The 113,048-nt window shown below is 39.3% G+C and overlaps 1 protein-coding gene and 1 long non-coding RNA gene across 6 annotated transcripts; one reads left to right on the forward strand and one right to left on the reverse strand.

Annotated features, from left to right (window-relative positions):
- The first annotated feature begins 10,126 nt into the window (after window positions 1-10,126).
- Window positions 10,127-99,532, forward strand: TAB2 (TGF-beta activated kinase 1 (MAP3K7) binding protein 2). Of its 4 annotated transcripts, XM_058735599.1 has the most exons (8): window positions 10,127-10,496; window positions 35,346-35,494; window positions 51,191-51,381; window positions 61,677-63,177; window positions 84,454-84,614; window positions 84,831-84,924; window positions 86,242-86,322; window positions 97,568-99,532. In XM_058735599.1, the coding sequence occupies exons 3-8, from the start codon at window positions 51,280-51,282 to the stop codon at window positions 97,708-97,710; spliced, it is 2,082 nt and encodes a 693-aa protein (XP_058591582.1). In that variant the 5' UTR covers window positions 10,127-10,496; window positions 35,346-35,494; window positions 51,191-51,279; the 3' UTR covers window positions 97,711-99,532. The 4 variants fall into 4 exon arrangements, with proteins under 4 accessions (XP_058591582.1, XP_058591583.1, XP_058591585.1 ...); XM_058735600.1 differs by lacking the exon at window positions 35,346-35,494; XM_058735601.1 differs by lacking the exons at window positions 10,127-10,496; window positions 35,346-35,494 and adding an exon at window positions 49,121-49,273.
- LOC131515024 (uncharacterized) lies at window positions 34,977-74,519 on the reverse strand. 2 transcript variants are annotated; one of them, XR_009263390.1, is made up of 3 exons: window positions 74,389-74,519; window positions 66,112-66,232; window positions 34,977-35,372 (listed from the first exon to the last, which is right to left on the reverse strand). It is a non-coding gene; the product is annotated as an uncharacterized LOC131515024 (long non-coding RNA). The 2 variants fall into 2 exon arrangements; XR_009263389.1 differs by having other exon boundaries at window positions 66,079-66,232.
- Window positions 99,533-113,048: the final 13,516 nt, after the last annotated feature.

Here is a 113,048-nt window from a genome sequence, read left to right on the forward strand (position 1 = left end):
TTTCTGGTTTCCCCACCTCCCCTCTCTTCCTTCTGCATCTGAACAGAGAATACATGAAATACATATCCAAGCATATCCCATTGTTCATAAAACTTGAATGGTATACCACTGCTTCCTAAATCTGTCTTCCAACACGATCCTACTTTTTTCCTATAGTTCAGCAAAACCAAACTACTGAAGGTTCCCAAAATATTCTCTATGATTTCCTGATATACTTTCTCTTCTGCTATCAAATGCACCTGGAATGTCCTTTTTTTTTTTTTTTTTTGCAACCCCATCACTTCCTCAAGGCTCATCTGAAATATCATCTCCAAGAAGCCTGTCCTGTGATCTCCAACTCTTCTGAAGTCCCAGTGTAACTTTGTTTCTCTTAAACTACTCACCCTATTATTATCGCCACTATAAATTGTTTAAGCAAAGAGAATGTGTCTTACATGATGGTATAATGAAAAAAATCCTGGGATATGTGGTCAGAGGATCTGTTGAAAGCTCCATTGTTCACTTACTAATTGGTTTAGATTGGGTAAGTCATTTAACCTCTTGCCCTAAGATCTTTAGTTTGTGAATTGGTGGTGGGAACAATAATGTGTATAACAAAAGAAGCTGTGAAGAACAAAGAAGATAATGTATGTGAAAAAAAACTGTAAATTTTAAAGCACTGTATAATAAATATTGGCTTAGAATTGATAAATTTAGTGTGCCTTGATTTTCTTCCCATTTGTTCACCACGCCAACGTCAATCAAGGTACTGTATTCCACATAAGACAGTTGCAATAATTTCTAATGAGATTTAGCATCATGATCTAGTCTCAAAAATGGAAATTGTTGAGGCACCTGGGTGGCTCAGTCACTTAAGTGTCCGACTTTGGCTCAGGTCATGAGCTCACGGTTCATGGGTTTGAACCCCGCGTTGGGTTCTCTGCTGTCAGCACCGAGCCCACTTGGGATCCTCTGTCCTCCCATCTCTCTCTGCCCTTCTCCTGCTCATTCTTTCTCTCAAATAAATAAATAAATCCTAAAAAAAAAAAAAATGGAAATTGTTATTAGTTGGTTGAGAAAAAGACATTTTAAACAGTGATTACAATGGTTTTGTAGCTGTTTAAACGTGAAGAGGAACCTTAAAAGTAGCGAACACCAATGGCCCCCTTAAAGATAGGTGACATTGTTACGGATTGTAAACAATTGCTAATCATGCTGACAGAAACCTTTCTGAATGAAACATATTTCTATTAAAGAATCTATGATATACGGTGACAGGGAGAGATAAAGATCAGAAGGTTAGCCATTCTAATTCCTGTTTTCAGGTCTAGTCCTGAGGCAAAGGATGTCTGAGTAAATGAAGAAGATTGTTGATTTCCCATGAACTTCACTGGGATTATTCTCCAGAAATAAGTTTTTTAAATCATTCATAATAACAACATCTGGTGCTTCTCCCCACAGTGGCATCACACAACGCATGCATACCATATTTCATACACATAGGAACATGTGCACATAAACCACCTTACCTATCCTAAAAGAAATAAAACAAAAAAAGAATGACTCTCTTCCTTCATATAACTATCTCCTTTCCACGAATTTAGAATCCCTCACCCAACACTCTTACTCTGAGAAATAGGCCTTGCTTTCGGCATATCCGAAAGGTCGGAGGCCCCCATGACCTTTCTACTGTCTCTTTCTTTCCAAGCTTAAGTTTCTCTCTATATTATCACCCATCTTTCTCCATTTTTGTCAATGTTATTATTGAAATACAAAATACAGCCAGCAAAGTGCCAAACTCACACTGAATTTCAGTATACAGCTCGATAGAGTTTTGCATATGTTTGAATCCAAACAACCACCACCTAGATCAAGGTGTGGAACATTTCTAGTACCTCAGTGGGCTTCCTTGTGGCTCCTCATAATCAAATGCCTCACCCAGAACCCCCTAGAGGTAAGTGCCATTCTGACCTGTATCACCATCAATTAGTTTTGCCTGTTCTTGAACTTCACATGTATGGAATCATACAATGTGTACACACTTATGTGTCCAGCTGTTTTCTCTTCCCAGAGTATCTATGATATTCATCTATTTTGTTAATCAGTAATTCATTCACGTTACATACGTAACAACTTTATTAAATATAATTCGTATACCATAAAATTCACCCTTTCAAAGTACAAAATTCAGTGGGTTTTGGTATATTCAGAGTTGTGAAACCATCACAATATGCAATTTTAGAACATTTTTAACATCCCCAAAGAAACTTTATACCGGTTAAGTCACTCCAAATTCCTCCCCTTCCTCCAGCCATTGGAAACCATTAATCTACTTTCCATCTATAGATTTGCCTATAAATGGAATCATACAATATGCAGTTTTTATTGAATGAGTTCTTTCAGGTAGCATAATGTATTCAAGATTCACCTATGTAGTAGCATGTATCAGTACTCCATTCCTTTTTATTGCCAAATACTATTCCATTGATGGAAATACTACATTTTGTTTATCCATTTATGGGCATTTGGGTTGTTTCTATTTTTTTGCTATTATGTACAATGCTGCTATAAATATTTATGTACATGTTTTTTTCTGTGGACATATGTTCTCAATTCTCTTGGATATATACTTAAGTTTTTAATTTTGATGAAGTTCAATTTATCTGTTTTTCATAAGTGACAAAAGAAATAACAGTGGTGACGGTGGCTGTCAAGTTCGAAATCTACGGGATGAGCTGGCAGGCAGGAGATCCAGGAAAAGCCAATGCTGCAGTTTCTGTTCAAAAGCCATTAGTCTGGAGAACCAGGAAGAACTGATGTTCCAGTTCAAGTCAGAAAGCCATCTGCTGAGGGAATTCTTCTATTTGAGGGAGAGTTGGTCTTTTATTCTACTTAAGTGCTCGATGATTAGATGAGACACGTGCACATTATGGAGGGCAATCTGCTTTACTCAGAGTCCATCAATCTGAAAGGAAATCTCATACAAAAACACCCTCACCGAAACACACAGAATGATACTTGGCCCAGCCAAGTTGAAGCATAAAATGAACTAACACACTTGGGTCATAGAGTAGGCATATGTTTAACTTTAGTAGATACTGCCAAAGCGTTTTCCAACATGGATAAACCAATTTACACTCCCATCTGTAGCACATGAGAGTTCAGGTGGCTGTCTACCTTTCTTTGTCAACACTAGGTACTGTCAGTCTTTTAAATTTTAGCCGTTCTGATAGGTAGGTAGTGATATGTCATGGTGCTTGCAATTTACATTTTCCTAGTAAGAAATTATGTGAAACACTTTTCCATGAACCTATTGGCCATTTGGAAGTCATTTTTGTAGAATATTGCTTCAGGAGTTTTTCCCCATTTAAAAAATTGCATTGTTCAGTTTTTCATAGTGATTTATAAAAGTATTTTTTTACATATTCTGAATATGAGTCTATTGTCAATATATATACTCAAGTATATTCTCTCTTAAGGGTGTCATTATCAAGACCCTCTCTTGATAGTGTCTTTTGATTAGTAGAAGCTTTTTTGTTTGTTAATTTCCCACTTAATTTAGGTCCATGATCCATCTTTTTTGTTTTAGATCTATGATCCATCTTGAATTCATTTTTATATACGGTGTGAGGTAGGAATCAAGTATCTTTTCTTTCCATACGAGTAGCCAATTGCTTCAGCACCATTTGTTGAAAATATTATCCTTTCCTCACTGAATTGCAGCAGTGCCTTTGTCATAAATCAAGTTCTATTTTTGGATTCTCTATTATGTTCCTTTGGTGTATTCATGCATCCTTGTGCCAATACCACAGTGTCTTAATTACTGAGTCTTATGATGTCTTTACATTTGGTAGTGTAAGTCTTTTAACTTTGTTCTCCTTTAAAATTTATCTTGGTTATTCTAGGTTCTTAAATTTAAATAAATATTAGAATCAACTTTCAATTTGCATACATGCACACATCCAAACACACTTTGGGGAATTTTCTTCCTTTCTTATTTCTTTTTGTCTCGGAAAATGTCTCTTCTCCTAAAAAATTAAAACTCTCCTTTTGTGTCTGCAGTGTTAATCCCATAGGCTTCTCTTACATGCTCAAGAGTCATCACCTCATACTTGCACCTTCAATTTTTTACTCTCCTTTGAGTTTTTCCCCTCAGCAGATAAACACAGCTAAATGTTTCTTATTTCCAACTAAAGCAAAACAAACAAAAACAAATGTTTTTCAACCTTTTCAACCCTCACATCACGATCCTCTGTCTTTGCCATTTAATATTTTTAAATATATGCATATACATTTTAATTATAAAATTGCTATCTCACGACACAAAATCTGAAAAACCATTGTTCAACCACCGCAAAACAATTAGGATTATTTCATAGCATCTTTATATGCACATGCATGTATACTTTTTGGTGTTGTGATCCATGTGTGTTTTTTAAAATTTTCTATCTTCTTCCTTCACTTAATATTATAAATATTTCTCCATACTGTTCCATAATCTTAATAATTACTTTAAATGACTGCATCACACACAACTGATTACCAAAATCCTAATTTTAAAACAATAGTATATTATGTTAAATAATAGTATATTCAGAAATTTCTGTTGCTTCAATATTTAGTCTTCTAAGTAAATATTGGTATAAACATCCTCATTCATGTAGCTCTCCCTTTCATGACTATCAAACCTTTTGAAAGAATAGTCTGCATTCCATACTTTGACCTGTCTGCTCATCCCTTAACTCCTGAAATCTACCTGCTCCTACATTGCTATCAAACAACTCTCTTAAAGGTCACAATCAGGGGCGCCTGGGTGGCGCAGTCGGTTAAGCGTCCGACTTCAGCCAGGTCACGATCTCGCGGTCCGTGAGTTCGAGCCCCGCGTCAGGCTCTGGGCTGATGGCTCGGAGCCTGGAGCCTGTTTCCGATTCTGTGTCTCCCTCTCTCTCTGCCCCTCCCCCGTTCATGCTCTGTCTCTCTCTGTCCCAAAAATAAATAAAAACCGTTGAAAAAAAAAATTTAAAAAACAAAAAAACAAAAAGGTCACAATCACCTTCTATTCAGCAACCCAATGTTTCCAAGCCTGCATCATCCTGATTCTCTTCATAGCACTTAATACTGCTGGCCTTCTTGAAATTCCATCCTTTCTCCTTGATTTCTGTATGATATATAGCCTAACTTTGCCTGCTTCTCTTGCTTTCCCTGCTTGTACCTCATCCTCCAGGGTTGGGTTATGTATCCTCCCCACTCTTCTCTCCATTGGCAATCTCATGGCTTAATTTATTTTCTCTCCACAAATGACATCCAGTGTATATCCCCAACTGTGATCTTCTTTCTGAACTCCAGTCCCATGTTTTCACGTGCTGATCATTTCCATCTAGATACCTCTTTAGCATCTCAAATTAGGAGGACTATCACAAAGATCATCATCTTTCCTCCCACAACTTCTCCTCTTCCTAAGTACCCTAGTCTTTTAGCCTTAAACGCTGGAGTCACCTTTGACTCTCACTTCTCTGTCTTTGACTCCTCGACAATTGTTCCCTCATATAAACCAGGAACTGTTTCACGAGTGGGCATTGTGGTTCAGTTAAGGCCTAGGAGGGAGGGATGGCAAGTCATTCTGGGTAATATTTTCTCTCTCTTAAGAAGATCTTTCTTCCTCCTCTGGACATTATGACTTCAAGATGTGATCATTGGAACTGCCATTGCCATCTGCCATTAGCCAGACAATGATGCTAACACTCATGACATTGGGGCAGGGATGGAAAGAACTTGGTTCTTGATGATATTATTAAGCTTCTGGATCTTTCAAACCTGAAATCTACTCTAGTTTATAATACCCAAATTTATGAGATCTAAATTTCCTTATTACTTAATCCATTTAAAATTGAGATTTGTTACATGCCAGTGAGAACATCCTTACTGTCAATTCTTCATTATCTCTCATTTGGGCTATTGCAAGGCTATGTGGTCTTTATGCCTTCAAACCTAATCTATTTCATACACCTGCTGCTAGATTCTCCTTCCTAATGAACTATTTGACCATGTCTTTTTTCTTATCCAAAGACCTTTAGTAACTTCCTGTTGCCTAGAGAGTAGTTCAGACTTAGCCGCTCAGCATTTGTGGTTTTATACAGTTCTACCCTGCTTTACATATCTCATGTTACAGATACACAGAATTAAGTGCTATCCCTCAAATATGCCTCTTCCTCTCCTGCTCGTTTCATGTTTTCTCTCCCTGAAATACTCTTGTTCTACCTATTCCTGTCTATATGCAACTTCCTTCTTGAAGCTGTCCCTTCCCTTCTTCCACCCCCTGCAAAGTAATCTCTCCTTCCCCTAAACTTCTGTGGTCTTTTTGAATTGGTATTATTTCTATAGCATAATCTCTTCTACTGCCAGTGCTGTTCCATAGAATTTTCTGTGATGAAAGTTAATGAGCACTTGAAATATGGTCAGTGCAATCGAGGGCCTGAATTTTTCATTTTGTTTCAGTTAGTTAATTTGACTGCAAATAGCTACAGGCAGGTAGTGGCCATTCTATCAGACAGCACAGTCCTAGACTAAAAGGCTCTTGAATACAGCACAGGGATTTTATCTTATTTTATCTCTGTAATCAATACAGAGAGCCCTGGAAAGGCACAGTGTGTTTTATTCTCTCTAATTTTCTCCAGAGACTTGTGGCTAATAGACACTGAATATTTATTAGGTCATTAAATATGGAAATCACATTTACCAAAACAAGTGTTTCTAGCTATTTTTGTTCCAAATTCAAGTAGATTAAATAGAAGAATGGACAAAACTTGCACCTGTTACTGAGAAACAATGGCTAGCCCACCGTAAAAGAATCTATTTCTTTTTAATTTTTTTTTTTAACGTTTATTTATTTTTGAGACAGAGAGAGACACAGCATGAACGAGGGAGGGGCAGAGAGAGAGGGAGACACAGAATCGGAAGCAAGCTCCAGGCTCTGAGCCATCAGCCCAGAGCCCGACGCGGGGCTCGGACTCGTGGACCGCAAGATCGTGACCTGAGCTGAGGTCGGACGCTTAACCGACTGAGCCACCCAGGTGCCCCAAAAGAATCTATTTCTATCGCTCTGTCCACCTTACAACTTTATTCCTCTTAGTCAAGTAGAGGAACTCTGCTGTTTAAGGCTCCTTGGTTTTTAAAACTTTTCACTTTGCAATGATTTCAAACTTAGTGAGACATTGTAGGAATAGTACAGAAATTCCCATATTCACCAAGGCTTTAAAATATTTAAACATTTCTTAGAATTTAAAAATCATCCTGTAGTTGCCAGGGCTGGGGGAGGGGAGGGAGGATTAGTTTTTAGTTGGGTTTAGAGTTTCTAATGTTGCAAGATGAAAAAGTTTTAGAGCTCTGTTGTACAATAATGTGAATATACTTAACTCTAGTGAACTGCACACTTAAAAATGGTTAAGATGGTGAGTTGTGTGTGTGTGTGTGTGTGTGGTTTAACATGAGAACAGTTAAACCATCTTGGAAAAATAAGTTATAATTTTGTTATAGGCTCCAAAAAGGAAAATATCTTTTCTTTTATCCTGTGAATTATTCTTCCAGAAATCAATCTGTTCCTGTATTTTCAAAACCTCACTTTTTAGAAGTCCTTCCTTATGGCTCATTTAAAATTCCATATTTTATAAGGGAAGCCCTTTTTCATCATATTCCAACCTCAACAGAAATACAATTGATTCTTTAATAAAACTAATAATAACCTAGATTCACCAATTTTTAATTTTATCCATCACTGTCTGTACATGTGTATGGGAGACATGAGAGATGTGTGTGCATGCATGTGCATGTGTGTGTGTGTGTGTGTGTGTGTGATTTATTTTTTCTGAACCATTTGGGAAAAAAAATCCCATAATGTCCACTTATCCTTTAATATTTCCATATGTTTTCTTATGAATAAGGATATTCTCGGACATATCATATTCGGGGAAATTTAACATTGATACAGTAGTTTTATCTACTCTGCAGTCCATATTCCAATTGCATCAATTATCCCAATAATGTCCTTTCTAGCAATTTTCTCCTCCGGTAAAAGATCCAGTTCAAAATGTACATTTTGCGTTTAGTGGTCATGTCTCTTCAGTTTCATTTAATCTGCAGCTTTGTTTTGCTTTGCTTTGTCTTATGACATTGATAGTATTTTAATACAGGCCAGTCGTTTTACAAAATTTTCTCCTTTTTGCATTTGTCTGATGCTTCCTCACAATCAGGTCCAGGTTAAAGCTCTTCAGTGTATGTTCACACCTATCATACTCATAAGTTTATAAAGCACTCTGTTTCTCTTAAAATATACACTTATTTCATTAAATAAGTTTTCCTAAAAATATAAAATACACAGTTCTACCATTTTAAAAACAGTTGTTGGCTCTGTGCTTTTTAGTGGTTTCAAAGACAAGTGAAATTTACTTAATAATAGATGCAATTTCTCTAAACTCATTTATTCAATTATTTTAACATGGAGTATGGAAACAATTCTTCAGACAGGACTACTGAATGTATCAAAGTTTGGTGATTTCTTGTTACCCACCAGTGAATAAAACTACAGCATTTCCATTTTTTGAATCTTTATTTTTACATCTCTTATGATATCAACAGGAGAGAAAATACTTCAATTCTGATATTGTAAATAACAAGTACTTTGGCTTTTGAAGTGGTAAAGGTTTTGAGTTGCTTCTTTATTCCAAGATTACAGGTAATTTTAAATGATGACTGAGGAAAAAGGAACTGAGAAAAGTCCTTCAACTGTGTAGAAACCTGTACTGCTTAAAAGATACTTTACCAAAAAAAAAAAAAAAAGTCATGATAGCTATAGCACTCATCTGGAAACAAAAATAACGGTCCTTCAGAATTTTTCTGGGGAATAAGTAAGAATTGTTTTAAGGAAGAAACTGGCAGGGATATGGACATTTTGGACAGGGACAGAAAAATGCCGTAGTGTTTTGGACACCATGAAAGCACTAGAATCTTTAAATAAATATTTTACATTGTGAGAAATGTCTGAGTGTTAAACACTTTTTTTTTTATAGGGGAAATTAAACAAATATTTCTTTAAGAAGATAGAAACAAGTCTCCCCTTCTCCCCCCCCCCCCCCCAAGTTAAAGTGTCTTTGGCTCTGCTTCTAGGACTTCTAGGAACGTGCAATTAAAATAAAATCGAAACAAAACCCTTGCAGCATTTCGATTTTTTTTTCCCCCAAGCGCTCTAGAAAACTCCGAGTCCGACTCTTTTTTCAAGTCTCAAAGGTGGGAGTGCCGACGCTTCCAGGACTTCTCCCACACTCTCTTGGGACTCCGGACTCCGGGCTCCCGCTCGGGTCACCCCGGTCAGCCGACGGCCTCCGCGCAGCCAGGCTCCAAGGGGGTGTGTCCCGGCCCCCGGGGCGGCCGGACACCGCCTCCGCCGTGGGGCCCACCTGCTGCCCCCTCGGGCCCCGGGCGCGCGGGAGGCGCTGAGCTACCGGTGCGCCGGGGCCACCCCCAGCCCGGAGCGCGGGGCCCCTAGCCCGCGGGCGCCGCCGATCGGGGGCAGGTCCCGCCGCCCGCTTCCGGACGGGCAGTGCCGACGGAGCCGGGGTTCCTTTCGCCTTCCAGCGCAAACTGCTACCGGCCCCGTGGGGTGGGGGAGCTTGCACTTTCTACACGCACACACACACGCACGCACCGACATACAGAGCCCTCCAAAGTATGAGAGATCGGGATTTAAAAACGTAGGATCCCGGGCCCTCCCCGAGCTCTTTGCGCCGGCGCCCCCTCTTGCACTGCCCCGGCGGCGGCCCGCGCCAGTCCGCGTCGCTGATCTGTGTTCTCCCTCCGGCCTTCACAAGGCGGGCGTGGAGTCTGCGAGTGTCGGGGGAGGGGTGCAGGGCGGAGAAAGAGCATCCCCGCGCCGCCGCTGCGGCGGCGGCCGCCGCCGGCCGGCTGGGGGAGGCCTCGTCACAGCCGCCGCCTCAGCAGCGGCCGCAGATCTCGCGGTGTTTGCCGGCGGCTGCGCCGCCATATTGTGTGACAGTATTTTGATTTGCACTGGGCTGGCGGAGCCGCGGCGAGAGCGAGCGAGAGCTGGGGGGGTGGGGGGAGGGCAGGCGAGCGCGAGGGGGGTGGGGGCAGAGGGAGGTAGGGAGGCCGAGCGAGCCGGAGCCGAGGAGCGGGGAGCGGCGACGCCACCCAGCCAGCGTTTTTGATCTGCAGCAGCCGCCGGCGGGGCGACCCAGCCCGACCCCCTCCCCTCCCCTCCCCCTCAGCCACGAGCGGCGGCGGCGGCGGCCGGAGGGAGTTGGCGGCGGCGGCCGATCGGAGGGGCTGAGCGGGGAGGGAGGGAGGGCTGAGGTGTCCCCCCTGCCGGGTGGAATCGGAGGCGGCGGCGGCGCTGGCGGCGGCCGTGGTGGTGGAGGCGGCAGCGGCGACGGTGGAGACGGCTGCCCTAGTGGGAGAGGCGGCGGCGGCGGCCGAGGAGGAGGAGGGGGAAGCGGCGGCGGCGAAGGGTAAACGGACAGCGCTGCCGGGCCTCGGCGGGATCCCCGGTCCCGGCTCTCCCCTCAGCTTCCCGCACCCCCCTTTCGTCTAGAAGGGGCTCCGCTGACTCGCAGGGCCCTTGCGGGGCGTCCGCTTCTTCCTCTCACTCTTCCTCCCTCCGCCTCCTTCCTCCCCCAGTGGCGAGGAAGAGTGGGAGGCCCCCCAAGTCCTCCCGACCGGGTGGGGGTGGGGAGTCTCGGGCCGGGCCTGGGCTCCGGGGAGTTTGTGTGTAGGGGGAGGGGGGCATTCATTGCAGTCGGGAGCCGGGGAGAGCCCCGGGTAGGGGAGGGTGCCAGGGGGTGGGGAGGGCCCCTGCCTGCACCCGTGCCCCCGGCCCGCCCCTCAGGCATGTGTGAGATGGGGGTGGGGGAAGGAAAACTCCTTTTTGGGGAGCCGTAGTCCGGTCAAGATGATTTAGCCAGGGTGTTGGGGTTAGAGACTGAAAGAGTTGTGTGGCGACGGTGGGGGGGAGAACTTCGTTCCCTTTGCAGTGTTGGTTTTCTGCAGCCTTCTTGAAATGGGGAGCAAGCCCCGCTCTGAATATGCGGCCCCCTCGATTTCACTGGAGAGTTCTAGTGTTCTGTCCGATCTATCTCCAACCCCTAAGATTGTGGTTGTAGCAGGGAGGTTGAAAGGGTCTGGATATTGCTGAACAGGTGACAGGTGTATCTTTCTGTTGCTGATGCCGTCGGATTGCTCAGGCAGAGCTGTAAACCAAAGTTTCGGGGACCGTGTGAGTTTGTATTTATGTGTTTGGCCACGTTTCATTCCATATATAGTATATTTGAGATGTTAGGTTTCCATTCTTCAAGTCCGCTTAATTGTTGTGGAGAAATTCTTCAAATGTTTCTGATAAGAGGAGTTTCCAGGAGAGCGGAGGGAGTTTGCAGCTTCACAGGGGTTTCTCAGTAGCTCGTGAAATTCAGGTCCCCCATGCGAGGCTGTTTTTAAGAGCCTTTTATTCATTGGAAAGTTCTTGAACACTAAGGTCGTATTTGAGGCAACGGTAAGGCAGTATGATTTTGCATCCATTTTGTCTGTTTTAGGTAAGTTTGTAAAGGTTCGAATTTTAGGGTCAGGTTGATTCACATTTTATAAAAGGAATTGGGGCTGTGCTTTAGCTCACTTAAAAGAGTATGTTGCTTATTATGCAATTTCAGACTTGGCTGAGAATTTTGGTGGGCATGGAGTAGAATTTTTGCTTTCAGTTTTTACACTATTAACTGGTTGCCACACTTTTCTTTATACAGTAGCAGAGTATTGACACCTTTTTTTTTTTTTGTAACCGTGAAATCGTGATTGGTTTTAATAAACCTGCAGTTTGAAACTTTAGTTTTGAAACCATTGCATTTTCTAATAAAGGAAGACATGCTTTTCATCTTATTGTATGTTTTGGCTGAACACTTAAATTAGAAACAATGGAAGGAATTGTCAGGTAAATGAGCTACAAATTAAATTAGGGCCAAGTTAGTTTAAAAGGGATCCTGAAGCATTTAAAAACGTGTATGGAACAAATGTATTGAGTGATGGTACCAGCAGTGTGTTAACAGGAAATAGAGCAAAAATTCCAGTGATTCAGAACTTCTGTTGGGGTTTTTTCTCCTTTAAATCTAATCAGTTTCTAATATAGGGTGCTTATGATTTAAATCTTTGAAGGATCAACTGAAAGTTGAATGTGTTAATTAGATGAATAAGTCATCCCCCGAACAGACTCCATTATTTCATTTTTCTCTTGGGTGCATGGAATAACTTTTTCTAAGTTTGAAAGTATTCTCGAAGGACAATGATGAAATGCAGCCCTTCAGCTTCTCTTCAGTGAACTGTCAAATGGTAGAGACTGTGCTTTTGTAACTCATTAAGAAGTGGGTAATGATGGGAGTCTCCTCGGATACAGATTTCCTGAAAAATACGTTTTAACTTAATCCTGTTTGATTGAAATAACATCTATATTTGGTCCTCTCTTTAATGGAAAGAAGCACCTGCCTTCAACTAAGGATTGTTTAATTACTGCATCTAATGAAATGAAGTTTTTAAACTCTGCGGCGTTAAGCAAGCACTACCCAGATCCCCAGTTAATGTCCTTGAGTATTCCTTCATTAGTATTAGTAATATGGGTAAAGTGTCTTAATGTGATTAGTCTGTGTCTTGACAGAAATAAAAGGATTCTATTTCTGTCATTTTCTCTGTAAAGAAAATTATTTTTTCAGAATACTGCTTGGGATGAAATATACACATCTATCTGTAAACATGCCGCATTTTGAAAAATAGGTGTAATGTAGACCATTTACATGAAACTATGTTTCATGCCAAAAATTCCTTGAGGAATGTCAGAATTTTCTAAAACATTTTTAAGAGGCATAAACTGATCAAGACTTAAAAGTTTATTTTTAACAATCATCAACGGAAATTTTGTCTTTTGTACATGTTTTGGAGAAAAAGTACCTGGTAATCTTGCCAATATGTAACGTTTGTAAATTAAACTGATTCAGAAAGGCTTCGATTGCAGTATATCTCTACCTGGCCAGGTTCCCATCACCCAGAGGAGAGTAGTGGTAGCACTTTTCATTGTTTCACTTCTGTCATCTCTGTTTGGTCCATCTGAGACTGGGACTGTCTGTAATAAAAGGATTATGAGGCAATAACAGAGGCCAATGTGAAGATTGGGGCAAAATAATAATGAGGAGATAAGGGATTATTAGCTGAAGAGTTTTAGGCAGCTGGAAATACGTAGATGTGGGTAGTGGTGGCTACCGAGCATAGGAAAATGATCATGCTGAACTGTACTGAAGAGATTTGCTCTGAATCTTTTGAGAGACTTTGGCCATATGTATGTCATCTTATTTTATAGAAATGGTAAGGATTTGGAGACATTGAAATTGTATGAAATTTAAGTGTGTATTTGTTCATATTATTTACCTCTGGCTCATATTTCCAAAACACAGTAGTTTAACATTTCATTTCTTATGATTCTGGTCCTAGGAAATCAAGGACACTTGCTTAATCAGAAAGCTTAAAAACCAGAGGAAGTATCTTAGGGGTAGCCAGTATTGTATTTTTAGCATTCTCTTTTGTTGACCACTAAACTTGACTATGATCTTGATGGAGTCATAGATTAAGAATGGCTTTCTTTTTCTTTGTTTTCTAACTATTCCATCCCTCAAAACAATGTTTAGTACTAAGTATAACTACTAGCCTTCTAGCATTAAAGTTAAGCATTTCACTTAGACTTTTCACTCTGAGTTTTATTGACTCATTTTACAGAATATGCTTCGTTTCTAATTTCTTAGTCCTCAGAAAAGGAATGAGCTACTGTTAAAAGCAAAGTAAAAAGTGTCAGCTGACACCTTGATATTTCAGAAGAAGATCCAGGTCACAATTGCCACAAACTAAAATCATAGATATTAATATCAATGAAATATAACTGAAATTGGATTGAAGTTTAGGCACTAAAAAGTGCATTTGTTCAAAATATAATTTATATAGACCCCTTCCTTATCTCTTGATGCCTGATAAATTGCTGAATATCTTTTGATTTGCTCAACATTTTAAATGTAAAATTTTAATAAATTCTTCCTGCATTTCTAATCATCTGTTCCAGTTCAAAATTTGGTATCAAGGGAGTGATGAATTTTTTTTTGACCTTTAATAGCTTTATGTTAGTCTTGTTAGTGTTTCTTTCATAGTAAAGGGAAGAAAAAGAAACTAATATTTACTAAATGGCTACTGAATGCCAAGCTTTCGTTCACAAATATTTATTGAGCACTTACTGCGTGCTAGGGACCTTTGAGATGCAGGTGATGGCAGCAGTGAATGACATAGACAAAATAGCTGACCTCGTATAGTTTACATTTTAGTAGTAGAAGACAGATGAGTAAAATGAATTGTCTAGGAGAAAAAAGTACTGTGGAGAAAAATAAAAGGGGGTTGGAGAATGGACATCGTTTATTTGCTGTTTTCACAACCGTGAAATGAACATTATCCTTGATTTCAAAAGCAAAAACTATCCACTACATAAATTTTTTCTTTAAAAATATACTTCGTAACTTGTGAACATATTTATGTTTGTACTTTGGAGTTATAGTTCAGGGGTGCCTGGGTGGCCCAGTTGGTTGGACGACCGACTTCGGCTGAGGTCATGCAGTTTGTGGGTTCCAGCCCCGCGTTGCGCTCTGCTGAGAGCTCAGAGCCTGGAGCCGCTTCGGATTCTGTGTCTCCCCTCTCTCTGCCCCTCCCCTGCTCACGCTCCATGTCTCTCTGTCTCTCAATAATAAGTAAACGTTAAAAAAATTTAGAGTTCAGTTGATAGCAATTTTCAAAAATTTTTTAATGTTTATTTTTGAGAGAGTGCGAGCGGTGGAGGGGCAGACAGGCGCGCGCACGCACGCGCACACACGCGCGCGTGCGCACACACACACACACACACACACACACACACTCCAAAGCAGGCTCCAGGCTCTGAGCTGGCAGCACAGAGCTTGATGCGGGGCTCAAACCCACGAATGGTGAGATCATGACATGAGCGGAAGTCAAAGGCTTAACGGACTGAGCAACCCACGCACCCCAATAGCAATTTTCTACTGTTAGTACTTCAGAAAACTGCTTTGTGGCTCAATAGAAAATCTGGAATCTGCTATCCTGGTTTTGCCAATGATTAGCTTTGTGCTTTGGAGCAGATTGCAATTTGGTGGCCTCTCTGAACTTGTTTTCTTCTCTCTAAAATGCCTGTGATATCAATAAGGTGGTTGTGATTATAAATTACACATTTTGTGTCAATTATCTGATACATAGGAGGGGTTCAGTAAATTGTAATGTTTTTTGTTTACTGCTTATGGGAAAGTTCTGTCAAACAAATATACCTGAAGTTGGTGACCCTTCCAAGAAGCTCTGCTCGCACTCTGTGGGGCATTGTTTAATATATATTTCATTTGAACAGCGAAAGCATTCTTGTCTGATAGCATAAGGATAATTAATATATACCTGTAACCTATAGTCACTAGTACTATCCGGGACACTTGTACAGTTGTCTAGTCAATGTGATATTGGGAGTAAACCTACAGTGTTTTTCTGGTGAAGGAACATTGTGACATAGCTTGTCATTTAGGGTGACAAGCTGGATCACAGCATTTTGACAAATACGAATATTGGGTAAGATTCCCGTTTATGCAAATACTTGTGAAACATTTAGTACAGCGTAGCATATTGTAAGTATTCAATAAACGTTTGCTTTTTTCATTCATTACTCCTTATTGTGTGAAGGGTGTAATCAAAGAGTTCAGAAAGTATTAAGGAAAACTTTTACAAGGATAAAAGAATGCAAGTTGTTGATGAGTTTTTTTGAGGGAAGAGTGGGATAGCCAAATTGCAGTATTTTTCATTTTTATTCTGGGAGATCACTAACCGAGCTTTTCAAGGACAGACTATGGCTTCTTTTCTTTTTTTTAAAGTTTATTTATATATTTGAGAGAGACAGAGACACCAGGAGCAGGGAAGGGGCAGAGAGAGGGGGGGAGAATCCCAAGCAGGCTCCACGCTGCCTGCACAGAGCCTGATGCAGGGCTTGAACTCCCAGAACCAGAAGATCATGACCTGAGCCGAAACCAAGAGTCGGACGCTTAACCGACCGAGCCACTTCAGCACCCCTGGACCACGGCTTATTTTCATTTCAGTCTTAATTTCACCATATCTTCAGTGGCTGGCCTCTACTTAAGAGCTCAACAAATGTGTGTTCGATGTTGAATAGTTCTTAGTTTTTCTTTGTATCACAACTCATTTTGGTAGTAAGCCACTTCTGAGTTTGAAAAGTGACAGTACTGGACTTAAGTCTTTGAATCTGTAGTTTAATGTCAGGCAAGATGTCAGGCAAGGTCTTCTGAATGCCATGTTTTTGAATCTAGCCAAAAATTTGAAAAATATCCTAGAAATTGAGAGGAAGAAATCAGTTATTTGCAGCTAGATTGGCATTTGTTAACCTAGTCCTATGAAGTTGTTGACATTAAAGTGAAAAAGTGAACAGCAATGTTTACAAGTAGAGCAGAAAAAATAGTTCATGCATAATTACATGCTCTTACCTGTTAAAAGACAAGTTAAGCTTCTCTCTTTAGGGCACTTTTGATGAAACTGTCGATTTATACTGGCTTTATGAGTTAAATGGTTCAGTCACGTTCTTACACTCTTACGATGTGGGGAATATTGGTGTTTTCACAGAAAAGAGAAAACAACCCACCCCACCCTACTTTTAACAGTAACCATTTTTCATATGCTTAAATCTTACCATCAGCCAGCTTTTTCCTGTTCTGTGGCAAGTTGTCCTCTGCCTAATGAATAGTAATTTTACCTTTCTTAAAACTTAAGAGTTTTTCAACTTCTAAGACATTTAGTCATTTACACAAACTGTTTCTTGGCTTTTTAAAAACTGCTCCTCATTGCTTTATATTCAAATTTGGTATGTTACAGTACTGTTTTAGAAATGAGATAGAAATACATACAACTGAGTATTTTGATATTCTTGTGGTTTTTGTTTGTTGGCTTGTTTTGAACTGTAATAACCTGCCACTGAAAAGGGATACTTCTACAGTGTGTCAGTGTGAGTGGCTTCAGAGAGAAAGTCTGATTTATCCACAAACAGGTAGAACATAGACGAGGGCATTGTAAGAATTTGTAGTATTTTAATTGCGTTGTTAAAGAAAATGACATTCTTGTTTCACTTAAAAACAAAAACAGTCCTAGTATAAGTCACAGAAGCCAAAAAATAGAGGTTGGGAAGGTCCTGCAGAGAAAGACAGGAGAGAAGCAAGAGTAATGTAGAATTTAACAAGGGTTTTGGTGGAAATACATGAATACTGGTAGTTATTAATAAATTATTCAAAAGAATTAATCCATTAAAGCGAGTGACCCCTGCAACCAGTACCCTCAGCCAGTCCTACGAAAACAATTCAAAGCAGTGTCACATTCCTAGATATATTACGGGGGTTAGTGCTACCACCAAAGTCTTAAACATTTCTGGAGGTAACTCTGACCGTTTAACTTGCCTGCTTACTTGGTGCAGAAGACACGTTCTGGGAGAATGAGCGAATTATTGCCCCCTCCCCAAAAAACTATGTGACAGAGTCCTTTTTGATTAGGAAATTCTAAATTAGTAAATTTTGATTAGTAAATTTTAATTAGTAAATTAGTAAATTCTCCCTGGTTTATTAACTGTACCTCTATCTGAATTGTTACATAATATTCAGTTATTTTGAGTGTTACCTTACAGGTTTACTCTTAACATTTATATTTAGGAAAATTTCTTTTGGCCTACCTTAATGGTCACCTTTTCAGTGTTAGCAAAACTGAGCATGTCACATTGCTTCTTGTCAGCCTGCCAGCTAGGCAGGCCAGAGATGACCGCCTGCGTCAACCCTACAGAGCCAATGGCAGTTCAGTGCAATGGTTTTCCATTCCCTATCAATGAGAGAAAATACTTGCCAAGACAGACTAAAACTTGAAATCAGCAACTTGACCTTACAGAACCTGGTTCTCACACTAGGCAAGTGCTTAGTCAGATAAATCAACAAAAACTAATTCTGATATCAACTGGGGAGATAGGAGCCGAAGGGAGTTTACTTAGTTTTGATTCTGTCTGCAACTGAAGAAAATATTACTTTTGACTTGAGTTGATCTCTGTTAACTGGTCAGCTTGTCAACCTCCACCCCCTTTAGCTAATTATCTTAGCTTTTACCATGGTGAGGTTCAGCTAGGTTTAGTAAGAGACCTGGGCTTTAAGGTCACATGAGCCCTAGTTCAGCTCCCAAGTTGTATTGCTATTAGTATGTGGCCTTAGATTAATTGCTCAGACTTTTTGAGCCTAGGACTTTTTTTTAGAAAAATAAGTATGTACACTAATACTTAACTTGCATGGGAGTTTTAATCACATTATCTGTATTTCTTATATTACTTATATACAGACATGGAACCTAGTAGACATCGATAAATAGTCAAAATGTAAAATATATCCTATGATATCCTGTGCTTTTCAAGACAGCTTTTCTTCCCTCTAACTTTGTTAGCTTCATATTGAGCAATTTCTATTTAGTCAGTTTAATTTTTTGAAGTATTAATCTTTAAAATAGAACAAGGCAAATTCTTGTACTTACATTAGACATCTAGCTTATAATTAGAAATAATAATTTTACTTTTGGAATTTTGCTTTGTTAGGGTTTTCCTTCAGGGTACTTACTCCCTTTATTGTTTTCAATAAATAGTATGAAAAGGGAGTAATTTCTATACAGTTTAATTTACTGTTCCTCTTTAGACCAAGGATGAAATAAACAAACATCACTGTTATTTTTTCATTACAAAATAAATGTGTAACTTCTTTGTATTTTCCTTACCCATTCCTGTGAAAAAGCCTATATTTTTCATTTGAAAGTAGTCCAGACTCATAATTAAGTTCTTTTTAATGAAAAGCATTAGAAAATTGACATGGGTCATATTTGAAAACACCTTAAATATGAGGTTAAATATAATACTATGAAACTTGTGCTACCTAAAAAAAATCTTGTGTTACTTTATATAGAATCATCTTTGTACCTTTTCTGTTTTAAATTCCTAGTCAATGTTTTTTTTAGTTATTTCGATAATACTCTTCTGTGTCCGTATTTCACATTCTAAACGGATATAGTGCTAAGTTTCCCAACGTTTATTACTGGATGCTTTGATTTTTTTTTTTCCTAAAAGTTTTTTATTTTAATCTACTGAAAGAACTGATGTGATTGTTGTAGAATATTTTGCTCTACTAATTAGTATTCAGTTCTATTTGCATAAGTAATATTTTAACATATTAACAATACCATTTGTTTGTTTGTTTGTTTTTAATTTTTTTTTTAACGTTTATTTATTTTTGAGACAGAGAGAGACAGAGCATGAACGGGGGAGGGTCAGAGAGAGAGGGAGACACAGAATCTGAAACAGGCTCCAGGCTCTGAGCAGTCAGCACAGAGCCTGACGTGGGGCTCGAACTCACAGACAGTGAGATCATGACCTGAGCCGAAGTCAGACGCTTAACCGACTGAGCCACCCAGGTGCCCCAACAATACCATTTGTTTATTGATCATCCAGTAAACCTCAGAACTTTTCCTGGTATTGCAGCAATACAAATAACCTGTTACTGAACTGTAAGTCCAATTGCTATGGTTACTGTTAAGCAGTATGTACCAATCAATCAATCAATCCATCAATAATTGCCTGCACTTTAATAAGTATGTTTAGAACATTTGGTAGTAGCTCTAGAGGTAAATAATACTCTTTGTCTAAACGTGCAGTTTTTGTGAGGTCTGTGGTGTGAACCTAGAAGCACAAAGGATAGTGGAGATCTAACCATTTATCATCGAATAAATAACATTGTTGCAGAGAGGATTATGAGATCTGTGTTGGTCTTTCCAGTGTCCTTTCTATAGCTAAATAGTTTTTCTTTTAGCAAAGTCATGTGTAGTGCATAGGATTATTTATAGACACAAAGGTTCCATTTTTATTTTCCTCAAATACTATTATTTTGAAAATTATGTTTTCAAAATTGTTTAGATGGATCACTTAATGCTAGTAATAATTAGGCCAACAAATTTTGCTTTTTTGCCCTTTGCAACAGAGTTCATCTTACATGTAGCAAATCAATAATCAGTTGCATAAGAATTTAAATTGAAGAGGGGCGCCTGGGTGGCGCAGTCGGTTAAGCGTCCGACTTCAGCCAGGTCACGATCTCGCGGTCCGTGAGTTCGAGCCCCGCGTCAGGCTCTGGGCTGATGGCTCGGAGCCTGGAGCCTGTTTCCGATTCTGTGTCTCCCTCTCTCTGACCCTCCCCCGTTCATGCTCTGTCTCTCTCTGTCCCAAAAATAAATAAAAAACGTTGAAAAAAAAATTAAAAAAAAAAAAAAGAATTTAAATTGAAGAAGCCTCCCTTTGTCTGTTTATTATTTATTTATTTATTTAATGTTTGTTCATTTTTTTTAATTTTTTTTTTAACGTTTATTTATTTTTGAGACAGAGAGAGACAGAGCATGAATGGGGGAGGGTCAGAGAGAGGGAGACACAGAATCTGAAACAGGCTCCAGGCTCTGAGCTGTCAGTACAGAGCCTGACGCGGGGCTTGAACTCACGGACCTCGAGATCGTGACCTGAGCCGAAGTCGGCGGCTTAACCGACTGAGCCACCCAGGCGCCCCAATGTTTATTCATTTTTGAGAGAGAGCGTGTGCTGACAGTTCAGAGCCTGGAGCCTGCTCTGGATTCTGTGTCTCCCTCTCTCTCTGCCCCTCCCCATTTCTCTCTCTCTCTCTCTCTCTCTCTCTCTCTCTGACACACACACTCTCCAGTAAATAAACATTAAAAAATTTATAACATTCAAATCTATGGTATAAAATAAGATAAAGATAGATACTGGCTTCCATATTCTTGACTATCTGAACTATCCTGTCTTTTATACCAGCATTTCCTGATCATAGGTTTTTATTGGTACTGAGTCATCCCTAGAAAATAATTGTGGAGAAGATAGCAATATAGGCAAAACAAAAACAAAAACTTGTTTTTTTGACAGGAATTCAGAACACTGTGTATGTTCCACTTTAATTCATTGAGCACTTTGTATGTATAGTTGCTTGGCTAGTTTTTAAAAGGCAATTAGTGACCTGATAAACACGGACATTTACTCTTTGGAACTGAAGCAGATGTGCATAGGCATTGAAGTCAAGTAGTTGCTAGGATTGAAGAGAACAAGTACTTAGGAGATACCTAAGATAACCATCGTCAAACAAAAGTTGGTGGAAATACAGGTACCGTATATTTGCATTGAGAGTAACTTGCAGTTTACCTTGTAGCTAGCATGTACCCAAATGGTACTTGACTAAGTACTGATGTCCACTTTATGATGATTTTCTAAGGAAATGGAAAAATAAACGTGGAAATTGGAGTTTCAAAAAAAACCCTTTCATTTCCACATGGACAATTACGCTTTTTTACATAGGAAAATGTGTTGACATGTTGGTTGGGCTTGCCAGCTTGCCTTTTCTTTTTTCTTTTCTTCTCTTTTTCTTTTTCAGGATTTTTCTAGGCGAAGTGATTGGCTGGCCCGAGTGAGACATCCTCATTCTTTTCACATCTTCCCCTCACGAACAACGGCATAAATTGACAGGATTACTGTTCAGAGCCGTTCCTGTATGTGTGCAAGTGGAACAGGGAGTGCTCTTTCGGGAGTGCTGGTTCATGGGAAGATTGAACGGGTGATCTTCACCTGAACCAAACTACAGGACTAGTACTTCAACTTTTCTAGGCTGTCACGTGATAGGAAGACGAGAAAGAAACTCCACAGCCTTTGCACACCTGTGTAAAACCCAAGGAATCTTGCCTGATTCTTCCATTATGCTTCATCTCTGCATTCTTGATTAGTTAATCTAATTCACTTATCCAATAGTTTTGGAGTAGTTTTGGGTTTCTGCCATGTGCTAGGTACTTTCCTAGGTGAGGGGGATGGAAAGAGGAATAAGATACAGTTCTTGCCATCGAGAGACATGTATACAAATTAGTATGCTATTATGTAACACGTGCAATGAGAGTTATAGATTAGGAGTCTCTAGGAGTGAGCATCTGACTCAGTGAGTGAGAAAGGAACAGGAGAGGGAAATCGTCATAGGAAAGGTGAAGCTTAATCTAAGCGTATGTCAGACAAGGAGTACAAGCTGGGAGGAGAGAGGCTATTTCAGAGAAAACAACATGTGTAAAGGGTGAAAACAGGAAAGTCCATACATATTCAGTAACTATGAGTAGTTTCACTGTGTGTAGGCACTAGTGAGGGGTTACTGGAAGTGAGGTGGAAAATTAGAAGACAGGACATGAAGATACTGCCTGCTCTGTAAGGTAGATTTGCCTTCATTCTATAAATGATGGAAGGCAAGTGCTTAAATTAACATCCTTAAAAAGGTATTTCTGGCTGCAGTGTAGAGAATATTTAGAAAAGAGCCAGGCTTGGGAAGGTCGAGGACGTGGTACCTGGGTGGCTCAGTTGGCTGAGCGTCCAACTTTGGCTCAGGTCATGATCTCTAGGTTCGTGAGTTTGAGCCCTGCATCGGGCTTGCTGCTCTCCGTGCATAGCCCGCTTCGGCTCTTCTGTCCCCCTCTTTGTGTACCTCCCCCACTAGTGATCTCTCTCTCAAAAATCAATTTAAAAAAATGGAAAAGAGCTAGGCTTGGAAGGCAGGGGCAGGCCTTATAACCATGTATTTGGATAAGGAACTGAATTAATGAATTAAGTCAGGGATTAAAGAGCAGAGTAGGAAATGAATTTGAGAAGCGAATACCAAGTATGAAGTAAAACAATGTCATAATGATCACACATGGCCTGGTTTGAGTACCTGGGTATATAGTGTAGTGCCTGCCATTTACCAATATAAGACATACCAGGGCAGTAACAAGTGAGGAATATATCTGAGTTCTTTTTGTTGTTTTCAAGGTTCCTATGGAGAGAAAAGAGAAGCAAGACATTGCTTTATTGCGGGGAGGCAGAGAAGAATTCTCTAATTAAATGACATTTGAGTAGGTACCTGATGAAGTGATAAAGGGAAAGAGCTGTCCAAATAGAGGCAAGAGCAGGAAGGCCACACTAGTTGGAGCTGAGAGTGAGGGGAAGGGTAGATGAGATTCAAGTATGTATTCCTCATAGTGTCTTTAGATTGTAGGAAGGAGTTTAGATTTTATTCAGGATGTGATAGGAAGCCCTAAAGAGTTTTTACGCATGATCTATGTGCTTTTTTTCTCCCTTCTTAGAACATGTCTATTTGTTTGCAGCTGTATATATATGACTCTGTCATTTATCATATGTAAGATTCGTGTAACCATCACAGTCAGGATACAGAACTAGGACTCTTCTGTCACCACAAAAAAACCTCTTTGTGTTACCCTTATATAGTCACACCTTTCCCCCGACCTTAACCCCTGGCAACCACGTGTTCTTTATCGCTATAATTTAGTGCTTCAAGAGGGTTATGTAAATGGAATCATCCATTATGTTATCTTTTGAGACTGTTTTTTTTTACTCAGCATTATGCCCTTGATCCATCTAAGTTAACGAGTGTATGAATAGTTGATTCTATTTTAACACCAAAGAACTATACCATTGTATGGATGTACCACAAGTTGTTCAACCATGGACTGATAGACTTATGAGTTTCTAGTTTATAAAAATAAAACTGTACAGTTTGTGTGTGTGTGAAAATACATTGTTATTTCTCTGGGGTCAGTCCTCGGGAGTGCTTTTGGTGGGTTGTGTGATAAATATATGTTTACCTTTTTAAGAAGGTGCCACTTCTCCAGAGTGGCTGCCCTATTTTACATTCCTACCAGCAATGTATGAGACATCAATTTCTCCACACCCTTACCAGCATTTGGTACTGTATTTTTTTATTTCAGAAATTCTAATAGGTTTAGAGTAACATCTCATTAAAGCGTCCATTTGCATCTCTTTAATGGTTAATTATGTTGAACATATTTTCATATGCTTTGCTCTCGGTATATCCTCTGTGGTAAAGTATCTGTTCAAGTCTTTTGCTCATATTTCAATGGGATTTTTTTGTTCTCTTCTTTTTTACCCTAGTGAGTTCTTCAAATATTCTGGATACAAATGCTTTGTCAAGTATGTGATTTGTAAATATTTTCTCCTGGTCTGTGGCTTATCTTTTTATCTTCTTAATGGGCCTTTGCAGAGCAAGAAAAAAATAATTTCAATGAAGTCTAATTTATCCATTTTTTTCTTCCTTTTGTGGATTGTGCCTTTGTTGTCAAGTCTAAGAACTCATTGCTTAACTTTAGATCCCAAATTTTCTTCTAAAAGTTTTCTAGAAGTTTTACATCTTGAATATATAGATCTGTGATCCATTTTGACTTAATTTTTATTTAAGATGTGAAGTTTAGATTTAGATTCATTTTTGTCTATGGATATCCAGTCTGTTCCAACACCCTTTGTTGAAAATTATCCTTCCTCCATTGAATTGCTTTTGTACCTTTGTCAAAAATCAGCTGGTTGTACTTGTGAGGGTCTATTTCTGGATTCCCTATTCTGTTCCATTGATCTTTGTGTCTGTTCCTCCACAAGTAACTATCTTGATTACTGCAGCTATATACAGTATGTCTTAAAATCAGGTATCGAAGTTCCTCCAGTTTAATTCTCCTTTTTTCAGAATTTTTTGTAGCTGTTCCAGTTCCTTTCCATGTAAAATTTATAAAATTTTACAAAAATCCTGCAAAAAATCCTGGATTTTGCTAGGAACTGCATTAAATGCGTAGATTAATTTGAGGAAAATTTGCATTTTTATTTTGAGTCTTTCAATCTGTGAACACAGCATTTCTCTCCATACATTTAGGTAGTCTTTGATTTCTTTCATCAGCATTATGTAGTTTCCAATACTCAAACCTTGTCCATGTTTTGTTAGACTTCTACCTAGGTACATTTTTTTGGAGCAATTATAAATAACATTGTATTTTTAATTTTGGTTTCTAGTTGTTCATTGTTAGTTTTTAGCAGTATGATTGATTTCTGTTAGTTGACCCCGTATCCTTTGACCTCAGTAAGCTAAATATTCTAGGTGTCTTTTTTTTTTTTTTTTTTTTGCGGATTCCATTGGGTTTTCTAATGTGTCTGTGAATAGAGACAGTTTTATTTCTTCCTTTCCAAGGAATGCCTTTTATTTGCTTTTCTTGCCTTGATGCTCTGGCTAGTATTTCCAGTATTATGTTTAATAGGAGTGGTGAGATCAGACAAGGTTGTCTTGCTCCTGATCTTAAGGGTAATGCAGTCATTCAGTCTTTCACCATTTGGTATATGTTAGCTGAAAGTTTGTGTAGATGCTGTTTATCAGATTGAGAAAAAGCCCCTTTCTGTTTCTAGTTTAAGAATTTTTAGTATGACCAGGTATTGAATTTTATCAAGTGCTTTTTCTACATCAATTAATAGGTCATGGTTTTTCTTCATTAAACTGTTAACTAATGGTAACTTTCCTTTTTAAAGATTTACTGTGGCTGCTGTGTGGAATAAACTATGGGAGCGGGGCCAAGATATAAGCAGGGAAACCATATTGGAAATTTTTGCAGTAATCCGAATGAAAGAGGATAGTAACTTGGACTAGGAAGGGTGAGAAGAGGTCAGATTTTGGATATGTTTCAAACCTTGTGTGGGCAGGAATTGCTGATGAATTGGATCTGAAGCATAAAAGAGAAGTCAGGGGTGACTCCTAAGATTTTTGGCCCAAGCAATTGGAAGTATGGAGTTGCTGTTTACTGAGTGGGAGAAGACAGTGATGTCTAGCCAGTTTGCGCTAGGCAATCAAGAGTTTGTTTTGTACATGTTAACTTTGAAAGGCCTATTAGACTTGTAACTGGAGATAAGTAGGTGATTGGGTATACAAAATAGAATTCTAGCAAGAGATTCAGACTAGAAATTTGAGAATTATCAATGGAGTTGACATATGAGAAATTATAGTGATATTTATTAAAAACTATACCTATCACCTTTTTACTGGACTGTTATCTAAGTTTATCTGTTAGCAAAATGCCGTATTCTCTTACCACGTGAAGAACTTTGTTTAAATTTGGATTGGTTCTGTTTATCACCAGACTGCTGTGTATCTGACATTACGTGACGTGCACCAGAAATTATGTGATGGGGGGGATATATATTCCCTATAATACTGTAGTTAGTTAGCCATGCTTTTTGATAGGCAGATGACTGTAATAGTAGTGTGTCTTATTTTCAGAGGTTTGTCCTAAACCTTTATAAAAGGAAGTATTTCTGTGTGTATTGTGAACAGGGTTTGACACTATTTAAATGCCTGATAGGCTTTCTGTGGCAGGATTTCTTTTGTAGGTAAAACAGGTCAGCCAGGGAGACAAATCAAAAACAAAAATTAAAAACAGGAGTGCAAAATAGCTAGCAAGGAAAAGACTTCGATTTCTGACTTAGGCCCAAAATTAAATCGGTAAAGGGAGAGGGTGAGCCTCAATTTACAGAATTGGTGAAAGACAGATCTTCTGAGTTCCATTCAGATATGTTTACTTCATATAAAAGTGTTTCAGAAAATATTTTTTAAATGCCACAATATTTTTTGTTATAACTGATTAACTCTAATAATATTTTCTTTTTTTATACTTAAAAATGTTTTTAAAATATTTATTTACTTTAGAGGGAGAGAGAGACAGAGTGCGAGCAGGGGAGGGGCAGAGAGAGAGAGAGGGAGACACAAAATCTGAAGCAGGCTCCAGGCTCCAAGGTGTCAGCACAGAGCCCGATGGCGGGGCTCAAACTCACGAACAGCAAGATCATGACCTGAGCCAAAGTTGGTCGCTCAACCTACTGAGCCACCCAGGCGCCCCTATAATATAATATTTTCTTACTGATAAAGAAATTTATGTGTCTCTAGCACTTTTAGTTCCTCTGTTTTGCAATTTACCAAATTGTGTTACAATATTCTGTTTACTTTTCAGTTTCTCCCACTAAATGTCAGGTTTTACAGCATTAGTACAATGCCTTGGCACTTAAGCTCTCTGTACATATTTGTGAATGAATGCATGAACACCTACTACTAAAGTTTAAAGCTAATAACCTTGCTTTTGAAAGCAAATGAGTTTTTGAGATTCCAGAGTGTGGGTTATGGTCATATGTCTCTTCCGAGTACTACATTTTCAGTTGATGCTTTCAATGAACATTATACTCCGACAGAATGCGCATAACAACATTACTAACCCAAAGTCAGTGAGACACACATTTTGCCTTTTGTTATCTGTTCTTTTTGTCCTAGTGGTAGTGGATTTATGCAAAATCATCTCAACTTTGGCCCAGACTTGTATTGAATGCATACGCTTTACAGATAGGAAGCTGAGCTTAGAGTTTAGCCCACAGTTAGTTACATGCCTCATAGGATTTTCATGTGCATGCTTATTTTATTTTGTTGAGTGTTAATAAAGAAGCATATATATCTACATCTATATGTATCTATATCTGTATCTATATATATATATATATGCATCACCAATACAGGTTTTAAAAAAATACTTGGTAACTTTCAATATAATTGGTTTTCTTTGTAATCACTTATGCATTTAAAACCATCCATACTTTAAAAAATAATTACACTTTAGTGAAATTGGCTTTCTTTGTAATCCTATGTATTGTATTTTATGCATTTCAAACTATGCTGAGAGGATATTTGTAGCTTTCTTCAGACTGCCAAAGGGGTCAATGGCACCAGATCTAGTGAAACCAAACAAGAAAAGGCCTTGAGAACCCCACCAAAGAGTTTTAGTTGAAGTGAATAGTAGAGGAGGAACCTAATGAATTTTTCTTTTGTTTTTAATTACAGAATAAATACAAGTTAACTTAGAAGAATTTTTAATTTTCATTAAGTTTTAAAAAGAGGGAGTTCTTTATTTTACAACTATAGATAAACGTAAGTTTACAAGGCAACCAAAACTTGTATAATCCCACACTCTTTATCCTTACCCTCTTACCGTGTATCTGTTCCAGTTTGTTAAGTTTTTGTGCAAAGGAATGAAATATTTAAAGTGGTTAGGTAGGAGCATTTCTTAATCTGCTGTACTACACTGGATCAAGTGGGAAGACTTTGGTGTAAGGGAGGTAAGCTGTGGGTCTGGTGAGTTAGATGCTGGATGATTGGGATAGTATGGGTAGCGGTAGGGGTGGGCTAGAATTGGCATTGCCAGGAGGTATAAAGAAAGAACTTTAAAGGGGTTGGTGATAATCATGGTGGCCGAAATGCATGCAGTGGTGTAGGGGAAAGTACCAGAAAGTTAAGAAGAGAGTGCCTAAATTAGGATTCCTGGAATAATACTCTACAGGTTCACAGTGCTTTATCTGTAACCCGAGGCCAGCTTTGTGTTTTAGAATTCAAAATTCTTTGAATTTTAGAAAGGAAACGTGACATTTATATTGTATATTATGTAATGCCCCCAACAAGGTCTGAGGCATCACCCAGTTATTAAACCCTAATTATTTCTGCAGTGAAGCATGGAAATAGTCACAGTAGGCTAACTAAGCCTATAAATAGCCTTAAGTCAGTAAGTCAGTTCAAAGCAAATTTTTGCCACTACCAGATGAGGTTTTTTTTTCTTAAGATTTATTTTTATGTAATCTCTACACCCAATGTGGGGCTTGAACTTACAACCCCGACATCAAGAGTCACATGCTCTCCCGACTGAGCCAGTCAGGCACCCTGTGCAGAGGAGTTTCGACATGAAGAGTCATGGAAAAAATCTTTTAAGTACTTTTAGATTTCAGAACTATGGAAGTAATTGTAAACTGTATTGATTATAACATCCAGTGAAGAGAGTCTTAGGAGTTGTGTTTTGAGGAATATTGATTATGAAATGGATGAAATTTGAAAGAGAGGTAAAGAAAGGCAAGAGAAGCGTTTAGGTGACTTCAGTTTTCAGGCTAAAAAGAGAATTACTACTTCTGATAAAAATGGGAAGCTGAGGAGGGAAGCGAGTTTGGGCAGGATTTTAAATTTAAGCTTACTTCCCTTTTATTTTTCAAGTGTTCCATATTGGTAGAATGAGCTTGAAAGTTTACAAGTGGAACGTACAATTTCCTTTTAAAATAAGCTCTTAACACACTGTATACATTGTATTAGCTAACTTGACAATAAATTATATTTTAAAAAATTAAAAATAAAATAAAATAAGCTCTTAATTTTCAGAACTCACAGTCTCTGATGTTGAGACATTAAAGTACTTCGGGTTTGAGAGTGGTTGAGAGGTGTTGTTCCTGGAGCATTGAAATTGTGGCCCTGCTCAACTGGGACAAAACCTGGAAAGCAGACCGAAAAGGAGTAGAGTAAGGTACTTCTACCATGACGGGATTCTTTGTGTGGCTGAACCATTAACGTGGCCATATTTGTAATGATGTGAACACGTACGGAAATGGTAGCTGCAGCTGCAGCGAGGTGGCTGGCGCACTTCGAATGCTTACCGCAGGCCGGCACTGTTCTAAATGCTTTACAGCAAGCAGTCTTCCTGCCTCTCCGCCTTGTAGTCCAGGTCATGACTGCATCTGGGTGGGAAGCGTTAGCACGGCTAGCGGTATGATTTTGATTCCCAGTTCACCTTAAAAATCTGGAGTGAGGGGCGCCTGGGTGGCTCGGTTGGCCAAGTGTCCCACTCTGGATTTCGGTTCAGGTCATCATCTCACGATTCGTGAGGTCGAGCCCCACGCTGGGCTCCGTGCTGACCGCGCAGAGCCTGCGCGGGATTCTCTCCCTCTCCCTCCCCCACTCACGCTTGTGCGCGCGCGCTCTCGCTCTTTCTCTAAGTAAATAAATATTATTTTTAAAAAAACTGACCGACTTCAAATTCTATACATTTAGACAAATTTTAAACATAAAAATCCAGAGTATGGATAATTCATGAATATGTAGAATTGAGTAGGTTTCAACTTTATTGCTATTCTGTGATTTTTTTAAATCTACTTTGATAAATGAACTCCTATTAATATTGTCACATAAATAACATCTCTTAGAAATAGGAGCAGACAAGTCTTTAATAGAAATAGAAATAAGGACAGACAAGTCTTTAGCAAAAATGAAATAAGGTCCAATAATTACTCTTAAAATTTAATTACTTAGCTGTATCTACTGTACATACATATATGCATTTACTTTACGTATAGTTTAAGAAGGCAAATTTTGTCTTAAACCTTTATTCAGATTCTCCCACTGACTTGTATAATACAAACTTGACGTTTTTAATTTAGTAAGGACGTCAGACTAGAGTATATATAAGCGTCCTTTCAGTATCAGACTCTACGGCTGTGAATGTTTAGATTTTATCCAGTAGAAGAGAAGGACTGAACTACACCTTAAAGGAGATTCTCCTTCGATTATGCTGGAAACAGTGCAGAAAAGGTGCCTGAGGAAGGCGTGCAAGGACGAGTGTCAAAACTCTGCACCACACGGTTTTGACAAACCAGAAGCACAGAAATAACGATCCTAGAAAAATGAAGAATGTGTACGCTATTGAGCAGAAAAATTTTCAAGAAAAGAGTGATTAGTAATCATTCAAATTAGTAATCAGTCGGTCAAGTTAATAGAATATAGAGGAAAGGGGGTCTCTGGGTGGCTCAGTGGGTTGAGTGTCTGACCCTTGATTTCTGCTCTGGTCATGATCCCAGTGTCATGGGATCAAGCCCCACGTCAGCCTCCATGCTGAGTGTGGAGGCTGCTTAAGATTCTTTCTCTCCCTCTGCCCTTCTCCCCCATTCTCTCTTTCTCCCTCTCCCTCTCTCTCCCTCCCTCCCTCCCTCCCTCCTCAAATTAAAAAAAAAACAAAAAACAAAAACATAGAGGCAGGAACCCTGTGCCTGGAGTTAGAAAGCCACGGATACATTTCTGGCCCTAAATCTGCCACTGATTGAGGTTTTGATTAGTAAATTACTTAATTTTCTAAACCTTGCAAAATGAGAATAATAGCTACCTAGGCTTCCTCACTGGTTTTTCATGAGGATCAAATGATATGATGAATTAGAAAGTACTCAAGAAAACTTAAATATACTATGGAATTAAGTTATTGCAAAATGGTGGATGACGATCCTGAAAAGGGTATTGTATTTGATGATTTGAATAAAACTATTATCAAGGGAGGAAACTTGGAGGCAGATTAAAAGAAAGTTGAAGCCATAGTATAACTACTCTGTAGAGGAGTTTGGCAAAAGGCATGAATGGTAAGACACAGGGGGCCTAGCATAGTGTGTTCAGTCCTTATATTGCTAATGCAGATTTTGGTATGTATGCTTGTGTTTCTCACTTGTTTAGGAGGATGTAGGGGGCAGAAACTGTAGCTCATTCTCTTTCCTCAGTGCCTTGAATACAGTAGCATATTAATAGCTTTGTGAAGACATACTTGTTACAGGGCTTAACTGGTAAGGAAATACTTTGTGTATTTCCAGTATATTGTATATTGTATATACCAGTATATTATATATACCAATTAAGGTAAGGAAATACATCCACGAGTTTATACATGGATGTATGTTTAAGATGGTTAAGACTCAAACATGTTCATAGGTTGAAGGAAGAACGCTAAGCCCCAGATAACCATTTCAGAGCGTAGAGAAAAAAAACGTAAGCTTCCCAGTCCTTTGTACAGAGCCAGCATAACATGATAATAAAATATGAACATAAAAGAAGAATACACACCAATCTCCCAAAAGTTGGTGCAAAAAATGCTTAATAAAACTACCAAATGGAAACTACCATTACATTAACAGAATAAAGCGTAACCAAGTAGAATTCACTCTAGAAATGTAATGATAAATTCATTCACGTTTAGTGGGTGAGAGGGGATTATGAGTATCTTGAAGGATACCAAAAAGGGGGAAATCAACATTTATTTCTAATAATCCTTAGTGAAACCAGGATAAATGAATATATTTAAAATTTTACATACCTCCAACCACAAGACTGCATTTTGTTATTAGACATGAAATACTAGAATTTCTATTTTAGTGTTTAGTGAAATACTAAATTCCTTTTTTAAAGTCATGAAGCAAGGAAGATCTGGCCAGTGTTACTATTCTATAACATTGTCTTTGGAATACAATGCAAAAATTAGACCAAAATACAAAATAATTGTTGAAAGGGAGGAGACAGATTTATTATTTGTAGATGATCTTGTATATCTGGAAAAGACAAAAAAAGAATCAACCTACACATTACTATGAATCATGAGGTTTCATTATAATAGCTAGTAATAAAATACCAAACATGAAAACTAACTGTTTAAAGTATTTTTCCAGGGGCGCCTGGGTGGCTCAGTCGATTAAGCGTCCGACTTGGGCTCAGGTCATGATCTCACAGTGTGTGAGTTGGAGCCCCACATCAGGCTCTGTGCTGATGGCTCAGAGCCTGGAGCCTGCTTCAGATTCTGTGTCTCCCTCTCTGCTCCTCCCCCGCTCATGCTCTGTCTCTCTCTCCTTAAAAAAAATAAACATTAAAAAATACATTATTTTTCTTGGTGGACTTTAAACTGAAAGCCCATCTGTATGGGTTAATGAATGGGAATCCTCATTCTTTTTTTTTTTCCTAAAGTTTATTTACGTAGAGAGCATTCAAAAGAGAGAGTGAGAGAGAGAGCATGCGCGTGAGTTGGGGAGGGGCAGAGAGAGGGAGAGAGTGAGAATCCCAAGCAGGCTCCACACTGTCAGTGAGAAGCCTGATGCTAGGCTCCAGGTCACAAACTGAGGTCATGGCCTAAGCCGAAATCCAGAGTCAGATGCTTAACCAACTGAGCCACCCAGGTACCCCAGGAATCCTCATTCTTAAATATTTTTTTTAATTATTTTTTTTAATGTTTATTTATTTTTGAGAGAGATAGAGCACAAGTGGGGGAGGGGCAGAGAGAGAGGGAGACACAGAATCTGAAGCAGGCTCCAGGCCCTGCGCTGTCAGCACAGAGCCCGACACAGGTCTCGAACTCACAAACTGAGATCATGACCTGAGCAGAAGTCCCACACTTAACCTACTGAGCCACCCAGGCACCCCTAAATACTTTCTTTGCTTTTTTTGTTTATTTTCCTTCTAGGGAATACACAGGCAATTTAATTTTATCATCTCTAAGTAAATTGAAGTGGGTTTTGAATAGACACTTTCCATGTTAACTTTTAAAAAATATTTTGAGGGGCGCCTGGGTGGCGCAGTCGGTTAAGCGTCCGACTTCAGCCAGGTCACGATCTCGCGGTCCGTGAGTTCGAGCCCCGCGTCAGGCTCTGGGCTGACGGCTCAGAGCCTGGAGCCTGTTTCCGATTCTGTGTCTCCCTCTCTCTCTGCCCCTCCCCCGTTCATGCTCTGTCTCTCTCTGTCCCAAAAATAAATTAAAAAACGTTGAAAAAAAATTTTTTTTTAAATATTTTGAAATAAAGTTGTAGCAGTGAATTGAATGACTAGGGATTTTTTTTTTTAATTCTTTGTTACTTTTGATACTTGCTGTATTACTTGGTAATGCTAGGAAAGGTGTAATCTGATCTTTGAACCATATTTGGTAAATAGTAATTTTGTATGGAACCCGCTGTTCTATCAGTAAGAGGAAAATTATTGCCCAAATGTAAGGCTTTTCTTTGCCCTTAAAGCATTTCCTGACTTAAAAACCAAGTTATATCATGCGTGGATTCTTTTTGCTTTTTAAAGTACACTACTCCAGATCTGTAACTTTTTAACAAGAGATGTGTTGACAAAGGTACTTTCTATTTTATTTGGAGGGAGAAGAATTACATTGTTTACCTTGCTTACCACTGATTCCCTTTATGTTCTAAATGTAAATTGTTATATTTGTATTCATTATCAGCTCTCAGAATTGAGCTCTCTGACACATTTCCTTTGTAGTTCTGAAATCAATGTTGATAAATCAGTTGTGTCTCTTAGGATGTGATGCAGTTGAGTTATTTAAACCTAAAGCTTGTTACACACTGTTGTTTTAGTATATATGAAAATGAAAACTTAGGTAGATCTGTATGTTTAGAATAAAAAAATGTGTTTCACTCTGTAGTAATGCAGAAAAATCGATTATCTACTGTGTGCTAGGTTGTTAGCCACTTGTGTACTTTAGCTAATTGTCTTGACAGTCTAGTAAAGTGAGGTGTGGTATCCAACTTGATAGAAAAGAAACTTCTGCAGAGAGTTTTAGTCCAAGGCCATGCTGACACAAGATTTGAACCTAGATCTGTCTCTGCCAGAATTTTTTCACTGACAATATGCCATCGTGAAAGATGGAAAATTTACATTTTTCTTAAAAACTGTTTTGATTCTGTTTTGCTTTGCTGTGTTGCTAGTCACTAGAAATGCAGGGAGTTAGTTCTTTGAATCCTTGTCTTTATTACTATTATTATTATTATTATTATTATTATTATTATTTTGTCTTGTTAGCAGTTCCCACAATCTGCCATCATTTGACAGTAGCAGAGAATTCAATTCATTTTGAGTGCTGTGGCATTTGTTTCTTAGAGAAGCTCCCTCGGGTGCCAGCTCACCAAGTGTAAGGACATCCTTGCCAGGCTCTCATACAACAGTCTACCATTTTTAATATCCTACCATTTCTGTAACTTCTGTAGGTGTGTGTGTGTGTGTGTGTGTGTGTGTGTGTGTGTGTGTGTTAATATGGACCCCACAAATTTATACCAAAAAGATTGAACCTATTTTGGTAATGGAAAAAGAGAATTTCCAGTGTGGTTAAGAACCACATCTTATGAGCTGTTTTTTTGCCTCCCACTTTAAGAATTACCAAGTATTTTTAAAAATTGGAACTTGAAATTCAGTTCATTGCTTGGATGTATTTCTGAAGAAACCTCTGAGACTTGATTGTAGGAAATCAGGGGAGCAGTTAGAAGACAATTGGAAATAAGATAGTGAAAGAAGAGCAAAACGACCTGAAAATGAGGACTTTACAATTTTAATTTGACCAGTGAGAGTGGATTTGCTGTTTTTCTCTTTCGGCTATTGTCTGTGGTCCCACGTTGGACAGTCTGCTGCTGAAAGCGATCACAGGTCTCACGAAGGCCACTGTTTCAGTAGCTGGAACTGGAAGTCTAGAGTAGAGTTGGGTAAAGAAAGACAGTGACTTAACTCATGTAAATGGCATCTTCTGGGAACTTACAACTTAAGAGATCCTTCTTCCACCTCCGAATATCCTCTGTGAGACGCACTGGGGACTTCATCACCGCCATTAGATCTCATAGTGTTACCTGGTCACGTTTCTCGTTCCGCCTGCCTCTAGTTTACTCTAGTTTCTCTTCTGCTTTCAAGGCTCCAGACCCAGTTCCTGGACCTGCCCTGGAAAAGAAGTATCCGGTAGAGATGAGCTCACTGCAGTTACTTAATTAAAAATTTGTAAGCTGCAAAAATGGCAATGGGCCAACCAAGAACAGCTACAATTTGAATTTTTCTATTTCCAGGTATGCTAAAGTCCACGGCACCAGTCAAGCTTAGCCTGTGTAACTGCCTTACTGTGACATCTACAATAACCAAAACTTTACTTTCAAAATCTGTGGTCTTCTCGCTTTCAAGTATAGTAACATTCCTAACATCTAGGTAACATGCAGCTACTCTTGACTTTAACTTACTTTTGCCTGAATATTTCTGATTTAACTTGTTTGCTAGTAGTAGCAAACTAATGCAAAGACAACTTAGGAAAAATAAATTGGAAATACTTTTGAGTTAGACCCTGTAAATGTGCAAAAACTACTCTGGTCTTCAATGAGAAGTAACCATTATCGACAGCAAAAGTGTCTTCCTTTAAGAGGTCCACACAGAGTCTGAGTAGTACGTGGAGTTAAATAAGGGAAGCTAGTTCTCTCAACCATTCCACGCAACGCGTGCCTTCGCATAGAGTCGGTGCTTTCTTCAGCAGTTGGAAGTAGAACCAAATAATGTATTATATAGTACTTCTACATAAAGAGTTTAATTTCAAATGTAAGTGTGTAACTAATGTTTGCTGTAATGATGCTTGATTATTCAGAATAAATCCAAGAAGAAAGTCATGAGTAGATTAAATTGTCCTGGAATATAACAACAAAAACAAAAACACGTTTCCTGGTGCTTAAGATTTCAATGGAGTGAAAACTACTTATGAAGGATTCGAGGGCTGAGGTCAGTTAGCTTTTAGGGGCATTTATTGCTTTTACCAATTTGTATAGATTTAGAAACTGGATTAATCCATGAAAGGTGATTTTATTTACTGAATGGGCAGATAACCATACTTATCTTTTGTTTTTAAAGTTCAGTTCAGAAGAATTGATCAGAGAAGTTTTATGTCCCAACTGTGATTTTAAAGGATGATTCTAATATCCTAGCTTCTGCTTCAGAAATTCTCTCCTCCACTGTTATTGTATAATGAATATGCCAGCCAGTCTAGTCAGCATTGGGTCCCTGATTATGTCCCACATGATTTGTTCGGTATTGAAAGGATTGACTCTCACTGAGTGTTGTATTAGGACCGGAAAGAGAGCTGCTATCAGAGTTATTACAGGATCTTTACTGCCGATGGGTGAATTGGGGGAGAAATCCAAGAGAGAATTGCATTTGAATTTCAAGTCTTGTTTGTTATCACTGGGAGGCTGTTAGTAACGTGAAACTTTTCTACATTACTGAATGCAAGTTTTGTGTAAAACGCTGTGCTAGGCCCAAAGGGATGTGCAAATGAATACACTTTGCTTTCGGTGAGCTCACAGACAAGTAATACCAAAGGAAGTACTATAATAGGAGTGCTAACAGTATACGGGAGAGGACCAGATAGAATCAACTTTGTGGGGAAGGTAACATTTCTACTAAGCCTTGAGGGATAGATAAAAGTCTTTGGAGAGAATGGCAAGAATCTAGAAATGTTAGAAATCTAAGTTATGGAAATGGAAGTATACAGGGGCACCTGAGTGGCTCAGTCGGTTAAGCTACCGACTTGGGCTCAGGTCACGATCTCACAGTTGGTGACTTCGAGCCCCACATCAGGCTTGCTGCCATCAGCACAAAGCCCTCTTCGGATCCTCTGTCCCCCTCTCTCTGCCTTTCCCCCACTTGCACTCTCTCAAAAATAAGTAAACATTTTAAATGTTATTTACTTCTTTTTTTTTTTTATTTTTTATTATTTTTTTTTTTTTAATTTTTTTTTTCCAACGTTTTTTATTTATTTTTGGGACAGAGAGAGACAGAGCATGAACGGGGGAGGGGCAGAGAGAGAGGGAGACACAGAATCGGAAACAGGCTCCAGGCTCCGAGCCATCAGCCCAGAGCCCGAAGCGGGGCTCGAACTCACGGACCGTGAGATCGTGACCTGGCTGAAGTCGGACGCTTAACCGACTGCGCCACCCAGGCGCCCCTGTTATTTACTTCTTTAAGAAGTAAAAAAAAAATTTTTTTTTAAGTGTATAACATGTTCTAGAAATTGTGAGCAGCCCAGTGTGCCTAGAGAACAGTGGAGTACAGGATGTGATAGAAGATGGAGCTGTGTCATACTTTTGAATGTCAGGTGAAAGATTTTGGACTTAATTCAGTAGCAGGGAATGGGTATCCACTGAAGACTTCTTAGCCTTGGTGCACTTAAGTCCGTGAGTCTTTTGAAAAGCTAACCGTATTAGAGTAATTGGCTTGATGAAGTTAGATTTTAGCAGTAGTGGTACCTCGTTAAGGACATTTATTGTTATATGTGCCAAACGTGTGAAGAGTTTTTCCTGCAGTTTCTCATTTAATCCTTACTACAGGAATGTGCGAAGTAACTGAAATGACACACGTTAGGCATTTAGCATAGGACCTGGCCCATAATAATGGTGAACCAGTAATGCTGAACCATAGCGTTTACACTGTAAACTTAGAGAAAAGTGTTCTTGTCCACCTTTATGTGTTATAACTTTCTATAAAAGTATTGTGTTTATTGAGGGACTCAGGCTTAAGATAGTAACATTAAACCTCTTTTTCTACAACCCCCTACCTCTTTTAAACAATTAAACCATCTCATTGGTGGATGAGTATTTCTTACTCCGTTTGAGAGTAACTCAGCATTAGTTCACATTGAGTTAGCCTTTGGTTGAAAATCAAAGGGACCTGGCTTTTTTGTTTTAACAGGACTGAGCATAGAGCTAGTCGTGCACCTAAACATATAGCCTGTATGTAACGTTTAAATCAAAATGTAACTGTAGATCTCATCTTGTCAAACATCTGGAAGATTGTTAATTGTTGTAGCTGTTAACTATAACAGTAACAGTCTCAGCATAGATAACATAGGCTTTAAGTTATCTTAGAGTACATATAGTTGGCTAAGTATAGGTATTTTCAAATTATTCTACTCTTACTCTCCTGCTCAGGTATCAGAATACAAATACTGATGGACCATATTCCATCCACGTAACCTTTTACCTGGCCTCGCTCCCTCTCCAAAATAAGTGTATATTCTTTCAGAGTCTTTCCTGTAGATACATACAAAATATCTTTTTAAAATACATCTTTGTATCCCTTTTTTAAATACACAGATTCTGCCTCTTACTTTTTTCATTCATTAAAATCTTCTCTTTCCATTTAATTATTTCAATATCTTACTCCACCAACACACACACACACACACACACACACACACACACACACACACAGCTACTTGGTATTCATTAGTGTTGCTATACAGTAATTTACTTATTCACTTCCCAGTAGCAGTTGTTTTTAGTAATACACACTAAGGAGGTGACTTTCTGCTCCTCTTGAAACACATGTGTTTGTCTCTAGATGAGATGCTCTAATTTATATAAAGAGACCTCTGGTTCTTTATTATCTGCAACAGACTTCATTCAGCCTGCCTCACAGCCGACTGCAGTCGCAGTGGGGGGTGACACCACAGTTGTGCACAGCTGGCCTTGCAGACTAACTTGGTGGGAAGTGTGTGTATAGATGTCTCAGTGTCTCTCTCCATGATGCTCCTCAGTTAAAAGGAATATAACAGCTGTCCTCTGTGCCTCACATGTGGGGAGGATAAGGTGAGATAATAGACATGTGCTGATAAGAAGTCCCAATATAAATCTGAATTCTGCTAGATTATAATCTTCTCAAAAGCAGGGACTATATTTTACTTATCTTTGCATATTTAAAGCACATTGCCTGGCTTGTAGTCGCAATGTTTATAGAGTGGATCCTAGAAATGAAGGTGAGCCAAAAAGTCGTTCAGGCCCGTAGAATTTTCTCAGATCTATTTTCTACATTATCTGGAATCTGTACATTTTTCACTGAAACTTTCCCACCTTTTCAAACTTCACTCATTTTTCTACTCTACTCAGCTGTAATTCTTCTAATTTATCGTGTTCTTTCGTGGCCTTTCCCTCAACACAAACAGTTGTCAGGGATATCCTTCCTGCGAGACCTTTATTATTCCTCTGTAATTCCTAAGCTCAAGCACGACATTCTTTGTGACATTTTTCCTGCCTTTCTTCAGTTCCTCAGTTTTAGGCACTTCTTCCCTTGACCTTCACTGCAGCTTGTACACCTGTAAATGGCACAGAGTACTTGTTGCTGTGTGCTGGGGCATAGTGGTAGATCTTGTGGCAGGGCCTGGAGCTTCAGAGATAAATGACCTGAACGGAGAAAGTGAGAGGCATGTTTTTGCTGACTTGTGGGAGGCAGCATGCATGATGCAGAGAGCAATGAAAATCTTCTGTGACGTGCCCCTCCTTACCCCACTTCTTCAGCCTCGTCTTTTGTCACGCTGTCTCCTTGTGAGTCTCACCCCCCGCAGGTCAGCATTAGCCAGCTCCTTACAGTTTCCTGAACTTGCCACGCTGCTTCACCCCGTTAGGTCTTTCCCTAGGCAACTACCTATGCCTGAGTTACTCTTTCCCTCTTGCCTGTCCAAGAGAACACATTTTATCTTCCAAGACCCAGCGTAGGTGTCCCCTTGTTTAATGAATCCTTTCCTTAAATCCTCCCCTTCTCCTAGAATTGGCTGGTCCCTCCTTCATTTCTGCTGTTTACTGCATATTATATCTGTATCCATTATTACATTTATTTGTTGAATGTTTGTTTTCCCCTACTAAAATGTAAATTAAAAAAAAATTTTAATGTTTATTTATTTTTGAGAGAGGGAGATTGACAGAGTACGAGCAGGGGAGGGGCAGAAAAGGGGGGACAGAGGGTCTGAAGCAGGCTCCAGGCTCTGAGCTGTCAGCACAGAGCCTGATGCAGGGTTCAAACTCACGGACCATGAGATCATGATCTGAGCCAAAGTCAGAGGCTTAACCGACTGAGCCACCTAGGCACCCCTAAAATGTAAATTTCTTGAACATAAGCAACTGTGCTTTTATTAATTTTAATACTTTTAGCACCCACTATGGTGTAGAGTAAGTAGCAGGCACTCAACAAAGTTTGAGATATATATATGAAAAACTACATATGAAAAATGTACATATGAAAAAATATAAAAATGATAAATTAGAAAATGGGTTATGTCATAAATAAAAATGTTAAGTAGAAGATCACTTTAATATATTTTTACAGTTCAGATTTCCTACTTAGTTAGGAAAGCCTTTGCTGCAGATTTATGGATAGGTATTTGTAGGATGTGATTTCTGTTTCTTTATTTGATTATGTTATACAACTAAAAATATTAAATTGAATATTCTCTAAGGGTGTCTAATTTAGAGATTTGTGAAATAGATTTGTATATAATAAATTTGCTGATAAAAGTTTCTATATAGTTCTGAGATTATTCTTGACCATCGAATAAAAAATCCATTCACCATAACTATAACAAGACAAATAGCCAACTATATACAACAGTTTCACAGTGTTAGATTGAAACACTGGCACATACGAAACAAAATTACAGCATGGTGTTGTATTTTAGAAACGATTCATTTAATATTGCCTTTCCAATTTTAACTTTGCTCTTTTGAATTCTCTGTGATTTCCTTTTAAGGTTCTGAATAATCTAGTAATGAAATATTTTATTTAAATGTTGGTCTTTACATATAGATTTGTATATATTTTCTCCATTAGCAGGCTTAGCAGTCTCTATTAACCACAGTTGTATTACCAATCAAGTGTATGTGTATAATTTTCAAATTGCCAATTTAACTTTTCGTTAGATAGTGAAACATTTTAGTAGTTATTACGAAAGCACTAATGGGGAGCCTGGGTGGCTCAGTCGGTTCAGCCCCCTGACTTCGGCTCAGGTCATGATCTCACAGTTGGTGGGTTCGAGCCCCATGTCAGGCTCTGTGCTGACAGCTCAGAGCCTGGAGCCTGCTTCAGATTATGTCTCCCTCTCTCTCTGCCCCTCCCCTGCTCATTCTCTCTCTCCTTCTCTCTCTCTACCCCCAAAATTAAATAAACATGAAAAAAATTAAAATTGAAGAAAAGACTAATTGTCCATTTACACTGTGTCTAACTCATGAACATAATCGACCTGTGCCCTGTGCTATAACACGCACACATGCATACATCTACCAGGCAGCCAGAAGTCCACTTTGGGGAGAAGTCAGCTGAGGGCCATGACATTAGAAGGAAGATGGGCAAAATTATATGAGATGAACAAAAAGAAAGCGTGGGGCCAAGTAAGTGATTAGAACTGCACAGGGATCAGTTGATAAAACTTCTCATAACCTTCTCTTAATCTGCATATAAAGATGCCATTTTAGATTAATATTTTAACCAGATTATTATAATTTTCACATGCCACTGAGTTCATTGGTTCGTTCTAAATGTTGATGGTTGATACAAGATGCAAACTGGTACTTCCAAGTGCTTTCATTTTCTTTTATCCTCTCTTTTTCCCTTTTACCCATAATAGGAGCTTCTTGTCATATCATTTATTTATATCATGTTTTCTTTCCAAGATATTTATGCACAGGATGGATTATCCAAAAATTACAGGGAAAAGGGAGCACTGAAAAATAACTTTGTCTCCATCTTAAAGCCCTAATGTATTGGGAAAAAATAGTGAGATATGAATTGGAAAATACACACAAGGTAGTTAGTTATATAATATGTTTTGATGAATTATAACCATTCTGTCTTAGATTTATTGCACTTTTCTTGATCCTTAGAAAATGGTAGCACTCACCACAAAACCACAGTACATAAATTGCCAAGTGTGGCTGACTTGCACATTCCTTTAGAAGAACTTAAAACTGGTAAGACTTTTATCCATAAGGAATGGCCAACATTCATGGACTTGAGGCAATGTAGTAAATGAAAAAGTTGGGAAGTTTTCTTGCTTAGAGAAGGAAGTATAGATCATTATGTACTTCAGCCATTAGTGTTAACTTTTTCTTTTACAAAGTAAATTATTGCAGCGTTATGAAGTTGAGAAATCCATTTTCTGCTACCAGTCCCTTGCTCCTTTCAAGCTTTTAAATAACATAAAAGCTGAACATGATAGCTAACTTTATGTAGCATTTAGATGACTGATTTGGTATGTTTACTGTTACTTTTGCAAATAACTAGCTATCTATGTAAAGTGTTTCAGTATTACAATTCTTTCATGCTAAAATTTATGCTAAAGAGGGATTATGATTCTTATTTTTAGTCTTAAACAGTGATAGTATTTGAATTTTAGATTTTGATTACATGGCTACAATTCTTGCATTTTTTAACTCTTAGGAAAATAACTTGATATTATAGATTGGTGGAGGGTGGACGGGGGGGGGGGGGGGTTGGGGAGGGGGAAGGAGTTTGCTTTGCCTTAGTAAAGTTGTCATATCATGCTCCAAGAAATATAACTCCAATAATTTGCTGTTAAAATTTTTTTGAAAGTTTTTATGTTTAATTAATGACATTTGTAAATTCTTTTGAGGTTAATCAAATGTGAAGTGCATCAACTGTTACCTAACTGGCATTTGATGAGATACTTAGATAATGCATGAGTAAAGTAAAAGGTATTTAGAATAGTGTGTGTATGATTAGGCATGGAATAGATTTCTTTATTTTTAAGGTTTAATTCTGAAATCTTATTGGGGCTAAAGGTTTCAAAATTTGCTTTAACTTTAATTTTAAAAATTGTAGCACCATCCAGCTATTCTAACTGTATATCAATGCTTCGTTCTATGATACTCTTTAAGAATAACTCACTGCACAGTCTGGTAATGTCAGCCAATCCACAGAAAAGGCACAAATTATAATCAGTTATAAGAAACTATTAACATCATTTTGACAACCAAATAGAGAAGTTAAAACATTCTGCCTTCCCAGTAGTCATCCTGGGGAAGTTACTGTTCACAGTTGTTAAGGTCAGGGGGGCTTTGCAGTTCAGACAGTTCTGTTAAAATTTAACATCTGTGTTTCTAAAAATCTCCATACTATGCAAATCATGAAAAAGAAAAGCCACAGGGTTTATGGAAAAAGTGGAGTTCCAGATACAACACTCAAAAACTTTATCAGAGAACATTTTAAAAAAGATAGGATCCTTAAAAAAATGACAGTATAGTTTTACCCATGTTAAATGACTAAGAAATGTGTACTCCTATAATGTACAAACAAATATGGTACTTTGAAAAAGATCTGCAGTTGGCTTATGGAAGTGAGCATAGATGTGGCAATTTGTTATCCTGAAGTGGTCAAAGAAGGGTTTTCTGAAATCAGAAGGAAAGTTGTAACACAAGATATGGCTAGGTGGGGCCGCATGCTGATACGGCCAGCTGAGGCGGCTGGTGGATGTTTGAGGTGTGTTACATTTTGTGTATTCACATGCAGCTTGTTTCAGTTGAGCGTGGTTTTCCGCATCCAACTAGTATTTCTAGCTGGTAACTAATGCTCAAATTGTTCCCTATTATTTCAATTGCATTGGAACAAATTTGCAGTTTCAAAATAAGTACTAAGCAGCACCGACTTAAAGCTGAGGGTAAGGGAAACGCTTGTTTGGATAGATAGAGACCACTTTTTATACTAGTCTTCAAAATCCAAGCATTTTCTGGCACGCTGGCTCAGTCCGTAGAGCCTGCAACTCTTGATCTTGGGTCGTGAGTTCAAGCCCCACGTTGGGCATGGAGCCTACTTAATAAATAAAATTATTTAAAAAAATAAATCTAGGCATTTTCTGATATGTAGAGATTTATTGCAGCAAATATTTACTGAGCATCTACTACTTAGCACACACTTTCTAAGTATTTAGGACACAACAGTGAACAAGGTAGTCTTTCCACTTTGAGAATAACAGTACTTTTGTAAAGAATTTTGTTGTCAAGGGTCAGTTTTAAGAAGTAAAATTACACAGGTGAAAGGAGAAGTCTAGCAAGGAGTCTATTGGACAACAGGCTTTTCTCTAACCTCTGAAATTGTACACTTTCGCCAGATAATTTCATGGGGTCCTCTCCCACTCAAGATTACATTGTTTACAGAAAAAGTTATCATCTCTTAAGGTTATTAACCAGAACTAAATTTTAGGATGGTATATATGTTAGAATGGGAAGACCTCCTTACCTTCTTGTCTTATAAGCTAAAAGAGAATCCTAATGCAATTGAGAAGTAAATTTTAGTTTTATGTATTTCATTCCATTTCTTTCTGGTACTCAACATGAACTATAATTAAATGTGTTTCAGTAAAATTCAACCATGCAAGAATAGGGCAAAGATAAATGATAGTTTACATAATAATATTAAAACTTTAGTGTTCTTATATCTCAAGGCCTTTCTCATCTCCTGTAACTACCCCCCACCCCAAACTCCTTCTTCCTAATCCTACTGTCCCTCCTTTCTTCTAGCCAGACAGATGACTGTCTCCAGAATCTGCCTCAGATTTGGTTGTTTTGCTTCATACTTTTTTAACCTTTTTTAAAAATGTTAATTCCAGTTTCGTTAACATGCAGGTACATTAGTTTCAGGTGTACAATATAGTGGCTCAGCAGTTCTGCGTGTTACTTAGGCCTCCTCCCAATAAGCGTATTTCACTCGTCCCTCCGCCCACCTTCCCTCCGGCAACCATCAGTTTGGTCTCTATAATTAAGAGTCTGGTTTTTGGCTTCTTTCTTTTTTCTTTGCCCGTTTTGTTTCTTAATTGAAACATATGAGTGAAATCATTTGGTGTTTGTCTTTCCCTAACTGACTTATTTCACTTAGTATTGTCCCTCTAGACCATCCATGTTGTTGCAAATGGCAAGATTTCATTCTTTTTTATGTTCTTAAACTTCGAAAGTAGCCATGATTCTATGGCCTCCCAGTCTCTCCGTCAGCCCAGAGAGCCCTTTAAACACATACAGCACAGTTAATACCACTTAGGTAGCACTCGTGTACAGCCTAGACCCATATATCCTTACTCCCTCTGTGATACATCTGTTTTGATGTTTTAAAGGTGCCCCAGACTCATCCTGTTCAAAACCAAACCCGTAATCTACCCCTTTGTTTTCTTGGGCCTGTTCTATCATTTGTAGATGGAACCACCATCCAGATGAGCAGATCAGAAAGCAGTGTTGACACCTACTTCTTCACCCCAATATTTAATCCATCAACAAGTTCTATTCATTTTTCCTTCCTACATATCCTTTCAGTTTTTCCTTTTACTCGGCCTCCATTGCTCTTTCTGTAGTTACAAGCTATTAACATTTGCCAGCTAGACTACAACAGTAGTTTTCAAACTGAGTTTCTCATGTATTTTGCCCTTTTCTCCATTCTGTAGCTATTCTTCATACATACATGATTTTTTCATCACGTCCCCTTCCCTGCCTCTGAGCTTAAATCTTCAGTGACTTCCCATTACTCAGAAGATAAAACTTCCAAATTTTAATGACCTGCAAGACACATCATGACTTGGAGCCTACCTTCTTCTTGCTCTCTGCTCTCTACAATTTTTCCTTATGCACAGTGCTCCTTCCTGATCCTTTTTTGAATGTGAAAGAGACGAAACCAATGTGATAGCAACAGGCTAGGCTGAGGTGGCAGCAGGAAGCAGACAGAAGGTAAAATAGTGCACAAGTTCGAATAGCTACCTAAATTACAAACTGTGTTGATGTGCCTCTAATCCAAGAATTTCTGTGACCTGGAGAGCAAGGGCATTGACTAGTACTTGTATCTGCACGTTCTGGGCACTCCTTAAGTGTGTGGGTCGTGGCTAATTAGACTAAATGATTGTCTGGTTTTCAATATTCTGTGTATCCAGTTGCCTCATAAATGCCCATAGTTAGCTGCGTTATAGTTCATACAGAATCTAACATTGGTTTGTTTCAATAATGTGCTTAGTTGTAAAATTTATTTACTCACCACCAAAGGCTACATTAAAAATAGTTATCTTGCTTTGTTCTTAAGGTTTACTTTTGCTGGATATAGAAAGTGGGTTGATGTTTTTTTCTTTCAACACTTCAGTTATGTCATTTGACTATTTTCTGGCGTCCACAGTTTCTGATGACAAGTCAGCATTATTAGAATTGTTCTCCTTTGTGTCATTTCTTTTGCTGCTTTCAACATTTTCTTTGTCTTTGATTTTTAGCAGTTTGACACTTATACCTGTGCGTGGTCTTCCTTGGCTTTTCCTGTTTAAGCTTTGAGCCTAACCTGTTTAGGCTTTGATATTCTTAAGTAAGATCTTTTTTGCTGCTGTTGTTGTTGTTGTTGTTGTTGTTGTTGTTGTTGTTGTTGTTTAAAACAAGCTCTGGCCAGTTTTATTAAAGACAACTTCTGCATACTTTTCACCAGTCTGTTCTAACAGGCTTCTAGTGATATCAGAATCACCTGGGTCAGGGCATCCTGTGCAGAATTTTCCACGTGCTGTGCCCAATTCAGTAGTATTGCCACTGCAGAGACGGACACGAGTTTTGGCCAATGTGACATAGTACTGTTTCAGATTTCTTCAAGGCTGGGCAGCTGTTGGCCAATTGGCTAGTTTTGCCTTGCCTTGTCTGGTCATTTTTAGAGTCTGCTCCAACCCCAGCAAGGACTTCCCACTTTTCATGAGGAGTTGGAGCCTAGAGTTGATGGACTCCGGCCATCATCTTCTGCCTGCTGTGTGGGATGACCCCTGACCAATAGCAGCCACACATGTCTGAGAAGGTGACCAAAGTCTTAACTAACTTGGGGAAATCTTTAGCCACTACTCTTCAAATAGTTTTTTCTACCCCATTCTCTCTCCTTTATCCTTCTGGATCTCCAGTTACAAGTACCTTAGACTTTTTGATATTTACCCTTAGGTTCTCTTCCTACCCTCACCTGCCTGACCCCACCCCACCCTCAGTCATTTTTTTATTCTCCATCCCTTGGGTGTGAATAATTTCTATTGCTTTGTCTTCGAGTTTACCGACTATTCTGTCATTTCCAATTTATGGGGAATCCACCCAGTGAATTTATCTCAGACATTTACTTTTCACTTTTTGAAGTTATGTTTGGTTCTCTTTTTTAAAAGAATATAGTTTCTGGCTTGTTGGTTTTTTGGGGTTTCAGGGGAGTGTTTTTTTGCTGAAATCCGAGCATGTGTATCCTTACATCTTTAAGCATAGTTAAAATAGCTGCTTTAAAATCCTTATGTGCTGATTCTAGCACCTGGGTCATCTTGGGCTTGGTCTCCCTTGGTTGCCCTTTCTCTTGAGTATGGGTCAGTTTTTCCTGTTTCTTATGAATGGCATGTAGAGACTCTGGATTCTATTGTGTGCCTTCAGTAGTGAGTATTGATGTTTGGTTGGTTTCCTTCCTTGCTTGCTTGCTTTAGGAGGCAGTTAACTTGGCTGAACTCCCAGCTTCAAACTCTGAAATCTCAGTTATTTTAGCTTTGGCTGGGCTGCTTGGAATCTCACATGTGTGTAGTTTGGGGATCAGAGATGTGTGCAGAATTTATACATAGGATTTGGTGCTTCTCTCCTTGCTGTGATTTACTTACTAGGTTTTCAGCTGTTGTGGGTATGCCAGAGTCTACCCTTTGGTTCATTAAGCTGGTACGGCTGTAGGTTTTCTGTCTAGGTTTTAGCCACCCGAACCAGCTGAGGCCTGCTCTCTGGCTAAACGCCACTAAAAAAAAATGGAAAATCACCCCATGCTGTTAACCTTCTAAGTACTGACTCCTTCTCCTCCCCACCATCTCTATTACTGGTTATGCCTTCTGCTTTCATGTAGTTGTTTTTATACTTTGTCTAGTGTTTATAGTGTTTATGAGAGAAATGATGTAGTAGGAGCCATTCAGCCATTACAGGAAATGAAATCCCTGAAATACAGTTGTACATATGAAAAATTTTGTTGTTTGTGTATTTGATGGTCTTTATTAGAAAAGCAAGTGTGATAAGATTTTTTCAAAGAATTTGGGAACTTTATGTTTTAATAATGGGATAAGTTGAAATTTATTTTCATGATTCGTCCTCTTCTAATAAAGGTGGTCCTGAATTAGACTGAAAATTCATTTATTTGCCTCTCCCTCAAACTGTGCAAAAATTTCCAAATCTAGATCATTTGAAAAGTGTTTTAGAAGCAAAGTAATGTGAAGAAACCATACAGTAAAACTTTCATTTCATGCAGCAAATGTTGCATGTTTGACCTAGGTCCTGAGGTGGGTATAGCAGTGAATTTCAAAGTTCTTGATCCTGTGGAGTTACCATTTTGCAGATAGATGGAAAATAAATAAATAAATACATGTCAGGTATTGACACGCTATGAAGAAAAGTAGGGTGTGAGGATGTGAGGAGGAGACTTATGGCTTTATTCTTGAGAGATTGGGCAAGGAAGCTACTGTCTCTGAGGAGGTGACATTCCAGCAGAGATGTTAATGAATTAAGAAAGGGGGCCATGCAAGTATCTGAGGGTAAAATGTTCCAGGCAGAAGGAGCAGTGGTGCAAAAACCATAAGGGAGGAAAGAGTGGCTTTCCTAACCAGAACCGAGGGGGCTAGAATGGTAGAAGGTGAAGTCTGAGGGGTGGTAGTTAGCCACGGGCCTCGTGTTGTAGGACTGAGCAGGGGATTTTGCTCTGGTTTTCTTTTCATAAAGATCCCTCGATAGAATGAGGGGCAGAGGGGGAACAGAAAATGAAGGCAAGGGACGAAACAGTAAGAGACCTTTGCAGTGGCAGTCTGTGTGAATTACAGTGGTGGCTTGGACAAGAGCAGTAACAGAGGTGGGAGAAAGTGGTCAGATTCAGAATATTATTTTACAGGTCCAGCCAGCAAGACTTGATGATGGATTAGATCTGGGATCTGAAAGAAGGATCAACTGGATGAATGATGGCACCATTTACTGAGATGAAAAAGACTGCAAAAGGATTGGCTTGAAAGGGGGGAAATTAAGAGTTTCCTTTTGGACATAGTAAGTTTGAAGTGAGTTTTAGATGTCCAGAAGGAGATGTCAGGCAGGTAATTGGCTAGATTAGTGTGGAACTCAAGGGAGAGCGCTCCCTTGACATTGGAGATACAAATGCCTCTGTTTAAAGCGGTATATTTGGATGAAATTACACTGCGGAGGAGTGTAGGTTTAGTTGAAAAGAAACCCTAGATCGAACTCCATTGTCCACCAACATCTAGATGTGCAGGAAAGGAAGAGGATCTGACAAAACTGAGAAGGAGCTGCCAGCAGGTTGGAGAAAAACCAGAAGAGTAGAAACCTCAGAAGCCAAGTGAGGAACTTGTTCAAAGGAGGAGATTGGTTGACTGGGTCCTCAGCTGTGGTTAGCTGAGGACTGGGGACTGCTTAAGAGGTCTGACAGCCTGAAGGCCTGCGGCAGCTTTGGGAAGTATAGTTTCAGTGGAGGAAAAACTGCGAAAGCCTGAATGTGTAGGCTAAAAGAGATTAGGAGGGAGAAAGGGAAGACACTTAGGTACAAACAACCCTTCCTTTCCAGGAGTTTTAGCCCAGAAGAGGGAAGGGGCAGAGAAATGAGCTGATGGCTGGAGTGAAGTCAAGGGAGGCTAGCTCAAGTTGAGCAGTGTTGTAGCTCATTTATCACCCCTTAAGCTATTTTAAAATACCATTTACTAATTTTCAGTACTCCTCTTTTCTCCTATAACCCACTGTAATTTTTACCTGTGTGACATAACTAAGCTGAAATCACATAGACGAAACAATTAAGGAATTTAATTAAATGATAATAAAAAGCTAAAAGGCTTTACTATGCATGATGTCTATATATTCTGTGGAAGACTCAGAAGTTCTACCATAACTAAATTTCATAAAAAATATTTTAATATCCACTGTTATGCTGAACAGTGCTTACACAGTGCTAGCTACATGAAGGGAACAAAAGAGACCTAATTCCTATATTGATGGAGTTTATAGGTTTGTATTTTTTAAGCTTATGTTAGTTAGCAAGGTTAAATGAGAAATACAACAGATAAGAAACCCGTTTCAAAGAGATTGTCTTATTGTTAAATTTATCATAAAATGACATGATCGCACAAATAGCATTATATCTAAATATTTTCATGTTATTTAGGTTTAATATACTTACGTACTATTTATATGCCAAAAGGCTTTCAAAATTAAACGTGGTTTCCATTAGGAATAAAAAAACAAGGTAGGTAGTTCTCAACTTTGGCCACACCTTAGAATTACTTGGGGAAGTGTTAGAAATCCATATGCCCAGGCCACTCCCCAACCAATTAAATCCAGACCTTTGGGGGTGAGCCTCAAGTAATAGTATATTTCAAAATACTGATTTTATTAAAACAGAGGGAGTAAAATGCCACTGATCCCCTGAGAATGAATTCATTACACATTTAAGGATTAAGTATATCTGGAAATTAAGAAAATGTATTGGGTTATATTCTATAGCTCATTATTAGACAAAGCATGCAAAGTCATTTTTAAAGTTTGGTTTAGAACCAAACTTTATCAGGTTCCAAACTTTAAAAATTTTGAGTAAATAAGATAACTCACCTCAGATTCTCTTCTAATTATTAAGAAAAATGTCAGTAATGTTACTCATTTTCCCCCGTTTAGAAGAATGAGGGAAGACATCCTTGACAGTAATTTCTTAAATGCCTTTTGGCACAGCCATTATGAGGCATACAAATAGGGATTAAACAATCTAAAAGTTTGACATCAGGAGTTATAAATTGAAAAGATAGTATAACTACATGGAAAACATTGTAGGACTAAATAATATTTTGATAACTTATATTAAATGTTAGGAACTAAAGCACGTGCCCTGTGTATTGAAATTTTAAATCCACAACAATATTCATTCTCTAATCAGTTCTCATTAAAATTTTTTTCTTTCTTTCACAGAAAATGCTTGGACAGAAGAGATGAGTACTATTTCCACTAAGGCCTAGAATTGCCTACTGTGCAAATAGTCCTGATCAGGCAATATACGAATGGCCCAAGGAAGCCACCAAATTGATTTTCAGGTTTTACATGACCTGCGACAAAAATTCCCTGAAGTACCTGAAGTTGTTGTATCCAGGTGCATGTTACAGGTCAGTGTGCAATGATTTCTGCATTCATTCATACAAACCTGGGTTGTTGTTTTTTTTAATTAGAAGAAAACTCTTATCTTCCTGTTGGCACTCGTGTGCTCTGATGAAAAGAAATGAACTTTGGTGTCTGATAGCCGTGTGGCCTTTAACAAGGTGTTTAGGCTCTTTGGAATACAGGTAGTACCTACCTTGTGAAGTAGATGTGAGGACGAAATGAGAGCCCAGTATAAAGCCCTGATACATGGTCCATACTTACTCTGAGCTCGCTTCACTTTTCCCCTGCACTTTTTAAAAATTCCAGATCTTCATATGAGAGTCAGGAAATCATTAAATAAGGAGTCAGGAAACTTGGGTTCTGATCCTAAATGAGCCCCCCAAGCGTATTTGGCAAGTAATATGCCTTCTTTATACTTTAGTTTGCTTGTCTGTAAAATGAAGGAATTTGACTTCAACAATGCCTCAGGTTCCAATTTTAAAGACAAAAGTTTGTTTTTAATATTTTTTAATTTAATCTGTAGGTTTTCCAGTTGTCACTAACCATCTAATAAATGTTTGCATTTTTCTTGCGTGTACAATCTTAGAAATCCATAATTCTAAATATTTGGTGATGGGTGTGCCTTCTCATTTGATTAAACTGGAAATCTCTCCATCAAAAACTGCTTTTCCAAGCTTGTTAAAAATAGAGATATAAAAAAGTAATTTGGGCTCAGACATACTTTCTCGGTAAATTAATTTAAAAGTTTGAAATTGTATGAAATTTTTACAGGCTCGATATCTGCTTGATAAAGTGACTACATTTTGTTCATACTCCTGTCACCTTTTATCTGTACATTTAATTGCTCTACCTGCCTGTAGCCTAATCCAGTTTTGGCCTCTCCAGTCCTCCTTATTACTTCTGCCAATGTGTCTTTCTAAGTGCAGATTTTGTCATGTTTTTACCTGCTTAAAAACCTCATGATTGTTTTTTCATACCCTTCAGAATAAAGTTCATATATTGCGAAGAGGGCATACCAGGCCTGTGATCTGGAATCCTGCCTTCTTCTGCAGCCTGGTCTCTTGCCCAGTCCTTCCTCCTCACACCCTATGCTGCAGACGTCCTCAGCTGATTGGAATTCTCTGAACATGCCTCGCTCTTTCTATAATATAGTGTTTAAGAGCATATGTTTTGAGTTAATAATACTGTATTGTATACTTGAAATCTGCAAAAAGAGTGGATCTCAAGTGTTCTCACCACCACTAAAAAAATGCACAGAGACAGAGACAATGTGAAGTGGTGAATGTGTTGATTAACTTGATTGTGGTAATCATTTCACAACATATAACTATATTAAATCATAACATTGTACACCTTTTTAAAAATCACATTGTACAACCTTAATATATACAGTTTTCATTTATCAATCATACCTTAGTAAAATTGGGGGAAAATAAATAAATAAATAAATAAATAAATAAATAATAAACTTTTTAAATAAATAATAAAAAAATAACATATGTTTGGGGTGATAAACAGATTTGAGTTCAAGTTTTGACAGTTACTAACAGTAATTTAATTAACCTCTCTGGCCCTCATTTTCCTAACTGTACAATGGGAATAAAAAACTTCACAGTGAATTAAATATGATAAAGAGGGACGCCTGGGTGGCTCGGTCGGTTAAGCGTCTGACTTCGGCTCAGGTCATGATCTCACGGTCCGTGAATTCGAGCCCCGCGTCAGGCTCTGTGCTGACGGCTCAGAGCCTGGAGCCTGTTTCGGATTCTGTGTCTCCCTCTCTCTCTGCCCCTCCCCTGTTCATGCTCTGTCTCTCTCTGTCTCAAAAATAAACGTTAAAAAAAAAAAAAAAATTAAAAAAAAAATATGATAAAGAAAGTAAAACCACCGGTAGGATAGCTGAATCATAGGAAGTGCTTAATAAATTTTGGCAGCCATTACTAATAACAATAATAATAGTAGAAGACCTATAATAAATATTTGGTGAATGAATCAGTAGTCCGCATTCACTGATATAATACGTAAAAGAAAAAAAGGAAAAGGAAAAAAAAGTACCAAGAGTAGAGTCAGAAGTTAAAGAAAGTATGGGGAGGAGCAGAGATAGTGGGGAGTGTTTCCCCCTAGAATCCAGGTACCTCTTTCTAACTTTTCAAATGGATTTTTGTAATAAAATAACCCTATACTGAGATAATAAAATAACCCTATGCTGAAAGAGTTCAATAAGTCATTGAAAAATAGAAAAATAATACAATTTCTTCAATAAAATGTTACAAGACTTGATATGAAAGAACTGCCAATTTTTTTAAAATGTAGCCAGTAAGCATGTATTCAACTTTACCAAAAAATAGAAAATAAATGATTTTGAATTCCTTTTGGGGGCCCAGTAGTAACACTTTTACCATGTTAATCTGGTTTCACAAAGCAAACTGCCCGAAGGCAAGCTTGCTAACACCTAATGATAACTGAAATGAAATCGGTTTTGCTTGCAAATTACCCATGTGACAGATCACATTCTTCTAAATTGAGTTGACGATCATTCCGGGCATCCAAATAATGTAATTTGTATGTGCTAGAACAAGAAATGTTAAAAGAAAGGGACGGGGAGAGCTCCTCTGAAAGCACAGCTAGGGTGCACATCTTCCCAAATTTGGGGAGATATTTTTAAACTGTAAAAGTAAATTTAGCTACCTCTAAATGTACTTCTAAACACCTCTTATTTGGTAACAGCCTCTTCTTTTGGGAGCTGCTGTCCCTTTCCCAATTGGGTAGGCTTCTGTCCTTCCTCTGGAGGGAACCTCCCTGTAATAAATACACTGGTTCAGAACTTTCCTCGATAGAAAAAAACATGGTAAAGAAAATAGAAGAAATTAGTCGTCAAAGGATCATGCCATGCTGCCACTATGTTTACATGCTCTTAAACATCTTGCTTCTTCTTTTTTTTTTTTTATACTTATTTTTGAGAGAGAGACAGAGCACAAGTGGGGAAGGGACAGAGAGAGGGAGACACAGAATCCGAGGCAGGCTCCAGGCTCTGTGCTGTCAGCACAGAGACCGATGCGGGGCTCGAACCCACGAACCACGAGATCATGACCTGAGCCGAAGTCAGACACTCAACTGACTGAACCACCCAGGCACCCCAAACGTCTTGCTTCTTAAGGACAGAAATATCTACTGTTCTTTTCTTGACTTTATTGACTGCTCGGATTCCTCTGTTTGGAACTACCTGTATCATTTCCTTGTGCTGTGGATTCTCTAAGATGACAATATTATCAGCAGGTATAATTCATATCTTTAAAATTTATATTTGTTAATTAAATATTAGAATGGTGTAAAAATACTGCATCGTTAACACTCTGACTTCCTTTTTTTAACTGAGTTTTTCAGTTCTCTTAAAATGACAATTGAATCTGTAAGTTTAAAATTTGCTATTCTAACAGTAATGGATTAAGTAGTGTTTATTTAGTGTTTGTAAGACTTAATATTAAGTACCATACATATCCTTAGGTGAAGTCTTCTCAGGTGACCTCTGCCCATAGTCCTTATCCCTACACCTATCATTCTGTATTCTGTTTGTGAACACATTAATTTCCTCTACCAGACCAGGAGATCCTTAGCAGTAATTGTATTTCTTTCTGTTTGCCTAAGGGAAGTTCAGTAAATTGGTTGAAGGAGTGAATGAATCAGTTAGAGAAGGATGATCACAGAGGATATTTTGACACTATCTGTAATCTCTGTCTATGTAAGAAGCTTGAGGAAAAATGAAAGAGGAACTGGAAATAATGAGTCAGACCTTTTTGTAGCTTTGAAGAGAATGCAGATTTGCATATATACAAAAAAGCGATGGTTTTCAACCTTTTAGAATCTTACCCCACACCTCTTGTTACACTTAAATGGAGTCCCACTAAAAGTAACTAGGGTGTCTTTGAGAAATAGGTGATTCCTCTAGGGTAGGAAGTGTACAAGATGATCTTGGACATCATGTCATATGACAAAACAAGCTATGAAAGGCTACTGGGTTCATGTCGTGTATACACATGGACCAACTTGAAGTCCTTTCCGCCAGCCTAAAGATCAAATAAGAATGACCACAATCGATAAACATCAAAACATTAAAGATGCTGGAGTTTGTGATGATACTGAAAATAAGTCTTAGTAACTTTTAGAGGTTGCTAGAACACCAATTCATTATTCTAAAAACCAGTAGAGAGAAAGAAATTATTTACTCTGTTTCTTCTGTGCAAAGAGTGCCAAATAGTTAAAGACAGCAAGTTCTTTGAGGAAGCATTGCTGCTAATACATGAAGAAGGAATCTTAGGGGCACCTGGGTGGCTCAGTCAGTTAAGCATCTGACTTTGGCTCAGGTCATGATCTCTTGAGTTCAAGCCCCGCGTCCGACTCTGTACTGACAGCTCAGAGCGTGCAACCTGCTTCACGTTCTGTCTCCACCTCTCTCTGCCTCTCTCCTGCTTGTGCGCTCTCTCTCTCTCTCTCTCTCTCTCTCTCTCTCTCTCTCTCAAAACTAAATATTTTTTTAAAATTTTTAAAAAAGGAATCTTACAGGGGCGCCTGGGTGGCGCAGTCGGTTAAGCGTCCGACTTCAGCCAGGTCACGATCTCGCGGTCCGTGAGTTCGAGCCCCGCGTCGGGCTCTGGGCTGATGGCTCAGAGCCTGGAGCCTGTTTCCGATTCTGTGTCTCCCTCTCTCTCTGCCCCTCCCCCCGTTCATGCTCTGTCTCTCTCTGTCCCAAAAATAAATAAAAAACGTTGAAAAAAAAATTTTAAAAAAAAAGGAATCTTACAGTTGAGATATCCCAAATATCAGCATTTTGCAACCCCTAATGAAATAAAGATTCTAAATAGCGATCATCAGTAACTGCTAGAAATCATTACCTGTATCAGGCTGATAATATCAGAATCTACCAATCAGCTTGAAGGTCATAAAAGGACAAACGGACATTATTATGCCCCCTTTGTGATGCAGTAAGTAACAGACGCTATAGAGTCTTGTCAAAAATTTGTATATGAACCTGCTTATACTTAGAGTTACATTCACGATGAAATACAGGGGATATTGACATCACAGAGTGCACCCATCCAGTATAGATGGCAAATTCTACTGGACAAATGATTGTTTTTCAACAAACAAATGGCTAGAGAATTTTTTAAAGAGGGGAGGATTAATTATTATTAGAAATTTAAGAAGCATATCAGCCAAATTAAATATGTGGACCTTCCTTAGATCCTCCTTCAGGCTAACTAAAAAGACATTTATGACGCGGGATTTCAACACTATTTAGATATTAAGTGATATCAAGTATTGATTACTTTAAGGTGTGATAGTGACCTTGTGGTTATGGTTAAGTCCCTATTTTATTTTATTTTATTTTATTTTATTTTATTTTATTTTGTTTGAGTGTGTGTGTGCCTGCACATGTGGGGGAGGGGCAGAGGGAAAGAGCGCGAGAATCCCAAGCATTAGGGCTGCATCCCAGGACCCTGCGATCATGACATGAGTCTAAATCAAGAGGCACTCAAACAAGTGAGCCACCCAGGCGGCCAAGTCCCTATTTTTAAAAGATACATATTGAAGTATTTACAGATGAAAGCGAAATAATGTCTGAGACTTGATCTAGCGTCGTGAGGGGAGTAGCTGGGGCATATACATTGGGTGAAAAAATTTTGATACTGTTAAAGATGGATGATGATATAGATGAGTTTATCGTATTTACTCTTTAGTTTTTAATGTTTTAATTTTTAATACATTTGATAAAAGGTACATTTCCTTTTATCCTGTTATGGCCTTATAAAAATCCCAAAGTATACTACTTGTCAGTGTTTTTCTGATAAGAAAGTGATGTCTGTAGAGGGTAAATAACCTAAGTGCATGTGAGTTATGACATAGCTGGGATTAGAACATATTAAATAATCAGATTTTATAAAGGATTGAAGGGATTTTTGAGAGCTCAAGAGAATTAAGGAAAAAGACTTTGTAATTAGGAGTATCTCTTTTAAAAAAGGAAGTGTGGGGATTGGATTTGGTAGACACATTTTAATTTGGGGATGTTGGCAGAGAAGAGACGAGAAGATGGGGTCTTTGTGAGCTTTGGTTTAGTAGGGAGAATTTGCTAGGAACAGCAATAAAGGTAACTTGAAGCAAAAAGCACCATTTAGATTTGGCAAAAGGTAAGGTCTAACTATAGTGAGTAATTGGTTGATGAAGATTGTGGTGTCTTTTTAAATTTTAGTTGAAAAACTGATATATATCAGTTCAGAGTTATGAGTAGGGTAAAAGAATTTTTACAGCATAAGAGATTTGAGCTTTCAGGGAGGAAATAAGTCAAGCCTTGCCCACTATATTTTGCATTACCTGTTCAAACTGTGGACTATCATTTCTTAACAAGACTTCAAGATGCCTTTTGTAGTTCAGTTTTCTCTAATAAGGTATTATCTCCTATCAAACCACCTGTAAACATTTTAACTTGGTTACTTACCTTTTTTGTGTCTAAAACTGACCTCTTTCTGTCAGGTTCCTAATCTTCCAACCCCTCTGAAGTCTCTTTCTCTCTCATAGACAAATTGTGTTGACTGTTTATTTGTAATGCTTCATAATTTGTGTCTACTGTCAAACAGTCCTTATTTCATGTCTTCCAATGGTGGTCTTATCAAGAAGTTGCCCCTTTCCTTTTCATACAAAGTATCAACAGACCACCCTCCCAAAATACCCTGTGTCTGCACTTCTCTGTTCATTCACGTCCAGTGGCTCTCCCCACTGCCTATATCTAGTCCTAACTTTAGTGTGACTCATTTTTCAAAACCCTCAATTATAGGCATACCTTGGAAATATTAAGGGTGTAGTTCCAGACCACCACAATAAAGCAAATATCATAACTGAGCCAGTCAAGCGAATTTTGGGGGTTCCCAGTGCCATATAAAAATTATGTTTATACTGTAGTCTATTAATGCAGTAGCATGATGTCTAAAAAGAGAATGAGCATACCTTAATTAAAAAACACTTTGTTGCCAAAACTGCTAGCCATCATCTGAGCTTTCTGTGAGTCACAGTCTCTGCGCTGGTGGAAGATCTTGCCTTGATGTGGATGGCTGCTGACTGATCGGGGAGGTGGTTGCTAAAGGTTGTGGCAGTTTCTTAAAACAATGAAGTTTGCTACATCAGCTGACTCTTTCACAAACGATTTCTTTGTCGCACGCAAGGCTGTTTGATAGCATTTTACCCACAGTAGAACTTCTTTCAAAATTGAGTCCGTCACATCCTGCCACTGGTTTCTCAACTAAGTTTATATAATATTCTGCATCATTTATTGTCATTTGAGCAATCTTCACAGCATCTTCACCAGCAGTAAATGCCATCTCAAAAAGACCACTTTTTTTCCTCATCTGTTAGTTTTAGCATGAGATGACCCATTTCAGTCACTTCTTCAGGCCCTGCTTCTTATTGTAGTTCTTTTGCTGTCCCCACTACATCTGCGGTGACTTCGTCCACTGAAGTCTTGAAGCACCTCAAAGTTGTCAGTGAGGGCTGGAATCCACTTCTTTCTCACTTCTCTTAATGTTGGTATTTTGACCTCTCCCCATGAATTACAAATGTGTTTAATGGCATCTAGAATGGTGAATCGTGTCCAGAAAGTTTTCAATTTACTTTGCCCGGATCTATCGGAGGAATCACTGTCTGTGGCAGCTATAGCCTTACAAAACATATTTCTTAAATAATGAGACTTGAAGGTCAAAATGTTTCCTTAAGCCATGGGCTGTAGAGTGGGTATTATGTTAGCAGGCGTGAAAATAACATAAATCTCATTGTACATCTCCGTCAGAGCTCTTGGGTGACCAAGTGCATTGTCAGCAGTAATATTTCGAAAGGAATCTTTTTCTGAGCTGTAGGTCTCAACAATGGGCTCCAAATATTCAGTAAACCATTTTGTAACCAGATGCGCTGTCATCAAGGCTTTGTTCCCTTTTTAGAGCAAAAACAGAACAGATTTAGCATAATTGTTAAGGGCCCTAGGATTTGGGGAATAGTATATGAGCATTGGCTTCAACTTCAAGTCACTAGGAGGCGTTAGCCTCCTAACAAGAGAGTCAGCCTGGTTTTTGAAGCTTTGAAGCTGGGCATTGGCTTCTCCTCTATAGCTATGAAAGGCCTAGATGGCATCTCCTTCTAATAGAAGGCTGCTTCATCTACACTGAAAATTTGTTTAATGTATCCACCTTTGTTAATTGTCTTAGCTAGATCTTCTGTATAACTTGCTGCAGCTTCTGTGTCAACCCTTGCTGCTTCACCTTGCACTTGATGTTACGGAGATGACTTTTTTCTTAAACCTCATAAACCAACCCCTTCCAGCTTTAGATTTTTCTTCATCTTCCTCACCTCTCTCAGCCTTCACAGAATTGAAGGGAGGTTAGGGCCTTGCTCTGGATTCGGCTTTGGCTCAAAGGAATGGTGAAGCTGGTTCCATCTTCTATCCAGACCACTACAGCCTTCTCATATCAGCAATAGGGCTATTTCGTTTTCTTATCATTAGTATGTTCGCTGGGCTAGCACTTTTAATTTCCTTCAAGAACTTTTCCTTTGCACTTACAACCTAGCTCTCTGGCACAAGAGGCCTGTCTCGGCTTTCAACATGACTTCCTCACTAAGCTTAATCAGTTCTAGCTTTTGATTTAAAGTGAGAGATGTGGGTGGCTCTTCCTTTCACTTGAACACTTGGAAGCCATCGTAGGATTATTAATTAGCATAATTTCAGTATCGTTGTGTCACAGGGAATAGGGAAGCCCAAGGATAGGGAGAGAGAGTAGTCGGAACATACAAATTTATCGGTTAAGTTCATCATCTTCTATGGATGTGGGTCGTGGCACATCCATAGAATTCGTGGCACCCCAAATCTATTATAATAGTAACATCAAAGATCACTGGATCACGGATTGCCATAACAAACATAATAGTATGGAAAGGTGTGAAATATCGCAACAGTTACCAAAATGTGACACAGAGACATTAAGTGAGCAAATGCTGTTGGAAAAACAGTGCCAATACGTTTGCTCAATGCAGGCTTGCCACAGACTTTGAATTTGTAAAAGAACAACAGTATCCGCAAAGCACAGAAGCACAGTAAAACGAGGTATGCCTAATTTAATCTCAATCTCTTTTTTTTCTTAAAATCTTAAAATCTCCAATAAAACCTTCAGCTCCAACTAAGTCTGTTGAAATTACCTGTTTAAAATACGCTTTTATTGATCACACTTAACATCTGTCTTTACTCCTGCCATTCCCTTCACCTGGAATTCTTTGTTCCTATCCAAGTCGTGTATAAACGCATATCCTACTGTATATGAAACCCATCAGACTACATGTCCCTTAATAACAGTTCTTTGTACAGTAGCCTACAGTACTGACTCTGTCGAACTTCAAAACCACTTGGCACATACTCCTGTTTTAATAGTGTTACCTTTTCATAAATCCATGGTTTGTCTCCCTAATCGAGTTCCAGAACTCTTCTAGGGAAAGTTTGGTTTTATAGGTCATTGAGTTTTTCCACAGGCTCAGACTACTGTGCATATTTGGGTGTTCAGTAAATATTTTTATGGATGATTTATGAGTAATGATTGGTCAGTCTCTTGAGGATTCTTTGGAAATGATCTGGTTGCTTTTTTGTTTTTGTTTTCATTTCTGTGGAGTAGATTTGTATGGTACTGTCTAAAGGCAGAGATACGAACTCCATTACTCTAGGGCCTCCCTGGAACTTCCATTTCCTATATATGTGTGGGGTTTTTTTTACACAGGTTAAGAGGAAGCATGTAAGGAATTGAGATGACTTTGTTGTGAGTTTTAGGACTTTTTATATTTAAACACTCCATACGTGATTTTTTTAAAAGGTCATTAGTTTAAAACAATTGATACAGCATTTGAATGCAGGACATCTAATTAATATATAATACTTGAGTGGTTATGTTTTGTTCAACATTCAAATCGTGTTTTTAATTAGGTTATACTTTTACTGTATTTGCATGAATCCATTTTACTTACAAAACAGCTCCTAAAACAGAACCGTGACCTGGTTTGCTGTCAGCTATTGCTAGAGAGCTTTTCCATTATGTTAGCAGTGAGGATTTTTATAATTCCGTCATTTGCACCAAAAATAGTTCTTCTCAAATTAAAGATTCCAACAGATCTGTTAGAATTGTATTAACTAGTCACTAGTTAATCACGTAATATTTTAGTAGTGTTGAGCATGTGAGCATGAGCTTCTGGTTGTTAACATCAAGCTGTTTTTATTTTTGTTTTATAGAATAATAACAACCTGGATGCCTGCTGTGCAGTTCTCTCTCAGGAGAGTACAAGGTATCTTTATGGTGAGGGAGACTTGAACTTCTCGGATGACTCTGGAGTTTCTGGCCTACGCAATCACATGACTTCTCTCAACTTGGACTTGCAGTCGCAGAATGTTTACCACCATGGGAGAGAAGGACATCGAGTGAACGGAAGCAGGACTCTGACGCACAGCATTAGTGATGGACAACTTCCAGGTGGTCCGGCCAATAACGAGCTATTTCAGCAGGAGCCACAGACAGCACCAGCTCAAGCTCCTCAAGGCTTTAACGTTTTTGGAATGTCTAGTGCATCGGGTGCTTCAAATTCAGCACCGCATCTTGGATTTCACTTAGGCAGCAAAGGAACATCTAGCCTTTCTCAGCAAACTCCCAGATTTAATCCCATTATGGTGACCTTAGCCCCAAACATCCAGACTGGTCGTAACACTCCTACATCTTTGCACATACATGGTGTACCTCCCCCTGTACTGAACAGTCCACAGGGAAATTCTATCTATATTAGGCCTTATATTACGACTCCTGGTGGTACAGCTCGACAGACACAACAGCATTCTGGCTGGGTATCTCAGTTTAATCCTATGAACCCTCAACAAGTCTATCAGCCTTCACAGCCTGGCCCCTGGACTCCTTATCCTGCGTCTAATCCTATGTCACATACCTCAGCCCAGCAGCCAAACCAGCAAGGCCACCAGACCTCTCACGTCTACATGCCCATCAGTTCACCTACTACTCCACAGCCACCGACCATTCATTCATCTGGGAGCTCCCAGTCTTCTGCCCATAGCCAATACAACATTCAGAACATTTCGACCGGACCTCGAAAAAACCAGATCGAAATCAAACTTGAACCCCCACAAAGAAACAGCTCTTCAAAATTGCGTTCCTCTGGACCTCGAACCTCCAGCAGTTCCTCTTCGGTCAACAGCCAGACCTTAAATAGAAATCAGCCCACTGTTTACATAGCTGCCAGTCCCCCAAATACTGACGAGATGATGTCCCGTAGTCAACCTAAGGTCTACATTTCGGCCAATGCCGCCCCAGGAGATGAACAGATCATGAGGAATCAGCCCACCCTCTTCATATCCACAAACTCCGGAGCATCTGCCGCCTCCAGGAACATGTCTGGGCAAGTGAGCATGGGTCCTGCCTTTATTCACCACCACCCTCCCAAAAGCCGAGCAATAGGCAATAACTCGGCAACTTCTCCTCGAGTGGTGGTCACTCAACCCAATACAAAGTATACTTTCAAAATTACAGTTTCTCCTAATAAACCCCCTGCAGTTTCACCAGGGGTGGTGTCCCCTACCTTTGAACTTACAAACCTTCTAAACCATCCTGATCATTATGTAGAAACAGAGAATATTCAGCACCTCACGGACCCTACTTTAGCACATGTGGATAGAATAAGTGAAGCACGGAAGTTGAGTATGGGATCTGATGATGCTGCCTACACTCAAGGTAATAATACGGAAGGTGGGGTCACTTTCCGTGGTGGGCTTATTGGTGTATATTGGATTTCACTGTAGACATGGCTGTCAGCATTATTACGGCATCTTTTAAGTGTTGCCCCAACTCATACTGTTTTTAAAACCTTTGAGAGTATTCATATGAGCTTTGAATTTCAGTTTTATTATTGTGTAAGTTACAGTTTGACTGATAGGGTTATCACAACTTCAGAACAATCCACTCTTATTTGTTTACTTTTTTTTTTTTTTTTAATGCTTATTTTCTTACTTGAGAGAGAGAGAGAGTGCATACGGGGGAAGGGCAGAGAGAGAATTCTGAGCAAGCTCCACGCTGTCAGTGTAGAGCCCGACGCGGGACTCGAACTGACAAACCACCAGATCATGACCTGAACCTAAATCAAGAGTTGGATCCTTAACTGATTGAGCCACCCAGCCGCTCCTGGTCTGTTTACTTTCTTAATGTTTGCTTTTCAGGTAATTCTTTTCTCCGTGGTAATGCTTACCTGCCCTTTAAAATTTCTGCAAACACACATCTTAGTAAGAGATGAGTGAATTCATACAGTAAATCTGCCTTCTTCAACCAGGCGAATTCTCTACTTACTCTTAAGGCATTTTCATTTTTCTAATATGACGTTGTTCGTCTTATTTTATGTCAAAAGCTAACTTCTTCAAGTCCTAGAATAATTTAACTCAGAGATTTGATTTCTATTCTAGATATTTGTCTCTTTCAGGCACCCTTAATCATCCATGAACGCAGCCTTTCTTTTTATTTGGAATTGTGAATAAAAACATTAGTTTTCAATCTGTCTCTCTTGATTATCCTTTTCTGAAATAGACTAGTTGATATTGACATAATACTAAATGATATCTGTATTAGTTCAAGTAGAGATAATTTCTGTCATACATATTTTATTTGGTGCCTTAAGTTACGTAATCTTCAGTCGGAAACTGTTAAATTCATTCAGATAAGAAAGTGGAGGGTAAGTGTCTTCTTGACTATTGATGTAAATTTGTAGATTGGCTGCGAGTCCTTTAGAGTAACAACATGTCGTACCCATCTTTGTGTCCCCAGTGAATTGTTCCAAGTACTGTAGGCAGGAAAGTACTATATATATCATCACTCCCACGCAGCCACCTACTACCCCTGGTACCACTTGTCCTTTTAAAAATTCCTAAAAATAGGGGCACCTGGGTGGCTCAGTTGGTTAAGCTTGCGACTCATGATTTCAGCTCAGGTCATGATCTCATGTTTTGTGAATTCAAACCACAATTCAGACTCTGCACTGTCAGTGCAGAGCCTGTTTGGGATACTCTCCCTCTGTCTCTCTCTCTCTCTCTCTCTCTCTCTCTCTCTCTCTCTCTCTCAATAAATAAACTTAAAAAATTTTCTAAAAATAATGATTTCACTGCTGAGTTTCTCAGAAGATCTGATTGTTTTGGCTTATTTTATGTTTCAAGCAATTAGATTCTTGTGATTTTCAACTCAAGCTGGACTGTGGTATTTTCAGATTCCATAAACACCTGTGCAGCTTTCAAATTAAGATGCCCAGGTCTTAACTCAAACTTGCTCAGTTAGAATCTCTGAATGGTGAAGCCTAGTGTACATGTGTGTTTTAAAAGGTCTGTGGGTGATTCCATTTGCACTAAAAATTGTGCTAAAACTTCTGTTTGTTTTCCATATATCTGTGACTAAATTGGACCCAGTTTATTTATTTATTTATTTTTATTGTTTACTTTTTGAGAGACAGAGAGAGACAGAGGAGGGGCAGAAAGAGAGAGGGAGACACAGAATCCAAAGCAGGCTCCAGGCTCTGAGCTGCCAGCACAGAGCCCGATGCAGGACTTGAACTCAGGAACCATGAGATCATGACCTGAACCAAAGTCAGATGCTTAACTGACTGAGCCACCCAGGTGCCCCAAACTGCAACCATTTTTGTTTGGTTTCAGTGGTATATGAATTTTAATATACCACTATTTATTCCACTGATATTTAATTCTTACTCTTCTCCCAAAGTCCTCCCTTCTCCTTCTCTCCTTCCATCAAAATAGCAGATTTCCTGTATTCATATAGTTTGCTATTTCTTAAATGGAGAATAAATTGTTGTATGAAGATGATTTGGTAAAGGGAATTTTCAATTGAAATAGACATGATGATCACATTTAACTGGATTGTGAATATAAAGTGTTGCTTAAACTTGCTATCTCCCAGTTTTTCTCATTGTCTTTGGAATCTACTCTAGTCAGGATTTTTTCCACTATAGTCAGCTCTTGTTAAGGTCATGAGTGACAGCATTGTTACAAAACCTATCTGTCTCCTTTCAGCCCTCATCTTCCTTGATGTGTGTACAGCCGCATTTACCAGTGAAACACCCTCTTCACAGTGAAACATTTTATTCATTTGACTTCTAGGATACTATAAAATTTCCACCTTCCTTTTTATTCTTTGCTCGTCCTCCTTCCCTCATCTCTCATCTCTTCATCCTTCCACTTCTCAAAGAAGTAGGATCAATGCCTCAAAGCTTAATCCTTGGGCCCCTTCTCTTTTCTGTCTGTACCATTCCTTAGGTGATTCATTCAGCCTTATGACTCTATAAATACTATGTGCTGATGATTGCCTACTTCATAACCTAGACTTAATCCCGAATTTCAAGCCAGTTTATTTAACTACTTATTTAACATCTCCATTTGAATGTTTACTGGCTGTCTCAAGTTTTCCGTGTCTGAAATACCTTCTGATATTCCCTGCAGCTTACTCTCCCTGTAATCACTTTTCCCATCTCAGTTCATGGCAATTTAATTTTTTTTTTTAATTAGGCCAGAAACTTCAGAAACACCCTTGACACCTTCTTTTTTTCGTATTTCACATCTAATCTGAAAATCTATCAACTCTAACCTTCAAGGTGTATCAAGAATTCTCTCTTCTTACCACCCCATTATTATCACTCTAGTCTGAGCCACCATCATCTCAAGTGGATTATTGCAGTAGCCGACCTGCTTTCACTCTTGCTTCCTTATGGTCTTCTTTCAGCTCAGCAGCCAGACAGATGCTGTTAAAAAACGTAAGTCAGATTATATCACTCTTCTGCATATGATGGCTATTTCATTCAGAGTAAAAGCTATGAAGCCTTATGTGATCCACTGCCCATCGCTCATCTCTTTTCCTTCTGCTTACCAGTTCCAGCCCTACTGGCCTTCTTGCCAATGGCCTTCCTTAAACAATGGAAGGGATGCCTTAGGATCTTTGTGCCTGCTGTTCTCTGTCTGAAATTCTCTTCTCCCAGAATCCAGTTAATTCCCTTTGGATTTTTACTCAGATGTCACCTTTTCAGTGAAATTATCCCTGGTCTCCCTGTCTAAATCTCCATGCCAGCATTTCCCATCTTTCCATCCTTGCTTATTTTTGCTCAGAGAGGGGAAAATCAATAATCTAATAGTAAGATACATAATAACTAATAAATACCTGCTGAAAGCTTACTATGTGCTAGGCACTTTTCTGAATGCCCATTTATTTCCCACAACCAACTATAAAGCAGACACTAGTATTATTCCTGTTTTCAGATTAACATACTTAGAAACAGACAGGGTAAATACCTTGCCAAAGGACAAATGACAAGATTCTAACCTAGGAAATTGACAGTGGAGCCCACACTCTTAAACCACAGCACTGTAACCTCTTTCCACATTTTAAAAATAAACCCTCTGGATAGATGCTTCAAGTTTGTCTTGTAGCTTCACATAACCCCTGGTTCACCAGTGGGGGCGACATGTGCCCCAGTTTAAGAAGCATAAAGCTAAAAGATCACTCAATAAAAATAAGTAAAACAAAAACAGGCAGCTATAGGGAAAGAAATCACAATATACAGATATAATTGGAAAAACGACTTGAAAAAATAAAGCAGTCCCCTGGAGAAAGAAGTATAGGGAGCACTAGACTTCTAAAGGCACCTAAACATTAAAGAAAAAAAAAAAATGCTGATGAGTGAAGGCCTTGGTTTGAGAGCCCAGAGCCTACCCAAATAACAAATAGCAGGGTTCCACGGAATCCGCCGCTCAAATTACTTCTCTACACTAACAGCCTTCAGACAGCTGAAACAACAGCACTCGCTTGCTTTGCACATATGTACATACACGTGGAATTTCATAACATTCGTGTGGCTGCATATCCTTGTATTACCTGGTGCGTGCACACCGGACTGGTGGGAGTACCGTTCTGCAGCCCTTTCATCTTGTTTCTTTCTGTTTAGTGTGGAACTGCTGTTGACCTAGATTTATGCATCATCCAGTGACAAAATTCTTGATCTCGTGTTTCTTTGACTTGGTTCTATTCAAATCAAAAGATTATTCGGGACGCCTGGGTGGCTCAGTCGGTTAAGCGGCCGACTTCGGCTCAGGTCATGATCTCGCGGTCCGTGGGTTCGAGCCCCGCGTCGGGGCTCTGTGCTGACAGCTCAGAGCCTGGAGCCTGTTTCAGATTCTGTGTCTCCCTCTCTCTCTCTGACCCTCCCCCGTTCATGCTCTGTCTCTCTCTGTCTCAAAAATAAACGTTAAAAAAAAAAAGATTATTCTTTCCTGAAAATGTATCTTTTGTGAGGTTAACTTATACGTGTTTGATGCTCTACAGTTTATACAGCACTCACTATGGTACTTAATGCGGTGACCCGAATAATAGTGATCTTTAAGAAAAGACCTGAATTCTGATTTATGTGGCATGGGTAATAAAGAGAAAAGAAGTGTCTCTGCCTCCTGCAGTGAAATTGATCTCTCTAAAGCTCCTGGAACAGACTATTTCAGAATAGAAAGAGAAGTTGAGCCAAGTACCAGAGTTGTAGGAAAATATTTTTCTCAAGTTGAGGACGGAACATACATAAATAAATTTGGTACACTAAATGCATTCTTTTTCATTTGTATTTCATCTAACATTTAAAATCTAAAAATACTACAATAAAACATGTCAAAAATGAGAATTTATGTTTATAAAAGATACATTGATTGATAAGCCCTCTGCTATTGAATGAGAAGAAAAAGGGATAAATTAATGAAACTTTCGCAGGTCCTGCTCATTTCATCACCCAAGTCTACCAACACCACTGCTAAAGGAATTAAATTACACTTGAGTCCTTATCAAAGTACTACAGGAACCAGAGACACAAATGAATGCCCAATAGAAAAGACAAATTCAGGCTAGAGAGAAATGCCCTTTTGAAGTCTGTGGATATAAAGAAGACTCCTATTCTATCTGCTAAGAACAAATGTTAAAGTAAAAATTGCTTGCCAGTAGTAAGGATACTGTGTGGCCACAAGCTACGTTTTCCCCCTTGAGTCATACTGCCTGACTGTACCTAACTTCTGAAAAGTGCCAGTAAATATTTTATCATTCGCTGTATTCTGGGACTTTCTGGTGCCCTCTCGCATTCATAGATGTACGCTTTTAGTAATACTGGCAACTTCTTTAGGTGTGAAGAACATTTTTTTGATTCAAACTAATTTACATTGTGGGGGATGGGAGGAAAGGCCTGCTTTCTATGTTTTGTTATAGCAGGCAGAGGCTCTTACCAGATTACCACTGATGCCAAAAATGATGTCTTCTTCTCTTTTATTTCTGAAGAGCCTTGCATCAGGCTCTGTGCTCACAGCTCAGAGCCTGGAGCCTGCTTCAGATTCCCTCTCTCTGCCCCTCCCCCACTCACTCTCTGTCTCTCTCTCTCTCTCTCTTTCAAAAATAAGTAAACATTTTTTTAAATTTACATATATAAGGTTATAAACATTTTTAATGATTCCCTACTACTTTTTTCCCAATTATATTTATGGTCCTATCATACTGTTAAGCAGTAGCCTTGACTTTGAACCTGAAATACAAAAACAAATAAGGAAAATTACGAGATGAAATTTAGCTCCTTGGACTTTGTATGTCTCATTCCTTGTCCTCTTTTTTTAACCAGTGCTTCCCTCCAAATCACACTTTCTATTTAACAATATTCAATAAATATGCTAATCATGACAAAAATTGAGAGGGCTAAATATTCTTTTCAAGAGGAGATAAAATTTAAATTAGTTTTTAATCTGCCCTACTTCTCATAGGTTCTTCCCAGTCTCAAGACTTACTACCTTTCTTAATTTGAAATCTCAGGATTGGAAGAGACTTCAAAAGTCATTTAGAATTGTACAACTGTGTACAATTGTACAGAGGTCATCCAGCCCACTTGCCCAGTTAACACTTAGTCCTCACGATCCCTAGCCATTGTAAACCCATTCTGTACGTACTTCAATCCCTGAGGAGAGAGAAGCTGCCTCCTGAGGTAGCAAATCCCACTTTGCACAGTTCTGCCTTTTGGCAAATTATTTCTTGTATTAAACTGGTCTCTTTAAAAAGTATTATGCAGTAACATATGCACATGATAAAAGAAATTTCAACGCCCCCCCCCCCAAAAAAAAGGAAGATAGGATTACAATCTGTCTCCTTTCAACACCTGCCTGTGTCTCCCCCCCGGCCCTCCCACCACTTAACTATCAGAGGTAACCTCCACTAACAGTCTTGATCCCCCTTCTCTCTGTAATCATACACGTACACACACACACTTTTTGTAACGGGAACCCACTCTACACATATGGCATACATAAATACACACATGTGGTTTTTTATAATACATACATAACCTACCGTATGTAGGACATAAACATTGGAGAGGTACGCTTCACAGTTTTTGCTTAAGATCATTGCATTTCAGCCTGTACAAATCTCTTTCATTCTTTTAATATACTTTTTAAACATTTTTATTCATTTTAGTAGCTTTATTGAGATAGAGTTTACACCCATGAAATTCACTTACTTACGGTGTACAAACCAATGATTTTGGGCAGAGTCACATATACAACCATAGCCACAACCAATACTAAACATTTTTGTCACCTCAGAAACTCCACACCCTTTAGCTATCAGCTGCCTGCCCCATCACCCCTACCCTCAGCCTTAAGCAACCACTAATCTACTTTCTGCTTCTAAATTTATGTATTCTGGACTCTTACAATAAATGGAATTACCTAATATGGAGTCTTTCATGACTGGCTCTTTTCACCTACCATACTGTTGTAGAATCCATCCATGTTGCAGCATATGTTACTACTTCCATTCTTTTTTTTCAGCTGAACAACGTGCTTTTGTATAGATGGAGACCACATTTTTGCTTGTTCATTCATCAGTTGATGGACATTTAGGTTGTTTCCATCTTTTAACTATTATGAATGATGCCGCTGTAAACATTCATGTACACCTTTTTGGTGGACATTTGGTTTTATTTCTCTTGAATATATACTGGGAGTAGAATTCCTGATTCCTATACTAATTCTGTGGCTAACCATTGGGGAACTGCCAGACTGTTTTCCAAAGTGGCTGTACCATTTTGCATCCCCACCAACTGTATGTGAGTATTTTGATTTTTCCACATCATCAATAGTTGCCATCATTTGACTTTGAATCTTGCTATCCTAGTAGCTATGAAGTTGTATTTCTTTGTGGTTTTGATTTGCATTTCTCTGACGGCTAATGATGTTGAGGATTATGACATGTGTTTATTGGCCATTTGTGTATTTTCTTTGGAGAAATGCCTATTTATAGCCTTTGCCTTTTTTAAATTGGGTTGCCTTTTTATTATTGAGTTGTATGAATTCTTTGTGTATTCTGAATATAAGTCTCTGATGATTTGCAGTTATGTTTTCCCATTCTGTGAGTTTTATTTCAAGTAAGCTCTATGCCCAATGTGGGGCTTGAACTCATGATTCCCACAGTCAAGAGTTGCATGCTCTACCAACTGAGCCAGCCAGGCCCCCTATCTTTTCATTTTCTTGACAGTGTTGTTTGAAGCACAAAAGTTTTTAATTTAGCTGCAATCTAATTTATCTGTTTCTCCGTTCATTGCTCCTGTTTTTAGTGTCATATCTAAGAATCAGTTGCCAAATCAAAGGTCATGAGAATTTACTCCTATGTTTTCTTTTAAGAGTTTTGTAGTTTTAGTGCTTGTATTTTGGTCTTTGATGTATTTTGACTTAATTTCTGTATAATAGTATGAGGCAAGGGTCCAATTTCATTCTTTCACCTGGGGCTTATCCAGATGCCCCAGCACCATTTGTTGGAAAGGCTTTTCTTTCCTCGCTGAATGGTCTTGGCACCCTCATAGAAAATCAGTTGACCATAATAAACACATGGTTTATTTCTGGACTCTCAGTTCTTTTTCATTGATCTATATGTCTGTCTTTAGGCCAGTACTACACTGTCTTGATCATTGTTACTTTGTAGTAAGTTTTGAAATTGAGACCTGTAAATTCTACTTGGTTCTTTTTCAAGATTATTTTGGCTATTTGTAGTCTCTTGCTGTTCTATATAAATTTTAGAATAAACTTGTCGATTTCTACAAAGAAGTCAGCTGGGATTCTAATAGAAATTGCACTGGAGTATTTTTCTACATATACTTGATGTTTTGTTTTGCTTTGTTTTGTTTAAATGCAATCAGAACAAAAGGGTTTGTAGTGAAAAGTTCATCTCGCCAGAGGCAACTGATAGCTATTCACAAATATTTCATTTTGCATTCTTCTAGAAACTGAAATGTAGCAAATCAAGGTATATAGGTATATAGATATATTTTTATACAAATGAGATATAGTATCTCATGTTTTGTGTTTGTCATTTTTTTTTCGTTATCACTTTGAGAGCATTCCATGACAGCAGGTGGAGATAGATCTCTTTGTTAAAAAATGGCTGCACAGTAGTTTGTACCATAATCCGTAACCAGTCCTTTCTTGATAGATAGACATTAAGGTCTTATTTTTACAAACCACTGCAGTAAAAATCCTCTACATACATATTTATGCCCGTGTCCAAGTATGTTGGCAGAAGAGATTACCAGGAGTGGAACTGATGTGTCAAAGGATATGTGTATTTTTAATTTTGATAGATGTATCATTTAGGCTTGGTTATACGTCAGTAACAAACCGTGTCTTTAACAACCAAAGTTTATTTCTAGCTCACTTGCCACAGTAGATTAGCTGGTGGGCTCTGTTCTATATCATCCTCACTTAAGGACCCAGGTTGAGGGAAGCGCCATTCCACATTTCCATGATTGTTCAGATAAAAACAAAGGAAAATCAGCAAATCAGCACTGATTCCTTAAGCTTCTGCCCTGACACATGTTACTCTTTAGCTAAAGGAAGTTACACAGCCACCCCTAACCACATCTAATTCCTGGAGAATGGGGAGGCATAATTCTACTGTATATACCTGGAAGGCAGAGAGCCAGAAATATTTGGTGAAGGACACCGATGACTGTCACAGATAATATTGCCAGTTTTGAGACTCTGTCTAGCTACCAGTTTATAATCTCATATTTGTAAACGGGGAACACTTTTGACAACATTTGTAAGAATGTTCTTTTTCTCCTTCCCTCCCTCGTGATGAGTATCATTACGATATAGGTGATTGAAAAAAAAAAAATACATCTTTGTCAGTTTGGTAGGTAAAAATTTATTACTCGGGTTTTTTAAAATTTGCATCTTTGAATATGAGTGAGGTTGAGCACCTTTTCGTGTGTTAATTTTTTAAGCTGTTTGTATTTTGTGAACTTGTCTGTTTTTATAAGATACCTACTGTTTTTTTCTAATACGTTGTTTTAACTTGGTCAATAAATTTTTTTATTTTATAAAGTTTCTTACTTTTATATGTTCAAACCTAACAACCTTTTTTTTTTTCTTTCTGGCTTCTGGGTTTTAGGTTTTATTTAGAAAGCCTTTCACCATTCCAAGATTTTGAAAAAAGACCAGAAATCTTGCACATATCTTCTCTTTATAGTGATATTCTTTGGAACCCTATTGAACTGGACTCATTTCTCTTTCCTGTGGCAACCCTTCAAAACTTTTCTAAGCTGTAAACATGCCCCAGTTCCTTTAATGGTTCATCCAGTTGTGTTTCTTTGAGGCTCTTTTGGTATCTCTAGGCCCTGGTTTTCTTTTTCTCTATAACAGAAGTTTTAGACAGTGTCTCTATCTTAATGCTGTAAAATTATATGTAGAATCTTACTTGTACACACAAATAAAGGCCAACAAAGTGTTTATCTAGCAGAAGCCTAATCATAGGAGTTAGGCATCATTCCTTATAGTTTTGTTACATCTGTGGCCCACATTAGAGGCCCAGTTTCAGCACTGTTGAAAGATCTGATTTCAAACTGTCTTTAAAAATGGCAAAAGTAGGGGCGCCTGGGTGGCTCAGTTGGTTGAGCGTCTGACTTCGGCTCAGGTCATGATCTCACGGTCTGTGAGTTCGAGCCCCGCGTCAGGCTCTGTGCTGACAGCTCGGAGCCTGGAGCCTGCTTCCAATTCTGTGTCTCCCTCTGTCTCTGCCCCTTCCCCACTCATGCTCTGTGTCTCTCTGTCTCTCAAAAATGAATAAACGTTAAAAAAATTTTTTTAAATGGCAAAAGTAGATGAAAACATCAGGAAACTTAATTTTAATGAGTAATTGCCATCTCTCAATCTTTTGTGACTCCGTCACTGAATAAGTGACAGTAATTATACATTGGCATATAAAACAAATACCTCTGCTGTCAACAGTTACAGTCTAGAACAGTTTTGATTTATTTCAGAAGCTGACATTGTACTTTGTTAGGTACAGTGACTTAGGCACATAACTGACTTTGGCATGTGAAATTGTCATGGCAGACAAAAATATAAAAGATATTAGAAGTAAGTACCTATCAGATTTCCAGTTGCAAATTTCCCTCTCTCTCTCTAATAAGGCAAAGATCTTTATATCCATAAATACCTGGTACATTTTCCAGTGGCAAAGGTATTCTTTTAATATGTACTTTGCATCCTCTTTTTTTTTTTTAGCAAGTTTTTTTATTGGCACCAATTAAAAAGAGTAGGCACCTGAGAAATCGCGTAATTTCCCCACAACTTCAAGTCAAACTTTTTGTCTAAAGAAATAGAATGTAAGAATGATGACTGAAGAATTAAACTACTTTTGGGGGGAGATGGGGTAAACCCTTAAAAACTGTAGGATAAAGGAATTTTCTGTAAGAATTATAAAGACTTGATATTTGTTAATAATACAAAAGCTGCACATTTGTCTAGTGCTTTACCATTTGTAAAATAGTTATGCAGATGCGAGACCTACTGTGGGGCTTAAGAGAGGTAGTTGAAAAAAAAAAACTGTGAATACCTTAATTAGAATTACAATTTTTCCTTGTTGAATGTCAACCCTGTCATCACCATTCCCAGACAGCAGTGGTGATTCCGTATCTCCTCACCTTAGGTCTCAAGTGCATTTGTTCTCTTCCTCATTTTCTCTTACTTCCCACCCCCCCACCCCCCCCCCACCCCCCGGCAATGGAAATGCAGTTTTCAGAATGTATGCTATGTTCCATGCTGTTATTTTAAAAGCTTAAGTCAGACATTTTCTTTTTTCTCTTACCCCCCATTTGGGAGGAGAACAAATCAAAATTAATTTTTGGTTCATTTTATGGTTAACCATTTTTACTGTTCTTTCTTCCGTTACTAATTCATACCCACATTTCATAAGAAGAAAAAAATCTGGCCGTGCTTTGAATGTCAGTGCCACAAAGGATGGGATCTCTTCTAACTTGCTCCTTTCTCTCTGTAATGCTTGTACAGTGCCTGAAACATGGTAGGTAGACAGTATCTCTTTTTTTTTTTTAACTTTTGGAGAAATTACATGTTATTTACACTATAAAAATACCTAAAATTATGGGGTGCCTGGGTGGCTCAGTCGGTTAAGCGGCCGACTTTGGCTCAGGTCATGATCTCTCGGTCTGTGAGTTTGAGCCCCGCGTCGGGCTCTGTGATGACAGCTCAGAGCCTGGAGCCTGTTTTAGAGTCTGTGTCTCCTTCTCTCTGACCCTCCCCTGTTCATGCTCTGCTGCTCCCTGTCTCAAAAATAAATAAAACGTTAAAAAAAAAAATTTTTTTTAAATGCCTAAAATTAGTAAAGCTAACACCATCTGAAACTGGAAGTGTGTTTTTCTAATTACCAATAAAGCTGAGTAAGAAATTGTGTCCATCGTTCCTGGAAGTTGACAAAAGCTGGGTAAAGACTAAGCTTTCTGAAACTGCTGCTTTAAAAAAATGCCCGTAGGACTGGTTTAAGGGCCCCAGTATTTGAATTCACTAATACTTATTTTAACAACCACAAGAGGGAGTTGTATGCTTAAATTACCTTTATATGTTAAAATGTAATTTTGCCTGAAAGAGGATTTAAAAGGTACCGAATGTTTTTTCCACTACCTGTTATTCCTTCTCTTTTTTGTGTGTATATCTAAAACCAAAGTCAGTGTGTAATTGAGGTGTTAAATACATCACTTAGGTTATTTCCTAGGCAGAACTAGCATATAAAACAACGCCACCTTTCTGCATTGTGAGCAACTTAAAAGTCTTGCCAGATTTCAAAATGTATTCAGCTGTGTTAAGTGAAAAATACTAAAACTAAACATTCAGGGAGAACTCTAAAATAAATTTCATGTTTTTGTTTTATCAGTATTTCTGTCTCTTGGGCCTAAAATTAGTATTTTACTCCACCATTCATTAAAAGTCAACTGTTGTCACTATTTTACATGTAATAGATATTTATCAAGTGCCTACAATTGTCAACATTTAGTACTAGATACCAGGTGGTACAAAATCAGTGTTTACCCTCAAGGACCTTGAGGTTTAGTTGAGAGATGTACTTGATAATGAAAAATCTAAAATGCTGAATTTTTCCTAGTGTGAAATGAAATGGGCTCATCTAACAAAAAAGTTGCTTCTCTAATGGGATACCGATTTATAAATACAAAGTAATAGTATATACGCTCTTGAAATAGTTCCTTTAACTTTGTTCCTTCCTTCACACTTCCTTCATACTTCACACTTCAGGGTATTAATTTATTTAATGCCCTTTGGACAGGTAGTATAGAAATATACTTAAGCTCCTTTACTACTAAAATTACCTTGGATTTCAGAATACTAAAAATTTAATTAATCTGTTTTTGGCTAAACAAAATACTGTTACGATGCAAATACTGCTAAAGAAACTACAGCATAGTCTTTACTCATACATGATTGGATATATTTTAATTTTATACATTTATATATGTTACATTATATTCTGTATATCCTGTATATTCTGTATGTGTAAATATACATATTCTGTATATAGACACAGTTAGGTCTAGGTGTGGTGTTTTTTTTTTTTAATCATCCTTGTTTCATATTCAGTGAACTCCTGTTGAAAGGCGTATTTCTCCTTTCAGTTCTGGAAATCCCCTCCTGAGTCCCAGTTTTTCCATTGTCTCTTTCTAGAGCTTCTCTTACTCAGCTGTTCAACATCCTATACCAACCTTCTACTTCTCATAGCCCTGTCCTCAGATATTCTACCTCCTTATCTTTCCCATTATGTAATTCAGGAGATTTCCTTAATTTTTGTTCCAACCCATGTATGAAGTTTTCATTTCAGCAGTGATGTTCTTAATGTCTAAGAGCTATTTCTCTAATTCCTTTTTCATAGCAGACTATTGTTGCATGGGTGCATGAATGTCTCAGATCTCTTAATGATGCTAATTAGAATTTAAGTTTTCGTCTAGCTCCTAAATCCTCTCTGCTTAATCTGGGTTTAGTCTTTCTCTTTGTTTATATAGATCTTTGACATGTCAGACGTTTCTGAAATGTATGGTGATCCATGGCTGTTAGTTCATCTTTAAAATTTTTTTTCTTAATGTTTATTTATTCTTAGAGAGAGAGAGACAGAGCGCCAGTAGGGAGGGGCAGAGAGAGAGGGAGACGCAGAATCTGAAACAGGCTCCAGGCTCTGGCTGTCAGCACAGAGCCGGACACAGGGTTTGACCTCATGGACCACGAGATCATGACCTGAGCCAAAGTCAGACGCTTAACTGACTGAGCCACCCAGGCACCCCAATTTATATTTGAGAATGAAAGACTGAGAAAACTAAGTGGAAACCTACGTGAGAACGAGGGACTTGTCACTTGGGAGACTTTGCTATGTGATGAGTGAGGAGCCAGCTACTAGGAGAGAACACTACCATCACGGCCTAACGTTGTTTGTATATGGGGACCAGCTTGAGAAATCCGTGTTGGGTGGCCTTGAGAATAGACATGCAACTGTCTGTCCCACAGGATAGGGTAAGGTCGACTGTTGCATAAACAGATATCCAATTAAAGCCTTATTTCCTTAACTTCGGCCTCCTGTTGTCACCTGCAGTCTTCAGTCTGGAGCCTCAGTAGGTCTCTGCAGTGCAGATGAGCGGCTTCTTTGTCCGAGATTGTAGCTTTCCCCACCCTCCTTCATTAGCCTGCTATTCCATCTACTTTCAGCCTTCCAGAAATTTGTTGAAATCTCTTGTCCATTAATTGCCTTTTTCCCCTTGTTTGTTGTTGTTGGATTGATGGTTTTATTCCTCTGTCATTGTCTTGGGGTTTCAGGAGGTGGAAAATTATATAAATACAATGTTCAGTCATCTTTAAATGGAAGTCCTGGCTAACAATCGATTCTTCATAGCCTGGCTTTTTAAGTCCATATTTGTCTATATCTAAATGAATGACAAGAATGGAGAGAGAATTTTTCCTTTAGCTTACCCATGGAAGTCTGTGTAACAAATCACCCTTCCTCCCGTATAAATACATATTACTAGATAGCACATGAGCCCAAATTATCCTTATGTGTGGTTGATGTGATTGTGTCTGTAACACTTTCTTAACATGTCAAAACAAAGAAACAAAACCCAAAAACCAGTCTCAGGGATTTCTAAAATCCCTTTTCAAAGCCATTTCTTGTAACAGAGGTGAAATTTTCTAGCCTCACCCACGACTGCAGCCCAATTTTGTAAGCCTGCCTGACTCTCTTTCTAAGCTAATTCCCTTCTTTTGGACGCCAGAAGTATAATTGTCATGTTTCTTGCTCTGTAGTTAACACTCACCCTTTTTTCATTTCGTGGAGCCTGATCAGAGCAAAAGTGTCTATAAACAAACACTATAATGACTTTTCTTCATTATGAGTCTAATAAGGGTTCTTAATGATATGTACTGTGTAATGGTTTATATGGTGAAGGTTAAAACTGCAGACAGACCACAACGAGAGAAAAAGTTTATTACCTTTAGCTGAATTTTCATAGTGATTCATCTTGACACCCCTATTTTGTCATTCATCTTCCTGAGATTTCTATCTAAAACTCCCAAGCCACAAATGAAAAGTGAGCTGGGCACATAAAAATCCAGGCACTTAGAAGAAATAATTGCTAAGAAGTAGAGGGTCATATCTTTTTCCTACTATCTTCAGAGCACTTTTTATCTTGTTTATAATTAACAGACATACTTAAGAGATCCTGAAGAGTCTATAAACTACATTTTTCATTCCTAAGTAATATAATATAATATAATTATAACTCTGTTCTAAGATTTTGTCTTCACTGGGAAGAAATCCCTCAAACAGAATTTGAGGTCATGGATTCACAGTATTTTACTTTAGGGGTTCAGTGTAATCATAAATGTATCTTGCCATTTTTCCCCAAAGGCGAGCCATCTTCAGCCATTGCAGAAACTCCATTCTTTGTGAATCCCCAGGGATGTAAATAACGTTTTTCTATTGCAGAAACATTCTGAACAATTTACTCCTTAACTTCAAAATATGCCCACAACCTTCAGCAGCTGAGGCTGCTTCAGTGACTGTGGCTCCTCTATTTTTCCTCAATTTTTTTTAACCAGATTTCTGCCTTGTTAAAGGATCTCTGCTACCAATATTGGCCTTCTCAGCTCTGTGGTATACTTTCCTATTTTGGTAGAAAGGATTACTAATACAGAGAATTACTGGGAAGAGTGCTTAGCCCCCGTCCTAGAATGTATGTTCTGAGATGGATTGGTTGGAAAATAAAATTGAAACAGAAATAAAGTTGGATGGTTGGTACCTTCCCCCTCCACACTTTTATCACTAAGTAAAGAACCCTCTTTATGTCTCATATTTTGCCCTAAAGTCATCTTTTTCTGAAATGAATATTACTACACTCGCTTTATTTCAGTTTTACATATTTGCCTGCTATGTCACCTTCAAAACTTCCAAGTGGCCTTCAAGATGGTGTCTGGTTTTCAGCAGTTTGACTATGATGTGTTTGGTTTTTGTTTAACTACTGCTTGGAGACTCTGGGTTCCTTTGATCTATCTATGATTGATTGTCTTTCATTAATTTTGGAAGATATTCGCCCATTGTCTCTTTAAATATTTCTTCTGCCTTGTTTTTCTCTTCTCTTTAACTGATTACATGTATATTAGACTATTTGATATTTGTTCTTTTTTCCACTTTTTTCCTCTTGTGTGGGCAATTTCTGTCTTCCAAGTTAACTGATTCTTCTGTATCCAGTATGCTGGTAAGTCTGTTGAAGGAATTCTTTATCTCTGATACCATATTTAATTGCCAGCATTTGACTCTTTTTTTGTGTAATTTCCATTTGTCAGATTATCTGTTGGGTCCTGCCTGTTTGGTATCCATCTTTTTAACTAGATTTTTTTTTTAACATATTAATCATAGTTATTTTAAAATTCCCTGTCAGGTGGTTCTAGCATCTGGATCATCTGTTAGTATGGTTCTATTGATTGCTTTATCTCTTGATGAGAAGTTGGATTTTTCTCTTGCTTTCTGTGTGTCTCATAATTTTTTGTTGAATGCCAGTATTGTATGAAAAAAAAAAAAAAAAAACAGAAGAGACTGAGATAAGTAGTATTTGCACCCGGAAATGAGAACAGCTCTTTTTTTTTTTTTTCAGGTTATTAGTGTGAGGACTTGAGGCAATTCAGTCAGGCCTGGAGCTGGGTTTGGGTTTTGTTGTTAATCTTTAGCGTACCGCTGCCTTCAAATATCTCCAGCAATTGACTGCTCTTACTTTGCATCTCTTAGAGTGGTGCCCGAAGTGCAAAACATTTATTTTACTTTAGTCCTTTTACTTCCGACCTTTCTGTGCTATGATGGGTCCCCACGTACTCAGACTTCCTAATATGATCAGCAAGTCTCCACATGATCTGATAAAGAGCCAAATAGTAAACTATGTCTGATTTTGCAAGCCATGCAGTTTGTCACAGCTATTCAGCTCTGCTGTCGTAACACAATAACAGCCATAGACAATAAGTAAACAAGTGAGCATAGCTGTATTCCAGTAAAACTTTTTTCACAGAACCGGCAGTGAGCCATACTTGTCCAATGACCGTAGTTTGTTGGCCACTCGTTGAGAGCCTTGTTCTTGCACACCATCACCACCCTCCCCACCACCACCATCACCCCCCAGTCTCTCCTACCTCTGTAATGTAAGCTCTGCAAGGGCAGGGATTTTTGCCTGTTTTTTGATTTGACAAGTAGGCTCTCAACATAATAAAAGAATGGGTGAGTGAATTATATTGTGTGCTTCTTATGAACAGTATATAGCTGAATTTTAAAAATTTAGTGTGCTGATCTCTTGTATCTAAACAAATACATTTAATTAAATTGCAGTTGTGATTACTGATATATCTGGGACTATTCTTGTCATATTTTTTTTTCTACTTCTTTCTCTTTTTTCCTCCTTTCCTGCCATCTAAGTTTAATCAAATTTTCATTCTCCTTTTGTTCAGTCTTTTTATTTAGAAGCTACATTCTATTTAGCTTTCTCTAATAGTGATCCCTACACATTTAATGTGTGTGTGTGTGTGTGTGTTTAAGTTGGCTCCACGCCCAACCTGGCGCTTGAGCTCACAACCCCGAGTTCAAGAGTCACATGCTTTACCGACTGAGCCAGCCAGGTGCCCCTGACATGTAGGTTTGGTTTGTCAACATTTTAGAGTATTCTTCCTAAATACTTTCAAGACCTTAGAATGCTTCTCTGGGCTTCATATTTCCAATTTCTTGTTATTTCTTAATGTTTTAGTTTTACTTTGTTTTAAGCAGTTTATGCCACCCTGCCCACTGCCATGGTCTTTCCCCTTTTTTTAGAGTTAGAACTTTAGATTTGTTCACCTATTCTTTCCTTTTGTATTAATCTCCTTCTTATCAAAAAACACATTATTGGGGCGCCTGGGTGGCGCAGTCGGTTAAGCGTCCGGCTTCAGCCAGGTCACGATCTCGCGGTCCGTGGGTTTGAGCCCCGCGTCAGGCTCTGGGCTGATGGCTCGGAGCCTGGAGCCTGTTTCAGATTCTGTGTCTCCCTCTCTCTCTGCCCCTCCCCCGTTCATGCTCTGTCTCTCTCTGTCCCAAAAATAAAAAAAAATAAAAAAAAAAACACATTATTAGTAGTTCTTTCAGCAGCAGCCGGTGGTTGGTGAATTCCCCCAAACTTTACCTGAAAATGTTTATGCATCCATGCTCCGATAATTTAACTAGATGATCAAGTTATGCTATTATCTTTGAGCATCTGTTATTTCTCTTCTTTAGTTTTAGAAGTTTTTTCAGCAAGCATCTCCTCAAAGTTTGCCCCTTCCTATCTATCTGTTGTCTCCTTCAGGAACTCCTTTTTTGATTTATGTGAGATTTTTTCACCCCTCTTTCATGTTTTCTGTCACTTTATCTCTATGTTCTGGGTAGTGATCTTAGGTTTATCTTCCAGATCACTAGCTGTGTCTTTGACTGTATACAGTCTGTTTAATCTGTTTGACTTTTTCATTTCAGTGGCTACTTTTTATTTCCAGAGGTTGTTGATGGTACTTTTGCAAATCTGTCTCTTTTATTCATAGTATCTTTTGCTGTATTTTTACGTACTCTGTTATCACTGTAGTCATCTTAGGCTTTTATATAGCTTCTTTCAGACTATTACATAATCTCTAAGTTTGGAGGGCTCCTTCTAGGCCATGGATCCTCATGGGAGATCATTTTCTTGTTTGGTCAGACTTGTCTTTTGAAAGCTTCTCTTTATTGAAAGGATGTTTCCTCCACGGATCCCATGGTAATAGCTTCCTGGCGGTGGAAGTGGCTTGTCACGGCAGCTTGCACTTGCCTCTGCCCGCCCCTCCCAGCAAATCACCAGCCTGGGGCTCATTGTCGTCAGTATTTCTCACCCAGAGGTTCTCTCTCTCTGCCCTTAAGATATAAATTTTGACCACTCAGATGTGTTTTAACTTGGGCTTCAATTTCTCAGGAAATCTCTACTCATCCCTGCTTCATAAAGAATACTGAAGAATATCGCAGATATGTATCTTGTTTTAGAATTTCAGCATAAATATCAACCATCATTTGGTCATCAGAGGATATTAAAGGATTTAGTCATTAGGGAGGAAACCATCATTAAATTTAAGAAATGCTACTTTTAGGGGCGCCTGGGTGGCGCAGTCGGTTAAGCGTCCGACTTCAGCCAGGTCACGATCTCGCGGTCCGTGAGTTCGAGCCCCGCGTCAGGCTCTGGGCTGATGGCTCAGAGCCTGGAGCCTGTTTCCGATTCTGTGTCTCCCTCTCTCTCTGCCCCTCCCCCGTTCATGCTATGTCTCTCTCTGTCCCAAAAATAAATAAAAAACGTTGAAAAAAAAAAATTAAAAAAAAAAAAAAGAAATGCTACTTTTAAGTAAAATAATCACTAATTTGAGCAAATTTCTAATTAATGCCCCGTGAGACATGTTGTTGGCAGGTGGTTAGAGTTTAGAAAGTATGTTATTCCCCATTTTCCTATGCTCTGTCCTTCATTCGTACTGCAGTCCTGCCTCCGTCTTTTCTTCTCTTCCTGTCTCCCTCAATAACAGCCCACATCCTCATCTCCTCTTAAGAAAATAAACCCTACCGTAGAATTCTTATATTTTGGAAATAGAGAGGTAAAACTGCAGTTCAAATAAATAAGTCAAATTGATAAAAGCCTGACAGAACAAGCTTGATAGGTAGGGATGTACTAAAGACACAGCGGGTTTTCAACCAGGAACACATGTACCTCCAAGAACACCTCCCTGCATTTACAGAATATATATTAAAATGGGAGAAAGGTTAACAGGGTTTTCATGTTTATCAGAATCAGCCATGCTTTTTAAAACTTGAAACATAATGCCCTAGTATTTGTTTCTTCCAATTAATAAGAAAGGAAAATTATAGAGGGAAGCATTTGTGGATTATAACAGTGTCAGATTTTGTTTGGAAAAATGATCTACTGTTTAAAGTTAATTTTGAAGTCCTTGATCCTAACAGCCTCCCAGACTCCACACCCTAATTCTGGTTCTAGAATACAGTACTCGATTGGCCTGAATATGTCTTAATGTGCCATAGCCTTTTCCTTATTTTTTTGATTCTTAGAAAATGAGGTTTAAAAAATTAAGTAAAATAAAGAAATCTGAGTTTAGTTTAAGATGATTGTTTAGCATTAATCCAACCTGTTTAATCTACTTGACTTCTTCATTTTAATAACTATTTTTCATTTTTAAAGATTGTTAATTGTACTTTTCTAAATCTGCCCATTTTCTCGTGGTAGAATCATCCCACATTGCCTTTTTATAGAAGTAGATAAAGGTGTCTTCACTTCTAGCCCAGTATCCTAAAAAACAAGGCCCATATTGCCCAAGGATTGATCACAAGAACACACACTAATTTTTTGGCTTAATAAGGTTTCCCAAGCAGCTTATCATTCATGCTACAAGATTGATTGCATACTTTCTTTCTTTAAAAACCTTAGGAAAATATTTTCACAAAATAGAAGTGATTTCTTTAAATGGTATCATTTTTACTTCGTGATTTGAACAATTTAATGTTAGCATTTAACACTTTAATGTTAATATTCATGTGGATTGAAATCAGTCTGTCTTATTTGTTGGCATTCATCAAAATGGATTTGGCTTAACCCACATTGTCTTCTAAAATGTCCATAAAGTGTTCACATTAGAATACCTTATGCATAGTCCAAACATGTCAGGCTTCTTGGAGTAGATCTCATCTTTCAGAGGGTCAGATGCAAATTAAATAACAGTGAGTAGGTTAATTAACTAGACAGGAGCCTTTATAGAAGTAGTAGGCTATAAATGCTGTCCTTAGCCACAAAGTGGGTTTAGCCAAACTCGTTTTTTTAAATTTTTAAATGAGTAGCAACATTTGTCTGCTTAAATAATTAAAATAATTTTCAAGTTACAATTTTTTAAATTTTAAGTGTTCAAACTCAAAATATTTTGTTTTAGTGTATCTTTGGGATTCTTGGCATACTCTTGATTGTCGCAGAAACACTATTTGTTTTCCCAAAGCTGCTTAAAGGTTAATTGACGGAAGTGAGTGGGTCCTCATGTTTGCTAATATGTGTTGCAGCTCTGTTGGTACACCAGAAGGCCAGAATGGAACGACTTCAAAGAGAACTTGAGATTCAAAAGAAAAAGCTGGATAAACTAAAATCTGAGGTCAATGAAATGGAAAATAATCTAACTCGAAGGCGCCTGAAAAGATCAAATTCCATATCCCAAATACCTTCAGTAAGTCTTTCTGTAATTCTTGTGACCTCTGTGCTTGGGAACATGAGAATAGGCAATCTGTCAGAAGTATAAAGAGTTGGTCTAGTTTTCTAGAAATGCTCCCATTAACTCATACTTGTTTCTTTGCCCTTACCTTCCCTTGCCAAACTCCACGCTTTCTTACCTAATGATAAGAGAATCCAATGTAGATCCTTCTCACACGGAATTATTTTTCAGCTCGAAGAAATGCAGCAATTGAGAAGTTGTAATAGACAACTCCAGATTGACATTGACTGCTTAACCAAAGAAATTGATCTTTTTCAAGCCCGAGGTAAAGTTCAGTGCATACTCAACTGAAATTCATTGTATTAATTTATCAACTCTTTTCCTGTGGCTGAAAACAAACTTCTCAGTTGTAGGCTTATTGTCTCAGATTGGACTTTGGAGCCAGATAGTACTAAAGAACTATTGTGTTTTTCTTCCCCACCCCGACTCCAAAAGAAATTATGTATTTGGTTTAGGAGTAATTTGATAAAATTTGTATTATTCAAACCCGCTTTAGTCTTGTGTTAAGGGAAGACAGTAATTAGTATGTCTGGCTGTGCTATCAAAAGTATTACTGTTATGTATTAGTAGAATCTATAATATTTATTGTAATATTTATTAAGATTAAAATAGAGGTATGCCTATGTCTCTTTCCTATTGCTGTTTTTCCTTTTACCTCTCAAGAATCATGCTTTTTTTAAAAAACGTAATTAAAAGGCATCCCCACCCTAATGGCACTGTCTTAATTAATAAAAGAGTAAAAGTATGGCCTGTACTTTTGTAGAACAACTTACTATGAAGCTTGAGCTATTAGTGATAAGCCATAATTGCTTATTGTAGTAAAAAAAAATCTTGACAGTGTAATTCAGTTCCATAGACAGCTAAAAGGAAATGTTATAACTTAAACCTAATTCTGAAGTTAGGGAAATAATAGAATGTATGAAATGGAAAAGATAGAAAAAAGGAAGGAAGCCAACAAAAAAGAAGTCCTTAATTACTCTTGAGTGTGTGCCAAAAATCCATCAAACTGAAAGATGGTGGTTGTGTTTCCTTTTAAAATGTTAATAAGTCATGTTTGACATTCATAGAAAATGCCATATTTAACTTTAAAGAGAGAAAAAGGAATTTAGTGCCGGTCTAGCAACTATAGTTTTTGAACCTGTTCCTTTTATTTAACATCTGAACCATTATATTACATTAGTGTAAGGTTTTAATACTTATTTGGGACCAAGCTATTTATCTAGTTGCTTAAGACCATGTTTGACTGTTTGAAATTATATTTTAAATTGTGACATTTTAAGTTATTTTCACTTGTCACATGGAATAGTGGTCTAGTTCTACATCTGTCACTGTCTTACAGTTTAATTTGGCTTCTCCCCTCATTTACCACTTAGACCTCTGTTGTGAGTACTGTATTATACCTTCCTCAGCTGTTTTGACATCCTTACAGGTAATTTGAGATTAGAAGTGCAAAATAAATGAAAGACATTTCTTCTATTTCTACTGTGATCTTTTTTAGAAAGAATATGTTTGCTTTTGAAAAAATAAAGTTAAATACTTTTGAGCTATAAACATTGATATATTTACTTTTTATATATTTCAGGACCACATTTTAATCCCAGCGCTATTCATAACTTTTATGACAATATTGGATTTGTAGGTCCTGTGCCACCAAAACCCAAAGGTTAGTGTCTCCATTAAGTGTGAAAACCATTACATCTTGAAAAACAAGATTTTAGAAAAATTTGTTTTTAGCAACCTTCCACTCTAGAAGTGCTTCAAACATTGGCATTCATGGATGAATTCATCAGTAAGATAGTTGCTTATTTTCACTTATATGCTGGGGATGGGAAAGGAGGCAAAAGTGTTATGTACTTAGCTCTTTAAAAGTAATATGCAGGTCCTTAGGATTCATTATATACCCCTCTAAAAGAGCAAGTCTTGGCAAAAGAAATCATCAGGTGCAAAAATTTGAGCTCTTTAAAATTTTAGATAAATGAAGAGGAAGACACCTTAGGGAAGTTTACTTTTCATGAGTATTCTGTTGATGCATAATTCTGCATAATCAAAATACTCTAAATTCCAAATGAATCATTTTTAAAAACTAAGGGGCACCTAGGCGGCTGAGTCGGTTAAGCATCTGACTCTTGATCTCAGCTCAGTCTTGATCTCAGGGTTGTGAGTTCAAGCCCTGCATTGGGCTCCACGCTGGGTGTGAAAAAACATTTTTTTACCTACTATCATTTTACATCATTGATAATCAGACCATATGCACACCAAACTAAGATGTCAAAGTAGGTGTGTGGATTTTTTTACTCTAGGAATTAAAAGAGAAATGATAACAAGAATGAATCGGTATGTTACTAGCTCTTTGGTTTGTTAGAAGATTTTTCACATTAGCACTCAGTGGAGTTCACTCCGTCATTTTTGTTTAAATATAATTGTATTGGGCCTAGCTGTACCATCATTTTTTTTTTTTAATTTAAACGTTTCTAAACATAGTTAGCTGGAATGCAATGAACTATTATTCCAGAGGAGCAAAAGTGAGATTAGGGCATTTGTCACAGTAAGCAGTGGTTAAAATACTACATGCTATTTGGATGTTAATTAAATGGAGTAAAGAAAACAGTGGCATAGCCTAGCTTCTTAAAATAAACAAAGTGGGTATTTCAGACTCTGAATAAGTTTCTTTAATATAATCTTTTCACTCTCTTTCAAAAAGTAGAATTGTTCTTATAAAAAGATTCCTGTTTTACTTCTACTTAATCCAGTACTTATGTATTGAGGGTAGGAGGGAGTGTAGATGGAAGGTAGTTAGAAAGGAGGTGAAATGGAATCAGTCATGACAGTTGTTGAAGCAGGATAAGTACACGAGGGCTTAGTTTACCGTTCTCTCCACTACTGGATATGCTTGAAGTTTTTTGTGATAAGAAGTAAGGAAACGTGGAATGGTGAAAGCAAAGGATGGGAAGCCTTTCCTTAAATTTACAACATATCAAGGGAAGGGGTCCAAGATGGTGTCCTAGGAAGACTCTGAACTTACCTCTTCCACAAACACACCAAATCTACACCTATATATGTATGGAGCAGTTCCACCTGAAGAAGAACTGGGGGGCTCACTGAACAGCTCTGCACGACAAAGGGTAGAAGGACCACATAGAGATTGGAAAGAGAGATAGAGACACAGGAACCATGGGAACCCCACCCCCTACACTACAAACTGCAGTAGGGGGAGATAGCACTGAGGAGCCCACGCACAGATTTGCCCACCTGGCCCCAGAGGAAAAACAAAAAATAAAACAAAGATGTGGTTTAAAGGGCAACGGGAATATAAGTGAGGAAAACCCATTTACCAAACCTAGAGCATCCACCAAACGGTGAGGGAACTGCTGCAACTCTCTGGGGTCAGAAGTGCCAGCAAGTACCATGTTTACCTTCTCCCACCACTATGATAGCACAAATGGGAGCAAAGTCTAGCCAACCTGCCCTCTCAGCAAGACTCGGGCCTCTTCCCACACCAGTTCTGGCCATCCTTCCAAAATGGCCCCATGCGCCTATGCCTACCTGAGCTCCAGCCATCCCACCAAAGGGCCCCAATGCAGTGCGCACTGGTAGACGCCCAGCCTGCACCCACTGCAGTTCCAGCCGTCCTACCAGGGCACCTCTGCATGGAGTACCCTGGGTCTCCGCTCACACCTGCTACAGGCTCCAGCCAGCCAGCCAAAGCTGCCGGGCACACACATCTTTATGGGGACATTCCTACACAGGGCCACTCCTTCAAGACTGAAAAAGGTCTTTTGTTTCTTTTGCCTAATTCATAGAAATAAACACAGAAAATCAAACAAAATGAGACAGAGGAATGTGCTCCAAACAAACAAAGACAGAACTACAGAAGAGGAACTAAATGAAACAGAAATAAACAATCTACTTGATAAAGAATTCAAAGTAATAGCCATAAAGATGCTCACTGAACTTGAGATTAGAATGGATGAGTTCAGCAAAAACTTCGACAAAGAGATATAAAATATAAAAAGAATCAGAGTTAAAGAATGCAATTACTGAAATGAAAAATACACTGCAAGGAATGAACAGATTAGAGGATGCAGAAGAATGGATAGACCATCTGGAGTCAGGGTAATGGAGAGCACCCAAACTAAACAGCAAAAGAAAAAAAAGAATGTTTTAAAAAAAAGAGGATAGGTTAAGAGACTTCTGGGACATCAAGAATAGTAACATTCAGGGGCACCTGGGTGGTTCATTCAGTTAAGCATCCAGCTTCAGCTCAGGTCACGATTTCACGGTTTGTGAGTTCAAGCCCTGTATCAGGCACTATGCTGATAGCCTGGAGCTGCTTCAGACTCTGTGTCTCCCTCTCTCTCTGCCCCTCCCCTACTCATTCTTGTTCTCTCTCTCTCTCTCTCTCTCTCTCTCTCTCTCTCTCTGTCTCTCTCAAAAATAAACATTAAAAAAATAATTTAAAAAAATAGTAACATTCATATTATGGGCATCCCAAAAGGAGAAGAGAGAGAGAAAGGAGCAGAAAACTTATTTGAAGAAATAATAGTTGAAAACTTTCCTAACCTGGGGATGGAAACAGACATTCCGATTCAGGAAGCACAGGGAGTCCCAAATAAAATAAACCCAAAGAGGTCCACACCAAGGCACATAATTAAAATGTCAAAGATTAAAGATAGATAATCTTAAAAGCAGTAAGAGAACAGGAATTAATTGTATATAGGGGAAAAACTCCATAAGACTCAGCTGATTTTTCAGCAGAAACTTTGCAGCCACAAGGGAGTGGCATGATATATTCAAAGGGCTGAAACGAAAAAACCTACAACCAAGAATACTACTTAGCAAGATTATCATTTAGAATTAGAGAGGTAGAGTTTCCCAGACAAAACTTAAGAGTTCACCACCACTAATCCAACCTCATAAGAAATGTTAAAGGGACTTCTTTAAGCAAAAAAGAAAAGACCGTAACTAGAAATAAGAAAATAATGAAATGAAAAAATTTCCCAGGTTAAAGCAAACTTATGGCAAAGATAGTTGATCAATTGCTTATAGAGCTTAGTATGCAGGCTAAAAGACAAAAATAAAATCAATTATATCTAAAGAAAATTAGTTAAGGGATTCACAAAATAAAAAGATAAAATATAATATCTACATAAAACATAGAGGAGGGAGTAAAAATGTAGTGCATTTAGAGTATGTTCAACTTAAGCAATCATTGACTTAATATAGACTGCTAAATACTTAGGATGTTACATATGAACTTAATGTTAACCACAAACCACAAACCAATAATAAATACACAAAAAGTAAAGAGACAGGAATCCAAACACAACACTAAAGAAAGTAATCAACACATGGGAAGAAAGCAAGAGAAGAAACAGAGAAGAACTACAAAAACAACCAGAGAACAACAAAATGGCAATAAGTACATACCTATCAGTAGTTACTTTAAATGCAAATGGTCAAAATCCTCCAATCAAAAGAAATAGGGTGACTAGATGGATAAAATAACAAGGCCCATGTATATGCTCCCTACAAGAGACTCACTTCAGACCTAAAGACACTGAAAGGGATGGAAAAAGATACTCTGCAAATAGAAGCAAACAAACAAACTGGGGTAACAATACTTATATCACACAAAGTAGACTTTTTTTTAAACATTTTTTTTAATGTTTATTTATTTTTGAGAGACAGAGACAGAGACAGAATGTGAGTTGGGGAGTGGCAGAGAGAGAGGGAGACACAGAATCCGAAACAGGCTCCAGGCTCTGAGCTGTCAGCACAGAGCCCAACACGGGGCTCGAATTCATGGACCACAAGATAATGACCTGAGCCAAAGTCAGATGCTTAACTGACTGAGCCACCCAGGTGCCCCAAAGTAAACTTTAAAATGAAGACTCTAATGAGACAAAAAAGGGTGTTATGTAATGATAAAAAGATCAACAAAAGGATATTACAATTATAAATACTATGCACCCACCAATAGAGCACCTAAATATATGAAACAAATATTAAGAGACATAAAGAGAAATTGATAGTAATACAATAAGAGTAGGGAACTTTACAACCCCACTTACATCAATGGATAGATCTTCCAGACAGAAAATAAGGAAACATTGGCTTATGAACAACCCATTAGATGACATGGACTTAACAGAAAATTTCATCCAAAAGTAGCAGAGTACATATTTTCAAGTACACATGGGACATTCTCCAGGATAGATCACATATTATGCCTTAAAACAAGTCTCAATAAACTCAAAACTGAAATGTGAAACATGTTTCCAACCACAATGTTATAAAACTAGAAGTCATTTACAGGGAAAAAATTGGGGAAACAACAAATATGTGGAGGCTGAACAACATATTAAACAACCAATGCATCAATGAAGAAATCACAGAGGAAGTAAAAAAATACTTGCAGACAAATAAAAATGGCAACACAGTTTCAAAATCTCTGGGATGCAGCAAAAGCAGTTCTATGAGGGAAGTTTATAGCAATATAGCAATATAACCTCAAGAAACAAGAAAAGTCTCAGATAATCTAACCTTACACCTAAAGGAACTAGAAGAAACACAACAAAACCAAAATTAGTAGAAAGAAGGAAATAATAAAGATAAGAGTAGAAATACAATAGAGTCTAAGAAAAACAATAGAAAAGATCAATGAAACCAAATCTAGTTTTTTGAAAACATAAGCAAAATTGATAAATCTTTAACCAGACACATCAAGAAAAAGAGAGAGGACTCAAAATCAGAAATGAAAAAGGAAAAGTAACAGCCAACACCCACAGATATACAAAAGATCATAAGAGATTACTATGAGAAATTATATGCCAACATTTCGACAGCCTAGAAGAAATGGATAAATTCCTAGAAACAAACATTATTCCAGGACTGAATCAGGAAGAAACAGAAAATCTGAACATTTCAATAACTTAGTAACGAAATTGAATCCAGAATCAAAAAACTCTCAACAAACAAAAGTCCAGGACCAAATGGCTTCACAGGTCAATTCTGCCAAACATTTGAAGAAGAGGTAGTACCTATCCTTCTCAAACTATTCCAAAAAATAAAAGAGGAAGGAAAACTTCCAAGTTTATTCTACAAGCCCAGCATTATATCCTGATACAAAACCAGACCTTTTAAAAACACTACAAAAAAAGAAAGAAAGGAAAGAGAGGAAAGAGAGGAAGGAAGGAAGGAAGGAAGGAAAGGAAGGAAGGAAGGAAGGAAGGAAGGAAGGAAGGAAGGAAGGAAGAAAGAAAGAAAGAAAGAAAGAAAGAAAGAAAGAAAGAAAGAAAGAAAGAAAGAAAGAGAAAGAAAGAAAGAAAGAAAGAAAGAAAGAAAGAAAGAAAGAAAGAAAGAAAGAAAGAAAGAAAGAAAGAAAAGAAAGAAAGAAAGAAAGAAAGAAAGAAAGAAAGAAAGAAAGAAAGAAAGAAAGAAAGAAAGAAAGAAAATTACAGGCCAGTATCCCAGATGAACATAGATACAAAAATCTTCAACAAAATATCAGCAAACTCAATTTCAACAATACACTAAAAGGATCATTCACCACAATCAAGTGAGATTTATTACAGGGATGCAAGGATGGTTTAAAATCTACAAATCAATCAACATGATATACCACATTAACAAAATGAAGCATAAAAACCATATAATCACCATAATAAATGCCAAAAAGGCATTTGACAGAATTCAGTATCTGTTCATGATAAAACCTTTGAACAAGGGGTGCCTGGGTGGCTCAGTCAGTTGAACGTTTGACTCTTGATTTCAACTCAGGTCATGATCTCATGGTTCATGAGATCGAGCCCTGTGTCAGGCTTTGCTCTGAGAGCACAGACCCTTCTTGAGATTCTCTTTTCCTCTCTCTCTTAAAATAAATAAACATCAAAAAAAAAACTTTAAACAAAAGTGGGTTTGGAAGGAATATACCTCAACATAATAAAGGCCACATATGACAAACCCGCAGCTAACATTATAATCATTGGTGAAAAGCTAAAAGCTTTTCCTCTAAGATCAGGAACAAGACAAAGATGTCCACTTTTGCCATTTTTATTCGGCATAGTACTGGAAATCCTAGCTGCAGATTCAGAAAAGAAAAAGAAAAGCCATCCAAATTGATAAGGAAGGGGTAAAACTGTCTCTATTTGCAGATGACATAATGCTATATATAGAAAACCCTGAAGATGCCACCAACAAAACTGTTAGAACTAATAAATGAATTCAGTAAAGTTGTAGGATACAAAATTAATATGCAGAAATCTATTGCAGTTCTATATACTAGCAACAATGTAGCAGAAGAGAAATTAAGAAAACCATCCCATTTATAGTTGTATCAAAGAAAAGTAAAATACTTTGGAATAAATTTAACCAAGAAGGAAAAAATACCTATGCTCTGAAAACTATAAGGCATTGATGAAAGAAATTGAAGACAACAGAAACAAATGGAAAGATGTATCATGTTCGTGAATTGGAAGACTTAATATTGTTAAAATGTCTGTACTACCAAAGCAGTCTACATTGAGATTCGGTGCAGTCCCTATCAAAATACCAGTAGTATTTTTCATAAAACTAGAACAAATAATCCTAAAATTTGTGTGGAACCTGAAAGATCCCAAAGAGCCAAACAAATCTTAAGGCCAAACCTGAAGTATCAGAATCGCAGATTTTAAGATACGGTACCAGCACAAAAATAGACACATAGATCAATGAAACAGAATAGAAAGCCCAGAAATACCCACCCATATATCATCAACTAATCTACAACAAAGGAGGCAAGAATATAAATGGAGAAAAAATAATCTCTTCAATAGATGGTATTGAGAGTATTAGACACCTACATGTGTCTAAAGAAAGAAACTGAAAAAAAAAAAAAAAAAAAGGAAACTGGACCACTTAAAAATAAACCCTAAATGGATTATAGACCTAAATGTAAGACCTGAAACCATAAAATCCCTTAAAGAAAACACAGGCAATAATCTTTTGGACATTGGCCTTAGCAACATTTTTCTAGATGTGACTCCTCAGGCAAGGGAAACAAAAGCAATATTGGGACTACATCAAACTAAAAAGCTTTTGCACAGCAAGGAAATCACCAACAAAATAAATAGGTAACCTACTGAATGGGAGAAGATATTCGCAAGCAGTATATCTGATAAGGGCTTAATATCCAAAATATTAAGAACCATACAACTGGGTTGTATACAACTGGGTTGTATAATATCCAAAATATTAAGAACCATACAACTGGGTTGTATACAACTGGGTTGTATAATATCCAAAATATTAAGAACCATACAACTGGACACCAGAAAAACCCCACACATAATCCAATTTTGAAACGGGCAGAGGACCTGAGTAGACTTTTTCCAAATGCTACAAATCACTAATCATCAGGGAAATGCAAATCAAAACTATAATGAAATAACACCATTCAGAGTGGCTAATAATCAAAAAGACAAGAAGTAAAAATTAAAAACTCAATTTGAAAAAGACCAGAAATAACAAGTATTGATGGGGATGTGGGAAAAAAGGGAACCCTTGTGTACTGTTGGTGGGAATTTAAATTGGCACAGCTACCATGGAAAACAGTATGGAAGTTCCTCAAAAACTAGAAATACCATATAGTCCAGTAATTCCACTGCTGGGTATTTACCCAAAGAAAATGAAAACATGAACTTGAAAAGATACACGCATCCCTATGTTTATTGCAGCATTATTTACAATAAGCAAAATATGGAAGTAGCCTAAGTGTCCATTGATAGATGAATGGATAAAGAAGATGTGGGGTGTGTGTGTGCATGTGCACATGTGCACAATGGAGTATTATTCAGCCATAAAGAAGAATGAAATCTTTTTTTTTTTTTAATTTTTTTTTCAACGTTTTTAATTTATTTTTGGGACAGAGAGAGACAAAGCATGAACGGGGCAGGGGCAGAGAGAGAGGGAGACACAGAATCGGAAACAGGCTCCAGGCTCCGAGCCATCAGCCCAGAGCCTGATGCGGGGCTCGAACTCACGGACCGCGAGATCGTGACCTGGCTGAAGTCGGACACTTAACCGACTGCGCCACCCAGGCGCCCCAAAGAAGAATGAAATCTTATACATGGCAACATGATGGACCTAGAGAGTATTATGCTAAGTGAATAAATCAGAGAAAGACAAATACCATATGATTTCATTTATATGTGGAGTCCAAAACAACAACAACAACAACAACAAAACAGATGCAGACTAATAAATACAGAGAACAAACTAATGGCCTCTGGGGTGGAGGGAGATGGGCAAAATAGGTAAAGGAGATTAAGTGGCACAAACTTCCAGTTATAAAATAAGTAAGTCACAGGGACGAAAGGTACAGCATAGGGAATAGTCAACAATATTGTAGTAACTTTGTGCGGTGACAGATGGTAACTACGTCATGATGAGCATTGTGTAATGTATAGAATTGTTGAATCACTATGTTGTATACCTGAAACTACTAGAACACTGTATGCCAACTGTCCTTCAATTTAAAACATTCATAACATGTCAAATGATGAAATATGGCATATTATTATTTCCAAAAAAAGAAAGAAGAAAAAATCTTACTAGCTTGTTCACAAAAGATAAAAATTTGCATGCTATTTTGGGGAAATACAGAATCAGACATTCTTCCCTTAGGGCTAAAATAGAGAATTATTTATTAGTTTCATTTATAGAGGTTTATTTAGTTAGAAATGATTTTATAGTTCTGCTTTACACTGCATCTTTGTTTTTTTTTTAACGGCTAAAATTAGTATGGAAATCACAAGCCATCCTTTGCAATCCAACTTCCTCCTTTTAAATTCTGGTTTCCAAATACCTCTAATAAAAAGATTGGTAAGTTTAAGTACCAAATGAGATTGTGCAGATATAAGGAAACCATTGGAGATTTTTCATTAAAAAAAAAAAAATTGTGGGTCCCTAGGGGCGCCTGGGTAGCGCAGTCGGTTAGGCATTCAACTTTTGGTTTCAGCCCAAGTCATGATCTCACAGTTTTGTGAGTTCGAGCCCCCATCAGTCTCTGAGCAGGCAGTGCAGAGCCTGCTTGGGATTCTCTCTCTCTGCCCCTTTCCCACTCGCACCCCTTACTGTCTCTGTCTCTCTCAAGATAAATAAATAAAGCTTAAAAAAAATTTTTTTTAATTTGTAGGTCCCCTATTGATTGCCTTAGATATCTAAATAATGAAGATAATGCTGGTGTTTAATAATAGATTGAAATGTTAATACAAATAGTACCCCTTCCTAAAAACTTTTGTAGTTAAACAAAAAGGATAGACAAAGTTTTTTAAATGTGCCAGGTAGGAATGTTTCCTAACACCTAAGTGAGACCAAAATTCTAATAAGTAGGATGGAGCCCGAGATTAAAACAATTATTCAATAAAAGTATTTCCCAAGTATGAAATGTGAAATCATTTTAAATGGTAAAATGTCAAAATACATCTTAACTATTTATTTTAATGTGGGTAGGAAACATTAACTAGTATTTTCAGACCCTTGATTTTTCAAATATTTTCATTTACAAAACCCTTAATTAGATATTTTTAACTTAATTTAAAGAAAATTACTGTATAAATAACACTTTCAGGTTGCTCGTGCATATGGCAAAAATTGTCATGATGCCTAAAAATTGCTACCAATGCCTGAAAGTCGACAGTTTTGCAATAAAGTAAGTATTCTTTCAGACTAATCAGTAAAAAAGATGCTGCCGAAGGGGGACAGAATACCAAACGTCACTTAATTATTTTAAGTTTGTTATAAAAACTTGACTTTCTATATTTTATCTACTAGATACCGCAGTGTGTATTTTAGGTTATCTGAAAAGCTATCATTTAGTTACCAACTCAGTAGAGTAGGTGGAATTTGCAAATTAATAGACAGCATTTTAACATAGTTTGAATCTTTACATTGTAAACCTCAGCAGGAGAGTCCCAGCAAGCAACACGCGCTCCTCTTACCTTAAATCTCCCTGAATAATTTGCAGGAACTCTATCCTAACATTTCTAATGGGATTCCCACAAGAGTAGTTTCATAAATGTAATTTCATCTTAGATACAGCCTTGGAGGAATATAATTATTCTTGATATTTAAGATACCTTAATCCTTTCAAACAGTCTAGAACATCGGCCTCTTAGAGCTGCAGTGGCTTTAGTTTATGAGAAAGATCAGACCTGGAGGGTATGTGGTTTATCTGAGATCACAGAACAAAGTCATGAATGAGTAGCAGACCCAGGAACAGAACTTCACCTCATGTTCTTTCTACTGTTCCATAATAAGTAGGATTTTAAAATGAACTGAGAGGTAAAGGATGGTAAAATGTTCATACTCAATTTGCTTCTCCAAGTCTATTGTTGATACATAGTGAGGATTTGAGAAATTAGCTCATCTTTTTATTTTTATTTGTGTTGGTCAAGGCTTACATTCTTAGCAGATAGAGGACGTTTACCAAAAACGTCCATTCCTGGAAGAAAACCAACAAAAATACTACTTCAGTGGGGAATGAAACTCTAGCATTAATGAGATATAAACTTTGTCAGTATTGCAGTACGATGGATACCTTTTCCCAGTCTTAAGGTGACATGGGAATTTGCTGTTGGGTCCCCTGTGAGTTGATTTCGGTTTTCTCCTGCTATAAATTGGAGAAAAGATGCTCTTTTCCCCTGAAGGACATAGCGGGGTGACCCCGTCATGTCCATGTTGGCTCCCCGGCACAGAGCACCCGGCTCCCTAGAGGTTGGAGAGAGCGGAGCTTTGTGTCAGTTTCAGGTCGAGGCTTCATTTGCTTGACAGGCTGCTTTCCTGCTGTGCAGTCACAGGTGTCTAAAGTTGCCCGTAATTGATGACTTCGTGCTTTTTGCTTCTAAAATCATTCTTTTGCTTCCTTATAGATCAAAGGTCCACCATCAAAACACCAAAGACTCAAGACACAGAAGATGATGAGGGGGCTCAGTGGAATTGTACTGCCTGTACTTTTTTGAACCATCCAGCCTTAATCCGCTGTGAACAGTGTGAGATGCCAAGGCATTTCTGAGCCAAAAGGCCCTATATCTCTAAAACCACATCTGAAGTTCAAGAAACTAGTCTGTCATCAGGGGAAAAGTTTCACTGCTACATAGGATTTTGTCAAATTGAAGGTGTGACAGGATGGTGTTGTGCTAATGGTAAATGTCAGCCCACAGAGCTAATAATACCTCAGTCTAATGTCATGGGCAGTTGAAATTCATCACATGAAAGGTAATCTGCTGAAAGACTTGGTTGCCCGCTGCCTAACCATGTACAGTGTTACCAGTAGCCCGTTATGGATAATTCTCAATCTATTAATGCCTAGGTGTTCCCAGTACCTTTTCCCCCTCATGTCACTACTGAATTTTGACAGGAGGAAGGAACAGAACGATGGCTTTTTTTTTTAAAGCTTTCGGTGAAACACTACAAACATGAAGAAAAGGAACAAGGTTTAACTATTTAAAAACTGTTTGCTGCCGCATGGTGCCAATGGATGGGGGAAGAACTTCATGAATCTGTGGTACTCTTGGCCTTGTCTTTGTCTTCCCTGAAAACGTCTCCACTCTGTGAAGCCAGCATCTGGGCTCTAAAGATGAAAAGGAAAGCAGCATGCATTGTCTGTACAAACATGCAGTGAAATATCCCAAAGCTTTTCCTACTGTACAGATCTCTCGAGTCTGCTTTAAGTGATTTCTTTTCTTCTTTATTATTTTCTTATATTTCTATATGTATAGTGTAATAGTCTTTTGTTAACTAATTTTCTTTTTTCCTTTTAGTGATTAAGCACGATCATGTCCCTTTTTAAGCCTTACCTGAGAGAAGCAATGCCTTAAAATTAAAAAAAAAGCATTAATGAAATGAAGCTGTGCACAAAATAACCTTCCTCTACTCACTCTGTACTTTGCCCTCATGAGTGCCGATGTTCTGTGAAGACATTCAGATGCTGCCCAGTGAATTGCAGGAAATATTCCAAGACTTACGTCGATAAGTCACACTATCTGTACTGACTTCGGCAGTGGGTGGCACAACGGTGTTTGATCTCCCACAGGGAAGCTTAAAACAAAAGGTATTTTTAACCCACTGACAGAGCAACAAGGTTGAGCTTGCTCCATCTGCCTGGTGTCCCACAGAACTCTCACGGGAGATTACGATCGGGAAAGTACAGTTTGCAAAACCAGCAACAGCGGCCGTACCTACAGCCCTGGTGTGGGGAGAAGTTTCAATGCTTTACTGTTGGGGCAGTCCGTTTCTAAACCTGACTTGGTGGCAGTATCATGCGTATTTATAAAACGAGGCTAGTCATATTTAGGACAACTGAAGGAAAGCTGGAAAAAAGAAAAACAAGCAAACTTGAACACTGAAGCAACCTCAAGCATCTCTTTATTTTGATGATCTATTTTTATAAGGAAAATAAATATTCAGATGATCGGGAATGTATATAACTAAATGAAATCAAGAAAAAGAAATAACAGTATGCATTTAAGAGCAGAATTATGAAATTATCTATCAGTGCTTAGAACGGGGCTAAGGGAAGTGCTGAAATGTAGCAAAAAGGTAGGAGATAATGTTGACTGTCACCCATTGTAAATGTCTGCAAATGGATATTTTTTAAATAGGCAGGATTATTACAGGTGATCTGTATGAATGTCAGAGCCTCGACTTCCGGGCTTTGCATCTTGTATATGGGAAGAAATAGGACAATCCTAGTTAATTAGCCCATAGACCCAAAGCCCTTACATTTGATACGTTTTGTTTTAAAACTAGGCCTTGTTTTTCAGCTTCATCTGCAGTTCTATGTGAAGATTGATAAATCAGTTTTTACTTGTTTTATTAATAAAACGTAATTTGGATATCTTGAGTTGATGGTTTTGTGATTTAGCTGGGTAAACTATCTTTGTAACAGATAAGTTATTTATAAAAATTAAAAAACTTATATTCTAATGTGGATTTTTGTGACTTGTTTTTAAAGTTTGTGGGACAGAAGACAGTTTCTACCCCAGCCGAACATTTGATAGTTAATTGAAATCAGAGAGAACTCATTCCCTAGAGTCTTCTCGTGACAGATGGCATTCAACTGCATTTCTTGGATGATTTTTCGCCATTTCCTCAGGCTTCTTAACTAATGAAAGAAAGTGACCCTGTTTCAACTGAGCCAAAAACAATGTAATACTGCTTCTTTTTCATAGTTACTGCTTTTCCTTTCATTTCTTTTTGGGTTTTTACCGTTTACCTCATTGGAAGCGTGATATCTTGGGCCATTAGGCCGGAGGAGTCCCTTAGTATCTACTTTATCCCATAATGTGTAGGTGCTGGGGATCCCAGTGGTGCTTCTCTTGAAGAGAATCTCTATATTAAGACTTTCCGAAAAATATAACTTGGTTTTTCTGAGTATGAAAAAAAGAAAGTAGCGTTTGCTGATCTCTTTATGTCGTAACCGTAGAAAGCCCTGCCTTGCCTCGATTGGTGTTTTAAACCTAGTGAGACAGAAATACCCTTTGCCAAGGAATATGAGGCCTGGACTTGCTGGTGGTCTGGAAACCACCTTCAAGAATTACTGCACTAAAATAGAATTACGGACACTAAGAACCTCAGATGGAAAGATGGACTTCTGTTTCTCATCACTGTTATCCTTGGGTGTTGACGTTCTCTTATTTAAAGGTGAGGTGGGCAATTAGTTTGGGGAGCCTGGATTTCTCAGAAAAGCTTATATTAACAGAATAGTGGCCAGTATATGCTCTTATAACTAATACATTATGCAAAGATGCATGTCATATTGCAGGTTTTTGTGAAAAGTATGAAAATTAATTTTTCTTTTAAAATTTACATTTACTTTAAAAAAAATTTTTTTTTTTTTACATTTATTTATTTTTGAGAGACAGAGAGACAGCGCAAGCAGGGGAGGGGCAGAGAGAGAGAAGGAGACACAGAATCAGAAGCAGGCTCCAGGCTCCGCGCTGTCAGCACAGAGCCCGACGCGGGGCTCAAACCCACGAACCGTGAGATCATGACCTGAGCTGAAGTCAGACGCTCAACCGACTGAGCCACCCAGGCACCCCCCCCCCCCCGTTTACTTTTTTAAGTGACCAATCTAGATGAATCTGCAGTCTAATATTGACTTTATATTGGAGAATTGAAATTGTGCAGAGACTCATATCCATAGGTAGTCAAAACTATGTTAGTTATCAACTTTAAACGTATTTTAAAGCATTTTTAAACCGCAGACTTCCTGACATTTCATCATACCTCTATCCCAGTTAAATGTTGACGGGACAGTCCAGTGAGCAGTGATGGGTTTAAGAAGTGACTGGTGTAAGCTATCATATTCAGTCCCTGAGTGATTGAAGTTGGCTGTATTGCCTTAGAAAATGATGTTAAATCTGTAGTGGCACTGAAGGCCGTTCCAGATTTAATACCTTCATGCTGGGTGTTACCATAACTTCCCTTATGATATTACAAAATACTTCTATTTCTCTGTGACAAACGTATTTTTGACTCCAGTTCTTAGAAGCTACAATTATTATATCCATATTACTCGAAGATGAAATGGTTTGAGGCCACATTTTAGTTTTTATTGCTTCCATCTGAAGTAAAGCAACTGAGAGAAAAGACTTCTAAAGAAAACACAATTTTGTAGCTTTCTATTTGTTAAAGGAGGATTTTCCAACCCTCAGTGTGCAATAGACTGGGTTTGTTTTTTTGTTTTGTTTAAGAGAATGTAGTTAATCATACAGAAATGCTTGCTGTAATACCTTGTCTTTGCAACTATACATTTCTTCCTATATTCTAGGTTCAAAAATAGAACTGCCCTGTTATAATGGTTGATTGACTTACCTAGTTCTTTAGAAAGGTTGTGAAAGCACTTGGAGGCTATTGATTTTTTTAATTTCGGTATAGTTAACATACAGTGTTCTATTAGTTTCAGGGATAAAATATAGTGAGTTAACAACTCTATACTCTGTGCATTTGCATTTCTGGCACTATGTCACCTTGTTCCCTAGACCACTCATCTTAAGAATCAGGCCAGTTGAGGTCCAATTCTGGCATCTCCCTAGATTTACCCTGTAACCCTAGGATAGTTCCTTGCTTTTATTTCCCTGCCTTGTTAAATGAAGATAATTATATTAATTATGTTAAGCCTGCCTCACAGGAGTGTTGAGAGCCTTAAGGTGAAACTATCTGAGCCAACCCCTTCTCACTAGGAACTTCCCTATCCTTAAGCAGTGAGTCATGTTTTTGAATGGGTTTTGATGCATTTTTCTCATCAGTGTCAATGAGTGAAACGGTAAGTTTGCTATTATTTGTCTGAAGTGGCCTAGGGACATCACGGTGGACCAGAATTTGGGACTTCGGTCACTGCGATTAAATCACTTCATGCCTTTTAATGTCAAAAAGTTACTTGTTTTGCCAAGATTATCAAAGGCTAACCTGAAGATCAAGTGTGTTTATATTTCTGTTGTGTGTCCAGCTATCTAAAGAACGTGTATTTTATGGTGGAGTATGACATGATTTCTCCAGGAAAATAAACACTTTCTTCAAAGGACTTACTCCAGTGTTTGCACATTTGCATATTTGTCTCAAGGCTGAAATTGACCGAAGGTACACGTCATTCTAGCCTCTCTCTTTACCAATCCCCTACCTTACCTCCTTTTTTTCCCCTTTAGGGCAGGAATACATCCTTCCTCTGACCCAAACTATATTCCAAAAGTGTTTATTGACCCTCATAGCACAGTGGGCAAACACTAAAATATTTCGCCATGGAAATGCTTTCCAGAGATTTTTAAAAGAAAACAAAAACCAAAAAACCAGACTTCCATTCCCACCTGTGAGCCCACCCGTCATTTCTTACAGCTAAGTGCCTTTTTCACACTGCTCTTACTGGTTCTCCTGCCTCCTGTTTCTTACTCTTCCTTGCACTGTGCAGCCAGGGTTAGAGGTAACACCATGCCCATGCTCCCCTGTTTAGAAATCTTTATTGTTTCCTGACAATAAGCTGACTGGGTTTACTTGTAAAATTCTGTAGCTTGTCTTCAGGATGGTTTGTTACTTTCCAACGGAATACTCTTAGAACAATCAGCCTGTTCACTTCCCTTAGCCTTAGGGCACATCCCCACCAAGGTACTTTTGTCCATTCCACTTCCTCTCTCTGAGTTTAAACCTTCAAGGATCAGGTCAGGGGTCAAGGTCATGAGGCCTTCCCAAGCTACCCTCTTGTGGCACTTGCTATATTTTTTGCCCACTTGGCATTTATTGCTGCTTTGACCTGTCCATTCATAAACTGACAGGGTAGGTATTAAGACGTAGCCCTTTGTGTCTCCACAGTAAATACCCCGTATGCATAGAAAGAGGTCCGTAACTGTTGATGGTGATGATGATGATTGAGGGCCATTTCTAACATTTAAATGATGGGTACAGCCGCTATATTTCACATAGGACCAATATAAGTTACAGATTCCCAGGCCAGCCAGTAGTCAATAGGAATGCATTTAAAATGCTAGGATATGGCACAATGCTATTGGGATATGTAAATGTAACAAAATAATAGGATGTTTCAGTTATCTTCTGTGTGGAGAAGTAGAGACCTTGGTGGATATTCTGGAAAATACAGACATTGGCATTTGAAATTGAGGCCCCTGATTCTGTTCTATCTGATTTTACTTCAAAGCTTAAATTTTGCCTTTTCTTGGAGTCAGATATTTGAGTGGCTTCTTGTTCTTAGACATGATAAGGATCCAAAAAAATTAACTCACAACTGAAGCAAAGGGACATGAGAGAGTTGTGTTTTTTTGTTGTTGTTTTGGTTTTTTTTGTTTTCTGAGAACACTGGTCAAGAGGAGAGGGGAAAAAAGAAAATTGAATGAAGAAGGTGTAATAACCCTCTCCTCCTTTTTCCCAAGAAAGGTGAAAAGGCAGGCTTCTGACCAGGTGCATGATAGCAGAGAGTGTATTTGTGAATTGTGTAAGTAGGACCAACACACTGCCTGTGTGATGAGTGTCATCAAATGTACGTTCTATTACCAACAGTAATTAACTACCTTTTGGGTTTTTAATAGAATTATTTCACAAACCCATATGCTGAAGAACCAGATTCTTTCCACAGAACAGTCTACACATCTTAGAACTACCAACCCGGGCAACCTGGCTCTACGAAGCCACTGAATGAGAAGTCGTACACACAATCTCATTGCAGTGAATGATCATAGGTGATTTTTGTTAAGACTGTGAAGTGTCCCAAAGTTACAATTATATTTAATATCGAAAAGCAAAAACATACAGCAAAGTGTTTGGAACTTGCACACTTGTATTCCTCTCTTTACCAACCACAATCTCTCTTCCATCATTCATAACCATGAATAACCTACAGTTAAATGCAGTGGGTTCACATTACATGGAACAAATGGCCCCCACATTCTAAGACAAGTGAAATAAAGAATAAGCAGGACTCACTGAAAACCTTAGGCCAACTGTCACTTTTTCCTCTGAGCATCTGTGCTGTGGAATCTACATTTGCTGCAGTGCAGAGATCGTGAGGACCCCCTCCCCAGAGTCGTACAGGGCTTTCATTTTCATGGCATTTTGACAGACCCATCCATCCACAAGTAAAAGGATTTTATTGCCGTAACGAGTGTCACTGATTCTATTTCCTCTGTTTTCTACAGGCGTGATACTGAGAAAAAAAGTCCTTCATTCTCAGAAAGTGCAGGTTGGTAACATTTTGGCTTTGTCCTCTCTAGACAGAATGACGAACTGCCTTCAGTCTTTCCTTACACCATCTGTTTTAGTGAGGGTCTAGCTTCCTCTACTGTGTTTTATGGAGTATAGTGGGACGTGGGACCTCTTGCATCCTGATTTGCTTTGAGAATGGGCTTAATGCTTGTCTTCTGGTGAGGGAGCAGAATGGCCATACTGATGCTTAGCCCCAGGACCAAACTGTGATTCAGTCTTGCGGGGTCAGAGCATCTCTTCTTAGCACATCCTTGAGTGGCCAAGAGCGCATTTTCCTAGCCAAGTAGAAGTAACTACCTCATGTTTCACTTACCTGTTTCCTCTCACGGATGTAATCAAATTGATCTGACAAGATCTCCTTCTTCAGGAGATAAATTGTCTGCTATGCAGTATTTCATTTTTTTAATGTTTATTTATTTATTTAGAGAGAGAGAGCACTAGTGGGGGAGGAGAAGACAGAGGGACATGGAGAATCCAAAGCCATCCAAAGCAGGCTCTGCACTGAGAGCAGAGAGCCCAAGACAGGGCTCGAACTCCCAAACCGTGAGATCGTGACCTGAGCCGAAGTCGGACGCTCAACTGACTGAGCCACCCAGGCACCGACGGTTTTTTAGATAGGGCTAACGTGCTCACTATGTGAGGCATGATTCTAGATGCTTTACAAATATGAACTCATGCAATCCTCAGAAGAGCCCAAAGAGCTAGCTGTTCTGATATCCCCATTTTACAGACCAGGAACTGAGGCAGAGAGATTAAGTGACCTGCCCAGGGTCACACAGCTGGTAAGACTCAGGCCCAGAGTTCCCACTCAGGCCTCTGACTCCCGTCCCGCTTTTAACCACCACGACATGCTGCCTTCAGGCTTCTCCGTCTCCTGCGAATGGATATTTATTCCTACTTCCTCCAAAGTGGCTATGGTAAGTTATCAGCTCTCAGTCTCTAGAATCATCTTTACATTTTAGGAGACGCTTTACTTCCAACTTGTGCTGCTTCCTCCTTTGCCAGTCTTCCGACTCTTCCTCTGATGTGTGAGGCCGAGGTCTCTTTCTGTGGTCACCACCGTGCACTCTGCTCCCGGCAGGGGCCCAGCACGTAGCAGACGCACAGCAAATTTTAAGTCCAGCCCGTAAATCTGGTGAGCTCGCGTAACTGTGTTTTTCTGTTACTTCCCTCAAATGCTTCCCCACTCAAATGTGTGCACGCACAGCGCTCACCGTTCTCCCATTGTGCAGCTTGTGACTTTGCCTGCTCACTATAGCCGTTCGTGACATGTGCAGGTCGATGGCACATTTCCGTCTCCTGACGCTCACATTCCCAGCTGAGGTCAGACAAGGTTCCAACGCTCTGCCTCCCTGCTTGGGCTTTCCTACTGCAAACAAGGGTCCGTGTTTACGGTCTAGTCAGTGACACGTGCTGCACGTTTGTGGTGCTTTTTCTTGGCGATTTTGCTGTTTAAAATGAGCCCCAAGCAGGGGCGCCTGGGTGGCTCTGTCGGTTAAGCATCAGACGTCAGCTCAGATCATGATCATGATCTTCCGGTTTGTGGGTTCGAGCCGTGGGCTGAGCCCTGGGCCGACAGCTCGGAGCTTGGAGCCTGGAGCCTGCTTGGGATTCTGTGTCTCCCTCGCTTTCTGCCCATCCCCCACTTGTGCGCGCGCTCTCTCTCTCTCTCTCTCTCTCTCTCTCTCTCAAATAAATACACAAACGTTGAAAAAAAAATTTTTAATGACCTCCAAGCATATTGCTGCTGTCTAGGTCTCCTTAGTGCAAGCAGGCTGTGACGTGTCTTACAGAGAAAATGCATTTTGTTCGGGCCTAAGCCATAGTGCTGTGCAGCCTGTGAGTTCAGGGTTAGTGAATCAATAATGTATTAAACAGAAACACATATAAAACAATGTATTGATTGGTTGATGAAGATGTGAGCAGGGCCTTGTGGGAACCTCGGCCTGCATTTGCCCCAGGAACAATGATTTAGTACTTGCTAATTCAGTGTTTGTGAAGACTATATAGGACACAACCACCACAAATAATGAGAATCAACCGGAATTATAGCAGAAGGCAAGTGCTGTCCACAGAGGTACAGCGAAGGGAGAGGTTGTCCACAGAGGTTCAGTGAAGGGAGAGATGACTTCTAATGGTTGAGTCCGGGACAATTTATGATGGAAGCATTTGAGATGGGACCCAAATGGTGGGTGAGGATCTGGTGGAGGCGGGGGAAGATGCTCCAAAATGCAGAGAATAGAGTGAGCCATGGTGGAGCCCAAAAACCGCAGGGGCCCCGCGGAGATCTGCAGGTAACCTCACTTGGCTGAAAGGGGAGCTCGGGAGGGAGAGGTCATTTGAACCATTCTGCGAAGCAAGATGAAGAGTGTACTTGATTCAGTGAGCAAAAGGAGCCATGAAAATAATTTGGGTGGTTGGCCCCCGAGAAATGAAAACGTAAGTCCCTCAGTGTTGACAGCAGCTGTATTCATAGAAGCCAAAAAGTGGAGACAACCCAAACTTCCATGAATAGGTAAAGGGGTAAACAGATGGTGGTCTATCATTGCATCGGGGGTGTTAGCATCAAAAAGGGACAAATATGGTGCAACAATATCAATGAATCTCAGTGCATTGAGAGGCGTGAAAAAAACCAGACACAGGAGTACATCTGTAGGGTTTCGTTCATATAAAGTTGTAGACAGGACAAAACTGTGGTGACAGCAGAAACGGGGATAGAATTCACTGAAAAGGGGCACAAGGGAACTTGCGTGGGGTGATGGGAATGTTCCACATCTTGACTGTGGCAAGCCTGCATGGGTGTATCCACTTGTCAAAATTCGTTTAAAAATGGGTGCGTTTGGGGGTACCTGGGTGGCTTAGTCAGTTAGGCATCTGACTTCGGCTCAGGTCATGATCTCACAGTTCATGGGTTCGAGTCCCGCATCAGGCTCTGTGCTGACAGCTCAGAGCCTGGACCCTGCTTCGGATTCTGTGTCTCCCTCTCTGTCTGCCCCTCCCCTGCTTGTGCTCTGTCTCTCTCTCTCTCTCTCTCTCTCTCTCTCTCTCTCTCTCTCTCAAAAATCAATAAACATTAAAAAAAAATTTTAAATGGGTGCATTTTGTTACATAAAAATCGTGCAATGTATATGAGAGTATATAAATTAAAATAAGAAATTTGTTTTAAAAGAAGCTTTAGGAGGGAAAGCATCTGGTATATATTTCAATACCTTTCCCGCATCCTGACAGACAGACACCTATGAGAAAGGCAAGTAAGTGGAAAAGCAGAAACACAAAACAAGTTACCACTAGATGCTCCCTTAGTAATGATCGGGTATAAAGTACAACCCCATCATATCTAAAGCTAAAAACTCCCCGACGTAATCCAGTTGGGGAATGTCCATGATCCATCCTGTTGCTAACTCGGATTTGATTCACAATTTCGTCTTAGTAGGATAGATACCAATTCCTCTCTATCACCACTAGCTACCTGGTGACCAATATACCTGGCGGGGTTTCTTCTCAAACTCTAACACTACTGAATTAATGCCGAGAAAGACAACTGCATGGGGCCATCTGTGGTTGGGAGCGTCGTGTTCTTCTAGGGAGCTCGCGTGAAATCGGTGAGCGCTTCTGCACTAAGAGGCCGTGTGAACCCTGCCGTGTGTAGACCAACATCAGCACCAGCCTAGTACTTTGGTTCTTCTGATTCTTCCGCAGGATCGTTCATTCTCAGGGAGGTAAGAGCTGCTCTGTCTGGCGGTGCTTCAACGCCCATGCAGCCACCGTCTGATGTCCCATAAAGCGTCCCCAGCATCCACGATGCTCCCACTGCAGGCACCACCTCTGGCCTTCAGCACAGACAGAATTCTCCAGGCAGCTACCCACCTTTAGTTTTCCCAGTTACAGGTGTGTTTTCGTGAAAATATATGTTGATTTCTGTAATTCTCTTCTCTGTAAAACTAACATCTCTGGTAACATTCGCATGCAGCATCTTAGACTGACAAATCCCAAACAACTATCAGAGGTTCCTGCTTTCTCAAGTTAAACCTTGACTTAGAAATTTGATTTCTTTTTGATTCACTCAGACAACGCGCTCCTATGTGCCAAACATTCTGAGTTCTGGTCACATATCAGTGAAGAAGCCCCAGTGTTAATCCCCGTGCTCATCTGTCCCCTGGGATCTCCCATGACTGAGCTGTCACAGCGCCCGGCTCATTATGTGCCTTCCCTATACGCTGCCCAATTGCTTTGAGAGTAGTCTTACAGGATTTTGTTTTCAGGTTCTCTCCTAAGGAGCAAATGCTCAAATTCAGAAGAATAAATTTCTGTATGGGAGCGAACATCGCCTTCACTGAAAACTATAAACTTCAAGGCTCTTTGGCTTCTGCTTTGTGAGATAGTAAAGAACCTCATTAGTCAAAGGGGTGTCACTAAATGCTCAGAACAGTAGCTTTTAATCACTTGAGAACTGGTTTGTGGCTGAGGCGGGGTGGCAAGCGAAGCAGGCAAGGAGCAGCATCCGTGTCTCAGCTCCCTGAAGGCTCGTCCACGCTGATCTAAATACTGCACGCTCTGTATCTTGCATTTGTGGTACGCGGGGCAGCATCTGATTTTCTCTTTTGAAAGCTGGATGGATTCCTAAACCTGACTTTTTTTGTTTCTTTCTCGCCGTCTTTCCGTCAGTGTTGTCTTTAATAAGGAAGGGAGAGTGGAGGGCATCGCAAAGGGATGATTCCCTTCTACCTAATGCTGCATTGGGGAAACCACACGTGTGGTTTCTTTCGTGGGGCTCCACGTTCTTGCTTTCTAAGCACATCGTGAGGGCGTCTTTCACCAGCTGAGTCCAATGTGGCACCGTTCCTAACTGCTGAATAAACAGAATGGAAGTCAAGCAAGAAGAAAAGCACCAGTACACGCAGAGGCATAATTACAAGGGAACGTTTTTAAGTTGAAAACATTGCTCACCCGGAAAAAACTTTACAGAGAGGAGTTTAAGCTGTTTTCAGTTTTGCCTTCAGAAGAACTGTTTTCTTACAAGGGTGGTATTTCCACAGTTCAAAAGAAGCTGCTAGAGCAGAGGATTAAAGTTTTGATTAATTCCAAAAGACGGCACAAACACCGTCCGGCGGGCTCCCGAGCACCTGACGCTGCAACCAATGCCAAGCAGAGGAAGCCACGGTTCGTCGGGGGGGGGGACTCTGGGTTCGAGGGGCGCCGTCAGCACCCCCCACACCGGCCCCTCTCAACTCCATCTCAGGAGGGGCGGTTTGAAAACCCACGTGAAGCCATCACCTCCCCTGCGTGAGCAGGCAGGCGTTCACACGCCACCTGTTAGCTGTGGAGGGGCATTAAACTGGGGTGAGACCCGTCCCCACCGCCCTCGCCAGGCGCTAACGGGAACCAAAGCAACCGCGGCGAAGCAACCGGCTCGGTGCCCCCCACGGCGCGCGGCCCCCAGGGTAGCCCGCTGGGGTGCCCTGTATGCCTGTGGCCCCCACATGCCGAGCTCCCAGCTCCCTCCCCCCCAGCCACCACCCGTTCTTTCGGTGATCCAGGGCACGTGAGAAAAACGAGAACAATGCGCTGAATTCGCAGAAAGCAAAATGGATTTCGGCTTGAAGTCTGTTTTTTGTTTCCACATTTGTAAACTTCCCTATAGACCCTCAGCCCCACAGAAGGGGCCGAAGGGTAGAGCTTCCCAGGCAGAGCGGCCCCAGCTGCGGAGAGGCCGGGCGGAGCTGCTGGGTGGGGGTGGGGGCCCGCGGCCCCGGGGAGGGGAGAGGAGCTGCGGGGGGCCTACGGGGAGGGGGTCGGAGCTGCAGGGGACCAAGTGCGGGGGGGGGGTGGGGGTCAGGGAGAGGAGCTGCGAGCTGCGGGGTCGAGGGGAGCCTAAAAGGAGGGGAACGGGGCTTGGGGGGAAAGACGGGGAGTGGGCCGGGCTGCGGCGGGCGGGCAGGGGGCGGGGCCTAGGGGAAGGGCAGGCGGAGCTGCGGGGGAGAGGGGGGGCGGAGCTGCTGCGGGGGTGGGGTTGGGGGGGGGGCCGGGGCCGAGGGGGAGGGGAAGGGCGGGCGGGGCGGGGGAAGTAGGCGAAGCTGCGGGGCCCGGGAAGGGTGGAGCTGCGGGGGGCGGGGATGTGGGGGCGGGAGGAGCCCCAGGCAGGTTGCAGGTGGGGCCGCGGCCGCCGCCGCGCGTCGGAGGAGTCCAGCGTCCCGGCGGAGGGGCCTGAAGGAGCCCCGGTGCCCGGTCAGGGGTCGGAGACCGGCGGGAAGCGCCGGAAGGCTGGGCGCGGAGGGGCCGGTGCGCCTGCCGCTGTCACCGCCCGGCCTTGTGCGTCGCAGACCTCAGTGTCCTCACTCCGCGCGCTTTCCACCCGCCCTTCCCGAGAACCAGGTTGGCTCCTGTCACTGCGGAGGTCCCGGGGCCACAACCACGGCTGCCCCTTTCTCCTCCGCCGTCCGTTCTAAGTTTCCCTCACCAAGGCTGTCACCTCGGCAGGTCTGCACGGTGGCCGCGGCGGTGCGATCCGCACCTCCCCCCTCTCCTTGGCGGCCCTGCCCGTGGGCTGCAAACGTCTGTGCGGCAGGAGAGTGCCAGGAGGTGGCCGCAGGGATCGTCGGGGCGCCACACACATTACCTCCCCGGTCCCATCTGTAAAACGCAGCCCCGCCTCCTCCCGCGCATCGGGACGGCGACGCCTCACCTGCTGGTCGCTGGAGACCAGGGTCGCAGCGCCCTGCCACGGCAGTACCTTGTAGTTCCGTGGGACCTGCTAGGACCTGCAAGCCTGGAGACCCCAAAGTTGGGGGACGAGAAGGGCACAATCTCGGATGGGTCATTGGTACTCCTGGTGAGTGGAGCCACTTCTGTTCCCCCCACCTTCGTTTCCCAGCCCTGTGTACCCTAGCTGGGGTCACTACCCTGGACAGGTTTCTGACTTAGTGCCTGAACTGCTTAATGCCTGAAAGATGGCTCCGTCTTTTCCCAATGCTACTCCCGAGCCAGTGCGCAGCTGAGCAGTCGGGGGGGGGGGGGGGTCCTTTCTCCGGAGCCACGTGTTTCTGCACTGGTGCAGTGTGTGACAGGACCAATGGCTCTGAGGATCAGGGACCGCTCCCACAGCTCTTACTCTGTGACGAGCATCCCCTTGTCTTAGGTTTGCTGTGTGGGACTCTGTGCCCATGGGTGAGGCATCCAGGAAGCCCCGGATAATGAAGCTGGCTGAAGCTCTGGGGGCAGGGAAGGCAAACACACACCAAGAATGTGTATCTACCTTGACAGCCCTCCCAACGCAATGGGCCAAATGGGGCCGGTGGTTGTCCTTGAGGAAGAGGACCAGGCCACATCAGGGGCTCAACTTCGGCCTCCAGTGCTGACAGGTTAGAAAGTCAGAGGCAGTTAAGTAACTCAATTGGCCTTGGTAAGTGACAGTTTTCATGTTGGGCATATATATAACCTCCATCATGGCAACCATAGCCACTCCATTCATGTGCCCATCGTGCCAGTTCCAGGGGGTCAAGAACAAAATCTGACCGATGTCAACTGGCTAAGCGCTTGTCTTACTTCGTTGTTCAATGCCTCTTCCAGTGGATATAACGGGTGGTACAAAAATCTTATTTCATGCCGACTTCCATGTACCCTTCACGTGCCTCTACCCCAGACCTCCTTCTTTCCCATCGTCCAGTCATTTTCTTTCCAGGCACCTGATCAGACAGCCAGGCCATTGGCTACTGCCCAGAGATCAGTATTAGTCTCTTGGGCCACTTGTCCTTCCACTTAAAGTACATCACGACTCTATTTAGGCAACTTCCCTTAGCTTTCCGCTCTTCCATTCTTGACTTTTTCTGTTACAGAAAAAGTTGGCTCTAGGGTCCCCATGATCTAGTAACCACCTCTGTGATTCTTGCCAGCCAAGTCCCCACAGCCACCCCTTCCCTCTTGCTGGTCATTATAGTGATTGCAACCTCCCAGCTTCTGGTGGTTAGTGTTTCCATGGCCTCTATGACTTCATGGGGGTGGGCGGCCATCCCTTTTACCATCAACCCTGGGCTGCAGAGGAAAGCTACCATTGAGCTTCCTAGTGATGCTGGGTCCCTGTATCAGTGCATTTCCTAATGGCCTGGAGTCCTCTCTGGAACATTTTCTCTGTCCTCCCAGTCTTCCTGCCTCAAATAAGATATGCTTTCTAGTATGACCACTCCCCTCTGTCTCTTTATTCCTTCCTTTCCCGTCTGGGGCAACTCGGACACTTTCACTTCGCTCAGTGTTGGCCACCACACTCCCAGGCTTCTAGCAGCCACCTCAGCAGGATTTTGCCCTCTCCCCTGGAGGCCTTGTTACAGTGTTAAATCCTGTGTCCAACAAAGCGCCCCCCAATCAATAAATTCTCGCTTCTCCAACTTTAAATTCTAGCCCCCTTAATCAAGCCCTTCAACATCCAATGCCAGAGATACTCCCTACATCCTGTGCATACTAGCTAATTCTTGCTCTTCTTCTGGAACATAATCATTCTCCTCCCTGGCGAAGTACAGTCTGTATACAACCAAATTATGCTGGGATCGAACCCTAGTTGTCAGTCTGCAGGCTGGAGAAGAGTCAGCTCTGTAGGACAGAGGCCTCTGCAGCGTCTTTCAGCACAGGGGACGTGCTCTCTTACTAGGGACG

Source organism: Neofelis nebulosa, chromosome 6 (assembly GCF_028018385.1).
Source record: "Neofelis nebulosa isolate mNeoNeb1 chromosome 6, mNeoNeb1.pri, whole genome shotgun sequence".
In the NCBI taxonomy this organism is placed as follows: Eukaryota; Metazoa; Chordata; class Mammalia; order Carnivora; family Felidae; genus Neofelis; species Neofelis nebulosa.

What these genes read in the sequence shown, in the direction of transcription:
- TAB2 (XM_058735599.1), top strand. Translation starts at nt 51,280, where the DNA reads ATGGCCCAAGGAAGCCACCAAATTGATTTTCAGGTTTTACATGACCTG. An exon ending in TATCCAGGTGCATGTTACAG is followed by an intron (nt 51,382 to 61,676) that starts GTCAGTGTGCAA and finishes TTTGTTTTATAG; the next exon opens with AATAATAACAACCTGGATGC. An exon ending in TGATGCTGCCTACACTCAAG is followed by an intron (nt 63,178 to 84,453) that starts GTAATAATACGG and finishes TATGTGTTGCAG; the next exon opens with CTCTGTTGGTACACCAGAAG.